Source organism: Equus asinus, unplaced genomic scaffold (genome assembly GCF_041296235.1).
Source record: "Equus asinus isolate D_3611 breed Donkey unplaced genomic scaffold, EquAss-T2T_v2 contig_196, whole genome shotgun sequence".
Lineage (NCBI taxonomy): Eukaryota > Metazoa > Chordata > Mammalia > Perissodactyla > Equidae > Equus > Equus asinus.
The window spans coordinates 373,431-510,844 of record NW_027224845.1 but is presented as its reverse complement, the minus strand read 5'-3'; positions in this window follow the sequence as shown (position 1 = coordinate 510,844).

Sequence of the window (137,414 nt, the reverse complement as noted above, 5' to 3'; positions counted from 1 at the left end):
CCAAAGGGCCGCCTTGTTTCCAAAGGGGCTGAGAGTCCCCAAAGTATCTTGCTTCCAAATCTTTGGGAAGCTAAGAAACAACTGGCTCTGCACAGTGCTCTCACAGCCTACCGGCAACGTGACAGAGAAAGGCCTGTGAGACGCAGTTTCTTGGAAGGCCTGATCTGGCTGAGGTAGAACTTCTGCTCTGGGTGTACTCCATTGGCCTAGGGCTGCCAGGCCCAAAGGGCTGCCTTTATTTCCAAAGTGTGAGAGAGGCCCCAAAGCATCTTGCTTCCTGCTCTCTGGGAAGCTAAAACAACTGGCTCTGCACAGTGCTCTCAAAGCCAACCGGGAACGTCACATACAAAGGCCTGTGAAACGCAGCTTCTTGACAGGCCTTATCTGGCTGAGGTAGAACTTGTGCTCTGGGTGTGCTGCTTTGGCCTAGAGCTGCCAGGCACAAAGGCTGCTTTGTTTCCAAAGGGGGAGAGAGGCCCCAAATCATGTTGCTTCCAGCTGTTTTTGAAGCTAAGAAACAACTCGCTCTGCCAGGTACTCTTACAGCCTTCCGGGAACACCTCTTACGAAGGCCTGTGAAAAGCAGTTTCTTGGCAGGCCTGATCTGGCTGAGGTAGAACTTCTGCTCTGGGTGTGCTCCATTGCCCTAGAGCTGAAAGGCCCAAAGGGCTGCCTTGTTTCCAAAGGGGGAGAGAGGCCCCAAAGCATCTTGCTTCCACCTCTTGGGAAGCTAAGAAACAACTGGCTGTGCCCAGTGCTCTTATAGCCTAAGAGAACATCTCTTATCAAGGCCTGTGAAACGCACTTTCTAGGCAGGCCTGATCTGGAAGAAGTAGAACTTCTGCTCTGGTTGTGCTCCATTGCCCTAGAGCTGCCAGACCCAACGTGCTGCCTTGTTTCCAAAGGGGCAGAGAGGCCCCAAAGCGTCTTGCTTCCAGCTGTTTGGGAAACAAGGAAACAACTGGCTCTGCACCGTGCTCTCACAGCCTACCGGGAACGTCACATACAAAGGCCTCTGAAACGCAGTTCCTTGGCAGGCCTGATCTGGCTGAAGTAGGACTTCTGCTCTGGGTGTGCTCCATTGGCCTAGAGCTGAAAGGCCCAAAGGGATGCCTTGTTTGCAAAGGGGCAGAGAGGCCCCAAAGCATCTTGCTTCCAGCTCTTTGGGAAGCTAAGAAACAGCTGTCTCTGCCCAGTGCTCTGACAGAGTACCAGGAACATCTCTTACCAGAGCCTTTGAAACGCAGTTTCTTGGCAGGCCTTATCTGGCTGAGGTAGAACTTCTGCTCTGGGTGTGCTCCATTGGCCTAGAGCTGAAAGGCCCAAAGGTCGGCCTTGTTGGCAAAGGGGCAGGGAGCCCCCAAAGCATCTTGCTTCCAGCTCTTCGGGAAGCTAAGAAACAACTGGCTCTGCCCAGTGCTCTTACAGCCTAAGAGAAAATCTCTTACCAAGGCCTGTGAAACGCACTTTGTTGGTGGCCTGATCTAGCTGAAGTAGAACTTCTGCTCTGGGTGTGCTCCATTGGCCTAGAGCTGCCTGGCCCAAAGGGCCGCCTTGTTTGCAAAGGGGCAGAGAGGCCCCAAAGCATCTTGCTTCCAGCTCTTCGGGAAGCTAAGAAACATCTGGCGTTGCCCAGTGCTCTTACAGCCTACCGGGAACATCTCTTACCAAGGCCTGTGAAACGCAGTTTGTTGGTGGCCTGAACTGGCCGAAGTAGAACTTCTGCTCTGGGTGTGCTCCATTGCCCTAGAGCTGCCAGACCCAACGTGCTGCCTTGTTTCCAAAGGGGCAGAGAGGCCCCAAAGCGTCTTGCTTCCAGCTGTTTGGGAAACAAGGAAATAACTGGCTCTGCACCGTGCTCTCACAGCCTACCGGGAACGTCACATACAAAGGCCTCTGAAACGCAGTTCCTTGGCAGGCCTGATCTGGCTGAAGTAGGACTTCTGCTCTGGCTGTGCTCCATTGGCCTAGAGCTGAAAGGCCCAAAGGGATGCCTTGTTTGCAAAGGGGCAGAGAGGCCCCAAAGCATCTTGCTTCCAGCTCTTTGGGAAGCTAAGAAACAACTGTCTCTGCCCAGTGCTCTGACAGAGTACCGGGAACATCTCTTACCAGAGCCTTTGAAACGCAGTTTCTTGGCAGGCCTTATCTGGCTGAGGTAGAACTTCTGCTCTGGGTGTGCTCCATTGGCCTAGAGCTGAAAGGCCCAAAGGTCGGCCTTGTTGGCAAAGGGGCAGGGAGCCCCCAAAGCATCTTGCTTCCAGCTCTTTGGGAAGCTAAGAAACAACTGGCTCTGCCCGGTGCTCTTACAGCCTAAGAGAAAATCTCTTACCAAGGCCTGTGAAACGCACTTTGTTGGTGGCCTGATCTAGCTGAAGTAGAACTTCTGCTCTGGGTGTGCTCCATTGGCCTAGAGCTGCCTGGCCCAAAGGGCCGCCTTGTTTGCAAAGGGGCAGAGAGGCCCCAAAGCATCTTGCTTCCAGCTCTTCGGGAAGCTAAGAAACATCTGGCGTTGCCCAGTGCTCTTACAGCCTACCGGGAACATCTCTTACCAAGGCCTGTGAAACGCAGTTTGTTGGTGGCCTGAACTGGCCGAAGTAGAACTTCTGCTCTGGGTGTGCTCCACTGGCCTAGACCTACCTGGCGCAAAGGGCTGCCTTGATTCCAAAGTGAGAGAGTGGCACCAAAGCATCTTGCTCCCAGCTCTTCGGGAAGCTAAGAAACAGCTGGCTCTGCCCAGTGCTCTTACAGCCTAAGAGAACATCTCTTTGAAAGGCCTGTGAAACGCAGTTTCTTGGCAGGCCTGACCTGGCTGAAGTAGAACTTCTGTTCTGGTTGTGCTACATAGGCCTAGAGCTACCAGGACCTAAGGGCTGCCTTGTTTCCAAAGGGTGAGAGAGGCCCCAAAGCATCTTGCCTCCAGCACTTTGGGAAGCTAAAAAACAACTGGTTCTGCCCAGTGCTCTCACAGCCTACCGTGAACATCTCTTACCAAGGGCTGTGAAACGCAGTTTCTGGGCAGGACTGATCCGCCTGAAGTAGAACTTCTGCTGTGGGTGTGCTCCATTGGCCTAGAGCTGCCAGGCCCAAACGGCTGCCTTGTGTCCAAAGGGAGAGAGAGGCCCCAAAGCATCTTGCTTCCAGCTCTGTGGGAAGCTAAAGCAACTGGCTCTCCACAGTGCTCTCACAGCCTACCGGGAACATCTCTTACCAAGGCCTGTGAAACGCAGTTTCTTGGCAGGCCTGATCTGGCTGAAGTAGAACTCCTGCTCTGGGCGTGCTACTTTGGCCTAGAGCTGCCAGGCCCAAAGGGCCGCCTTGTTTCCAAAGGGGCTGAGAGTCCCCAAAGTATCTTGCTTCCAAATCTTTGGGAAGCTAAGAAACAACTGGCTCTGCACAGTGCTCTCACAGCCTACCGGCAACGTGACAGAGAAAGGCCTGTGAGACGCAGTTTCTTGGAAGGCCTGATCTGGCTGAGGTAGAACTTCTGCTCTGGGTGTACTCCATTGGCCTAGGGCTGCCAGGCCCAAAGGGCTGCCTTTATTTCCAAAGTGTGAGAGAGGCCCCAAAGCATCTTGCTTCCTGCTCTCTGGGAAGCTAAAACAACTGGCTCTGCACAGTGCTCTCAAAGCCAACCGGGAACGTCACATACAAAGGCCTGTGAAACGCAGCTTCTTGACAGGCCTTATCTGGCTGAGGTAGAACTTGTGCTCTGGGTGTGCTGCTTTGGCCTAGAGCTGCCAGGCACAAAGGCTGCTTTGTTTCCAAAGGGGGAGAGAGGCCCCAAATCATGTTGCTTCCAGCTGTTTTTGAAGCTAAGAAACAACTCGCTCTGCCAGGTACTCTTACAGCCTTCCGGGAACACCTCTTACGAAGGCCTGTGAAAAGCAGTTTCTTGGCAGGCCTGATCTGGCTGAGGTAGAACTTCTGCTCTGGGTGTGCTCCATTGCCCTAGAGCTGAAAGGCCCAAAGGGCTGCCTTGTTTCCAAAGGGGGAGAGAGGCCCCAAAGCATCTTGCTTCCACCTCTTGGGAAGCTAAGAAACAACTGGCTGTGCCCAGTGCTCTTATAGCCTAAGAGAACATCTCTTATCAAGGCCTGTGAAACGCACTTTCTAGGCAGGCCTGATCTGGAAGAAGTAGAACTTCTGCTCTGGTTGTGCTCCATTGCCCTAGAGCTGCCAGACCCAACGTGCTGCCTTGTTTCCAAAGGGGCAGAGAGGCCCCAAAGCGTCTTGCTTCCAGCTGTTTGGGAAACAAGGAAACAACTGGCTCTGCACCGTGCTCTCACAGCCTACTGGGAACGTCACATACAAAGGCCTCTGAAACGCAGTTCCTTGGCAGGCCTGATCTGGCTGAAGTAGGACTTCTGCTCTGGGTGTGCTCCATTGGCCTAGAGCTGAAAGGCCCAAAGGGATGCCTTGTTTGCAAAGGGGCAGAGAGGCCCCAAAGCATCTTGCTTCCAGCTCTTTGGGAAGCTAAGAAACAGCTGTCTCTGCCCAGTGCTCTGACAGAGTACCAGGAACATCTCTTACCAGAGCCTTTGAAACGCAGTTTCTTGGCAGGCCTTATCTGGCTGAGGTAGAACTTCTGCTCTGGGTGTGCTCCATTGGCCTAGAGCTGAAAGGCCCAAAGGTCGGCCTTGTTGGCAAAGGGGCAGGGAGCCCCCAAAGCATCTTGCTTCCAGCTCTTCGGGAAGCTAAGAAACAACTGGCTCTGCCCAGTGCTCTTACAGCCTAAGAGAAAATCTCTTACCAAGGCCTGTGAAACGCACTTTGTTGGTGGCCTGATCTAGCTGAAGTAGAACTTCTGCTCTGGGTGTGCTCCATTGGCCTAGAGCTGCCTGGCCCAAAGGGCCGCCTTGTTTGCAAAGGGGCAGAGAGGCCCCAAAGCATCTTGCTTCCAGCTCTTCGGGAAGCTAAGAAACATCTGGCGTTGCCCAGTGCTCTTACAGCCTACCGGGAACATCTCTTACCAAGGCCTGTGAAACGCAGTTTGTTGGTGGCCTGAACTGGCCGAAGTAGAACTTCTGCTCTGGGTGTGCTCCATTGCCCTAGAGCTGCCAGACCCAACGTGCTGCCTTGTTTCCAAAGGGGCAGAGAGGCCCCAAAGCGTCTTGCTTCCAGCTGTTTGGGAAACAAGGAAATAACTGGCTCTGCACCGTGCTCTCACAGCCTACCGGGAACGTCACATACAAAGGCCTCTGAAACGCAGTTCCTTGGCAGGCCTGATCTGGCTGAAGTAGGACTTCTGCTCTGGCTGTGCTCCATTGGCCTAGAGCTGAAAGGCCCAAAGGGATGCCTTGTTTGCAAAGGGGCAGAGAGGCCCCAAAGCATCTTGCTTCCAGCTCTTTGGGAAGCTAAGAAACAACTGTCTCTGCCCAGTGCTCTGACAGAGTACCGGGAACATCTCTTACCAGAGCCTTTGAAACGCAGTTTCTTGGCAGGCCTTATCTGGCTGAGGTAGAACTTCTGCTCTGGGTGTGCTCCATTGGCCTAGAGCTGAAAGGCCCAAAGGTCGGCCTTGTTGGCAAAGGGGCAGGGAGCCCCCAAAGCATCTTGCTTCCAGCTCTTTGGGAAGCTAAGAAACAACTGGCTCTGCCCGGTGCTCTTACAGCCTAAGAGAAAATCTCTTACCAAGGCCTGTGAAACGCACTTTGTTGGTGGCCTGATCTAGCTGAAGTAGAACTTCTGCTCTGGGTGTGCTCCATTGGCCTAGAGCTGCCTGGCCCAAAGGGCCGCCTTGTTTGCAAAGGGGCAGAGAGGCCCCAAAGCATCTTGCTTCCAGCTCTTCGGGAAGCTAAGAAACATCTGGCGTTGCCCAGTGCTCTTACAGCCTACCGGGAACATCTCTTACCAAGGCCTGTGAAACGCAGTTTGTTGGTGGCCTGAACTGGCCGAAGTAGAACTTCTGCTCTGGGTGTGCTCCACTGGCCTAGACCTACCTGGCGCAAAGGGCTGCCTTGATTCCAAAGTGAGAGAGTGGCACCAAAGCATCTTGCTCCCAGCTCTTCGGGAAGCTAAGAAACAGCTGGCTCTGCCCAGTGCTCTTACAGCCTAAGAGAACATCTCTTTGAAAGGCCTGTGAAACGCAGTTTCTTGGCAGGCCTGACCTGGCTGAAGTAGAACTTCTGTTCTGGTTGTGCTACATAGGCCTAGAGCTACCAGGACCTAAGGGCTGCCTTGTTTCCAAAGGGTGAGAGAGGCCCCAAAGCATCTTGCCTCCAGCACTTTGGGAAGCTAAAAAACAACTGGTTCTGCCCAGTGCTCTCACAGCCTACCGTGAACATCTCTTACCAAGGGCTGTGAAACGCAGTTTCTGGGCAGGACTGATCCGCCTGAAGTAGAACTTCTGCTGTGGGTGTGCTCCATTGGCCTAGAGCTGCCAGGCCCAAACGGCTGCCTTGTGTCCAAAGGGAGAGAGAGGCCCCAAAGCATCTTGCTTCCAGCTCTGTGGGAAGCTAAAGCAACTGGCTCTCCACAGTGCTCTCACAGCCTACCGGGAACATCTCTTACCAAGGCCTGTGAAACGCAGTTTCTTGGCAGGCCTGATCTGGCTGAAGTAGAACTCCTGCTCTGGGCGTGCTACTTTGGCCTAGAGCTGCCAGGCCCAAAGGGCCGCCTTGTTTCCAAAGGGGCTGAGAGTCCCCAAAGTATCTTGCTTCCAAATCTTTGGGAAGCTAAGAAACAACTGGCTCTGCACAGTGCTCTCACAGCCTACCGGCAACGTGACAGAGAAAGGCCTGTGAGACGCAGTTTCTTGGAAGGCCTGATCTGGCTGAGGTAGAACTTCTGCTCTGGGTGTACTCCATTGGCCTAGGGCTGCCAGGCCCAAAGGGCTGCCTTTATTTCCAAAGTGTGAGAGAGGCCCCAAAGCATCTTGCTTCCTGCTCTCTGGGAAGCTAAAACAACTGGCTCTGCACAGTGCTCTCAAAGCCAACCGGGAACGTCACATACAAAGGCCTGTGAAACGCAGCTTCTTGACAGGCCTTATCTGGCTGAGGTAGAACTTGTGCTCTGGGTGTGCTGCTTTGGCCTAGAGCTGCCAGGCACAAAGGCTGCTTTGTTTCCAAAGGGGGAGAGAGGCCCCAAATCATGTTGCTTCCAGCTGTTTTTGAAGCTAAGAAACAACTCGCTCTGCCAGGTACTCTTACAGCCTTCCGGGAACACCTCTTACGAAGGCCTGTGAAAAGCAGTTTCTTGGCAGGCCTGATCTGGCTGAGGTAGAACTTCTGCTCTGGGTGTGCTCCATTGCCCTAGAGCTGAAAGGCCCAAAGGGCTGCCTTGTTTCCAAAGGGGGAGAGAGGCCCCAAAGCATCTTGCTTCCACCTCTTGGGAAGCTAAGAAACAACTGGCTGTGCCCAGTGCTCTTATAGCCTAAGAGAACATCTCTTATCAAGGCCTGTGAAACGCACTTTCTAGGCAGGCCTGATCTGGAAGAAGTAGAACTTCTGCTCTGGTTGTGCTCCATTGCCCTAGAGCTGCCAGACCCAACGTGCTGCCTTGTTTCCAAAGGGGCAGAGAGGCCCCAAAGCGTCTTGCTTCCAGCTGTTTGGGAAACAAGGAAACAACTGGCTCTGCACCGTGCTCTCACAGCCTACTGGGAACGTCACATACAAAGGCCTCTGAAACGCAGTTCCTTGGCAGGCCTGATCTGGCTGAAGTAGGACTTCTGCTCTGGGTGTGCTCCATTGGCCTAGAGCTGAAAGGCCCAAAGGGATGCCTTGTTTGCAAAGGGGCAGAGAGGCCCCAAAGCATCTTGCTTCCAGCTCTTTGGGAAGCTAAGAAACAGCTGTCTCTGCCCAGTGCTCTGACAGAGTACCAGGAACATCTCTTACCAGAGCCTTTGAAACGCAGTTTCTTGGCAGGCCTTATCTGGCTGAGGTAGAACTTCTGCTCTGGGTGTGCTCCATTGGCCTAGAGCTGCCTGGCCCAAAGGGCCGCCTTGTTTGCAAAGGGGCAGAGAGGCCCCAAAGCATCTTGCTTCCAGCTCTTCGGGAAGCTAAGAAACAACTGGCTCTGCCCAGTGCTCTTACAGCCTAAGAGAAAATCTCTTACCAAGGCCTGTGAAACGCACTTTGTTGGTGGCCTGATCTAGCTGAAGTAGAACTTCTGCTCTGGGTGTGCTCCATTGGCCTAGAGCTGCCTGGCCCAAAGGGCCGCCTTGTTTGCAAAGGGGCAGAGAGGCCCCAAAGCATCTTGCTTCCAGCTCTTCGGGAAGCTAAGAAACATCTGGCGTTGCCCAGTGCTCTTACAGCCTACCGGGAACATCTCTTACCAAGGCCTGTGAAACGCAGTTTGTTGGTGGCCTGAACTGGCCGAAGTAGAACTTCTGCTCTGGGTGTGCTCCATTGCCCTAGAGCTGCCAGACCCAACGTGCTGCCTTGTTTCCAAAGGGGCAGAGAGGCCCCAAAGCGTCTTGCTTCCAGCTGTTTGGGAAACAAGGAAATAACTGGCTCTGCACCGTGCTCTCACAGCCTACCGGGAACGTCACATACAAAGGCCTCTGAAACACAGTTCCTTGGCAGGCCTGATCTGGCTGAAGTAGGACTTCTGCTCTGGCTGTGCTCCATTGGCCTAGAGCTGAAAGGCCCAAAGGGATGCCTTGTTTGCAAAGGGGCAGAGAGGCCCCAAAGCATCTTGCTTCCAGCTCTTTGGGAAGCTAAGAAACAACTGTCTCTGCCCAGTGCTCTGACAGAGTACCGGGAACATCTCTTACCAGAGCCTTTGAAACGCAGTTTCTTGGCAGGCCTTATCTGGCTGAGGTAGAACTTCTGCTCTGGGTGTGCTCCATTGGCCTAGAGCTGAAAGGCCCAAAGGTCGGCCTTGTTGGCAAAGGGGCAGGGAGCCCCCAAAGCATCTTGCTTCCAGCTCTTTGGGAAGCTAAGAAACAACTGGCTCTGCCCGGTGCTCTTACAGCCTAAGAGAAAATCTCTTACCAAGGCCTGTGAAACGCACTTTGTTGGTGGCCTGATCTAGCTGAAGTAGAACTTCTGCTCTGGGTGTGCTCCATTGGCCTAGAGCTGCCTGGCCCAAAGGGCCGCCTTGTTTGCAAAGGGGCAGAGAGGCCCCAAAGCATCTTGCTTCCAGCTCTTCGGGAAGCTAAGAAACATCTGGCGTTGCCCAGTGCTCTTACAGCCTACGGGGAACATCTCTTACCAAGGCCTGTGAAACGCAGTTTGTTGGTGGCCTGAACTGGCCGAAGTAGAACTTCTGCTCTGGGTGTGCTCCACTGGCCTAGAGCTACCTGGCGCAAAGGGCTGCCTTGATTCCAAAGTGAGAGAGTGGCACCAAAGCATCTTGCTCCCAGCTCTTCGGGAAGCTAAGAAACAGCTGGCTCTGCCCAGTGCTCTTACAGCCTAAGAGAACATCTCTTTGAAAGGCCTGTGAAACGCAGTTTCTTGGCAGGCCTGACCTGGCTGAAGTAGAACTTCTGTTCTGGTTGTGCTACATAGGCCTAGAGCTACCAGGACCTAAGGGCTGCCTTGTTTCCAAAGGGTGAGAGAGGCCCCAAAGCATCTTGCCTCCAGCACTTTGGGAAGCTAAAAAACAACTGGTTCTGCCCAGTGCTCTCACAGCCTACCGTGAACATCTCTTACCAAGGGCTGTGAAACGCAGTTTCTGGGCAGGACTGATCCGCCTGAAGTAGAACTTCTGCTGTGGGTGTGCTCCATTGGCCTAGAGCTGCCAGGCCCAAACGGCTGCCTTGTGTCCAAAGGGAGAGAGAGGCCCCAAAGCATCTTGCTTCCAGCTCTGTGGGAAGCTAAAGCAACTGGCTCTCCACAGTGCTCTCACAGCCTACCGGGAACATCTCTTACCAAGGCCTGTGAAACGCAGTTTCTTGGCAGGCCTGATCTGGCTGAAGTAGAACTCCTGCTCTGGGCGTGCTACTTTGGCCTAGAGCTGCCAGGCCCAAAGGGCCGCCTTGTTTCCAAAGGGGCTGAGAGTCCCCAAAGTATCTTGCTTCCAAATCTTTGGGAAGCTAAGAAACAACTGGCTCTGCACAGTGCTCTCACAGCCTACCGGCAACGTGACAGAGAAAGGCCTGTGAGACGCAGTTTCTTGGAAGGCCTGATCTGGCTGAGGTAGAACTTCTGCTCTGGGTGTACTCCATTGGCCTAGGGCTGCCAGGCCCAAAGGGCTGCCTTTATTTCCAAAGTGTGAGAGAGGCCCCAAAGCATCTTGCTTCCTGCTCTCTGGGAAGCTAAAACAACTGGCTCTGCACAGTGCTCTCAAAGCCAACCGGGAACGTCACATACAAAGGCCTGTGAAACGCAGCTTCTTGACAGGCCTTATCTGGCTGAGGTAGAACTTGTGCTCTGGGTGTGCTGCTTTGGCCTAGAGCTGCCAGGCACAAAGGCTGCTTTGTTTCCAAAGGGGGAGAGAGGCCCCAAATCATGTTGCTTCCAGCTGTTTTTGAAGCTAAGAAACAACTCGCTCTGCCAGGTACTCTTACAGCCTTCCGGGAACACCTCTTACGAAGGCCTGTGAAAAGCAGTTTCTTGGCAGGCCTGATCTGGCTGAGGTAGAACTTCTGCTCTGGGTGTGCTCCATTGCCCTAGAGCTGAAAGGCCCAAAGGGCTGCCTTGTTTCCAAAGGGGGAGAGAGGCCCCAAAGCATCTTGCTTCCACCTCTTGGGAAGCTAAGAAACAACTGGCTGTGCCCAGTGCTCTTATAGCCTAAGAGAACATCTCTTATCAAGGCCTGTGAAACGCACTTTCTAGGCAGGCCTGATCTGGAAGAAGTAGAACTTCTGCTCTGGTTGTGCTCCATTGCCCTAGAGCTGCCAGACCCAACGTGCTGCCTTGTTTCCAAAGGGGCAGAGAGGCCCCAAAGCGTCTTGCTTCCAGCTGTTTGGGAAACAAGGAAACAACTGGCTCTGCACCGTGCTCTCACAGCCTACCGGGAACGTCACATACAAAGGCCTCTGAAACGCAGTTCCTTGGCAGGCCTGATCTGGCTGAAGTAGGACTTCTGCTCTGGGTGTGCTCCATTGGCCTAGAGCTGAAAGGCCCAAAGGGATGCCTTGTTTGCAAAGGGGCAGAGAGGCCCCAAAGCATCTTGCTTCCAGCTCTTTGGGAAGCTAAGAAACAGCTGTCTCTGCCCAGTGCTCTGACAGAGTACCAGGAACATCTCTTACCAGAGCCTTTGAAACGCAGTTTCTTGGCAGGCCTTATCTGGCTGAGGTAGAACTTCTGCTCTGGGTGTGCTCCATTGGCCTAGAGCTGAAAGGCCCAAAGGTCGGCCTTGTTGGCAAAGGGGCAGGGAGCCCCCAAAGCATCTTGCTTCCAGCTCTTCGGGAAGCTAAGAAACAACTGGCTCTGCCCAGTGCTCTTACAGCCTAAGAGAAAATCTCTTACCAAGGCCTGTGAAACGCACTTTGTTGGTGGCCTGATCTAGCTGAAGTAGAACTTCTGCTCTGGGTGTGCTCCATTGGCCTAGAGCTGCCTGGCCCAAAGGGCCGCCTTGTTTGCAAAGGGGCAGAGAGGCCCCAAAGCATCTTGCTTCCAGCTCTTCGGGAAGCTAAGAAACATCTGGCGTTGCCCAGTGCTCTTACAGCCTACCGGGAACATCTCTTACCAAGGCCTGTGAAACGCAGTTTGTTGGTGGCCTGAACTGGCCGAAGTAGAACTTCTGCTCTGGGTGTGCTCCATTGCCCTAGAGCTGCCAGACCCAACGTGCTGCCTTGTTTCCAAAGGGGCAGAGAGGCCCCAAAGCGTCTTGCTTCCAGCTGTTTGGGAAACAAGGAAATAACTGGCTCTGCACCGTGCTCTCACAGCCTACCGGGAACGTCACATACAAAGGCCTCTGAAACGCAGTTCCTTGGCAGGCCTGATCTGGCTGAAGTAGGACTTCTGCTCTGGCTGTGCTCCATTGGCCTAGAGCTGAAAGGCCCAAAGGGATGCCTTGTTTGCAAAGGGGCAGAGAGGCCCCAAAGCATCTTGCTTCCAGCTCTTTGGGAAGCTAAGAAACAACTGTCTCTGCCCAGTGCTCTGACAGAGTACCGGGAACATCTCTTACCAGAGCCTTTGAAACGCAGTTTCTTGGCAGGCCTTATCTGGCTGAGGTAGAACTTCTGCTCTGGGTGTGCTCCATTGGCCTAGAGCTGAAAGGCCCAAAGGTCGGCCTTGTTGGCAAAGGGGCAGGGAGCCCCCAAAGCATCTTGCTTCCAGCTCTTTGGGAAGCTAAGAAACAACTGGCTCTGCCCGGTGCTCTTACAGCCTAAGAGAAAATCTCTTACCAAGGCCTGTGAAACGCACTTTGTTGGTGGCCTGATCTAGCTGAAGTAGAACTTCTGCTCTGGGTGTGCTCCATTGGCCTAGAGCTGCCTGGCCCAAAGGGCCGCCTTGTTTGCAAAGGGGCAGAGAGGCCCCAAAGCATCTTGCTTCCAGCTCTTCGGGAAGCTAAGAAACATCTGGCGTTGCCCAGTGCTCTTACAGCCTACCGGGAACATCTCTTACCAAGGCCTGTGAAACGCAGTTTGTTGGTGGCCTGAACTGGCCGAAGTAGAACTTCTGCTCTGGGTGTGCTCCACTGGCCTAGAGCTACCTGGCGCAAAGGGCTGCCTTGATTCCAAAGTGAGAGAGTGGCACCAAAGCATCTTGCTCCCAGCTCTTCGGGAAGCTAAGAAACAGCTGGCTCTGCCCAGTGCTCTTACAGCCTAAGAGAACATCTCTTTGAAAGGCCTGTGAAACGCAGTTTCTTGGCAGGCCTGACCTGGCTGAAGTAGAACTTCTGTTCTGGTTGTGCTACATAGGCCTAGAGCTACCAGGACCTAAGGGCTGCCTTGTTTCCAAAGGGTGAGAGAGGCCCCAAAGCATCTTGCCTCCAGCACTTTGGGAAGCTAAAAAACAACTGGTTCTGCCCAGTGCTCTCACAGCCTACCGTGAACATCTCTTACCAAGGGCTGTGAAACGCAGTTTCTGGGCAGGACTGATCCGCCTGAAGTAGAACTTCTGCTGTGGGTGTGCTCCATTGGCCTAGAGCTGCCAGGCCCAAACGGCTGCCTTGTGTCCAAAGGGAGAGAGAGGCCCCAAAGCATCTTGCTTCCAGCTCTGTGGGAAGCTAAAGCAACTGGCTCTCCACAGTGCTCTCACAGCCTACCGGGAACATCTCTTACCAAGGCCTGTGAAACGCAGTTTCTTGGCAGGCCTGATCTGGCTGAAGTAGAACTCCTGCTCTGGGCGTGCTACTTTGGCCTAGAGCTGCCAGGCCCAAAGGGCCGCCTTGTTTCCAAAGGGGCTGAGAGTCCCCAAAGTATCTTGCTTCCAAATCTTTGGGAAGCTAAGAAACAACTGGCTCTGCACAGTGCTCTCACAGCCTACCGGCAACGTGACAGAGAAAGGCCTGTGAGACGCAGTTTCTTGGAAGGCCTGATCTGGCTGAGGTAGAACTTCTGCTCTGGGTGTACTCCATTGGCCTAGGGCTGCCAGGCCCAAAGGGCTGCCTTTATTTCCAAAGTGTGAGAGAGGCCCCAAAGCATCTTGCTTCCTGCTCTCTGGGAAGCTAAAACAACTGGCTCTGCACAGTGCTCTCAAAGCCAACCGGGAACGTCACATACAAAGGCCTGTGAAACGCAGCTTCTTGACAGGCCTTTTCTGGCTGAGGTAGAACTTGTGCTCTGGGTGTGCTACTTTGGCCTAGAGCTGCCAGGCACAAAGGCTGCTTTGTTTCCAAAGGGGGAGAGAGGCCCCAAATCATGTTGCTTCCAGCTGTTTTTGAAGCTAAGAAACAACTCGCTCTGCCAGGTACTCTTACAGCCTTCCGGGAACACCTCTTACGAAGGCCTGTGAAAAGCAGTTTCTTGGCAGGCCTGATCTGGCTGAGGTAGAACTTCTGCTCTGGGTGTGCTCCATTGCCCTAGAGCTGAAAGGCCCAAAGGGCTGCCTTGTTTCCAAAGGGGGAGAGAGGCCCCAAAGCATCTTGCTTCCACCTCTTGGGAAGCTAAGAAACAACTGGCTGTGCCCAGTGCTCTTATAGCCTAAGAGAACATCTCTTATCAAGGCCTGTGAAACGCACTTTCTAGGCAGGCCTGATCTGGAAGAAGTAGAACTTCTGCTCTGGTTGTGCTCCATTGCCCTAGAGCTGCCAGACCCAACGTGCTGCCTTGTTTCCAAAGGGGCAGAGAGGCCCCAAAGCGTCTTGCTTCCAGCTGTTTGGGAAACAAGGAAACAACTGGCTCTGCACCGTGCTCTCACAGCCTACCGGGAACGTCACATACAAAGGCCTCTGAAACGCAGTTCCTTGGCAGGCCTGATCTGGCTGAAGTAGGACTTCTGCTCTGGCTGTGCTCCATTGGCCTAGAGCTGAAAGGCCCAAAGGGATGCCTTGTTTGCAAAGGGGCAGAGAGGCCCCAAAGCATCTTGCTTCCAGCTCTTTGGGAAGCTAAGAAACAACTGTCTCTGCCCAGTGCTCTGACAGAGTACCGGGAACATCTCTTACCAGAGCCTTTGAAACGCAGTTTCTTGGCAGGCCTTATCTGGCTGAGGTAGAACTTCTGCTCTGGGTGTGCTCCATTGGCCTAGAGCTGAAAGGCCCAAAGGTCGGCCTTGTTGGCAAAGGGGCAGGGAGCCCCCAAAGCATCTTGCTTCCAGCTCTTTGGGAAGCTAAGCAACAACTGGCTCTGCCCAGTGCTCTTACAGCCTAAGAGAAAATCTCTTACCAAGGCCTGTGAAACGCACTTTGTTGGTGGCCTGATCTAGCTGAAGTAGAACTTCTGCTCTGGGTGTGCTCCATTGGCCTAGAGCTGCCTGGCCCAAAGGGCCGCCTTGTTTGCAAAGGGGCAGAGAGGCCCCAAAGCATCTTGCTTCCAGCTCTTCGGGAAGCTAAGAAACATCTGGCGTTGCCCAGTGCTCTTACAGCCTACGGGGAACATCTCTTACCAAGGCCTGTGAAACGCAGTTTGTTGGTGGCCTGAACTGGCCGAAGTAGAACTTCTGCTCTGGGTGTGCTCCACTGGCCTAGAGCTACCTGGCGCAAAGGGCTGCCTTGATTCCAAAGTGAGAGAGTGGCACCAAAGCATCTTGCTCCCAGCTCTTCGGGAAGCTAAGAAACAGCTGGCTCTGCCCAGTGCTCTTACAGCCTAAGAGAACATCTCTTTGAAAGGCCTGTGAAACGCAGTTTCTTGGCAGGCCTGACCTGGCTGAAGTAGAACTTCTGTTCTGGTTGTGCTACATAGGCCTAGAGCTACCAGGACCTAAGGGCTGCCTTGTTTCCAAAGGGTGAGAGAGGCCCCAAAGCATCTTGCCTCCAGCACTTTGGGAAGCTAAAAAACAACTGGTTCTGCCCAGTGCTCTCACAGCCTACCGTGAACATCTCTTACCAAGGGTTGTGAAACGCAGTTTCTTGGCAGGCCTGATCTGGCTGAAGTAGAACTCCTGCTCTGGGCGTGCTACTTTGGCCTAGAGCTGCCAGGCCCAAAGGGCCGCCTTGTTTCCAAAGGGGCTGAGAGTCCCCAAAGTATCTTGCTTCCAAATCTTTGGGAAGCTAAGAAACAACTGGCTCTGCACAGTGCTCTCACAGCCTACCGGCAACGTGACAGAGAAAGGCCTGTGAGACGCAGTTTCTTGGAAGGCCTGATCTGGCTGAGGTAGAACTTCTGCTCTGGGTGTACTCCATTGGCCTAGGGCTGCCAGGCCCAAAGGGCTGCCTTTATTTCCAAAGTGTGAGAGAGGCCCCAAAGCATCTTGCTTCCTGCTCTCTGGGAAGCTAAAACAACTGGCTCTGCACAGTGCTCTCAAAGCCAACCGGGAACGTCACATACAAAGGCCTGTGAAACGCAGCTTCTTGACAGGCCTTATCTGGCTGAGGTAGAACTTGTGCTCTGGGTGTGCTACTTTGGCCTAGAGCTGCCAGGCACAAAGGCTGCTTTGTTTCCAAAGGGGGAGAGAGGCCCCAAATCATGTTGCTTCCAGCTGTTTTTGAAGCTAAGAAACAACTCGCTCTGCCAGGTACTCTTACAGCCTTCCGGGAACACCTCTTACGAAGGCCTGTGAAAAGCAGTTTCTTGGCAGGCCTGATCTGGCTGAGGTAGAACTTCTGCTCTGGGTGTGCTCCATTGCCCTAGAGCTGAAAGGCCCAAAGGGCTGCCTTGTTTCCAAAGGGGGAGAGAGGCCCCAAAGCATCTTGCTTCCACCTCTTGGGAAGCTAAGAAACAACTGGCTGTGCCCAGTGCTCTTATAGCCTAAGAGAACATCTCTTATCAAGGCCTGTGAAACGCACTTTCTAGGCAGGCCTGATCTGGAAGAAGTAGAACTTCTGCTCTGGTTGTGCTCCATTGCCCTAGAGCTGCCAGACCCAACGTGCTGCCTTGTTTCCAAAGGGGCAGAGAGGCCCCAAAGCGTCTTGCTTCCAGCTGTTTGGGAAACAAGGAAACAACTGGCTCTGCACCGTGCTCTCACAGCCTACTGGGAACGTCACATACAAAGGCCTCTGAAACGCAGTTCCTTGGCAGGCCTGATCTGGCTGAAGTAGGACTTCTGCTCTGGGTGTGCTCCATTGGCCTAGAGCTGAAAGGCCCAAAGGGATGCCTTGTTTGCAAAGGGGCAGAGAGGCCCCAAAGCATCTTGCTTCCAGCTCTTTGGGAAGCTAAGAAACAGCTGTCTCTGCCCAGTGCTCTGACAGAGTACCAGGAACATCTCTTACCAGAGCCTTTGAAACGCAGTTTCTTGGCAGGCCTTATCTGGCTGAGGTAGAACTTCTGCTCTGGGTGTGCTCCATTGGCCTAGAGCTGCCTGGCCCAAAGGGCCGCCTTGTTTGCAAAGGGGCAGAGAGGCCCCAAAGCATCTTGCTTCCAGCTCTTCGGGAAGCTAAGCAACAACTGGCTCTGCCCAGTGCTCTTACAGCCTAAGAGAAAATCTCTTACCAAGGCCTGTGAAACGCACTTTGTTGGTGGCCTGATCTAGCTGAAGTAGAACTTCTGCTCTGGGTGTGCTCCATTGGCCTAGAGCTGCCTGGCCCAAAGGGCCGCCTTGTTTGCAAAGGGGCAGAGAGGCCCCAAAGCATCTTGCTTCCAGCTCTTCGGGAAGCTAAGAAACATCTGGCGTTGCCCAGTGCTCTTACAGCCTACCGGGAACATCTCTTACCAAGGCCTGTGAAACGCAGTTTGTTGGTGGCCTGAACTGGCCGAAGTAGAACTTCTGCTCTGGGTGTGCTCCATTGCCCTAGAGCTGCCAGACCCAACGTGCTGCCTTGTTTCCAAAGGGGCAGAGAGGCCCCAAAGCGTCTTGCTTCCAGCTGTTTGGGAAACAAGGAAATAACTGGCTCTGCACCGTGCTCTCACAGCCTACCGGGAACGTCACATACAAAGGCCTCTGAAACACAGTTCCTTGGCAGGCCTGATCTGGCTGAAGTAGGACTTCTGCTCTGGCTGTGCTCCATTGGCCTAGAGCTGAAAGGCCCAAAGGGATGCCTTGTTTGCAAAGGGGCAGAGAGGCCCCAAAGCATCTTGCTTCCAGCTCTTTGGGAAGCTAAGAAACAACTGTCTCTGCCCAGTGCTCTGACAGAGTACCGGGAACATCTCTTACCAGAGCCTTTGAAACGCAGTTTCTTGGCAGGCCTTATCTGGCTGAGGTAGAACTTCTGCTCTGGGTGTGCTCCATTGGCCTAGAGCTGAAAGGCCCAAAGGTCGGCCTTGTTGGCAAAGGGGCAGGGAGCCCCCAAAGCATCTTGCTTCCAGCTCTTTGGGAAGCTAAGAAACAACTGGCTCTGCCCGGTGCTCTTACAGCCTAAGAGAAAATCTCTTACCAAGGCCTGTGAAACGCACTTTGTTGGTGGCCTGATCTAGCTGAAGTAGAACTTCTGCTCTGGGTGTGCTCCATTGGCCTAGAGCTGCCTGGCCCAAAGGGCCGCCTTGTTTGCAAAGGGGCAGAGAGGCCCCAAAGCATCTTGCTTCCAGCTCTTCGGGAAGCTAAGAAACATCTGGCGTTGCCCAGTGCTCTTACAGCCTACGGGGAACATCTCTTACCAAGGCCTGTGAAACGCAGTTTGTTGGTGGCCTGAACTGGCCGAAGTAGAACTTCTGCTCTGGGTGTGCTCCACTGGCCTAGAGCTACCTGGCGCAAAGGGCTGCCTTGATTCCAAAGTGAGAGAGTGGCACCAAAGCATCTTGCTCCCAGCTCTTCGGGAAGCTAAGAAACAGCTGGCTCTGCCCAGTGCTCTTACAGCCTAAGAGAACATCTCTTTGAAAGGCCTGTGAAACGCAGTTTCTTGGCAGGCCTGACCTGGCTGAAGTAGAACTTCTGTTCTGGTTGTGCTACATAGGCCTAGAGCTACCAGGACCTAAGGGCTGCCTTGTTTCCAAAGGGTGAGAGAGGCCCCAAAGCATCTTGCCTCCAGCACTTTGGGAAGCTAAAAAACAACTGGTTCTGCCCAGTGCTCTCACAGCCTACCGTGAACATCTCTTACCAAGGGCTGTGAAACGCAGTTTCTGGGCAGGACTGATCCGCCTGAAGTAGAACTTCTGCTGTGGGTGTGCTCCATTGGCCTAGAGCTGCCAGGCCCAAACGGCTGCCTTGTGTCCAAAGGGAGAGAGAGGCCCCAAAGCATCTTGCTTCCAGCTCTGTGGGAAGCTAAAGCAACTGGCTCTCCACAGTGCTCTCACAGCCTACCGGGAACATCTCTTACCAAGGCCTGTGAAACGCAGTTTCTTGGCAGGCCTGATCTGGCTGAAGTAGAACTCCTGCTCTGGGCGTGCTACTTTGGCCTAGAGCTGCCAGGCCCAAAGGGCCGCCTTGTTTCCAAAGGGGCTGAGAGTCCCCAAAGTATCTTGCTTCCAAATCTTTGGGAAGCTAAGAAACAACTGGCTCTGCACAGTGCTCTCACAGCCTACCGGCAACGTGACAGAGAAAGGCCTGTGAGACGCAGTTTCTTGGAAGGCCTGATCTGGCTGAGGTAGAACTTCTGCTCTGGGTGTACTCCATTGGCCTAGGGCTGCCAGGCCCAAAGGGCTGCCTTTATTTCCAAAGTGTGAGAGAGGCCCCAAAGCATCTTGCTTCCTGCTCTCTGGGAAGCTAAAACAACTGGCTCTGCACAGTGCTCTCAAAGCCAACCGGGAACGTCACATACAAAGGCCTGTGAAACGCAGCTTCTTGACAGGCCTTATCTGGCTGAGGTAGAACTTGTGCTCTGGGTGTGCTGCTTTGGCCTAGAGCTGCCAGGCACAAAGGCTGCTTTGTTTCCAAAGGGGGAGAGAGGCCCCAAATCATGTTGCTTCCAGCTGTTTTTGAAGCTAAGAAACAACTCGCTCTGCCAGGTACTCTTACAGCCTTCCGGGAACACCTCTTACGAAGGCCTGTGAAAAGCAGTTTCTTGGCAGGCCTGATCTGGCTGAGGTAGAACTTCTGCTCTGGGTGTGCTCCATTGCCCTAGAGCTGAAAGGCCCAAAGGGCTGCCTTGTTTCCAAAGGGGGAGAGAGGCCCCAAAGCATCTTGCTTCCACCTCTTGGGAAGCTAAGAAACAACTGGCTGTGCCCAGTGCTCTTATAGCCTAAGAGAACATCTCTTATCAAGGCCTGTGAAACGCACTTTCTAGGCAGGCCTGATCTGGAAGAAGTAGAACTTCTGCTCTGGTTGTGCTCCATTGCCCTAGAGCTGCCAGACCCAACGTGCTGCCTTGTTTCCAAAGGGGCAGAGAGGCCCCAAAGCGTCTTGCTTCCAGCTGTTTGGGAAACAAGGAAACAACTGGCTCTGCACCGTGCTCTCACAGCCTACCGGGAACGTCACATACAAAGGCCTCTGAAACGCAGTTCCTTGGCAGGCCTGATCTGGCTGAAGTAGGACTTCTGCTCTGGGTGTGCTCCATTGGCCTAGAGCTGAAAGGCCCAAAGGGATGCCTTGTTTGCAAAGGGGCAGAGAGGCCCCAAAGCATCTTGCTTCCAGCTCTTTGGGAAGCTAAGAAACAGCTGTCTCTGCCCAGTGCTCTGACAGAGTACCAGGAACATCTCTTACCAGAGCCTTTGAAACGCAGTTTCTTGGCAGGCCTTATCTGGCTGAGGTAGAACTTCTGCTCTGGGTGTGCTCCATTGGCCTAGAGCTGAAAGGCCCAAAGGTCGGCCTTGTTGGCAAAGGGGCAGGGAGCCCCCAAAGCATCTTGCTTCCAGCTCTTCGGGAAGCTAAGAAACAACTGGCTCTGCCCAGTGCTCTTACAGCCTAAGAGAAAATCTCTTACCAAGGCCTGTGAAACGCACTTTGTTGGTGGCCTGATCTAGCTGAAGTAGAACTTCTGCTCTGGGTGTGCTCCATTGGCCTAGAGCTGCCTGGCCCAAAGGGCCGCCTTGTTTGCAAAGGGGCAGAGAGGCCCCAAAGCATCTTGCTTCCAGCTCTTCGGGAAGCTAAGAAACATCTGGCGTTGCCCAGTGCTCTTACAGCCTACCGGGAACATCTCTTACCAAGGCCTGTGAAACGCAGTTTGTTGGTGGCCTGAACTGGCCGAAGTAGAACTTCTGCTCTGGGTGTGCTCCATTGCCCTAGAGCTGCCAGACCCAACGTGCTGCCTTGTTTCCAAAGGGGCAGAGAGGCCCCAAAGCGTCTTGCTTCCAGCTGTTTGGGAAACAAGGAAATAACTGGCTCTGCACCGTGCTCTCACAGCCTACCGGGAACGTCACATACAAAGGCCTCTGAAACGCAGTTCCTTGGCAGGCCTGATCTGGCTGAAGTAGGACTTCTGCTCTGGCTGTGCTCCATTGGCCTAGAGCTGAAAGGCCCAAAGGGATGCCTTGTTTGCAAAGGGGCAGAGAGGCCCCAAAGCATCTTGCTTCCAGCTCTTTGGGAAGCTAAGAAACAACTGTCTCTGCCCAGTGCTCTGACAGAGTACCGGGAACATCTCTTACCAGAGCCTTTGAAACGCAGTTTCTTGGCAGGCCTTATCTGGCTGAGGTAGAACTTCTGCTCTGGGTGTGCTCCATTGGCCTAGAGCTGAAAGGCCCAAAGGTCGGCCTTGTTGGCAAAGGGGCAGGGAGCCCCCAAAGCATCTTGCTTCCAGCTCTTTGGGAAGCTAAGAAACAACTGGCTCTGCCCGGTGCTCTTACAGCCTAAGAGAAAATCTCTTACCAAGGCCTGTGAAACGCACTTTGTTGGTGGCCTGATCTAGCTGAAGTAGAACTTCTGCTCTGGGTGTGCTCCATTGGCCTAGAGCTGCCTGGCCCAAAGGGCCGCCTTGTTTGCAAAGGGGCAGAGAGGCCCCAAAGCATCTTGCTTCCAGCTCTTCGGGAATCTAAGAAACATCTGGCGTTGCCCAGTGCTCTTACAGCCTACGGGGAACATCTCTTACCAAGGCCTGTGAAACGCAGTTTGTTGGTGGCCTGAACTGGCCGAAGTAGAACTTCTGCTCTGGGTGTGCTCCACTGGCCTAGAGCTACCTGGCGCAAAGGGCTGCCTTGATTCCAAAGTGAGAGAGTGGCACCAAAGCATCTTGCTCCCAGCTCTTCGGGAAGCTAAGAAACAGCTGGCTCTGCCCAGTGCTCTTACAGCCTAAGAGAACATCTCTTTGAAAGGCCTGTGAAACGCAGTTTCTTGGCAGGCCTGACCTGGCTGAAGTAGAACTTCTGTTCTGGTTGTGCTACATAGGCCTAGAGCTACCAGGACCTAAGGGCTGCCTTGTTTCCAAAGGGTGAGAGAGGCCCCAAAGCATCTTGCCTCCAGCACTTTGGGAAGCTAAAAAACAACTGGTTCTGCCCAGTGCTCTCACAGCCTACCGTGAACATCTCTTACCAAGGGCTGTGAAACGCAGTTTCTGGGCAGGACTGATCCGCCTGAAGTAGAACTTCTGCTGTGGGTGTGCTCCATTGGCCTAGAGCTGCCAGGCCCAAACGGCTGCCTTGTGTCCAAAGGGAGAGAGAGGCCCCAAAGCATCTTGCTTCCAGCTCTGTGGGAAGCTAAAGCAACTGGCTCTCCACAGTGCTCTCACAGCCTACCGGGAACATCTCTTACCAAGGCCTGTGAAACGCAGTTTCTTGGCAGGCCTGATCTGGCTGAAGTAGAACTCCTGCTCTGGGCGTGCTACTTTGGCCTAGAGCTGCCAGGCCCAAAGGGCCGCCTTGTTTCCAAAGGGGCTGAGAGTCCCCAAAGTATCTTGCTTCCAAATCTTTGGGAAGCTAAGAAACAACTGGCTCTGCACAGTGCTCTCACAGCCTACCGGCAACGTGACAGAGAAAGGCCTGTGAGACGCAGTTTCTTGGAAGGCCTGATCTGGCTGAGGTAGAACTTCTGCTCTGGGTGTACTCCATTGGCCTAGGGCTGCCAGGCCCAAAGGGCTGCCTTTATTTCCAAAGTGTGAGAGAGGCCCCAAAGCATCTTGCTTCCTGCTCTCTGGGAAGCTAAAACAACTGGCTCTGCACAGTGCTCTCAAAGCCAACCGGGAACGTCACATACAAAGGCCTGTGAAACGCAGCTTCTTGACAGGCCTTTTCTGGCTGAGGTAGAACTTGTGCTCTGGGTGTGCTACTTTGGCCTAGAGCTGCCAGGCACAAAGGCTGCTTTGTTTCCAAAGGGGGAGAGAGGCCCCAAATCATGTTGCTTCCAGCTGTTTTTGAAGCTAAGAAACAACTCGCTCTGCCAGGTACTCTTACAGCCTTCCGGGAACACCTCTTACGAAGGCCTGTGAAAAGCAGTTTCTTGGCAGGCCTGATCTGGCTGAGGTAGAACTTCTGCTCTGGGTGTGCTCCATTGCCCTAGAGCTGAAAGGCCCAAAGGGCTGCCTTGTTTCCAAAGGGGGAGAGAGGCCCCAAAGCATCTTGCTTCCACCTCTTGGGAAGCTAAGAAACAACTGGCTGTGCCCAGTGCTCTTATAGCCTAAGAGAACATCTCTTATCAAGGCCTGTGAAACGCACTTTCTAGGCAGGCCTGATCTGGAAGAAGTAGAACTTCTGCTCTGGTTGTGCTCCATTGCCCTAGAGCTGCCAGACCCAACGTGCTGCCTTGTTTCCAAAGGGGCAGAGAGGCCCCAAAGCGTCTTGCTTCCAGCTGTTTGGGAAACAAGGAAACAACTGGCTCTGCACCGTGCTCTCACAGCCTACCGGGAACGTCACATACAAAGGCCTCTGAAACGCAGTTCCTTGGCAGGCCTGATCTGGCTGAAGTAGGACTTCTGCTCTGGCTGTGCTCCATTGGCCTAGAGCTGAAAGGCCCAAAGGGATGCCTTGTTTGCAAAGGGGCAGAGAGGCCCCAAAGCATCTTGCTTCCAGCTCTTTGGGAAGCTAAGAAACAACTGTCTCTGCCCAGTGCTCTGACAGAGTACCGGGAACATCTCTTACCAGAGCCTTTGAAACGCAGTTTCTTGGCAGGCCTTATCTGGCTGAGGTAGAACTTCTGCTCTGGGTGTGCTCCATTGGCCTAGAGCTGAAAGGCCCAAAGGTCGGCCTTGTTGGCAAAGGGGCAGGGAGCCCCCAAAGCATCTTGCTTCCAGCTCTTTGGGAAGCTAAGCAACAACTGGCTCTGCCCAGTGCTCTTACAGCCTAAGAGAAAATCTCTTACCAAGGCCTGTGAAACGCACTTTGTTGGTGGCCTGATCTAGCTGAAGTAGAACTTCTGCTCTGGGTGTGCTCCATTGGCCTAGAGCTGCCTGGCCCAAAGGGCCGCCTTGTTTGCAAAGGGGCAGAGAGGCCCCAAAGCATCTTGCTTCCAGCTCTTCGGGAAGCTAAGAAACATCTGGCGTTGCCCAGTGCTCTTACAGCCTACCGGGAACATCTCTTACCAAGGCCTGTGAAACGCAGTTTGTTGGTGGCCTGAACTGGCCGAAGTAGAACTTCTGCTCTGGGTGTGCTCCACTGGCCTAGAGCTACCTGGCGCAAAGGGCTGCCTTGATTCCAAAGTGAGAGAGTGGCACCAAAGCATCTTGCTCCCAGCTCTTCGGGAAGCTAAGAAACAGCTGGCTCTGCCCAGTGCTCTTACAGCCTAAGAGAACATCTCTTTGAAAGGCCTGTGAAACGCAGTTTCTTGGCAGGCCTGACCTGGCTGAAGTAGAACTTCTGTTCTGGTTGTGCTACATAGGCCTAGAGCTACCAGGACCTAAGGGCTGCCTTGTTTCCAAAGGGTGAGAGAGGCCCCAAAGCATCTTGCCTCCAGCACTTTGGGAAGCTAAAAAACAACTGGTTCTGCCCAGTGCTCTCACAGCCTACCGTGAACATCTCTTACCAAGGGTTGTGAAACGCAGTTTCTTGGCAGGCCTGATCTGGCTGAAGTAGAACTCCTGCTCTGGGCGTGCTACTTTGGCCTAGAGCTGCCAGGCCCAAAGGGCCGCCTTGTTTCCAAAGGGGCTGAGAGTCCCCAAAGTATCTTGCTTCCAAATATTTGGGAAGCTAAGAAACAACTGGCTCTGCACAGTGCTCTCACAGCCTACCGGCAACGTGACAGAGAAAGGCCTGTGAGACGCAGTTTCTTGGAAGGCCTGATCTGGCTGAGGTAGAACTTCTGCTCTGGGTGTACTCCATTGGCCTAGGGCTGCCAGGCCCAAAGGGCTGCCTTTATTTCCAAAGTGTGAGAGAGGCCCCAAAGCATCTTGCTTCCTGCTCTCTGGGAAGCTAAAACAACTGGCTCTGCACAGTGCTCTCAAAGCCAACCGGGAACGTCACATACAAAGGCCTGTGAAACGCAGCTTCTTGACAGGCCTTATCTGGCTGAGGTAGAACTTGTGCTCTGGGTGTGCTACTTTGGCCTAGAGCTGCCAGGCACAAAGGCTGCTTTGTTTCCAAAGGGGGAGAGAGGCCCCAAATCATGTTGCTTCCAGCTGTTTTTGAAGCTAAGAAACAACTCGCTCTGCCAGGTACTCTTACAGCCTTCCGGGAACACCTCTTACGAAGGCCTGTGAAAAGCAGTTTCTTGGCAGGCCTGATCTGGCTGAGGTAGAACTTCTGCTCTGGGTGTGCTCCATTGCCCTAGAGCTGAAAGGCCCAAAGGGCTGCCTTGTTTCCAAAGGGGGAGAGAGGCCCCAAAGCATCTTGCTTCCACCTCTTGGGAAGCTAAGAAACAACTGGCTGTGCCCAGTGCTCTTATAGCCTAAGAGAACATCTCTTATCAAGGCCTGTGAAACGCACTTTCTAGGCAGGCCTGATCTGGAAGAAGTAGAACTTCTGCTCTGGTTGTGCTCCATTGCCCTAGAGCTGCCAGACCCAACGTGCTGCCTTGTTTCCAAAGGGGCAGAGAGGCCCCAAAGCGTCTTGCTTCCAGCTGTTTGGGAAACAAGGAAACAACTGGCTCTGCACCGTGCTCTCACAGCCTACCGGGAACGTCACATACAAAGGCCTCTGAAACGCAGTTCCTTGGCAGGCCTGATCTGGCTGAAGTAGGACTTCTGCTCTGGCTGTGCTCCATTGGCCTAGAGCTGAAAGGCCCAAAGGGATGCCTTGTTTGCAAAGGGGCAGAGAGGCCCCAAAGCATCTTGCTTCCAGCTCTTTGGGAAGCTAAGAAACAACTGTCTCTGCCCAGTGCTCTGACAGAGTACCGGGAACATCTCTTACCAGAGCCTTTGAAACGCAGTTTCGTGGCAGGCCTTATCTGGCTGAGGTAGAACTTCTGCTCTGGGTGTGCTCCATTGGCCTAGAGCTGAAAGGCCCAAAGGTCGGCCTTGTTGGCAAAGGGGCAGGGAGCCCCCAAAGCATCTTGCTTCCAGCTCTTTGGGAAGCTAAGAAACAACTGGCTCTGCCCGGTGCTCTTACAGCCTAAGAGAAAATCTCTTACCAAGGCCTGTGAAACGCACTTTGTTGGTGGCCTGATCTAGCTGAAGTAGAACTTCTGCTCTGGGTGTGCTCCATTGGCCTAGAGCTGCCTGGCCCAAAGGGCCGCCTTGTTTGCAAAGGGGCAGAGAGGCCCCAAAGCATCTTGCTTCCAGCTCTTCGGGAAGCTAAGAAACATCTGGCGTTGCCCAGTGCTCTTACAGCCTACCGGGAACATCTCTTACCAAGGCCTGTGAAACGCAGTTTGTTGGTGGCCTGAACTGGCCGAAGTAGAACTTCTGCTCTGGGTGTGCTCCACTGGCCTAGAGCTACCTGGCGCAAAGGGCTGCCTTGATTCCAAAGTGAGAGAGTGGCACCAAAGCATCTTGCTCCCAGCTCTTCGGGAAGCTAAGAAACAGCTGGCTCTGCCCAGTGCTCTTACAGCCTAAGAGAACATCTCTTTGAAAGGCCTGTGAAACGCAGTTTCTTGGCAGGCCTGACCTGGCTGAAGTAGAACTTCTGTTCTGGTTGTGCTACATAGGCCTAGAGCTACCAGGACCTAAGGGCTGCCTTGTTTCCAAAGGGTGAGAGAGGCCCCAAAGCATCTTGCCTCCAGCACTTTGGGAAGCTAAAAAACAACTGGTTCTGCCCAGTGCTCTCACAGCCTACCGTGAACATCTCTTACCAAGGGCTGTGAAACGCAGTTTCTGGGAAGGACTGATCCGCCTGAAGTAGAACTTCTGCTGTGGGTGTGCTCCATTGGCCTAGAGCTGCCAGGCCCAAACGGCTGCCTTGTGTCCAAAGGGAGAGAGAGGCCCCAAAGCATCTTGCTTCCAGCTCTGTGGGAAGCTAAAGCAACTGGCTCTCCACAGTGCTCTCACAGCCTACCGGGAACATCTCTTACCAAGGCCTGTGAAACGCAGTTTCTTGGCAGGCCTGATCTGGCTGAAGTAGAACTCCTGCTCTGGGCGTGCTACTTTGGCCTAGAGCTGCCAGGCCCAAAGGGCCGCCTTGTTTCCAAAGGGGCTGAGAGTCCCCAAAGTATCTTGCTTCCAAATCTTTGGGAAGCTAAGAAACAACTGGCTCTGCACAGTGCTCTCACAGCCTACCGGCAACGTGACAGAGAAAGGCCTGTGAGACGCAGTTTCTTGGAAGGCCTGATCTGGCTGAGGTAGAACTTCTGCTCTGGGTGTACTCCATTGGCCTAGGGCTGCCAGGCCCAAAGGGCTGCCTTTATTTCCAAAGTGTGAGAGAGGCCCCAAAGCATCTTGCTTCCTGCTCTCTGGGAAGCTAAAACAACTGGCTCTGCACAGTGCTCTCAAAGCCAACCGGGAACGTCACATACAAAGGCCTGTGAAACGCAGCTTCTTGACAGGCCTTATCTGGCTGAGGTAGAACTTGTGCTCTGGGTGTGCTGCTTTGGCCTAGAGCTGCCAGGCACAAAGGCTGCTTTGTTTCCAAAGGGGGAGAGAGGCCCCAAATCATGTTGCTTCCAGCTGTTTTTGAAGCTAAGAAACAACTCGCTCTGCCAGGTACTCTTACAGCCTTCCGGGAACACCTCTTACGAAGGCCTGTGAAAAGCAGTTTCTTGGCAGGCCTGATCTGGCTGAGGTAGAACTTCTGCTCTGGGTGTGCTCCATTGCCCTAGAGCTGAAAGGCCCAAAGGGCTGCCTTGTTTCCAAAGGGGGAGAGAGGCCCCAAAGCATCTTGCTTCCACCTCTTGGGAAGCTAAGAAACAACTGGCTGTGCCCAGTGCTCTTATAGCCTAAGAGAACATCTCTTATCAAGGCCTGTGAAACGCACTTTCTAGGCAGGCCTGATCTGGAAGAAGTAGAACTTCTGCTCTGGTTGTGCTCCATTGCCCTAGAGCTGCCAGACCCAACGTGCTGCCTTGTTTCCAAAGGGGCAGAGAGGCCCCAAAGCGTCTTGCTTCCAGCTGTTTGGGAAACAAGGAAACAACTGGCTCTGCACCGTGCTCTCACAGCCTACCGGGAACGTCACATACAAAGGCCTCTGAAACGCAGTTCCTTGGCAGGCCTGATCTGGCTGAAGTAGGACTTCTGCTCTGGGTGTGCTCCATTGGCCTAGAGCTGAAAGGCCCAAAGGGATGCCTTGTTTGCAAAGGGGCAGAGAGGCCCCAAAGCATCTTGCTTCCAGCTCTTTGGGAAGCTAAGAAACAGCTGTCTCTGCCCAGTGCTCTGACAGAGTACCAGGAACATCTCTTACCAGAGCCTTTGAAACGCAGTTTCTTGGCAGGCCTTATCTGGCTGAGGTAGAACTTCTGCTCTGGGTGTGCTCCATTGGCCTAGAGCTGAAAGGCCCAAAGGTCGGCCTTGTTGGCAAAGGGGCAGGGAGCCCCCAAAGCATCTTGCTTCCAGCTCTTCGGGAAGCTAAGAAACAACTGGCTCTGCCCAGTGCTCTTACAGCCTAAGAGAAAATCTCTTACCAAGGCCTGTGAAACGCACTTTGTTGGTGGCCTGATCTAGCTGAAGTAGAACTTCTGCTCTGGGTGTGCTCCATTGGCCTAGAGCTGCCTGGCCCAAAGGGCCGCCTTGTTTGCAAAGGGGCAGAGAGGCCCCAAAGCATCTTGCTTCCAGCTCTTCGGGAAGCTAAGAAACATCTGGCGTTGCCCAGTGCTCTTACAGCCTACCGGGAACATCTCTTACCAAGGCCTGTGAAACGCAGTTTGTTGGTGGCCTGAACTGGCCGAAGTAGAACTTCTGCTCTGGGTGTGCTCCATTGCCCTAGAGCTGCCAGACCCAACGTGCTGCCTTGTTTCCAAAGGGGCAGAGAGGCCCCAAAGAGTCTTGCTTCCAGCTGTTTGGGAAACAAGGAAATAACTGGCTCTGCACCGTGCTCTCACAGCCTACCGGGAACGTCACATACAAAGGCCTCTGAAACGCAGTTCCTTGGCAGGCCTGATCTGGCTGAAGTAGGACTTCTGCTCTGGCTGTGCTCCATTGGCCTAGAGCTGAAAGGCCCAAAGGGATGCCTTGTTTGCAAAGGGGCAGAGAGGCCCCAAAGCATCTTGCTTCCAGCTCTTCGGGAAGCTAAGAAACATCTGGCGTTGCCCAGTGCTCTTACAGCCTACGGGGAACATCTCTTACCAAGGCCTGTGAAACGCAGTTTGTTGGTGGCCTGAACTGGCCGAAGTAGAACTTCTGCTCTGGGTGTGCTCCACTGGCCTAGAGCTACCTGGCGCAAAGGGCTGCCTTGATTCCAAAGTGAGAGAGTGGCACCAAAGCATCTTGCTCCCAGCTCTTCGGGAAGCTAAGAAACAGCTGGCTCTGCCCAGTGCTCTTACAGCCTAAGAGAACATCTCTTTGAAAGGCCTGTGAAACGCAGTTTCTTGGCAGGCCTGACCTGGCTGAAGTAGAACTTCTGTTCTGGTTGTGCTACATAGGCCTAGAGCTACCAGGACCTAAGGGCTGCCTTGTTTCCAAAGGGTGAGAGAGGCCCCAAAGCATCTTGCCTCCAGCACTTTGGGAAGCTAAAAAACAACTGGTTCTGCCCAGTGCTCTCACAGCCTACCGTGAACATCTCTTACCAAGGGCTGTGAAACGCAGTTTCTGGGCAGGACTGATCCGCCTGAAGTAGAACTTCTGCTGTGGGTGTGCTCCATTGGCCTAGAGCTGCCAGGCCCAAACGGCTGCCTTGTGTCCAAAGGGAGAGAGAGGCCCCAAAGCATCTTGCTTCCAGCTCTGTGGGAAGCTAAAGCAACTGGCTCTCCACAGTGCTCTCACAGCCTACCGGGAACATCTCTTACCAAGGCCTGTGAAACGCAGTTTCTTGGCAGGCCTGATCTGGCTGAAGTAGAACTCCTGCTCTGGGCGTGCTACTTTGGCCTAGAGCTGCCAGGCCCAAAGGGCCGCCTTGTTTCCAAAGGGGCTGAGAGTCCCCAAAGTATCTTGCTTCCAAATCTTTGGGAAGCTAAGAAACAACTGGCTCTGCACAGTGCTCTCACAGCCTACCGGCAACGTGACAGAGAAAGGCCTGTGAGACGCAGTTTCTTGGAAGGCCTGATCTGGCTGAGGTAGAACTTCTGCTCTGGGTGTACTCCATTGGCCTAGGGCTGCCAGGCCCAAAGGGCTGCCTTTATTTCCAAAGTGTGAGAGAGGCCCCAAAGCATCTTGCTTCCTGCTCTCTGGGAAGCTAAAACAACTGGCTCTGCACAGTGCTCTCAAAGCCAACCGGGAACGTCACATACAAAGGCCTGTGAAACGCAGCTTCTTGACAGGCCTTATCTGGCTGAGGTAGAACTTGTGCTCTGGGTGTGCTGCTTTGGCCTAGAGCTGCCAGGCACAAAGGCTGCTTTGTTTCCAAAGGGGGAGAGAGGCCCCAAATCATGTTGCTTCCAGCTGTTTTTGAAGCTAAGAAACAACTCGCTCTGCCAGGTACTCTTACAGCCTTCCGGGAACACCTCTTACGAAGGCCTGTGAAAAGCAGTTTCTTGGCAGGCCTGATCTGGCTGAGGTAGAACTTCTGCTCTGGGTGTGCTCCATTGCCCTAGAGCTGAAAGGCCCAAAGGGCTGCCTTGTTTCCAAAGGGGGAGAGAGGCCCCAAAGCATCTTGCTTCCACCTCTTGGGAAGCTAAGAAACAACTGGCTGTGCCCAGTGCTCTTATAGCCTAAGAGAACATCTCTTATCAAGGCCTGTGAAACGCACTTTCTAGGCAGGCCTGATCTGGAAGAAGTAGAACTTCTGCTCTGGTTGTGCTCCATTGCCCTAGAGCTGCCAGACCCAACGTGCTGCCTTGTTTCCAAAGGGGCAGAGAGGCCCCAAAGCGTCTTGCTTCCAGCTGTTTGGGAAACAAGGAAACAACTGGCTCTGCACCGTGCTCTCACAGCCTACCGGGAACGTCACATACAAAGGCCTCTGAAACGCAGTTCCTTGGCAGGCCTGATCTGGCTGAAGTAGGACTTCTGCTCTGGGTGTGCTCCATTGGCCTAGAGCTGAAAGGCCCAAAGGGATGCCTTGTTTGCAAAGGGGCAGAGAGGCCCCAAAGCATCTTGCTTCCAGCTCTTTGGGAAGCTAAGAAACAACTGTCTCTGCCCAGTGCTCTGACAGAGTACCGGGAACATCTCTTACCAGAGCCTTTGAAACGCAGTTTCTTGGCAGGCCTTATCTGGCTGAGGTAGAACTTCTGCTCTGGGTGTGCTCCATTGGCCTAGAGCTGAAAGGCCCAAAGGTCGGCCTTGTTGGCAAAGGGGCAGGGAGCCCCCAAAGCATCTTGCTTCCAGCTCTTCGGGAAGCTAAGAAACAACTGGCTCTGCCCGGTGCTCTTACAGCCTAAGAGAAAATCTCTTACCAAGGCCTGTGAAACGCACTTTGTTGGTGGCCTGATCTAGCTGAAGTAGAACTTCTGCTCTGGGTGTGCTCCATTGGCCTAGAGCTGCCTGGCCCAAAGGGCCGCCTTGTTTGCAAAGGGGCAGAGAGGCCCCAAAGCATCTTGCTTCCAGCTCTTCGGGAAGCTAAGAAACATCTGGCGTTGCCCAGTGCTCTTACAGCCTACGGGGAACATCTCTTACCAAGGCCTGTGAAACGCAGTTTGTTGGTGGCCTGAACTGGCCGAAGTAGAACTTCTGCTCTGGGTGTGCTCCACTGGCCTAGAGCTACCTGGCGCAAAGGGCTGCCTTGATTCCAAAGTGAGAGAGTGGCACCAAAGCATCTTGCTCCCAGCTCTTCGGGAAGCTAAGAAACAGCTGGCTCTGCCCAGTGCTCTTACAGCCTAAGAGAACATCTCTTTGAAAGGCCTGTGAAACGCAGTTTCTTGGCAGGCCTGACCTGGCTGAAGTAGAACTTCTGTTCTGGTTGTGCTACATAGGCCTAGAGCTACCAGGACCTAAGGGCTGCCTTGTTTCCAAAGGGTGAGAGAGGCCCCAAAGCATCTTGCCTCCAGCACTTTGGGAAGCTAAAAAACAACTGGTTCTGCCCAGTGCTCTCACAGCCTACCGTGAACATCTCTTACCAAGGGCTGTGAAACGCAGTTTCTGGGCAGGACTGATCCGCCTGAAGTAGAACTTCTGCTGTGGGTGTGCTCCATTGGCCTAGAGCTGCCAGGCCCAAACGGCTGCCTTGTGTCCAAAGGGAGAGAGAGGCCCCAAAGCATCTTGCTTCCAGCTCTGTGGGAAGCTAAAGCAACTGGCTCTCCACAGTGCTCTCACAGCCTACCGGGAACATCTCTTACCAAGGCCTGTGAAACGCAGTTTCTTGGCAGGCCTGATCTGGCTGAAGTAGAACTCCTGCTCTGGGCGTGCTACTTTGGCCTAGAGCTGCCAGGCCCAAAGGGCCGCCTTGTTTCCAAAGGGGCTGAGAGTCCCCAAAGTATCTTGCTTCCAAATCTTTGGGAAGCTAAGAAACAACTGGCTCTGCACAGTGCTCTCACAGCCTACCGGCAACGTGACAGAGAAAGGCCTGTGAGACGCAGTTTCTTGGAAGGCCTGATCTGGCTGAGGTAGAACTTCTGCTCTGGGTGTACTCCATTGGCCTAGGGCTGCCAGGCCCAAAGGGCTGCCTTTATTTCCAAAGTGTGAGAGAGGCCCCAAAGCATCTTGCTTCCTGCTCTCTGGGAAGCTAAAACAACTGGCTCTGCACAGTGCTCTCAAAGCCAACCGGGAACGTCACATACAAAGGCCTGTGAAACGCAGCTTCTTGACAGGCCTTATCTGGCTGAGGTAGAACTTGTGCTCTGGGTGTGCTACTTTGGCCTAGAGCTGCCAGGCACAAAGGCTGCTTTGTTTCCAAAGGGGGAGAGAGGCCCCAAATCATGTTGCTTCCAGCTGTTTTTGAAGCTAAGAAACAACTCGCTCTGCCAGGTACTCTTACAGCCTTCCGGGAACACCTCTTACGAAGGCCTGTGAAAAGCAGTTTCTTGGCAGGCCTGATCTGGCTGAGGTAGAACTTCTGCTCTGGGTGTGCTCCATTGCCCTAGAGCTGAAAGGCCCAAAGGGCTGCCTTGTTTCCAAAGGGGGAGAGAGGCCCCAAAGCATCTTGCTTCCACCTCTTGGGAAGCTAAGAAACAACTGGCTGTGCCCAGTGCTCTTATAGCCTAAGAGAACATCTCTTATCAAGGCCTGTGAAACGCACTTTCTAGGCAGGCCTGATCTGGAAGAAGTAGAACTTCTGCTCTGGTTGTGCTCCATTGCCCTAGAGCTGCCAGACCCAACGTGCTGCCTTGTTTCCAAAGGGGCAGAGAGGCCCCAAAGCGTCTTGCTTCCAGCTGTTTGGGAAACAAGGAAACAACTGGCTCTGCACCGTGCTCTCACAGCCTACCGGGAACGTCACATACAAAGGCCTCTGAAACGCAGTTCCTTGGCAGGCCTGATCTGGCTGAAGTAGGACTTCTGCTCTGGGTGTGCTCCATTGGCCTAGAGCTGAAAGGCCCAAAGGGATGCCTTGTTTGCAAAGGGGCAGAGAGGCCCCAAAGCATCTTGCTTCCAGCTCTTTGGGAAGCTAAGAAACAACTGTCTCTGCCCAGTGCTCTGACAGAGTACCGGGAACATCTCTTACCAGAGCCTTTGAAACGCAGTTTCGTGGCAGGCCTTATCTGGCTGAGGTAGAACTTCTGCTCTGGGTGTGCTCCATTGGCCTAGAGCTGAAAGGCCCAAAGGTCGGCCTTGTTGGCAAAGGGGCAGGGAGCCCCCAAAGCATCTTGCTTCCAGCTCTTCGGGAAGCTAAGAAACAACTGGCTCTGCCCGGTGCTCTTACAGCCTAAGAGAAAATCTCTTACCAAGGCCTGTGAAACGCACTTTGTTGGTGGCCTGATCTAGCTGAAGTAGAACTTCTGCTCTGGGTGTGCTCCATTGGCCTAGAGCTGCCTGGCCCAAAGGGCCGCCTTGTTTGCAAAGGGGCAGAGAGGCCCCAAAGCATCTTGCTTCCAGCTCTTCGGGAAGCTAAGAAACATCTGGCGTTGCCCAGTGCTCTTACAGCCTACCGGGAACATCTCTTACCAAGGCCTGTGAAACGCAGTTTGTTGGTGGCCTGAACTGGCCGAAGTAGAACTTCTGCTCTGGGTGTGCTCCACTGGCCTAGAGCTACCTGGCGCAAAGGGCTGCCTTGATTCCAAAGTGAGAGAGTGGCACCAAAGCATCTTGCTCCCAGCTCTTCGGGAAGCTAAGAAACAGCTGGCTCTGCCCAGTGCTCTTACAGCCTAAGAGAACATCTCTTTGAAAGGCCTGTGAAACGCAGTTTCTTGGCAGGCCTGACCTGGCTGAAGTAGAACTTCTGTTCTGGTTGTGCTACATAGGCCTAGAGCTACCAGGACCTAAGGGCTGCCTTGTTTCCAAAGGGTGAGAGAGGCCCCAAAGCATCTTGCCTCCAGCACTTTGGGAAGCTAAAAAACAACTGGTTCTGCCCAGTGCTCTCACAGCCTACCGTGAACATCTCTTACCAAGGGCTGTGAAACGCAGTTTCTGGGCAGGACTGATCCGCCTGAAGTAGAACTTCTGCTGTGGGTGTGCTCCATTGGCCTAGAGCTGCCAGGCCCAAACGGCTGCCTTGTGTCCAAAGGGAGAGAGAGGCCCCAAAGCATCTTGCTTCCAGCTCTGTGGGAAGCTAAAGCAACTGGCTCTCCACAGTGCTCTCACAGCCTACCGGGAACATCTCTTACCAAGGCCTGTGAAACGCAGTTTCTTGGCAGGCCTGATCTGGCTGAAGTAGAACTCCTGCTCTGGGCGTGCTACTTTGGCCTAGAGCTGCCAGGCCCAAAGGGCCGCCTTGTTTCCAAAGGGGCTGAGAGTCCCCAAAGTATCTTGCTTCCAAATCTTTGGGAAGCTAAGAAACAACTGGCTCTGCACAGTGCTCTCACAGCCTACCGGCAACGTGACAGAGAAAGGCCTGTGAGACGCAGTTTCTTGGAAGGCCTGATCTGGCTGAGGTAGAACTTCTGCTCTGGGTGTACTCCATTGGCCTAGGGCTGCCAGGCCCAAAGGGCTGCCTTTATTTCCAAAGTGTGAGAGAGGCCCCAAAGCATCTTGCTTCCTGCTCTCTGGGAAGCTAAAACAACTGGCTCTGCACAGTGCTCTCAAAGCCAACCGGGAACGTCACATACAAAGGCCTGTGAAACGCAGCTTCTTGACAGGCCTTATCTGGCTGAGGTAGAACTTGTGCTCTGGGTGTGCTGCTTTGGCCTAGAGCTGCCAGGCACAAAGGCTGCTTTGTTTCCAAAGGGGGAGAGAGGCCCCAAATCATGTTGCTTCCAGCTGTTTTTGAAGCTAAGAAACAACTCGCTCTGCCAGGTACTCTTACAGCCTTCCGGGAACACCTCTTACGAAGGCCTGTGAAAAGCAGTTTCTTGGCAGGCCTGATCTGGCTGAGGTAGAACTTCTGCTCTGGGTGTGCTCCATTGCCCTAGAGCTGAAAGGCCCAAAGGGCTGCCTTGTTTCCAAAGGGGGAGAGAGGCCCCAAAGCATCTTGCTTCCACCTCTTGGGAAGCTAAGAAACAACTGGCTGTGCCCAGTGCTCTTATAGCCTAAGAGAACATCTCTTATCAAGGCCTGTGAAACGCACTTTCTAGGCAGGCCTGATCTGGAAGAAGTAGAACTTCTGCTCTGGTTGTGCTCCATTGCCCTAGAGCTGCCAGACCCAACGTGCTGCCTTGTTTCCAAAGGGGCAGAGAGGCCCCAAAGCGTCTTGCTTCCAGCTGTTTGGGAAACAAGGAAACAACTGGCTCTGCACCGTGCTCTCACAGCCTACCGGGAACGTCACATACAAAGGCCTCTGAAACGCAGTTCCTTGGCAGGCCTGATCTGGCTGAAGTAGGACTTCTGCTCTGGGTGTGCTCCATTGGCCTAGAGCTGAAAGGCCCAAAGGGATGCCTTGTTTGCAAAGGGGCAGAGAGGCCCCAAAGCATCTTGCTTCCAGCTCTTTGGGAAGCTAAGAAACAACTGTCTCTGCCCAGTGCTCTGACAGAGTACCGGGAACATCTCTTACCAGAGCCTTTGAAACGCAGTTTCGTGGCAGGCCTTATCTGGCTGAGGTAGAACTTCTGCTCTGGGTGTGCTCCATTGGCCTAGAGCTGAAAGGCCCAAAGGTCGGCCTTGTTGGCAAAGGGGCAGGGAGCCCCCAAAGCATCTTGCTTCCAGCTCTTCGGGAAGCTAAGAAACAACTGGCTCTGCCCGGTGCTCTTACAGCCTAAGAGAAAATCTCTTACCAAGGCCTGTGAAACGCACTTTGTTGGTGGCCTGATCTAGCTGAAGTAGAACTTCTGCTCTGGGTGTGCTCCATTGGCCTAGAGCTGCCTGGCCCAAAGGGCCGCCTTGTTTGCAAAGGGGCAGAGAGGCCCCAAAGCATCTTGCTTCCAGCTCTTCGGGAAGCTAAGAAACATCTGGCGTTGCCCAGTGCTCTTACAGCCTACCGGGAACATCTCTTACCAAGGCCTGTGAAACGCAGTTTGTTGGTGGCCTGAACTGGCCGAAGTAGAACTTCTGCTCTGGGTGTGCTCCACTGGCCTAGAGCTACCTGGCGCAAAGGGCTGCCTTGATTCCAAAGTGAGAGAGTGGCACCAAAGCATCTTGCTCCCAGCTCTTCGGGAAGCTAAGAAACAGCTGGCTCTGCCCAGTGCTCTTACAGCCTAAGAGAACATCTCTTTGAAAGGCCTGTGAAACGCAGTTTCTTGGCAGGCCTGACCTGGCTGAAGTAGAACTTCTGTTCTGGTTGTGCTACATAGGCCTAGAGCTACCAGGACCTAAGGGCTGCCTTGTTTCCAAAGGGTGAGAGAGGCCCCAAAGCATCTTGCCTCCAGCACTTTGGGAAGCTAAAAAACAACTGGTTCTGCCCAGTGCTCTCACAGCCTACCGTGAACATCTCTTACCAAGGGCTGTGAAACGCAGTTTCTGGGCAGGACTGATCCGCCTGAAGTAGAACTTCTGCTGTGGGTGTGCTCCATTGGCCTAGAGCTGCCAGGCCCAAACGGCTGCCTTGTGTCCAAAGGGAGAGAGAGGCCCCAAAGCATCTTGCTTCCAGCTCTGTGGGAAGCTAAAGCAACTGGCTCTCCACAGTGCTCTCACAGCCTACCGGGAACATCTCTTACCAAGGCCTGTGAAACGCAGTTTCTTGGCAGGCCTGATCTGGCTGAAGTAGAACTCCTGCTCTGGGCGTGCTACTTTGGCCTAGAGCTGCCAGGCCCAAAGGGCCGCCTTGTTTCCAAAGGGGCTGAGAGTCCCCAAAGTATCTTGCTTCCAAATCTTTGGGAAGCTAAGAAACAACTGGCTCTGCACAGTGCTCTCACAGCCTACCGGCAACGTGACAGAGAAAGGCCTGTGAGACGCAGTTTCTTGGAAGGCCTGATCTGGCTGAGGTAGAACTTCTGCTCTGGGTGTACTCCATTGGCCTAGGGCTGCCAGGCCCAAAGGGCTGCCTTTATTTCCAAAGTGTGAGAGAGGCCCCAAAGCATCTTGCTTCCTGCTCTCTGGGAAGCTAAAACAACTGGCTCTGCACAGTGCTCTCAAAGCCAACCGGGAACGTCACATACAAAGGCCTGTGAAACGCAGCTTCTTGACAGGCCTTATCTGGCTGAGGTAGAACTTGTGCTCTGGGTGTGCTGCTTTGGCCTAGAGCTGCCAGGCACAAAGGCTGCTTTGTTTCCAAAGGGGGAGAGAGGCCCCAAATCATGTTGCTTCCAGCTGTTTTTGAAGCTAAGAAACAACTCGCTCTGCCAGGTACTCTTACAGCCTTCCGGGAACACCTCTTACGAAGGCCTGTGAAAAGCAGTTTCTTGGCAGGCCTGATCTGGCTGAGGTAGAACTTCTGCTCTGGGTGTGCTCCATTGCCCTAGAGCTGAAAGGCCCAAAGGGCTGCCTTGTTTCCAAAGGGGGAGAGAGGCCCCAAAGCATCTTGCTTCCACCTCTTGGGAAGCTAAGAAACAACTGGCTGTGCCCAGTGCTCTTATAGCCTAAGAGAACATCTCTTATCAAGGCCTGTGAAACGCACTTTCTAGGCAGGCCTGATCTGGAAGAAGTAGAACTTCTGCTCTGGTTGTGCTCCATTGCCCTAGAGCTGCCAGACCCAACGTGCTGCCTTGTTTCCAAAGGGGCAGAGAGGCCCCAAAGCGTCTTGCTTCCAGCTGTTTGGGAAACAAGGAAACAACTGGCTCTGCACCGTGCTCTCACAGCCTACCGGGAACGTCACATACAAAGGCCTCTGAAACGCAGTTCCTTGGCAGGCCTGATCTGGCTGAAGTAGGACTTCTGCTCTGGGTGTGCTCCATTGGCCTAGAGCTGAAAGGCCCAAAGGGATGCCTTGTTTGCAAAGGGGCAGAGAGGCCCCAAAGCATCTTGCTTCCAGCTCTTTGGGAAGCTAAGAAACAACTGTCTCTGCCCAGTGCTCTGACAGAGTACCGGGAACATCTCTTACCAGAGCCTTTGAAACGCAGTTTCGTGGCAGGCCTTATCTGGCTGAGGTAGAACTTCTGCTCTGGGTGTGCTCCATTGGCCTAGAGCTGAAAGGCCCAAAGGTCGGCCTTGTTGGCAAAGGGGCAGGGAGCCCCCAAAGCATCTTGCTTCCAGCTCTTTGGGAAGCTAAGAAACAACTGGCTCTGCCCGGTGCTCTTACAGCCTAAGAGAAAATCTCTTACCAAGGCCTGTGAAACGCACTTTGTTGGTGGCCTGATCTAGCTGAAGTAGAACTTCTGCTCTGGGTGTGCTCCATTGGCCTAGAGCTGCCTGGCCCAAAGGGCCGCCTTGTTTGCAAAGGGGCAGAGAGGCCCCAAAGCATCTTGCTTCCAGCTCTTCGGGAAGCTAAGAAACATCTGGCGTTGCCCAGTGCTCTTACAGCCTACCGGGAACATCTCTTACCAAGGCCTGTGAAACGCAGTTTGTTGGTGGCCTGAACTGGCCGAAGTAGAACTTCTGCTCTGGGTGTGCTCCACTGGCCTAGACCTACCTGGCGCAAAGGGCTGCCTTGATTCCAAAGTGAGAGAGTGGCACCAAAGCATCTTGCTCCCAGCTCTTCGGGAAGCTAAGAAACAGCTGGCTCTGCCCAGTGCTCTTACAGCCTAAGAGAACATCTCTTTGAAAGGCCTGTGAAACGCAGTTTCTTGGCAGGCCTGACCTGGCTGAAGTAGAACTTCTGTTCTGGTTGTGCTACATAGGCCTAGAGCTACCAGGACCTAAGGGCTGCCTTGTTTCCAAAGGGTGAGAGAGGCCCCAAAGCATCTTGCCTCCAGCACTTTGGGAAGCTAAAAAACAACTGGTTCTGCCCAGTGCTCTCACAGCCTACCGTGAACATCTCTTACCAAGGGCTGTGAAACGCAGTTTCTGGGCAGGACTGATCCGCCTGAAGTAGAACTTCTGCTGTGGGTGTGCTCCATTGGCCTAGAGCTGCCAGGCCCAAACGGCTGCCTTGTGTCCAAAGGGAGAGAGAGGCCCCAAAGCATCTTGCTTCCAGCTCTGTGGGAAGCTAAAGCAACTGGCTCTCCACAGTGCTCTCACAGCCTACCGGGAACATCTCTTACCAAGGCCTGTGAAACGCAGTTTCTTGGCAGGCCTGATCTGGCTGAAGTAGAACTCCTGCTCTGGGCGTGCTACTTTGGCCTAGAGCTGCCAGGCCCAAAGGGCCGCCTTGTTTCCAAAGGGGCTGAGAGTCCCCAAAGTATCTTGCTTCGAAATCTTTGGGAAGCTAAGAAACAACTGGCTCTGCACAGTGCTCTCACAGCCTACCGGCAACGTGACAGAGAAAGGCCTGTGAGACGCAGTTTCTTGGAAGGCCTGATCTGGCTGAGGTAGAACTTCTGCTCTGGGTGTACTCCATTGGCCTAGGGCTGCCAGGCCCAAAGGGCTGCCTTTATTTCCAAAGTGTGAGAGAGGCCCCAAAGCATCTTGCTTCCTGCTCTCTGGGAAGCTAAAACAACTGGCTCTGCACAGTGCTCTCAAAGCCAACCGGGAACGTCACATACAAAGGCCTGTGAAACGCAGCTTCTTGACAGGCCTTATCTGGCTGAGGTAGAACTTGTTCTCTGGGTGTGCTGCTTTGGCCTAGAGCTGCCAGGCACAAAGGCTGCTTTGTTTCCAAAGGGGGAGAGAGGCCCCAAATCATGTTGCTTCCAGCTGTTTTTGAAGCTAAGAAACAACTCGCTCTGCCAGGTACTCTTACAGCCTTCCGGGAACACCTCTTACGAAGGCCTGTGAAAAGCAGTTTCTTGGCAGGCCTGATCTGGCTGAGGTAGAACTTCTGCTCTGGGTGTGCTCCATTGCCCTAGAGCTGAAAGGCCCAAAGGGCTGCCTTGTTTCCAAAGGGGGAGAGAGGCCCCAAAGCATCTTGCTTCCACCTCTTGGGAAGCTAAGAAACAACTGGCTGTGCCCAGTGCTCTTATAGCCTAAGAGAACATCTCTTATCAAGGCCTGTGAAACGCACTCTCTAGGCAGGCCTGATCTGGAAGAAGTAGAACTTCTGCTCTGGTTGTGCTCCATTGCCCTAGAGCTGCCAGACCCAACGTGCTGCCTTGTTTCCAAAGGGGCAGAGAGGCCCCAAAGCGTCTTGCTTCCAGCTGTTTGGGAAACAAGGAAACAACTGGCTCTGCACCGTGCTCTCACAGCCTACCGGGAACGTCACATACAAAGGCCTCTGAAACGCAGTTCCTTGGCAGGCCTGATCTGGCTGAAGTAGGACTTCTGCTCTGGGTGTGCTCCATTGGCCTAGAGCTGAAAGGCCCAAAGGGATGCCTTGTTTGCAAAGGGGCAGAGAGGCCCCAAAGCATCTTGCTTCCAGCTCTTTGGGAAGCTAAGAAACAACTGTCTCTGCCCAGTGCTCTGACAGAGTACCGGGAACATCTCTTACCAGAGCCTTTGAAACGCAGTTTCGTGGCAGGCCTTATCTGGCTGAGGTAGAACTTCTGCTCTGGGTGTGCTCCATTGGCCTAGAGCTGAAAGGCCCAAAGGTCGGCCTTGTTGGCAAAGGGGCAGGGAGCCCCCAAAGCATCTTGCTTCCAGCTCTTCGGGAAGCTAAGAAACAACTGGCTCTGCCCGGTGCTCTTACAGCCTAAGAGAAAATCTCTTACCAAGGCCTGTGAAACGCACTTTGTTGGTGGCCTGATCTAGCTGAAGTAGAACTTCTGCTCTGGGTGTGCTCCATTGGCCTAGAGCTGCCTGGCCCAAAGGGCCGCCTTGTTTGCAAAGGGGCAGAGAGGCCCCAAAGCATCTTGCTTCCAGCTCTTCGGGAAGCTAAGAAACATCTGGCGTTGCCCAGTGCTCTTACAGCCTACGGGGAACATCTCTTACCAAGGCCTGTGAAACGCAGTTTGTTGGTGGCCTGAACTGGCCGAAGTAGAACTTCTGCTCTGGGTGTGCTCCACTGGCCTAGACCTACCTGGCGCAAAGGGCTGCCTTGATTCCAAAGTGAGAGAGTGGCACCAAAGCATCTTGCTCCCAGCTCTTCGGGAAGCTAAGAAACAGCTGGCTCTGCCCAGTGCTCTTACAGCCTAAGAGAACATCTCTTTGAAAGGCCTGTGAAACGCAGTTTCTTGGCAGGCCTGACCTGGCTGAAGTAGAACTTCTGTTCTGGTTGTGCTACATAGGCCTAGAGCTACCAGGACCTAAGGGCTGCCTTGTTTCCAAAGGGTGAGAGAGGCCCCAAAGCATCTTGCCTCCAGCACTTTGGGAAGCTAAAAAACAACTGGTTCTGCCCAGTGCTCTCACAGCCTACCGTGAACATCTCTTACCAAGGGCTGTGAAACGCAGTTTCTGGGCAGGACTGATCCGCCTGAAGTAGAACTTCTGCTGTGGGTGTGCTCCATTGGCCTAGAGCTGCCAGGCCCAAACGGCTGCCTTGTGTCCAAAGGGAGAGAGAGGCCCCAAAGCATCTTGCTTCCAGCTCTGTGGGAAGCTAAAGCAACTGGCTCTCCACAGTGCTCTCACAGCCTACCGGGAACATCTCTTACCAAGGCCTGTGAAACGCAGTTTCTTGGCAGGCCTGATCTGGCTGAAGTAGAACTCCTGCTCTGGGCGTGCTACTTTGGCCTAGAGCTGCCAGGCCCAAAGGGCCGCCTTGTTTCCAAAGGGGCTGAGAGTCCCCAAAGTATCTTGCTTCCAAATCTTTGGGAAGCTAAGAAACAACTGGCTCTGCACAGTGCTCTCACAGCCTACCGGCAACGTGACAGAGAAAGGCCTGTGAGACGCAGTTTCTTGGAAGGCCTGATCTGGCTGAGGTAGAACTTCTGCTCTGGGTGTACTCCATTGGCCTAGGGCTGCCAGGCCCAAAGGGCTGCCTTTATTTCCAAAGTGTGAGAGAGGCCCCAAAGCATCTTGCTTCCTGCTCTCTGGGAAGCTAAAACAACTGGCTCTGCACAGTGCTCTCAAAGCCAACCGGGAACGTCACATACAAAGGCCTGTGAAACGCAGCTTCTTGACAGGCCTTATCTGGCTGAGGTAGAACTTGTGCTCTGGGTGTGCTGCTTTGGCCTAGAGCTGCCAGGCACAAAGGCTGCTTTGTTTCCAAAGGGGGAGAGAGGCCCCAAATCATGTTGCTTCCAGCTGTTTTTGAAGCTAAGAAACAACTCGCTCTGCCAGGTACTCTTACAGCCTTCCGGGAACACCTCTTACGAAGGCCTGTGAAAAGCAGTTTCTTGGCAGGCCTGATCTGGCTGAGGTAGAACTTCTGCTCTGGGTGTGCTCCATTGCCCTAGAGCTGAAAGGCCCAAAGGGCTGCCTTGTTTCCAAAGGGGGAGAGAGGCCCCAAAGCATCTTGCTTCCACCTCTTGGGAAGCTAAGAAACAACTGGCTGTGCCCAGTGCTCTTATAGCCTAAGAGAACATCTCTTATCAAGGCCTGTGAAACGCACTTTCTAGGCAGGCCTGATCTGGAAGAAGTAGAACTTCTGCTCTGGTTGTGCTCCATTGCCCTAGAGCTGCCAGACCCAACGTGCTGCCTTGTTTCCAAAGGGGCAGAGAGGCCCCAAAGCGTCTTGCTTCCAGCTGTTTGGGAAACAAGGAAACAACTGGCTCTGCACCGTGCTCTCACAGCCTACCGGGAACGTCACATACAAAGGCCTCTGAAACGCAGTTCCTTGGCAGGCCTGATCTGGCTGAAGTAGGACTTCTGCTCTGGCTGTGCTCCATTGGCCTAGAGCTGAAAGGCCCAAAGGGATGCCTTGTTTGCAAAGGGGCAGAGAGGCCCCAAAGCATCTTGCTTCCAGCTCTTTGGGAAGCTAAGAAACAACTGTCTCTGCCCAGTGCTCTGACAGAGTACCGGGAACATCTCTTACCAGAGCCTTTGAAACGCAGTTTCGTGGCAGGCCTTATCTGGCTGAGGTAGAACTTCTGCTCTGGGTGTGCTCCATTGGCCTAGAGCTGAAAGGCCCAAAGGTCGGCCTTGTTGGCAAAGGGGCAGGGAGCCCCCAAAGCATCTTGCTTCCAGCTCTTTGGGAAGCTAAGAAACAACTGGCTCTGCCCGGTGCTCTTACAGCCTAAGAGAAAATCTCTTACCAAGGCCTGTGAAACGCACTTTGTTGGTGGCCTGATCTAGCTGAAGTAGAACTTCTGCTCTGGGTGTGCTCCATTGGCCTAGAGCTGCCTGGCCCAAAGGGCCGCCTTGTTTGCAAAGGGGCAGAGAGGCCCCAAAGCATCTTGCTTCCAGCTCTTCGGGAAGCTAAGAAACATCTGGCGTTGCCCAGTGCTCTTACAGCCTACCGGGAACATCTCTTACCAAGGCCTGTGAAACGCAGTTTGTTGGTGGCCTGAACTGGCCGAAGTAGAACTTCTGCTCTGGGTGTGCTCCACTGGCCTAGACCTACCTGGCGCAAAGGGCTGCCTTGATTCCAAAGTGAGAGAGTGGCACCAAAGCATCTTGCTCCCAGCTCTTCGGGAAGCTAAGAAACAGCTGGCTCTGCCCAGTGCTCTTACAGCCTAAGAGAACATCTCTTTGAAAGGCCTGTGAAACGCAGTTTCTTGGCAGGCCTGACCTGGCTGAAGTAGAACTTCTGTTCTGGTTGTGCTACATAGGCCTAGAGCTACCAGGACCTAAGGGCTGCCTTGTTTCCAAAGGGTGAGAGAGGCCCCAAAGCATCTTGCCTCCAGCACTTTGGGAAGCTAAAAAACAACTGGTTCTGCCCAGTGCTCTCACAGCCTACCGTGAACATCTCTTACCAAGGGCTGTGAAACGCAGTTTCTGGGCAGGACTGATCCGCCTGAAGTAGAACTTCTGCTGTGGGTGTGCTCCATTGGCCTAGAGCTGCCAGGCCCAAACGGCTGCCTTGTGTCCAAAGGGAGAGAGAGGCCCCAAAGCATCTTGCTTCCAGCTCTGTGGGAAGCTAAAGCAACTGGCTCTCCACAGTGCTCTCACAGCCTACCGGGAACATCTCTTACCAAGGCCTGTGAAACGCAGTTTCTTGGCAGGCCTGATCTGGCTGAAGTAGAACTCCTGCTCTGGGCGTGCTACTTTGGCCTAGAGCTGCCAGGCCCAAAGGGCCGCCTTGTTTCCAAAGGGGCTGAGAGTCCCCAAAGTATCTTGCTTCGAAATCTTTGGGAAGCTAAGAAACAACTGGCTCTGCACAGTGCTCTCACAGCCTACCGGCAACGTGACAGAGAAAGGCCTGTGAGACGCAGTTTCTTGGAAGGCCTGATCTGGCTGAGGTAGAACTTCTGCTCTGGGTGTACTCCATTGGCCTAGGGCTGCCAGGCCCAAAGGGCTGCCTTTATTTCCAAAGTGTGAGAGAGGCCCCAAAGCATCTTGCTTCCTGCTCTCTGGGAAGCTAAAACAACTGGCTCTGCACAGTGCTCTCAAAGCCAACCGGGAACGTCACATACAAAGGCCTGTGAAACGCAGCTTCTTGACAGGCCTTATCTGGCTGAGGTAGAACTTGTTCTCTGGGTGTGCTGCTTTGGCCTAGAGCTGCCAGGCACAAAGGCTGCTTTGTTTCCAAAGGGGGAGAGAGGCCCCAAATCATGTTGCTTCCAGCTGTTTTTGAAGCTAAGAAACAACTCGCTCTGCCAGGTACTCTTACAGCCTTCCGGGAACACCTCTTACGAAGGCCTGTGAAAAGCAGTTTCTTGGCAGGCCTGATCTGGCTGAGGTAGAACTTCTGCTCTGGGTGTGCTCCATTGCCCTAGAGCTGAAAGGCCCAAAGGGCTGCCTTGTTTCCAAAGGGGGAGAGAGGCCCCAAAGCATCTTGCTTCCACCTCTTGGGAAGCTAAGAAACAACTGGCTGTGCCCAGTGCTCTTATAGCCTAAGAGAACATCTCTTATCAAGGCCTGTGAAACGCACTCTCTAGGCAGGCCTGATCTGGAAGAAGTAGAACTTCTGCTCTGGTTGTGCTCCATTGCCCTAGAGCTGCCAGACCCAACGTGCTGCCTTGTTTCCAAAGGGGCAGAGAGGCCCCAAAGCGTCTTGCTTCCAGCTGTTTGGGAAACAAGGAAACAACTGGCTCTGCACCGTGCTCTCACAGCCTACCGGGAACGTCACATACAAAGGCCTCTGAAACGCAGTTCCTTGGCAGGCCTGATCTGGCTGAAGTAGGACTTCTGCTCTGGGTGTGCTCCATTGGCCTAGAGCTGAAAGGCCCAAAGGGATGCCTTGTTTGCAAAGGGGCAGAGAGGCCCCAAAGCATCTTGCTTCCAGCTCTTTGGGAAGCTAAGAAACAACTGTCTCTGCCCAGTGCTCTGACAGAGTACCGGGAACATCTCTTACCAGAGCCTTTGAAACGCAGTTTCGTGGCAGGCCTTATCTGGCTGAGGTAGAACTTCTGCTCTGGGTGTGCTCCATTGGCCTAGAGCTGAAAGGCCCAAAGGTCGGCCTTGTTGGCAAAGGGGCAGGGAGCCCCCAAAGCATCTTGCTTCCAGCTCTTCGGGAAGCTAAGAAACAACTGGCTCTGCCCGGTGCTCTTACAGCCTAAGAGAAAATCTCTTACCAAGGCCTGTGAAACGCACTTTGTTGGTGGCCTGATCTAGCTGAAGTAGAACTTCTGCTCTGGGTGTGCTCCATTGGCCTAGAGCTGCCTGGCCCAAAGGGCCGCCTTGTTTGCAAAGGGGCAGAGAGGCCCCAAAGCATCTTGCTTCCAGCTCTTCGGGAAGCTAAGAAACATCTGGCGTTGCCCAGTGCTCTTACAGCCTACGGGGAACATCTCTTACCAAGGCCTGTGAAACGCAGTTTGTTGGTGGCCTGAACTGGCCGAAGTAGAACTTCTGCTCTGGGTGTGCTCCACTGGCCTAGACCTACCTGGCGCAAAGGGCTGCCTTGATTCCAAAGTGAGAGAGTGGCACCAAAGCATCTTGCTCCCAGCTCTTCGGGAAGCTAAGAAACAGCTGGCTCTGCCCAGTGCTCTTACAGCCTAAGAGAACATCTCTTTGAAAGGCCTGTGAAACGCAGTTTCTTGGCAGGCCTGACCTGGCTGAAGTAGAACTTCTGTTCTGGTTGTGCTACATAGGCCTAGAGCTACCAGGACCTAAGGGCTGCCTTGTTTCCAAAGGGTGAGAGAGGCCCCAAAGCATCTTGCCTCCAGCACTTTGGGAAGCTAAAAAACAACTGGTTCTGCCCAGTGCTCTCACAGCCTACCGTGAACATCTCTTACCAAGGGCTGTGAAACGCAGTTTCTGGGCAGGACTGATCCGCCTGAAGTAGAACTTCTGCTGTGGGTGTGCTCCATTGGCCTAGAGCTGCCAGGCCCAAACGGCTGCCTTGTGTCCAAAGGGAGAGAGAGGCCCCAAAGCATCTTGCTTCCAGCTCTGTGGGAAGCTAAAGCAACTGGCTCTCCACAGTGCTCTCACAGCCTACCGGGAACATCTCTTACCAAGGCCTGTGAAACGCAGTTTCTTGGCAGGCCTGATCTGGCTGAAGTAGAACTCCTGCTCTGGGCGTGCTACTTTGGCCTAGAGCTGCCAGGCCCAAAGGGCCGCCTTGTTTCCAAAGGGGCTGAGAGTCCCCAAAGTATCTTGCTTCGAAATCTTTGGGAAGCTAAGAAACAACTGGCTCTGCACAGTGCTCTCACAGCCTACCGGCAACGTGACAGAGAAAGGCCTGTGAGACGCAGTTTCTTGGAAGGCCTGATCTGGCTGAGGTAGAACTTCTGCTCTGGGTGTACTCCATTGGCCTAGGGCTGCCAGGCCCAAAGGGCTGCCTTTATTTCCAAAGTGTGAGAGAGGCCCCAAAGCATCTTGCTTCCTGCTCTCTGGGAAGCTAAAACAACTGGCTCTGCACAGTGCTCTCAAAGCCAACCGGGAACGTCACATACAAAGGCCTGTGAAACGCAGCTTCTTGACAGGCCTTATCTGGCTGAGGTAGAACTTGTTCTCTGGGTGTGCTGCTTTGGCCTAGAGCTGCCAGGCACAAAGGCTGCTTTGTTTCCAAAGGGGGAGAGAGGCCCCAAATCATGTTGCTTCCAGCTGTTTTTGAAGCTAAGAAACAACTCGCTCTGCCAGGTACTCTTACAGCCTTCCGGGAACACCTCTTACGAAGGCCTGTGAAAAGCAGTTTCTTGGCAGGCCTGATCTGGCTGAGGTAGAACTTCTGCTCTGGGTGTGCTCCATTGCCCTAGAGCTGAAAGGCCCAAAGGGCTGCCTTGTTTCCAAAGGGGGAGAGAGGCCCCAAAGCATCTTGCTTCCACCTCTTGGGAAGCTAAGAAACAACTGGCTGTGCCCAGTGCTCTTATAGCCTAAGAGAACATCTCTTATCAAGGCCTGTGAAACGCACTTTCTAGGCAGGCCTGATCTGGAAGAAGTAGAACTTCTGCTCTGGTTGTGCTCCATTGCCCTAGAGCTGCCAGACCCAACGTGCTGCCTTGTTTCCAAAGGGGCAGAGAGGCCCCAAAGCGTCTTGCTTCCAGCTGTTTGGGAAACAAGGAAACAACTGGCTCTGCACCGTGCTCTCACAGCCTACCGGGAACGTCACATACAAAGGCCTCTGAAACGCAGTTCCTTGGCAGGCCTGATCTGGCTGAAGTAGGACTTCTGCTCTGGCTGTGCTCCATTGGCCTAGAGCTGAAAGGCCCAAAGGGATGCCTTGTTTGCAAAGGGGCAGAGAGGCCCCAAAGCATCTTGCTTCCAGCTCTTTGGGAAGCTAAGAAACAACTGTCTCTGCCCAGTGCTCTGACAGAGTACCGGGAACATCTCTTACCAGAGCCTTTGAAACGCAGTTTCGTGGCAGGCCTTATCTGGCTGAGGTAGAACTTCTGCTCTGGGTGTGCTCCATTGGCCTAGAGCTGAAAGGCCCAAAGGTCGGCCTTGTTGGCAAAGGGGCAGGGAGCCCCCAAAGCATCTTGCTTCCAGCTCTTTGGGAAGCTAAGAAACAACTGGCTCTGCCCGGTGCTCTTACAGCCTAAGAGAAAATCTCTTACCAAGGCCTGTGAAACGCACTTTGTTGGTGGCCTGATCTAGCTGAAGTAGAACTTCTGCTCTGGGTGTGCTCCATTGGCCTAGAGCTGCCTGGCCCAAAGGGCCGCCTTGTTTGCAAAGGGGCAGAGAGGCCCCAAAGCATCTTGCTTCCAGCTCTTCGGGAAGCTAAGAAACATCTGGCGTTGCCCAGTGCTCTTACAGCCTACCGGGAACATCTCTTACCAAGGCCTGTGAAACGCAGTTTGTTGGTGGCCTGAACTGGCCGAAGTAGAACTTCTGCTCTGGGTGTGCTCCACTGGCCTAGAGCTACCTGGCGCAAAGGGCTGCCTTGATTCCAAAGTGAGAGAGTGGCACCAAAGCATCTTGCTCCCAGCTCTTCGGGAAGCTAAGAAACAGCTGGCTCTGCCCAGTGCTCTTACAGCCTAAGAGAACATCTCTTTGAAAGGCCTGTGAAACGCAGTTTCTTGGCAGGCCTGACCTGGCTGAAGTAGAACTTCTGTTCTGGTTGTGCTACATAGGCCTAGAGCTACCAGGACCTAAGGGCTGCCTTGTTTCCAAGGGGTGAGAGAGGCCCCAAAGCATCTTGCCTCCAGCACTTTGGGAAGCTAAAAAACAACTGGTTCTGCCCAGTGCTCTCACAGCCTACCGTGAACATCTCTTACCAAGGGCTGTGAAACGCAGTTTCTGGGCAGGACTGATCCGCCTGAAGTAGAACTTCTGCTGTGGGTGTGCTCCATTGGCCTAGAGCTGCCAGGCCCAAACGGCTGCCTTGTGTCCAAAGGGAGAGAGAGGCCCCAAAGCATCTTGCTTCCAGCTCTGTGGGAAGCTAAAGCAACTGGCTCTCCACAGTGCTCTCACAGCCTACCGGGAACATCTCTTACCAAGGCCTGTGAAACGCAGTTTCTTGGCAGGCCTGATCTGGCTGAAGTAGAACTCCTGCTCTGGGCGTGCTACTTTGGCCTAGAGCTGCCAGGCCCAAAGGGCCGCCTTGTTTCCAAAGGGGCTGAGAGTCCCCAAAGTATCTTGCTTCCAAATCTTTGGGAAGCTAAGAAACAACTGGCTCTGCACAGTGCTCTCACAGCCTACCGGCAACGTGACAGAGAAAGGCCTGTGAGACGCAGTTTCTTGGAAGGCCTGATCTGGCTGAGGTAGAACTTCTGCTCTGGGTGTACTCCATTGGCCTAGGGCTGCCAGGCCCAAAGGGCTGCCTTTATTTCCAAAGTGTGAGAGAGGCCCCAAAGCATCTTGCTTCCTGCTCTCTGGGAAGCTAAAACAACTGGCTCTGCACAGTGCTCTCAAAGCCAACCGGGAACGTCACATACAAAGGCCTGTGAAACGCAGCTTCTTGACAGGCCTTATCTGGCTGAGGTAGAACTTGTGCTCTGGGTGTGCTACTTTGGCCTAGAGCTGCCAGGCACAAAGGCTGCTTTGTTTCCAAAGGGGGAGAGAGGCCCCAAATCATGTTGCTTCCAGCTGTTTTTGAAGCTAAGAAACAACTCGCTCTGCCAGGTACTCTTACAGCCTTCCGGGAACACCTCTTACGAAGGCCTGTGAAAAGCAGTTTCTTGGCAGGCCTGATCTGGCTGAGGTAGAACTTCTGCTCTGGGTGTGCTCCATTGCCCTAGAGCTGAAAGGCCCAAAGGGCTGCCTTGTTTCCAAAGGGGGAGAGAGGCCCCAAAGCATCTTGCTTCCACCTCTTGGGAAGCTAAGAAACAACTGGCTGTGCCCAGTGCTCTTATAGCCTAAGAGAACATCTCTTATCAAGGCCTGTGAAACGCACTTTCTAGGCAGGCCTGATCTGGAAGAAGTAGAACTTCTGCTCTGGTTGTGCTCCATTGCCCTAGAGCTGCCAGACCCAACGTGCTGCCTTGTTTCCAAAGGGGCAGAGAGGCCCCAAAGCGTCTTGCTTCCAGCTGTTTGGGAAACAAGGAAACAACTGGCTCTGCACCGTGCTCTCACAGCCTACCGGGAACGTCACATACAAAGGCCTCTGAAACGCAGTTCCTTGGCAGGCCTGATCTGGCTGAAGTAGGACTTCTGCTCTGGGTGTGCTCCATTGGCCTAGAGCTGAAAGGCCCAAAGGGATGCCTTGTTTGCAAAGGGGCAGAGAGGCCCCAAAGCATCTTGCTTCCAGCTCTTTGGGAAGCTAAGAAACAACTGTCTCTGCCCAGTGCTCTGACAGAGTACCGGGAACATCTCTTACCAGAGCCTTTGAAACGCAGTTTCTTGGCAGGCCTTATCTGGCTGAGGTAGAACTTCTGCTCTGGGTGTGCTCCATTGGCCTAGAGCTGAAAGGCCCAAAGGTCGGCCTTGTTGGCAAAGGGGCAGGGAGCCCCCAAAGCATCTTGCTTCCAGCTCTTCGGGAAGCTAAGAAACAACTGGCTCTGCCCGGTGCTCTTACAGCCTAAGAGAAAATCTCTTACCAAGGCCTGTGAAACGCACTTTGTTGGTGGCCTGATCTAGCTGAAGTAGAACTTCTGCTCTGGGTGTGCTCCATTGGCCTAGAGCTGCCTGGCCCAAAGGGCCGCCTTGTTTGCAAAGGGGCAGAGAGGCCCCAAAGCATCTTGCTTCCAGCTCTTCGGGAAGCTAAGAAACATCTGGCGTTGCCCAGTGCTCTTACAGCCTACGGGGAACATCTCTTACCAAGGCCTGTGAAACGCAGTTTGTTGGTGGCCTGAACTGGCCGAAGTAGAACTTCTGCTCTGGGTGTGCTCCACTGGCCTAGAGCTACCTGGCGCAAAGGGCTGCCTTGATTCCAAAGTGAGAGAGTGGCACCAAAGCATCTTGCTCCCAGCTCTTCGGGAAGCTAAGAAACAGCTGGCTCTGCCCAGTGCTCTTACAGCCTAAGAGAACATCTCTTTGAAAGGCCTGTGAAACGCAGTTTCTTGGCAGGCCTGACCTGGCTGAAGTAGAACTTCTGTTCTGGTTGTGCTACATAGGCCTAGAGCTACCAGGACCTAAGGGCTGCCTTGTTTCCAAAGGGTGAGAGAGGCCCCAAAGCATCTTGCCTCCAGCACTTTGGGAAGCTAAAAAACAACTGGTTCTGCCCAGTGCTCTCACAGCCTACCGTGAACATCTCTTACCAAGGGCTGTGAAACGCAGTTTCTGGGCAGGACTGATCCGCCTGAAGTAGAACTTCTGCTGTGGGTGTGCTCCATTGGCCTAGAGCTGCCAGGCCCAAACGGCTGCCTTGTGTCCAAAGGGAGAGAGAGGCCCCAAAGCATCTTGCTTCCAGCTCTGTGGGAAGCTAAAGCAACTGGCTCTCCACAGTGCTCTCACAGCCTACCGGGAACATCTCTTACCAAGGCCTGTGAAACGCAGTTTCTTGGCAGGCCTGATCTGGCTGAAGTAGAACTCCTGCTCTGGGCGTGCTACTTTGGCCTAGAGCTGCCAGGCCCAAAGGGCCGCCTTGTTTCCAAAGGGGCTGAGAGTCCCCAAAGTATCTTGCTTCCAAATCTTTGGGAAGCTAAGAAACAACTGGCTCTGCACAGTGCTCTCACAGCCTACCGGCAACGTGACAGAGAAAGGCCTGTGAGACGCAGTTTCTTGGAAGGCCTGATCTGGCTGAGGTAGAACTTCTGCTCTGGGTGTACTCCATTGGCCTAGGGCTGCCAGGCCCAAAGGGCTGCCTTTATTTCCAAAGTGTGAGAGAGGCCCCAAAGCATCTTGCTTCCTGCTCTCTGGGAAGCTAAAACAACTGGCTCTGCACAGTGCTCTCAAAGCCAACCGGGAACGTCACATACAAAGGCCTGTGAAACGCAGCTTCTTGACAGGCCTTATCTGGCTGAGGTAGAACTTGTGCTCTGGGTGTGCTGCTTTGGCCTAGAGCTGCCAGGCACAAAGGCTGCTTTGTTTCCAAAGGGGGAGAGAGGCCCCAAATCATGTTGCTTCCAGCTGTTTTTGAAGCTAAGAAACAACTCGCTCTGCCAGGTACTCTTACAGCCTTCCGGGAACACCTCTTACGAAGGCCTGTGAAAAGCAGTTTCTTGGCAGGCCTGATCTGGCTGAGGTAGAACTTCTGCTCTGGGTGTGCTCCATTGCCCTAGAGCTGAAAGGCCCAAAGGGCTGCCTTGTTTCCAAAGGGGGAGAGAGGCCCCAAAGCATCTTGCTCCCACCTCTTGGGAAGCTAAGAAACAACTCGCTGTGCCCAGTGCTCTTATAGCCTAAGAGAACATCTCTTATCAAGGCCTGTGAAACGCACTTTCTAGGCAGGCCTGATCTGGAAGAAGTAGAACTTCTGCTCTGGTTGTGCTCCATTGCCCTAGAGCTGCCAGACCCAACGTGCTGCCTTGTTTCCAAAGGGGCAGAGAGGCCCCAAAGCGTCTTGCTTCCAGCTCTTTGGGAAACAAGGAAACAACTGGCTCTGCACCGTGCTCTCACAGCCTACCGGGAACGTCACATACAAAGGCCTCTGAAACGCAGTTCCTTGGCAGGCCTGATCTGGCTGAAGTAGGACTTCTGCTCTGGCTGTGCTCCATTGGCCTAGAGCTGAAAGGCCCAAAGGGATGCCTTGTTTGCAAAGGGGCAGAGAGGCCCCAAAGCATCTTGCTTCCAGCTCTTTGGGAAGCTAAGAAACAACTGTCTCTGCCCAGTGCTCTGACAGAGTACCGGGAACATCTCTTACCAGAGCCTTTGAAACGCAGTTTCGTGGCAGGCCTTATATGGCTGAGGTAGAACTTCTGCTCTGGGTGTGCTCCATTGGCCTAGAGCTGAAAGGCCCAAAGGTCGGCCTTGTTGGCAAAGGGGCAGGGAGCCCCCAAAGCATCTTGCTTCCAGCTCTTCGGGAAGCTAAGAAACAACTGGCTCTGCCCGGTGCTCTTACAGCCTAAGAGAAAATCTCTTACCAAGGCCTGTGAAACGCACTTTGTTGGTGGCCTGATCTAGCTGAAGTAGAACTTCTGCTCTGGGTGTGCTCCATTGGCCTAGAGCTGCCTGGCCCAAAGGGCCGCCTTGTTTGCAAAGGGGCAGAGAGGCCCCAAAGCATCTTGCTTCCAGCTCTTCGGGAAGCTAAGAAACATCTGGCGTTGCCCAGTGCTCTTACAGCCTACGGGGAACATCTCTTACCAAGGCCTGTGAAACGCAGTTTGTTGGTGGCCTGAACTGGCCGAAGTAGAACTTCTGCTCTGGGTGTGCTCCACTGGCCTAGAGCTACCTGGCGCAAAGGGCTGCCTTGATTCCAAAGTGAGAGAGTGGCACCAAAGCATCTTGCTCCCAGCTCTTCGGGAAGCTAAGAAACAGCTGGCTCTGCCCAGTGCTCTTACAGCCTAAGAGAACATCTCTTTGAAAGGCCTGTGAAACGCAGTTTCTTGGCAGGCCTGACCTGGCTGAAGTAGAACTTCTGTTCTGGTTGTGCTACATAGGCCTAGAGCTACCAGGACCTAAGGGCTGCCTTGTTTCCAAAGGGTGAGAGAGGCCCCAAAGCATCTTGCCTCCAGCACTTTGGGAAGCTAAAAAACAAGTGGTTCTGCCCAGTGCTCTCACAGCCTACCGTGAACATCTCTTACCAAGGGCTGTGAAACGCAGTTTCTGGGCAGGACTGATCCGCCTGAAGTAGAACTTCTGCTGTGGGTGTGCTCCATTGGCCTAGAGCTGCCAGGCCCAAACGGCTGCCTTGTGTCCAAAGGGAGAGAGAGGCCCCAAAGCATCTTGCTTCCAGCTCTGTGGGAAGCTAAAGCAACTGGCTCTCCACAGTGCTCTCACAGCCTACCGGGAACATCTCTTACCAAGGCCTGTGAAACGCAGTTTCTTGGCAGGCCTGATCTGGCTGAAGTAGAACTCCTGCTCTGGGCGTGCTACTTTGGCCTAGAGCTGCCAGGCCCAAAGGGCCGCCTTGTTTCCAAAGGGGCTGAGAGTCCCCAAAGTATCTTGCTTCCAAATCTTTGGGAAGCTAAGAAACAACTGGCTCTGCACAGTGCTCTCACAGCCTACCGGCAACGTGACAGAGAAAGGCCTGTGAGACGCAGTTTCTTGGAAGGCCTGATCTGGCTGAGGTAGAACTTCTGCTCTGGGTGTACTCCATTGGCCTAGGGCTGCCAGGCCCAAAGGGCTGCCTTTATTTCCAAAGTGTGAGAGAGGCCCCAAAGCATCTTGCTTCCTGCTCTCTGGGAAGCTAAAACAACTGGCTCTGCACAGTGCTCTCAAAGCCAACCGGGAACGTCACATACAAAGGCCTGTGAAACGCAGCTTCTTGACAGGCCTTATCTGGCTGAGGTAGAACTTGTGCTCTGGGTGTGCTGCTTTGGCCTAGAGCTGCCAGGCACAAAGGCTGCTTTGTTTCCAAAGGGGGAGAGAGGCCCCAAATCATGTTGCTTCCAGCTGTTTTTGAAGCTAAGAAACAACTCGCTCTGCCAGGTACTCTTACAGCCTTCCGGGAACACCTCTTACGAAGGCCTGTGAAAAGCAGTTTCTTGGCAGGCCTGATCTGGCTGAGGTAGAACTTCTGCTCTGGGTGTGCTCCATTGCCCTAGAGCTGAAAGGCCCAAAGGGCTGCCTTGTTTCCAAAGGGGGAGAGAGGCCCCAAAGCATCTTGCTTCCACCTCTTGGGAAGCTAAGAAACAACTGGCTGTGCCCAGTGCTCTTATAGCCTAAGAGAACATCTCTTATCAAGGCCTGTGAAACGCACTTTCTAGGCAGGCCTGATCTGGAAGAAGTAGAACTTCTGCTCTGGTTGTGCTCCATTGCCCTAGAGCTGCCAGACCCAACGTGCTGCCTTGTTTCCAAAGGGGCAGAGAGGCCCCAAAGCGTCTTGCTTCCAGCTGTTTGGGAAACAAGGAAACAACTGGCTCTGCACCGTGCTCTCACAGCCTACCGGGAACGTCACATACAAAGGCCTCTGAAACGCAGTTCCTTGGCAGGCCTGATCTGGCTGAAGTAGGACTTCTGCTCTGGGTGTGCTCCATTGGCCTAGAGCTGAAAGGCCCAAAGGGATGCCTTGTTTGCAAAGGGGCAGAGAGGCCCCAAAGCATCTTGCTTCCAGCTCTTTGGGAAGCTAAGAAACAACTGTCTCTGCCCAGTGCTCTGACAGAGTACCGGGAACATCTCTTACCAGAGCCTTTGAAACGCAGTTTCGTGGCAGGCCTTATCTGGCTGAGGTAGAACTTCTGCTCTGGGTGTGCTCCATTGGCCTAGAGCTGAAAGGCCCAAAGGTCGGCCTTGTTGGCAAAGGGGCAGGGAGCCCCCAAAGCATCTTGCTTCCAGCTCTTTGGGAAGCTAAGAAACAACTGGCTCTGCCCGGTGCTCTTACAGCCTAAGAGAAAATCTCTTACCAAGGCCTGTGAAACGCACTTTGTTGGTGGCCTGATCTAGCTGAAGTAGAACTTCTGCTCTGGGTGTGCTCCATTGGCCTAGAGCTGCCTGGCCCAAAGGGCCGCCTTGTTTGCAAAGGGGCAGAGAGGCCCCAAAGCATCTTGCTTCCAGCTCTTCGGGAAGCTAAGAAACATCTGGCGTTGCCCAGTGCTCTTACAGCCTACCGGGAACATCTCTTACCAAGGCCTGTGAAACGCAGTTTGTTGGTGGCCTGAACTGGCCGAAGTAGAACTTCTGCTCTGGGTGTGCTCCACTGGCCTAGACCTACCTGGCGCAAAGGGCTGCCTTGATTCCAAAGTGAGAGAGTGGCACCAAAGCATCTTGCTCCCAGCTCTTCGGGAAGCTAAGAAACAGCTGGCTCTGCCCAGTGCTCTTACAGCCTAAGAGAACATCTCTTTGAAAGGCCTGTGAAACGCAGTTTCTTGGCAGGCCTGACCTGGCTGAAGTAGAACTTCTGTTCTGGTTGTGCTACATAGGCCTAGAGCTACCAGGACCTAAGGGCTGCCTTGTTTCCAAAGGGTGAGAGAGGCCCCAAAGCATCTTGCCTCCAGCACTTTGGGAAGCTAAAAAACAACTGGTTCTGCCCAGTGCTCTCACAGCCTACCGTGAACATCTCTTACCAAGGGCTGTGAAACGCAGTTTCTGGGCAGGACTGATCCGCCTGAAGTAGAACTTCTGCTGTGGGTGTGCTCCATTGGCCTAGAGCTGCCAGGCCCAAACGGCTGCCTTGTGTCCAAAGGGAGAGAGAGGCCCCAAAGCATCTTGCTTCCAGCTCTGTGGGAAGCTAAAGCAACTGGCTCTCCACAGTGCTCTCACAGCCTACCGGGAACATCTCTTACCAAGGCCTGTGAAACGCAGTTTCTTGGCAGGCCTGATCTGGCTGAAGTAGAACTCCTGCTCTGGGCGTGCTACTTTGGCCTAGAGCTGCCAGGCCCAAAGGGCCGCCTTGTTTCCAAAGGGGCTGAGAGTCCCCAAAGTATCTTGCTTCGAAATCTTTGGGAAGCTAAGAAACAACTGGCTCTGCACAGTGCTCTCACAGCCTACCGGCAACGTGACAGAGAAAGGCCTGTGAGACGCAGTTTCTTGGAAGGCCTGATCTGGCTGAGGTAGAACTTCTGCTCTGGGTGTACTCCATTGGCCTAGGGCTGCCAGGCCCAAAGGGCTGCCTTTATTTCCAAAGTGTGAGAGAGGCCCCAAAGCATCTTGCTTCCTGCTCTCTGGGAAGCTAAAACAACTGGCTCTGCACAGTGCTCTCAAAGCCAACCGGGAACGTCACATACAAAGGCCTGTGAAACGCAGCTTCTTGACAGGCCTTATCTGGCTGAGGTAGAACTTGTTCTCTGGGTGTGCTGCTTTGGCCTAGAGCTGCCAGGCACAAAGGCTGCTTTGTTTCCAAAGGGGGAGAGAGGCCCCAAATCATGTTGCTTCCAGCTGTTTTTGAAGCTAAGAAACAACTCGCTCTGCCAGGTACTCTTACAGCCTTCCGGGAACACCTCTTACGAAGGCCTGTGAAAAGCAGTTTCTTGGCAGGCCTGATCTGGCTGAGGTAGAACTTCTGCTCTGGGTGTGCTCCATTGCCCTAGAGCTGAAAGGCCCAAAGGGCTGCCTTGTTTCCAAAGGGGGAGAGAGGCCCCAAAGCATCTTGCTTCCACCTCTTGGGAAGCTAAGAAACAACTGGCTGTGCCCAGTGCTCTTATAGCCTAAGAGAACATCTCTTATCAAGGCCTGTGAAACGCACTTTCTAGGCAGGCCTGATCTGGAAGAAGTAGAACTTCTGCTCTGGTTGTGCTCCATTGCCCTAGAGCTGCCAGACCCAACGTGCTGCCTTGTTTCCAAAGGGGCAGAGAGGCCCCAAAGCGTCTTGCTTCCAGCTGTTTGGGAAACAAGGAAACAACTGGCTCTGCACCGTGCTCTCACAGCCTACCGGGAACGTCACATACAAAGGCCTCTGAAACGCAGTTCCTTGGCAGGCCTGATCTGGCTGAAGTAGGACTTCTGCTCTGGGTGTGCTCCATTGGCCTAGAGCTGAAAGGCCCAAAGGGATGCCTTGTTTGCAAAGGGGCAGAGAGGCCCCAAAGCATCTTGCTTCCAGCTCTTTGGGAAGCTAAGAAACAACTGTCTCTGCCCAGTGCTCTGACAGAGTACCGGGAACATCTCTTACCAGAGCCTTTGAAACGCAGTTTCTTGGCAGGCCTTATCTGGCTGAGGTAGAACTTCTGCTCTGGGTGTGCTCCATTGGCCTAGAGCTGAAAGGCCCAAAGGTCGGCCTTGTTGGCAAAGGGGCAGGGAGCCCCCAAAGCATCTTGCTTCCAGCTCTTCGGGAAGCTAAGAAACAACTGGCTCTGCCCGGTGCTCTTACAGCCTAAGAGAAAATCTCTTACCAAGGCCTGTGAAACGCACTTTGTTGGTGGCCTGATCTAGCTGAAGTAGAACTTCTGCTCTGGGTGTGCTCCATTGGCCTAGAGCTGCCTGGCCCAAAGGGCCGCCTTGTTTGCAAAGGGGCAGAGAGGCCCCAAAGCATCTTGCTTCCAGCTCTTCGGGAAGCTAAGAAACATCTGGCGTTGCCCAGTGCTCTTACAGCCTACGGGGAACATCTCTTACCAAGGCCTGTGAAACGCAGTTTGTTGGTGGCCTGAACTGGCCGAAGTAGAACTTCTGCTCTGGGTGTGCTCCACTGGCCTAGACCTACCTGGCGCAAAGGGCTGCCTTGATTCCAAAGTGAGAGAGTGGCACCAAAGCATCTTGCTCCCAGCTCTTCGGGAAGCTAAGAAACAGCTGGCTCTGCCCAGTGCTCTTACAGCCTAAGAGAACATCTCTTTGAAAGGCCTGTGAAACGCAGTTTCTTGGCAGGCCTGACCTGGCTGAAGTAGAACTTCTGTTCTGGTTGTGCTACATAGGCCTAGAGCTACCAGGACCTAAGGGCTGCCTTGTTTCCAAAGGGTGAGAGAGGCCCCAAAGCATCTTGCCTCCAGCACTTTGGGAAGCTAAAAAACAACTGGTTCTGCCCAGTGCTCTCACAGCCTACCGTGAACATCTCTTACCAAGGGCTGTGAAACGCAGTTTCTGGGCAGGACTGATCCGCCTGAAGTAGAACTTCTGCTGTGGGTGTGCTCCATTGGCCTAGAGCTGCCAGGCCCAAACGGCTGCCTTGTGTCCAAAGGGAGAGAGAGGCCCCAAAGCATCTTGCTTCCAGCTCTGTGGGAAGCTAAAGCAACTGGCTCTCCACAGTGCTCTCACAGCCTACCGGGAACATCTCTTACCAAGGCCTGTGAAACGCAGTTTCTTGGCAGGCCTGATCTGGCTGAAGTAGAACTCCTGCTCTGGGCGTGCTACTTTGGCCTAGAGCTGCCAGGCCCAAAGGGCCGCCTTGTTTCCAAAGGGGCTGAGAGTCCCCAAAGTATCTTGCTTCCAAATCTTTGGGAAGCTAAGAAACAACTGGCTCTGCACAGTGCTCTCACAGCCTACCGGCAACGTGACAGAGAAAGGCCTGTGAGACGCAGTTTCTTGGAAGGCCTGATCTGGCTGAGGTAGAACTTCTGCTCTGGGTGTACTCCATTGGCCTAGGGCTGCCAGGCCCAAAGGGCTGCCTTTATTTCCAAAGTGTGAGAGAGGCCCCAAAGCATCTTGCTTCCTGCTCTCTGGGAAGCTAAAACAACTGGCTCTGCACAGTGCTCTCAAAGCCAACCGGGAACGTCACATACAAAGGCCTGTGAAACGCAGCTTCTTGACAGGCCTTATCTGGCTGAGGTAGAACTTGTTCTCTGGGTGTGCTGCTTTGGCCTAGAGCTGCCAGGCACAAAGGCTGCTTTGTTTCCAAAGGGGGAGAGAGGCCCCAAATCATGTTGCTTCCAGCTGTTTTTGAAGCTAAGAAACAACTCGCTCTGCCAGGTACTCTTACAGCCTTCCGGGAACACCTCTTACGAAGGCCTGTGAAAAGCAGTTTCTTGGCAGGCCTGATCTGGCTGAGGTAGAACTTCTGCTCTGGGTGTGCTCCATTGCCCTAGAGCTGAAAGGCCCAAAGGGCTGCCTTGTTTCCAAAGGGGGAGAGAGGCCCCAAAGCATCTTGCTTCCACCTCTTGGGAAGCTAAGAAACAACTGGCTGTGCCCAGTGCTCTTATAGCCTAAGAGAACATCTCTTATCAAGGCCTGTGAAACGCACTTTCTAGGCAGGCCTGATCTGGAAGAAGTAGAACTTCTGCTCTGGTTGTGCTCCATTGCCCTAGAGCTGCCAGACCCAACGTGCTGCCTTGTTTCCAAAGGGGCAGAGAGGCCCCAAAGCGTCTTGCTTCCAGCTCTTTGGGAAACAAGGAAACAACTGGCTCTGCACCGTGCTCTCACAGCCTACCGGGAACGTCACATACAAAGGCCTCTGAAACGCAGTTCCTTGGCAGGCCTGATCTGGCTGAAGTAGGACTTCTGCTCTGGCTGTGCTCCATTGGCCTAGAGCTGAAAGGCCCAAAGGGATGCCTTGTTTGCAAAGGGGCAGAGAGGCCCCAAAGCATCTTGCTTCCAGCTCTTTGGGAAGCTAAGAAACAACTGTCTCTGCCCAGTGCTCTGACAGAGTACCGGGAACATCTCTTACCAGAGCCTTTGAAACGCAGTTTCGTGGCAGGCCTTATCTGGCTGAGGTAGAACTTCTGCTCTGGGTGTGCTCCATTGGCCTAGAGCTGAAAGGCCCAAAGGTCGGCCTTGTTGGCAAAGGGGCAGGGAGCCCCCAAAGCATCTTGCTTCCAGCTCTTTGGGAAGCTAAGAAACAACTGGCTCTGCCCGGTGCTCTTACAGCCTAAGAGAAAATCTCTTACCAAGGCCTGTGAAACGCACTTTGTTGGTGGCCTGATCTAGCTGAAGTAGAACTTCTGCTCTGGGTGTGCTCCATTGGCCTAGAGCTGCCTGGCCCAAAGGGCCGCCTTGTTTGCAAAGGGGCAGAGAGGCCCCAAAGCATCTTGCTTCCAGCTCTTCGGGAAGCTAAGAAACATCTGGCGTTGCCCAGTGCTCTTACAGCCTACCGGGAACATCTCTTACCAAGGCCTGTGAAACGCAGTTTGTTGGTGGCCTGAACTGGCCGAAGTAGAACTTCTGCTCTGGGTGTGCTCCACTGGCCTAGAGCTACCTGGCGCAAAGGGCTGCCTTGATTCCAAAGTGAGAGAGTGGCACCAAAGCATCTTGCTCCCAGCTCTTCGGGAAGCTAAGAAACAGCTGGCTCTGCCCAGTGCTCTTACAGCCTAAGAGAACATCTCTTTGAAAGGCCTGTGAAACGCAGTTTCTTGGCAGGCCTGACCTGGCTGAAGTAGAACTTCTGTTCTGGTTGTGCTACATAGGCCTAGAGCTACCAGGACCTAAGGGCTGCCTTGTTTCCAAAGGGTGAGAGAGGCCCCAAAGCATCTTGCCTCCAGCACTTTGGGAAGCTAAAAAACAACTGGTTCTGCCCAGTGCTCTCACAGCCTACCGTGAACATCTCTTACCAAGGGCTGTGAAACGCAGTTTCTGGGCAGGACTGATCCGCCTGAAGTAGAACTTCTGCTGTGGGTGTGCTCCATTGGCCTAGAGCTGCCAGGCCCAAACGGCTGCCTTGTGTCCAAAGGGAGAGAGAGGCCCCAAAGCATCTTGCTTCCAGCTCTGTGGGAAGCTAAAGCAACTGGCTCTCCACAGTGCTCTCACAGCCTACCGGGAACATCTCTTACCAAGGCCTGTGAAACGCAGTTTCTTGGCAGGCCTGATCTGGCTGAAGTAGAACTCCTGCTCTGGGCGTGCTACTTTGGCCTAGAGCTGCCAGGCCCAAAGGGCCGCCTTGTTTCCAAAGGGGCTGAGAGTCCCCAAAGTATCTTGCTTCCAAATCTTTGGGAAGCTAAGAAACAACTGGCTCTGCACAGTGCTCTCACAGCCTACCGGCAACGTGACAGAGAAAGGCCTGTGAGACGCAGTTTCTTGGAAGGCCTGATCTGGCTGAGGTAGAACTTCTGCTCTGGGTGTACTCCATTGGCCTAGGGCTGCCAGGCCCAAAGGGCTGCCTTTATTTCCAAAGTGTGAGAGAGGCCCCAAAGCATCTTGCTTCCTGCTCTCTGGGAAGCTAAAACAACTGGCTCTGCACAGTGCTCTCAAAGCCAACCGGGAACGTCACATACAAAGGCCTGTGAAACGCAGCTTCTTGACAGGCCTTATCTGGCTGAGGTAGAACTTGTGCTCTGGGTGTGCTGCTTTGGCCTAGAGCTGCCAGGCACAAAGGCTGCTTTGTTTCCAAAGGGGGAGAGAGGCCCCAAATCATGTTGCTTCCAGCTGTTTTTGAAGCTAAGAAACAACTCGCTCTGCCAGGTACTCTTACAGCCTTCCGGGAACACCTCTTACGAAGGCCTGTGAAAAGCAGTTTCTTGGCAGGCCTGATCTGGCTGAGGTAGAACTTCTGCTCTGGGTGTGCTCCATTGCCCTAGAGCTGAAAGGCCCAAAGGGCTGCCTTGTTTCCAAAGGGGGAGAGAGGCCCCAAAGCATCTTGCTTCCACCTCTTGGGAAGCTAAGAAACAACTGGCTGTGCCCAGTGCTCTTATAGCCTAAGAGAACATCTCTTATCAAGGCCTGTGAAACGCACTTTCTAGGCAGGCCTGATCTGGAAGAAGTAGAACTTCTGCTCTGGTTGTGCTCCATTGCCCTAGAGCTGCCAGACCCAACGTGCTGCCTTGTTTCCAAAGGGGCAGAGAGGCCCCAAAGCGTCTTGCTTCCAGCTGTTTGGGAAACAAGGAAACAACTGGCTCTGCACCGTGCTCTCACAGCCTACCGGGAACGTCACATACAAAGGCCTCTGAAACGCAGTTCCTTGGCAGGCCTGATCTGGCTGAAGTAGGACTTCTGCTCTGGGTGTGCTCCATTGGCCTAGAGCTGAAAGGCCCAAAGGGATGCCTTGTTTGCAAAGGGGCAGAGAGGCCCCAAAGCATCTTGCTTCCAGCTCTTTGGGAAGCTAAGAAACAACTGTCTCTGCCCAGTGCTCTGACAGAGTACCGGGAACATCTCTTACCAGAGCCTTTGAAACGCAGTTTCTTGGCAGGCCTTATCTGGCTGAGGTAGAACTTCTGCTCTGGGTGTGCTCCATTGGCCTAGAGCTGAAAGGCCCAAAGGTCGGCCTTGTTGGCAAAGGGGCAGGGAGCCCCCAAAGCATCTTGCTTCCAGCTCTTTGGGAAGCTAAGAAACAACTGGCTCTGCCCGGTGCTCTTACAGCCTAAGAGAAAATCTCTTACCAAGGCCTGTGAAACGCACTTTGTTGGTGGCCTGATCTAGCTGAAGTAGAACTTCTGCTCTGGGTGTGCTCCATTGGCCTAGAGCTGCCTGGCCCAAAGGGCCGCCTTGTTTGCAAAGGGGCAGAGAGGCCCCAAAGCATCTTGCTTCCAGCTCTTCGGGAAGCTAAGAAACATCTGGCGTTGCCCAGTGCTCTTACAGCCTACCGGGAACATCTCTTACCAAGGCCTGTGAAACGCAGTTTGTTGGTGGCCTGAACTGGCCGAAGTAGAACTTCTGCTCTGGGTGTGCTCCACTGGCCTAGAGCTACCTGGCGCAAAGGGCTGCCTTGATTCCAAAGTGAGAGAGTGGCACCAAAGCATCTTGCTCCCAGCTCTTCGGGAAGCTAAGAAACAGCTGGCTCTGCCCAGTGCTCTTACAGCCTAAGAGAACATCTCTTTGAAAGGCCTGTGAAACGCAGTTTCTTGGCAGGCCTGACCTGGCTGAAGTAGAACTTCTGTTCTGGTTGTGCTACATAGGCCTAGAGCTACCAGGACCTAAGGGCTGCCTTGTTTCCAAAGGGTGAGAGAGGCCCCAAAGCATCTTGCCTCCAGCACTTTGGGAAGCTAAAAAACAACTGGTTCTGCCCAGTGCTCTCACAGCCTACCGTGAACATCTCTTACCAAGGGCTGTGAAACGCAGTTTCTGGGCAGGACTGATCCGCCTGAAGTAGAACTTCTGCTGTGGGTGTGCTCCATTGGCCTAGAGCTGCCAGGCCCAAACGGCTGCCTTGTGTCCAAAGGGAGAGAGAGGCCCCAAAGCATCTTGCTTCCAGCTCTGTGGGAAGCTAAAGCAACTGGCTCTCCACAGTGCTCTCACAGCCTACCGGGAACATCTCTTACCAAGGCCTGTGAAACGCAGTTTCTTGGCAGGCCTGATCTGGCTGAAGTAGAACTCCTGCTCTGGGCGTGCTACTTTGGCCTAGAGCTGCCAGGCCCAAAGGGCCGCCTTGTTTCCAAAGGGGCTGAGAGTCCCCAAAGTATCTTGCTTCCAAATCTTTGGGAAGCTAAGAAACAACTGGCTCTGCACAGTGCTCTCACAGCCTACCGGCAACGTGACAGAGAAAGGCCTGTGAGACGCAGTTTCTTGGAAGGCCTGATCTGGCTGAGGTAGAACTTCTGCTCTGGGTGTACTCCATTGGCCTAGGGCTGCCAGGCCCAAAGGGCTGCCTTTATTTCCAAAGTGTGAGAGAGGCCCCAAAGCATCTTGCTTCCTGCTCTCTGGGAAGCTAAAACAACTGGCTCTGCACAGTGCTCTCAAAGCCAACCGGGAACGTCACATACAAAGGCCTGTGAAACGCAGCTTCTTGACAGGCCTTATCTGGCTGAGGTAGAACTTGTGCTCTGGGTGTGCTACTTTGGCCTAGAGCTGCCAGGCACAAAGGCTGCTTTGTTTCCAAAGGGGGAGAGAGGCCCCAAATCATGTTGCTTCCAGCTGTTTTTGAAGCTAAGAAACAACTCGCTCTGCCAGGTACTCTTACAGCCTTCCGGGAACACCTCTTACGAAGGCCTGTGAAAAGCAGTTTCTTGGCAGGCCTGATCTGGCTGAGGTAGAACTTCTGCTCTGGGTGTGCTCCATTGCCCTAGAGCTGAAAGGCCCAAAGGGCTGCCTTGTTTCCAAAGGGGGAGAGAGGCCCCAAAGCATCTTGCTTCCACCTCTTGGGAAGCTAAGAAACAACTGGCTGTGCCCAGTGCTCTTATAGCCTAAGAGAACATCTCTTATCAAGGCCTGTGAAACGCACTTTCTAGGCAGGCCTGATCTGGAAGAAGTAGGACTTCTGCTCTGGTTGTGCTCCATTGCCCTAGAGCTGCCAGACCCAACGTGCTGCCTTGTTTCCAAAGGGGCAGAGAGGCCCCAAAGCGTCTTGCTTCCAGCTGTTTGGGAAACAAGGAAACAACTGGCTCTGCACCGTGCTCTCACAGCCTACCGGGAACGTCACATACAAAGGCCTCTGAAACGCAGTTCCTTGGCAGGCCTGATCTGGCTGAAGTAGGACTTCTGCTCTGGGTGTGCTCCATTGGCCTAGAGCTGAAAGGCCCAAAGGGATGCCTTGTTTGCAAAGGGGCAGAGAGGCCCCAAAGCATCTTGCTTCCAGCTCTTTGGGAAGCTAAGAAACAACTGTCTCTGCCCAGTGCTCTGACAGAGTACCGGGAACATCTCTTACCAGAGCCTTTGAAACGCAGTTTCTTGGCAGGCCTTATCTGGCTGAGGTAGAACTTCTGCTCTGGGTGTGCTCCATTGGCCTAGAGCTGAAAGGCCCAAAGGTCGGCCTTGTTGGCAAAGGGGCAGGGAGCCCCCAAAGCATCTTGCTTCCAGCTCTTTGGGAAGCTAAGAAACAACTGGCTCTGCCCGGTGCTCTTACAGCCTAAGAGAAAATCTCTTACCAAGGCCTGTGAAACGCACTTTGTTGGTGGCCTGATCTAGCTGAAGTAGAACTTCTGCTCTGGGTGTGCTCCATTGGCCTAGAGCTGCCTGGCCCAAAGGGCCGCCTTGTTTGCAAAGGGGCAGAGAGGCCCCAAAGCATCTTGCTTCCAGCTCTTCGGGAAGCTAAGAAACATCTGGCGTTGCCCAGTGCTCTTACAGCCTACCGGGAACATCTCTTACCAAGGCCTGTGAAACGCAGTTTGTTGGTGGCCTGAACTGGCCGAAGTAGAACTTCTGCTCTGGGTGTGCTCCACTGGCCTAGAGCTACCTGGCGCAAAGGGCTGCCTTGATTCCAAAGTGAGAGAGTGGCACCAAAGCATCTTGCTCCCAGCTCTTCGGGAAGCTAAGAAACAGCTGGCTCTGCCCAGTGCTCTTACAGCCTAAGAGAACATCTCTTTGAAAGGCCTGTGAAACGCAGTTTCTTGGCAGGCCTGACCTGGCTGAAGTAGAACTTCTGTTCTGGTTGTGCTACATAGGCCTAGAGCTACCAGGACCTAAGGGCTGCCTTGTTTCCAAAGGGTGAGAGAGGCCCCAAAGCATCTTGCCTCCAGCACTTTGGGAAGCTAAAAAACAACTGGTTCTGCCCAGTGCTCTCACAGCCTACCGTGAACATCTCTTACCAAGGGCTGTGAAACGCAGTTTCTGGGCAGGACTGATCCGCCTGAAGTAGAACTTCTGCTGTGGGTGTGCTCCATTGGCCTAGAGCTGCCAGGCCCAAACGGCTGCCTTGTGTCCAAAGGGAGAGAGAGGCCCCAAAGCATCTTGCTTCCAGCTCTGTGGGAAGCTAAAGCAACTGGCTCTCCACAGTGCTCTCACAGCCTACCGGGAACATCTCTTACCAAGGCCTGTGAAACGCAGTTTCTTGGCAGGCCTGATCTGGCTGAAGTAGAACTCCTGCTCTGGGCGTGCTACTTTGGCCTAGAGCTGCCAGGCCCAAAGGGCCGCCTTGTTTCCAAAGGGGCTGAGAGTCCCCAAAGTATCTTGCTTCCAAATCTTTGGGAAGCTAAGAAACAACTGGCTCTGCACAGTGCTCTCACAGCCTACCGGCAACGTGACAGAGAAAGGCCTGTGAGACGCAGTTTCTTGGAAGGCCTGATCTGGCTGAGGTAGAACTTCTGCTCTGGGTGTACTCCATTGGCCTAGGGCTGCCAGGCCCAAAGGGCTGCCTTTATTTCCAAAGTGTGAGAGAGGCCCCAAAGCATCTTGCTTCCTGCTCTCTGGGAAGCTAAAACAACTGGCTCTGCACAGTGCTCTCAAAGCCAACCGGGAACGTCACATACAAAGGCCTGTGAAACGCAGCTTCTTGACAGGCCTTATCTGGCTGAGGTAGAACTTGTGCTCTGGGTGTGCTACTTTGGCCTAGAGCTGCCAGGCACAAAGGCTGCTTTGTTTCCAAAGGGGGAGAGAGGCCCCAAATCATGTTGCTTCCAGCTGTTTTTGAAGCTAAGAAACAACTCGCTCTGCCAGGTACTCTTACAGCCTTCCGGGAACACCTCTTACGAAGGCCTGTGAAAAGCAGTTTCTTGGCAGGCCTGATCTGGCTGAGGTAGAACTTCTGCTCTGGGTGTGCTCCATTGCCCTAGAGCTGAAAGGCCCAAAGGGCTGCCTTGTTTCCAAAGGGGGAGAGAGGCCCCAAAGCATCTTGCTTCCACCTCTTGGGAAGCTAAGAAACAACTGGCTGTGCCCAGTGCTCTTATAGCCTAAGAGAACATCTCTTATCAAGGCCTGTGAAACGCACTTTCTAGGCAGGCCTGATCTGGAAGAAGTAGAACTTCTGCTCTGGTTGTGCTCCATTGCCCTAGAGCTGCCAGACCCAACGTGCTGCCTTGTTTCCAAAGGGGCAGAGAGGCCCCAAAGCGTCTTGCTTCCAGCTGTTTGGGAAACAAGGAAACAACTGGCTCTGCACCGTGCTCTCACAGCCTACCGGGAACGTCACATACAAAGGCCTCTGAAACGCAGTTCCTTGGCAGGCCTGATCTGGCTGAAGTAGGACTTCTGCTCTGGCTGTGCTCCATTGGCCTAGAGCTGAAAGGCCCAAAGGGATGCCTTGTTTGCAAAGGGGCAGAGAGGCCCCAAAGCATCTTGCTTCCAGCTCTTTGGGAAGCTAAGAAACAACTGTCTCTGCCCAGTGCTCTGACAGAGTACCGGGAACATCTCTTACCAGAGCCTTTGAAACGCAGTTTCTTGGCAGGCCTTATCTGGCTGAGGTAGAACTTCTGCTCTGGGTGTGCTCCATTGGCCTAGAGCTGAAAGGCCCAAAGGTCGGCCTTGTTGGCAAAGGGGCAGGGAGCCCCCAAAGCATCTTGCTTCCAGCTCTTTGGGAAGCTAAGAAACAACTGGCTCTGCCCGGTGCTCTTACAGCCTAAGAGAAAATCTCTTACCAAGGCCTGTGAAACGCACTTTGTTGGTGGCCTGATCTAGCTGAAGTAGAACTTCTGCTCTGGGTGTGCTCCATTGGCCTAGAGCTGCCTGGCCCAAAGGGCCGCCTTGTTTGCAAAGGGGCAGAGAGGCCCCAAAGCATCTTGCTTCCAGCTCTTCGGGAAGCTAAGAAACATCTGGCGTTGCCCAGTGCTCTTACAGCCTACCGGGAACATCTCTTACCAAGGCCTGTGAAACGCAGTTTGTTGGTGGCCTGAACTGGCCGAAGTAGAACTTCTGCTCTGGGTGTGCTCCACTGGCCTAGAGCTACCTGGCGCAAAGGGCTGCCTTGATTCCAAAGTGAGAGAGTGGCACCAAAGCATCTTGCTCCCAGCTCTTCGGGAAGCTAAGAAACAGCTGGCTCTGCCCAGTGCTCTTACAGCCTAAGAGAACATCTCTTTGAAAGGCCTGTGAAACGCAGTTTCTTGGCAGGCCTGACCTGGCTGAAGTAGAACTTCTGTTCTGGTTGTGCTACATAGGCCTAGAGCTACCAGGACCTAAGGGCTGCCTTGTTTCCAAAGGGTGAGAGAGGCCCCAAAGCATCTTGCCTCCAGCACTTTGGGAAGCTAAAAAACAACTGGTTCTGCCCAGTGCTCTCACAGCCTACCGTGAACATCTCTTACCAAGGGCTGTGAAACGCAGTTTCTGGGCAGGACTGATCCGCCTGAAGTAGAACTTCTGCTGTGGGTGTGCTCCATTGGCCTAGAGCTGCCAGGCCCAAACGGCTGCCTTGTGTCCAAAGGGAGAGAGAGGCCCCAAAGCATCTTGCTTCCAGCTCTGTGGGAAGCTAAAGCAACTGGCTCTCCACAGTGCTCTCACAGCCTACCGGGAACATCTCTTACCAAGGCCTGTGAAACGCAGTTTCTTGGCAGGCCTGATCTGGCTGAAGTAGAACTCCTGCTCTGGGCGTGCTACTTTGGCCTAGAGCTGCCAGGCCCAAAGGGCCGCCTTGTTTCCAAAGGGGCTGAGAGTCCCCAAAGTATCTTGCTTCCAAATCTTTGGGAAGCTAAGAAACAACTGGCTCTGCACAGTGCTCTCACAGCCTACCGGCAACGTGACAGAGAAAGGCCTGTGAGACGCAGTTTCTTGGAAGGCCTGATCTGGCTGAGGTAGAACTTCTGCTCTGGGTGTACTCCATTGGCCTAGGGCTGCCAGGCCCAAAGGGCTGCCTTTATTTCCAAAGTGTGAGAGAGGCCCCAAAGCATCTTGCTTCCTGCTCTCTGGGAAGCTAAAACAACTGGCTCTGCACAGTGCTCTCAAAGCCAACCGGGAACGTCACATACAAAGGCCTGTGAAACGCAGCTTCTTGACAGGCCTTATCTGGCTGAGGTAGAACTTGTGCTCTGGGTGTGCTGCTTTGGCCTAGAGCTGCCAGGCACAAAGGCTGCTTTGTTTCCAAAGGGGGAGAGAGGCCCCAAATCATGTTGCTTCCAGCTGTTTTTGAAGCTAAGAAACAACTCGCTCTGCCAGGTACTCTTACAGCCTTCCGGGAACACCTCTTACGAAGGCCTGTGAAAAGCAGTTTCTTGGCAGGCCTGATCTGGCTGAGGTAGAACTTCTGCTCTGGGTGTGCTCCATTGCCCTAGAGCTGAAAGGCCCAAAGGGCTGCCTTGTTTCCAAAGGGGGAGAGAGGCCCCAAAGCATCTTGCTTCCACCTCTTGGGAAGCTAAGAAACAACTGGCTGTGCCCAGTGCTCTTATAGCCTAAGAGAACATCTCTTATCAAGGCCTGTGAAACGCACTTTCTAGGCAGGCCTGATCTGGAAGAAGTAGAACTTCTGCTCTGGTTGTGCTCCATTGCCCTAGAGCTGCCAGACCCAACGTGCTGCCTTGTTTCCAAAGGGGCAGAGAGGCCCCAAAGCGTCTTGCTTCCAGCTGTTTGGGAAACAAGGAAACAACTGGCTCTGCACCGTGCTCTCACAGCCTACCGGGAACGTCACATACAAAGGCCTCTGAAACGCAGTTCCTTGGCAGGCCTGATCTGGCTGAAGTAGGACTTCTGCTCTGGGTGTGCTCCATTGGCCTAGAGCTGAAAGGCCCAAAGGGATGCCTTGTTTGCAAAGGGGCAGAGAGGCCCCAAAGCATCTTGCTTCCAGCTCTTTGGGAAGCTAAGAAACAACTGTCTCTGCCCAGTGCTCTGACAGAGTACCGGGAACATCTCTTACCAGAGCCTTTGAAACGCAGTTTCTTGGCAGGCCTTATCTGGCTGAGGTAGAACTTCTGCTCTGGGTGTGCTCCATTGGCCTAGAGCTGAAAGGCCCAAAGGTCGGCCTTGTTGGCAAAGGGGCAGGGAGCCCCCAAAGCATCTTGCTTCCAGCTCTTTGGGAAGCTAAGAAACAACTGGCTCTGCCCGGTGCTCTTACAGCCTAAGAGAAAATCTCTTACCAAGGCCTGTGAAACGCACTTTGTTGGTGGCCTGATCTAGCTGAAGTAGAACTTCTGCTCTGGGTGTGCTCCATTGGCCTAGAGCTGCCTGGCCCAAAGGGCCGCCTTGTTTGCAAAGGGGCAGAGAGGCCCCAAAGCATCTTGCTTCCAGCTCTTCGGGAAGCTAAGAAACATCTGGCGTTGCCCAGTGCTCTTACAGCCTACCGGGAACATCTCTTACCAAGGCCTGTGAAACGCAGTTTGTTGGTGGCCTGAACTGGCCGAAGTAGAACTTCTGCTCTGGGTGTGCTCCACTGGCCTAGAGCTACCTGGCGCAAAGGGCTGCCTTGATTCCAAAGTGAGAGAGTGGCACCAAAGCATCTTGCTCCCAGCTCTTCGGGAAGCTAAGAAACAGCTGGCTCTGCCCAGTGCTCTTACAGCCTAAGAGAACATCTCTTTGAAAGGCCTGTGAAACGCAGTTTCTTGGCAGGCCTGACCTGGCTGAAGTAGAACTTCTGTTCTGGTTGTGCTACATAGGCCTAGAGCTACCAGGACCTAAGGGCTGCCTTGTTTCCAAAGGGTGAGAGAGGCCCCAAAGCATCTTGCCTCCAGCACTTTGGGAAGCTAAAAAACAACTGGTTCTGCCCAGTGCTCTCACAGCCTACCGTGAACATCTCTTACCAAGGGCTGTGAAACGCAGTTTCTGGGCAGGACTGATCCGCCTGAAGTAGAACTTCTGCTGTGGGTGTGCTCCATTGGCCTAGAGCTGCCAGGCCCAAACGGCTGCCTTGTGTCCAAAGGGAGAGAGAGGCCCCAAAGCATCTTGCTTCCAGCTCTGTGGGAAGCTAAAGCAACTGGCTCTCCACAGTGCTCTCACAGCCTACCGGGAACATCTCTTACCAAGGCCTGTGAAACGCAGTTTCTTGGCAGGCCTGATCTGGCTGAAGTAGAACTCCTGCTCTGGGCGTGCTACTTTGGCCTAGAGCTGCCAGGCCCAAAGGGCCGCCTTGTTTCCAAAGGGGCTGAGAGTCCCCAAAGTATCTTGCTTCCAAATCTTTGGGAAGCTAAGAAACAACTGGCTCTGCACAGTGCTCTCACAGCCTACCGGCAACGTGACAGAGAAAGGCCTGTGAGACGCAGTTTCTTGGAAGGCCTGATCTGGCTGAGGTAGAACTTCTGCTCTGGGTGTACTCCATTGGCCTAGGGCTGCCAGGCCCAAAGGGCTGCCTTTATTTCCAAAGTGTGAGAGAGGCCCCAAAGCATCTTGCTTCCTGCTCTCTGGGAAGCTAAAACAACTGGCTCTGCACAGTGCTCTCAAAGCCAACCGGGAACGTCACATACAAAGGCCTGTGAAACGCAGCTTCTTGACAGGCCTTATCTGGCTGAGGTAGAACTTGTGCTCTGGGTGTGCTACTTTGGCCTAGAGCTGCCAGGCACAAAGGCTGCTTTGTTTCCAAAGGGGGAGAGAGGCCCCAAATCATGTTGCTTCCAGCTGTTTTTGAAGCTAAGAAACAACTCGCTCTGCCAGGTACTCTTACAGCCTTCCGGGAACACCTCTTACGAAGGCCTGTGAAAAGCAGTTTCTTGGCAGGCCTGATCTGGCTGAGGTAGAACTTCTGCTCTGGGTGTGCTCCATTGCCCTAGAGCTGAAAGGCCCAAAGGGATGCCTTGTTTCCAAAGGGGGAGAGAGGCCCCAAAGCATCTTGCTTCCACCTCTTGGGAAGCTAAGAAACAACTGGCTGTGCCCAGTGCTCTTATAGCCTAAGAGAACATCTCTTATCAAGGCCTGTGAAACGCACTTTCTAGGCAGGCCTGATCTGGAAGAAGTAGAACTTCTGCTCTGGGTGTGCTCCATTGGCCTAGAGCTGAAAGGCCCAAAGGTCGGCCTTGTTGGCAAAGGGGCAGGGAGCCCCCAAAGCATCTTGCTTCCAGCTCTTTGGGAAGCTAAGAAACAACTGGCTCTGCCCGGTGCTCTTACAGCCTAAGAGAAAATCTCTTACCAAGGCCTGTGAAACGCACTTTGTTGGTGGCCTGATCTAGCTGAAGTAGAACTTCTGCTCTGGGTGTGCTCCATTGGCCTAGAGCTGCCTGGCCCAAAGGGCCGCCTTGTTTGCAAAGGGGCAGAGAGGCCCCAAAGCATCTTGCTTCCAGCTCTTCGGGAAGCTAAGAAACATCTGGCGTTGCCCAGTGCTCTTACAGCCTACCGGGAACATCTCTTACCAAGGCCTGTGAAACGCAGTTTGTTGGTGGCCTGAACTGGCCGAAGTAGAACTTCTGCTCTGGGTGTGCTCCACTGGCCTAGAGCTACCTGGCGCAAAGGGCTGCCTTGATTCCAAAGTGAGAGAGTGGCACCAAAGCATCTTGCTCCCAGCTCTTCGGGAAGCTAAGAAACAGCTGGCTCTGCCCAGTGCTCTTACAGCCTAAGAGAACATCTCTTTGAAAGGCCTGTGAAACGCAGTTTCTTGGCAGGCCTGACCTGGCTGAAGTAGAACTTCTGTTCTGGTTGTGCTACATAGGCCTAGAGCTACCAGGACCTAAGGGCTGCCTTGTTTCCAAAGGGTGAGAGAGGCCCCAAAGCATCTTGCCTCCAGCACTTTGGGAAGCTAAAAAACAACTGGTTCTGCCCAGTGCTCTCACAGCCTACCGTGAACATCTCTTACCAAGGGCTGTGAAACGCAGTTTCTGGGCAGGACTGATCCGCCTGAAGTAGAACTTCTGCTGTGGGTGTGCTCCATTGGCCTAGAGCTGCCAGGCCCAAACGGCTGCCTTGTGTCCAAAGGGAGAGAGAGGCCCCAAAGCATCTTGCTTCCAGCTCTGTGGGAAGCTAAAGCAACTGGCTCTCCACAGTGCTCTCACAGCCTACCGGGAACATCTCTTACCAAGGCCTGTGAAACGCAGTTTCTTGGCAGGCCTGATCTGGCTGAAGTAGAACTCCTGCTCTGGGCGTGCTACTTTGGCCTAGAGCTGCCAGGCCCAAAGGGCCGCCTTGTTTCCAAAGGGGCTGAGAGTCCCCAAAGTATCTTGCTTCCAAATCTTTGGGAAGCTAAGAAACAACTGGCTCTGCACAGTGCTCTCACAGCCTACCGGCAACGTGACAGAGAAAGGCCTGTGAGACGCAGTTTCTTGGAAGGCCTGATCTGGCTGAGGTAGAACTTCTGCTCTGGGTGTACTCCATTGGCCTAGGGCTGCCAGGCCCAAAGGGCTGCCTTTATTTCCAAAGTGTGAGAGAGGCCCCAAAGCATCTTGCTTCCTGCTCTCTGGGAAGCTAAAACAACTGGCTCTGCACAGTGCTCTCAAAGCCAACCGGGAACGTCACATACAAAGGCCTGTGAAACGCAGCTTCTTGACAGGCCTTATCTGGCTGAGGTAGAACTTGTGCTCTGGGTGTGCTACTTTGGCCTAGAGCTGCCAGGCACAAAGGCTGCTTTGTTTCCAAAGGGGGAGAGAGGCCCCAAATCATGTTGCTTCCAGCTGTTTTTGAAGCTAAGAAACAACTCGCTCTGCCAGGTACTCTTACAGCCTTCCGGGAACACCTCTTACGAAGGCCTGTGAAAAGCAGTTTCTTGGCAGGCCTGATCTGGCTGAGGTAGAACTTCTGCTCTGGGTGTGCTCCATTGCCCTAGAGCTGAAAGGCCCAAAGGGCTGCCTTGTTTCCAAAGGGGGAGAGAGGCCCCAAAGCATCTTGCTTCCACCTCTTGGGAAGCTAAGAAACAACTGGCTGTGCCCAGTGCTCTTATAGCCTAAGAGAACATCTCTTATCAAGGCCTGTGAAACGCACTTTCTAGGCAGGCCTGATCTGGAAGAAGTAGAACTTCTGCTCTGGTTGTGCTCCATTGCCCTAGAGCTGCCAGACCCAACGTGCTGCCTTGTTTCCAAAGGGGCAGAGAGGCCCCAAAGCGTCTTGCTTCCAGCTGTTTGGGAAACAAGGAAACAACTGGCTCTGCACCGTGCTCTCACAGCCTACCGGGAACGTCACATACAAAGGCCTCTGAAACGCAGTTCCTTGGCAGGCCTGATCTGGCTGAAGTAGGACTTCTGCTCTGGCTGTGCTCCATTGGCCTAGAGCTGAAAGGCCCAAAGGGATGCCTTGTTTGCAAAGGGGCAGAGAGGCCCCAAAGCATCTTGCTTCCAGCTCTTTGGGAAGCTAAGAAACAACTGTCTCTGCCCAGTGCTCTGACAGAGTACCGGGAACATCTCTTACCAGAGCCTTTGAAACGCAGTTTCTTGGCAGGCCTTATCTGGCTGAGGTAGAACTTCTGCTCTGGGTGTGCTCCATTGGCCTAGAGCTGAAAGGCCCAAAGGTCGGCCTTGTTGGCAAAGGGGCAGGGAGCCCCCAAAGCATCTTGCTTCCAGCTCTTTGGGAAGCTAAGAAACAACTGGCTCTGCCCGGTGCTCTTACAGCCTAAGAGAAAATCTCTTACCAAGGCCTGTGAAACGCACTTTGTTGGTGGCCTGATCTAGCTGAAGTAGAACTTCTGCTCTGGGTGTGCTCCATTGGCCTAGAGCTGCCTGGCCCAAAGGGCCGCCTTGTTTGCAAAGGGGCAGAGAGGCCCCAAAGCATCTTGCTTCCAGCTCTTCGGGAAGCTAAGAAACATCTGGCGTTGCCCAGTGCTCTTACAGCCTACCGGGAACATCTCTTACCAAGGCCTGTGAAACGCAGTTTGTTGGTGGCCTGAACTGGCCGAAGTAGAACTTCTGCTCTGGGTGTGCTCCACTGGCCTAGAGCTACCTGGCGCAAAGGGCTGCCTTGATTCCAAAGTGAGAGAGTGGCACCAAAGCATCTTGCTCCCAGCTCTTCGGGAAGCTAAGAAACAGCTGGCTCTGCCCAGTGCTCTTACAGCCTAAGAGAACATCTCTTTGAAAGGCCTGTGAAACGCAGTTTCTTGGCAGGCCTGACCTGGCTGAAGTAGAACTTCTGTTCTGGTTGTGCTACATAGGCCTAGAGCTACCAGGACCTAAGGGCTGCCTTGTTTCCAAAGGGTGAGAGAGGCCCCAAAGCATCTTGCCTCCAGCACTTTGGGAAGCTAAAAAACAACTGGTTCTGCCCAGTGCTCTCACAGCCTACCGTGAACATCTCTTACCAAGGGCTGTGAAACGCAGTTTCTGGGCAGGACTGATCCGCCTGAAGTAGAACTTCTGCTGTGGGTGTGCTCCATTGGCCTAGAGCTGCCAGGCCCAAACGGCTGCCTTGTGTCCAAAGGGAGAGAGAGGCCCCAAAGCATCTTGCTTCCAGCTCTGTGGGAAGCTAAAGCAACTGGCTCTCCACAGTGCTCTCACAGCCTACCGGGAACATCTCTTACCAAGGCCTGTGAAACGCAGTTTCTTGGCAGGCCTGATCTGGCTGAAGTAGAACTCCTGCTCTGGGCGTGCTACTTTGGCCTAGAGCTGCCAGGCCCAAAGGGCCGCCTTGTTTCCAAAGGGGCTGAGAGTCCCCAAAGTATCTTGCTTCCAAATCTTTGGGAAGCTAAGAAACAACTGGCTCTGCACAGTGCTCTCACAGCCTACCGGCAACGTGACAGAGAAAGGCCTGTGAGACGCAGTTTCTTGGAAGGCCTGATCTGGCTGAGGTAGAACTTCTGCTCTGGGTGTACTCCATTGGCCTAGGGCTGCCAGGCCCAAAGGGCTGCCTTTATTTCCAAAGTGTGAGAGAGGCCCCAAAGCATCTTGCTTCCTGCTCTCTGGGAAGCTAAAACAACTGGCTCTGCACAGTGCTCTCAAAGCCAACCGGGAACGTCACATACAAAGGCCTGTGAAACGCAGCTTCTTGACAGGCCTTATCTGGCTGAGGTAGAACTTGTGCTCTGGGTGTGCTGCTTTGGCCTAGAGCTGCCAGGCACAAAGGCTGCTTTGTTTCCAAAGGGGGAGAGAGGCCCCAAATCATGTTGCTTCCAGCTGTTTTTGAAGCTAAGAAACAACTCGCTCTGCCAGGTACTCTTACAGCCTTCCGGGAACACCTCTTACGAAGGCCTGTGAAAAGCAGTTTCTTGGCAGGCCTGATCTGGCTGAGGTAGAACTTCTGCTCTGGGTGTGCTCCATTGCCCTAGAGCTGAAAGGCCCAAAGGGCTGCCTTGTTTCCAAAGGGGGAGAGAGGCCCCAAAGCATCTTGCTTCCACCTCTTGGGAAGCTAAGAAACAACTGGCTGTGCCCAGTGCTCTTATAGCCTAAGAGAACATCTCTTATCAAGGCCTGTGAAACGCACTTTCTAGGCAGGCCTGATCTGGAAGAAGTAGAACTTCTGCTCTGGTTGTGCTCCATTGCCCTAGAGCTGCCAGACCCAACGTGCTGCCTTGTTTCCAAAGGGGCAGAGAGGCCCCAAAGCGTCTTGCTTCCAGCTGTTTGGGAAACAAGGAAACAACTGGCTCTGCACCGTGCTCTCACAGCCTACCGGGAACGTCACATACAAAGGCCTCTGAAACGCAGTTCCTTGGCAGGCCTGATCTGGCTGAAGTAGGACTTCTGCTCTGGGTGTGCTCCATTGGCCTAGAGCTGAAAGGCCCAAAGGGATGCCTTGTTTGCAAAGGGGCAGAGAGGCCCCAAAGCATCTTGCTTCCAGCTCTTTGGGAAGCTAAGAAACAACTGTCTCTGCCCAGTGCTCTGACAGAGTACCGGGAACATCTCTTACCAGAGCCTTTGAAACGCAGTTTCTTGGCAGGCCTTATCTGGCTGAGGTAGAACTTCTGCTCTGGGTGTGCTCCATTGGCCTAGAGCTGAAAGGCCCAAAGGTCGGCCTTGTTGGCAAAGGGGCAGGGAGCCCCCAAAGCATCTTGCTTCCAGCTCTTTGGGAAGCTAAGAAACAACTGGCTCTGCCCGGTGCTCTTACAGCCTAAGAGAAAATCTCTTACCAAGGCCTGTGAAACGCACTTTGTTGGTGGCCTGATCTAGCTGAAGTAGAACTTCTGCTCTGGGTGTGCTCCATTGGCCTAGAGCTGCCTGGCCCAAAGGGCCGCCTTGTTTGCAAAGGGGCAGAGAGGCCCCAAAGCATCTTGCTTCCAGCTCTTCGGGAAGCTAAGAAACATCTGGCGTTGCCCAGTGCTCTTACAGCCTACCGGGAACATCTCTTACCAAGGCCTGTGAAACGCAGTTTGTTGGTGGCCTGAACTGGCCGAAGTAGAACTTCTGCTCTGGGTGTGCTCCACTGGCCTAGAGCTACCTGGCGCAAAGGGCTGCCTTGATTCCAAAGTGAGAGAGTGGCACCAAAGCATCTTGCTCCCAGCTCTTCGGGAAGCTAAGAAACAGCTGGCTCTGCCCAGTGCTCTTACAGCCTAAGAGAACATCTCTTTGAAAGGCCTGTGAAACGCAGTTTCTTGGCAGGCCTGACCTGGCTGAAGTAGAACTTCTGTTCTGGTTGTGCTACATAGGCCTAGAGCTACCAGGACCTAAGGGCTGCCTTGTTTCCAAAGGGTGAGAGAGGCCCCAAAGCATCTTGCCTCCAGCACTTTGGGAAGCTAAAAAACAACTGGTTCTGCCCAGTGCTCTCACAGCCTACCGTGAACATCTCTTACCAAGGGCTGTGAAACGCAGTTTCTGGGCAGGACTGATCCGCCTGAAGTAGAACTTCTGCTGTGGGTGTGCTCCATTGGCCTAGAGCTGCCAGGCCCAAACGGCTGCCTTGTGTCCAAAGGGAGAGAGAGGCCCCAAAGCATCTTGCTTCCAGCTCTGTGGGAAGCTAAAGCAACTGGCTCTCCACAGTGCTCTCACAGCCTACCGGGAACATCTCTTACCAAGGCCTGTGAAACGCAGTTTCTTGGCAGGCCTGATCTGGCTGAAGTAGAACTCCTGCTCTGGGCGTGCTACTTTGGCCTAGAGCTGCCAGGCCCAAAGGGCCGCCTTGTTTCCAAAGGGGCTGAGAGTCCCCAAAGTATCTTGCTTCCAAATCTTTGGGAAGCTAAGAAACAACTGGCTCTGCACAGTGCTCTCACAGCCTACCGGCAACGTGACAGAGAAAGGCCTGTGAGACGCAGTTTCTTGGAAGGCCTGATCTGGCTGAGGTAGAACTTCTGCTCTGGGTGTACTCCATTGGCCTAGGGCTGCCAGGCCCAAAGGGCTGCCTTTATTTCCAAAGTGTGAGAGAGGCCCCAAAGCATCTTGCTTCCTGCTCTCTGGGAAGCTAAAACAACTGGCTCTGCACAGTGCTCTCAAAGCCAACCGGGAACGTCACATACAAAGGCCTGTGAAACGCAGCTTCTTGACAGGCCTTATCTGGCTGAGGTAGAACTTGTGCTCTGGGTGTGCTACTTTGGCCTAGAGCTGCCAGGCACAAAGGCTGCTTTGTTTCCAAAGGGGGAGAGAGGCCCCAAATCATGTTGCTTCCAGCTGTTTTTGAAGCTAAGAAACAACTCGCTCTGCCAGGTACTCTTACAGCCTTCCGGGAACACCTCTTACGAAGGCCTGTGAAAAGCAGTTTCTTGGCAGGCCTGATCTGGCTGAGGTAGAACTTCTGCTCTGGGTGTGCTCCATTGCCCTAGAGCTGAAAGGCCCAAAGGGCTGCCTTGTTTCCAAAGGGGGAGAGAGGCCCCAAAGCATCTTGCTTCCACCTCTTGGGAAGCTAAGAAACAACTGGCTGTGCCCAGTGCTCTTATAGCCTAAGAGAACATCTCTTATCAAGGCCTGTGAAACGCACTTTCTAGGCAGGCCTGATCTGGAAGAAGTAGAACTTCTGCTCTGGGTGTGCTCCATTGGCCTAGAGCTGAAAGGCCCAAAGGTCGGCCTTGTTGGCAAAGGGGCAGGGAGCCCCCAAAGCATCTTGCTTCCAGCTCTTTGGGAAGCTAAGAAACAACTGGCTCTGCCCGGTGCTCTTACAGCCTAAGAGAAAATCTCTTACCAAGGCCTGTGAAACGCACTTTGTTGGTGGCCTGATCTAGCTGAAGTAGAACTTCTGCTCTGGGTGTGCTCCATTGGCCTAGAGCTGCCTGGCCCAAAGGGCCGCCTTGTTTGCAAAGGGGCAGAGAGGCCCCAAAGCATCTTGCTTCCAGCTCTTCGGGAAGCTAAGAAACATCTGGCGTTGCCCAGTGCTCTTACAGCCTACCGGGAACATCTCTTACCAAGGCCTGTGAAACGCAGTTTGTTGGTGGCCTGAACTGGCCGAAGTAGAACTTCTGCTCTGGGTGTGCTCCACTGGCCTAGAGCTACCTGGCGCAAAGGGCTGCCTTGATTCCAAAGTGAGAGAGTGGCACCAAAGCATCTTGCTCCCAGCTCTTCGGGAAGCTAAGAAACAGCTGGCTCTGCCCAGTGCTCTTACAGCCTAAGAGAACATCTCTTTGAAAGGCCTGTGAAACGCAGTTTCTTGGCAGGCCTGACCTGGCTGAAGTAGAACTTCTGTTCTGGTTGTGCTACATAGGCCTAGAGCTACCAGGACCTAAGGGCTGCCTTGTTTCCAAAGGGTGAGAGAGGCCCCAAAGCATCTTGCCTCCAGCACTTTGGGAAGCTAAAAAACAACTGGTTCTGCCCAGTGCTCTCACAGCCTACCGTGAACATCTCTTACCAAGGGCTGTGAAACGCAGTTTCTGGGCAGGACTGATCCGCCTGAAGTAGAACTTCTGCTGTGGGTGTGCTCCATTGGCCTAGAGCTGCCAGGCCCAAACGGCTGCCTTGTGTCCAAAGGGAGAGAGAGGCCCCAAAGCATCTTGCTTCCAGCTCTGTGGGAAGCTAAAGCAACTGGCTCTCCACAGTGCTCTCACAGCCTACCGGGAACATCTCTTACCAAGGCCTGTGAAACGCAGTTTCTTGGCAGGCCTGATCTGGCTGAAGTAGAACTCCTGCTCTGGGCGTGCTACTTTGGCCTAGAGCTGCCAGGCCCAAAGGGCCGCCTTGTTTCCAAAGGGGCTGAGAGTCCCCAAAGTATCTTGCTTCCAAATCTTTGGGAAGCTAAGAAACAACTGGCTCTGCACAGTGCTCTCACAGCCTACCGGCAACGTGACAGAGAAAGGCCTGTGAGACGCAGTTTCTTGGAAGGCCTGATCTGGCTGAGGTAGAACTTCTGCTCTGGGTGTACTCCATTGGCCTAGGGCTGCCAGGCCCAAAGGGCTGCCTTTATTTCCAAAGTGTGAGAGAGGCCCCAAAGCATCTTGCTTCCTGCTCTCTGGGAAGCTAAAACAACTGGCTCTGCACAGTGCTCTCAAAGCCAACCGGGAACGTCACATACAAAGGCCTGTGAAACGCAGCTTCTTGACAGGCCTTATCTGGCTGAGGTAGAACTTGTGCTCTGGGTGTGCTACTTTGGCCTAGAGCTGCCAGGCACAAAGGCTGCTTTGTTTCCAAAGGGGGAGAGAGGCCCCAAATCATGTTGCTTCCAGCTGTTTTTGAAGCTAAGAAACAACTCGCTCTGCCAGGTACTCTTACAGCCTTCCGGGAACACCTCTTACGAAGGCCTGTGAAAAGCAGTTTCTTGGCAGGCCTGATCTGGCTGAGGTAGAACTTCTGCTCTGGGTGTGCTCCATTGCCCTAGAGCTGAAAGGCCCAAAGGGCTGCCTTGTTTCCAAAGGGGGAGAGAGGCCCCAAAGCATCTTGCTTCCACCTCTTGGGAAGCTAAGAAACAACTGGCTGTGCCCAGTGCTCTTATAGCCTAAGAGAACATCTCTTATCAAGGCCTGTGAAACGCACTTTCTAGGCAGGCCTGATCTGGAAGAAGTAGAACTTCTGCTCTGGTTGTGCTCCATTGCCCTAGAGCTGCCAGACCCAACGTGCTGCCTTGTTTCCAAAGGGGCAGAGAGGCCCCAAAGCGTCTTGCTTCCAGCTGTTTGGGAAACAAGGAAACAACTGGCTCTGCACCGTGCTCTCACAGCCTACCGGGAACGTCACATACAAAGGCCTCTGAAACGCAGTTCCTTGGCAGGCCTGATCTGGCTGAAGTAGGACTTCTGCTCTGGGTGTGCTCCATTGGCCTAGAGCTGAAAGGCCCAAAGGGATGCCTTGTTTGCAAAGGGGCAGAGAGGCCCCAAAGCATCTTGCTTCCAGCTCTTTGGGAAGCTAAGAAACAACTGTCTCTGCCCAGTGCTCTGACAGAGTACCGGGAACATCTCTTACCAGAGCCTTTGAAACGCAGTTTCGTGGCAGGCCTTATCTGGCTGAGGTAGAACTTCTGCTCTGGGTGTGCTCCATTGGCCTAGAGCTGAAAGGCCCAAAGGTCGGCCTTGTTGGCAAAGGGGCAGGGAGCCCCCAAAGCATCTTGCTTCCAGCTCTTTGGGAAGCTAAGAAACAACTGGCTCTGCCCGGTGCTCTTACAGCCTAAGAGAAAATCTCTTACCAAGGCCTGTGAAACGCACTTTGTTGGTGGCCTGATCTAGCTGAAGTAGAACTTCTGCTCTGGGTGTGCTCCATTGGCCTAGAGCTGCCTGGCCCAAAGGGCCGCCTTGTTTGCAAAGGGGCAGAGAGGCCCCAAAGCATCTTGCTTCCAGCTCTTCGGGAAGCTAAGAAACATCTGGCGTTGCCCAGTGCTCTTACAGCCTACCGGGAACATCTCTTACCAAGGCCTGTGAAACGCAGTTTGTTGGTGGCCTGAACTGGCCGAGGTAGAACTTCTGCTCTGGGTGTGCTCCACTGGCCTAGAGCTACCTGGCGCAAAGGGCTGCCTTGATTCCAAAGTGAGAGAGTGGCACCAAAGCATCTTGCTCCCAGCTCTTCGGGAAGCTAAGAAACAGCTGGCTCTGCCCAGTGCTCTTACAGCCTAAGAGAACATCTCTTTGAAAGGCCTGTGAAACGCAGTTTCTTGGCAGGCCTGACCTGGCTGAAGTAGAACTTCTGTTCTGGTTGTGCTACATAGGCCTAGAGCTACCAGGACCTAAGGGCTGCCTTGTTTCCAAAGGGTGAGAGAGGCCCCAAAGCATCTTGCCTCCAGCACTTTGGGAAGCTAAAAAACAACTGGTTCTGCCCAGTGCTCTCACAGCCTACCGTGAACATCTCTTACCAAGGGCTGTGAAACGCAGTTTCTGGGCAGGACTGATCCGCCTGAAGTAGAACTTCTGCTGTGGGTGTGCTCCATTGGCCTAGAGCTGCCAGGCCCAAACGGCTGCCTTGTGTCCAAAGGGAGAGAGAGGCCCCAAAGCATCTTGCTTCCAGCTCTGTGGGAAGCTAAAGCAACTGGCTCTCCACAGTGCTCTCACAGCCTACCGGGAACATCTCTTACCAAGGCCTGTGAAACGCAGTTTCTTGGCAGGCCTGATCTGGCTGAAGTAGAACTCCTGCTCTGGGCGTGCTACTTTGGCCTAGAGCTGCCAGGCCCAAAGGGCCGCCTTGTTTCCAAAGGGGCTGAGAGTCCCCAAAGTATCTTGCTTCCAAATCTTTGGGAAGCTAAGAAACAACTGGCTCTGCACAGTGCTCTCACAGCCTACCGGCAACGTGACAGAGAAAGGCCTGTGAGACGCAGTTTCTTGGAAGGCCTGATCTGGCTGAGGTAGAACTTCTGCTCTGGGTGTACTCCATTGGCCTAGGGCTGCCAGGCCCAAAGGGCTGCCTTTATTTCCAAAGTGTGAGAGAGGCCCCAAAGCATCTTGCTTCCTGCTCTCTGGGAAGCTAAAACAACTGGCTCTGCACAGTGCTCTCAAAGCCAACCGGGAACGTCACATACAAAGGCCTGTGAAACGCAGCTTCTTGACAGGCCTTATCTGGCTGAGGTAGAACTTGTGCTCTGGGTGTGCTACTTTGGCCTAGAGCTGCCAGGCACAAAGGCTGCTTTGTTTCCAAAGGGGGAGAGAGGCCCCAAATCATGTTGCTTCCAGCTGTTTTTGAAGCTAAGAAACAACTCGCTCTGCCAGGTACTCTTACAGCCTTCCGGGAACACCTCTTACGAAGGCCTGTGAAAAGCAGTTTCTTGGCAGGCCTGATCTGGCTGAGGTAGAACTTCTGCTCTGGGTGTGCTCCATTGCCCTAGAGCTGAAAGGCCCAAAGGGCTGCCTTGTTTCCAAAGGGGGAGAGAGGCCCCAAAGCATCTTGCTTCCACCTCTTGGGAAGCTAAGAAACAACTGGCTGTGCCCAGTGCTCTTATAGCCTAAGAGAACATCTCTTATCAAGGCCTGTGAAACGCACTTTCTAGGCAGGCCTGATCTGGAAGAAGTAGAACTTCTGCTCTGGTTGTGCTCCATTGCCCTAGAGCTGCCAGACCCAACGTGCTGCCTTGTTTCCAAAGGGGCAGAGAGGCCCCAAAGCGTCTTGCTTCCAGCTGTTTGGGAAACAAGGAAACAACTGGCTCTGCACCGTGCTCTCACAGCCTACCGGGAACGTCACATACAAAGGCCTCTGAAACGCAGTTCCTTGGCAGGCCTGATCTGGCTGAAGTAGGACTTCTGCTCTGGGTGTGCTCCATTGGCCTAGAGCTGAAAGGCCCAAAGGGATGCCTTGTTTGCAAAGGGGCAGAGAGGCCCCAAAGCATCTTGCTTCCAGCTCTTTGGGAAGCTAAGAAACAACTGTCTCTGCCCAGTGCTCTGACAGAGTACCGGGAACATCTCTTACCAGAGCCTTTGAAACGCAGTTTCGTGGCAGGCCTTATCTGGCTGAGGTAGAACTTCTGCTCTGGGTGTGCTCCATTGGCCTAGAGCTGAAAGGCCCAAAGGTCGGCCTTGTTGGCAAAGGGGCAGGGAGCCCCCAAAGCATCTTGCTTCCAGCTCTTTGGGAAGCTAAGAAACAACTGGCTCTGCCCAGTGCTCTTACAGCCTAAGAGAAAATCTCTTACCAAGGCCTGTGAAACGCACTTTGTTGGTGGCCTGATCTAGCTGAAGTAGAACTTCTGCTCTGGGTGTGCTCCATTGGCCTAGAGCTGCCTGGCCCAAAGGGCCGCCTTGTTTGCAAAGGGGCAGAGAGGCCCCAAAGCATCTTGCTTCCAGCTCTTCGGGAAGCTAAGAAACATCTGGCGTTGCCCAGTGCTCTTACAGCCTACCGGGAACATCTCTTACCAAGGCCTGTGAAACGCAGTTTGTTGGTGGCCTGAACTGGCCGAGGTAGAACTTCTGCTCTGGGTGTGCTCCACTGGCCTAGAGCTACCTGGCGCAAAGGGCTGCCTTGATTCCAAAGTGAGAGAGTGGCACCAAAGCATCTTGCTCCCAGCTCTTCGGGAAGCTAAGAAACAGCTGGCTCTGCCCAGTGCTCTTACAGCCTAAGAGAACATCTCTTTGAAAGGCCTGTGAAACGCAGTTTCTTGGCAGGCCTGACCTGGCTGAAGTAGAACTTCTGTTCTGGTTGTGCTACATAGGCCTAGAGCTACCAGGACCTAAGGGCTGCCTTGTTTCCAAGGGGTGAGTGAGGCCCCAAAGCATCTTGCCTCCAGCACTTTGGGAAGCTAAAAAACAACTGGTTCTGCCCAGTGCTCTCACAGCCTACCGTGAACATCTCTTACCAAGGGCTGTGAAACGCAGTTTCTGGGCAGGACTGATCCGCCTGAAGTAGAACTTCTGCTGTGGGTGTGCTCCATTGGCCTAGAGCTGCCAGGCCCAAACGGCTGCCTTGTGTCCAAAGGGAGAGAGAGGCCCCAAAGCATCTTGCTTCCAGCTCTGTGGGAAGCTAAAGCAACTGGCTCTCCACAGTGCTCTCACAGCCTACCGGGAACATCTCTTACCAAGGCCTGTGAAACGCAGTTTCTTGGCAGGCCTGATCTGGCTGAAGTAGAACTCCTGCTCTGGGCGTGCTACTTTGGCCTAGAGCTGCCAGGCCCAAAGGGCCGCCTTGTTTCCAAAGGGGCTGAGAGTCCCCAAAGTATCTTGCTTCGAAATCTTTGGGAAGCTAAGAAACAACTGGCTCTGCACAGTGCTCTCACAGCCTACCGGCAACGTGACAGAGAAAGGCCTGTGAGACGCAGTTTCTTGGAAGGCCTGATCTGGCTGAGGTAGAACTTCTGCTCTGGGTGTACTCCATTGGCCTAGGGCTGCCAGGCCCAAAGGGCTGCCTTTATTTCCAAAGTGTGAGAGAGGCCCCAAAGCATCTTGCTTCCTGCTCTCTGGGAAGCTAAAACAACTGGCTCTGCACAGTGCTCTCAAAGCCAACCGGGAACGTCACATACAAAGGCCTGTGAAACGCAGCTTCTTGACAGGCCTTATCTGGCTGAGGTAGAACTTGTGCTCTGGGTGTGCTACTTTGGCCTAGAGCTGCCAGGCACAAAGGCTGCTTTGTTTCCAAAGGGGGAGAGAGGCCCCAAATCATGTTGCTTCCAGCTGTTTTTGAAGCTAAGAAACAACTCGCTCTGCCAGGTACTCTTACAGCCTTCCGGGAACACCTCTTACGAAGGCCTGTGAAAAGCAGTTTCTTGGCAGGCCTGATCTGGCTGAGGTAGAACTTCTGCTCTGGGTGTGCTCCATTGCCCTAGAGCTGAAAGGCCCAAAGGGCTGCCTTGTTTCCAAAGGGGGAGAGAGGCCCCAAAGCATCTTGCTTCCACCTCTTGGGAAGCTAAGAAACAACTGGCTGTGCCCAGTGCTCTTATAGCCTAAGAGAACATCTCTTATCAAGGCCTGTGAAACGCACTTTCTAGGCAGGCCTGATCTGGAAGAAGTAGAACTTCGGCTCTGGTTGTGCTCCGTTGCCCTAGAGCTGCCAGACCCAACGTGCTGCCTTGTTTCCAAAGGGGCAGAGAGGCCCCAAAGCGTCTTGCTTCCAGCTGTTTGGGAAACAAGGAAACAACTGGCTCTGCACCGTGCTCTCACAGCCTACCGGGAACGTCACATACAAAGGCCTCTGAAACGCAGTTCCTTGGCAGGCCTGATCTGGCTGAAGTAGGACTTCTGCTCTGGCTGTGCTCCATTGGCCTAGAGCTGAAAGGCCCAAAGGGATGCCTTGTTTGCAAAGGGGCAGAGAGGCCCCAAAGCATCTTGCTTCCAGCTCTTTGGGAAGCTAAGAAACAACTGTCTCTGCCCAGTGCTCTGACAGAGTACCGGGAACATCTCTTACCAGAGCCTTTGAAACGCAGTTTCGTGGCAGGCCTTATCTGGCTGAGGTAGAACTTCTGCTCTGGGTGTGCTCCATTGGCCTAGAGCTGAAAGGCCCAAAGGTCGGCCTTGTTGGCAAAGGGGCAGGGAGCCCCCAAAGCATCTTGCTTCCAGCTCTTTGGGAAGCTAAGAAACAACTGGCTCTGCCCGGTGCTCTTACAGCCTAAGAGAAAATCTCTTACCAAGGCCTGTGAAACGCACTTTGTTGGTGGCCTGATCTAGCTGAAGTAGAACTTCTGCTCTGGGTGTGCTCCATTGGCCTAGAGCTGCCTGGCCCAAAGGGCCGCCTTGTTTGCAAAGGGGCAGAGAGGCCCCAAAGCATCTTGCTTCCAGCTCTTCGGGAAGCTAAGAAACATCTGGCGTTGCCCAGTGCTCTTACAGCCTACCGGGAACATCTCTTACCAAGGCCTGTGAAACGCAGTTTGTTGGTGGCCTGAACTGGCCGAAGTAGAACTTCTGCTCTGGGTGTGCTCCACTGGCCTAGAGCTACCTGGCGCAAAGGGCTGCCTTGATTCCAAAGTGAGAGAGTGGCACCAAAGCATCTTGCTCCCAGCTCTTCGGGAAGCTAAGAAACAGCTGGCTCTGCCCAGTGCTCTTACAGCCTAAGAGAACATCTCTTTGAAAGGCCTGTGAAACGCAGTTTCTTGGCAGGCCTGACCTGGCTGAAGTAGAACTTCTGTTCTGGTTGTGCTACATAGGCCTAGAGCTACCAGGACCTAAGGGCTGCCTTGTTTCCAAGGGGTGAGAGAGGCCCCAAAGCATCTTGCCTCCAGCACTTTGGGAAGCTAAAAAACAACTGGTTCTGCCCAGTGCTCTCACAGCCTACCGTGAACATCTCTTACCAAGGGCTGTGAAACGCAGTTTCTGGGCAGGACTGATCCGCCTGAAGTAGAACTTCTGCTGTGGGTGTGCTCCATTGGCCTAGAGCTGCCAGGCCCAAACGGCTGCCTTGTGTCCAAAGGGAGAGAGAGGCCCCAAAGCATCTTGCTTCCAGCTCTGTGGGAAGCTAAAGCAACTGGCTCTCCACAGTGCTCTCACAGCCTACCGGGAACATCTCTTACCAAGGCCTGTGAAACGCAGTTTCTTGGCAGGCCTGATCTGGCTGAAGTAGAACTCCTGCTCTGGGCGTGCTACTTTGGCCTAGAGCTGCCAGGCCCAAAGGGCCGCCTTGTTTCCAAAGGGGCTGAGAGTCCCCAAAGTATCTTGCTTCCAAATCTTTGGGAAGCTAAGAAACAACTGGCTCTGCACAGTGCTCTCACAGCCTACCGGCAACGTGACAGAGAAAGGCCTGTGAGACGCAGTTTCTTGGAAGGCCTGATCTGGCTGAGGTAGAACTTCTGCTCTGGGTGTACTCCATTGGCCTAGGGCTGCCAGGCCCAAAGGGCTGCCTTTATTTCCAAAGTGTGAGAGAGGCCCCAAAGCATCTTGCTTCCTGCTCTCTGGGAAGCTAAAACAACTGGCTCTGCACAGTGCTCTCAAAGCCAACCGGGAACGTCACATACAAAGGCCTGTGAAACGCAGCTTCTTGACAGGCCTTATCTGGCTGAGGTAGAACTTGTGCTCTGGGTGTGCTACTTTGGCCTAGAGCTGCCAGGCACAAAGGCTGCTTTGTTTCCAAAGGGGGAGAGAGGCCCCAAATCATGTTGCTTCCAGCTGTTTTTGAAGCTAAGAAACAACTCGCTCTGCCAGGTACTCTTACAGCCTTCCGGGAACACCTCTTACGAAGGCCTGTGAAAAGCAGTTTCTTGGCAGGCCTGATCTGGCTGAGGTAGAACTTCTGCTCTGGGTGTGCTCCATTGCCCTAGAGCTGAAAGGCCCAAAGGGCTGCCTTGTTTCCAAAGGGGGAGAGAGGCCCCAAAGCATCTTGCTTCCACCTCTTGGGAAGCTAAGAAACAACTGGCTGTGCCCAGTGCTCTTATAGCCTAAGAGAACATCTCTTATCAAGGCCTGTGAAACGCACTTTCTAGGCAGGCCTGATCTGGAAGAAGTAGAACTTCTGCTCTGGTTGTGCTCCATTGCCCTAGAGCTGCCAGACCCAACGTGCTGCCTTGTTTCCAAAGGGGCAGAGAGGCCCCAAAGCGTCTTGCTTCCAGCTGTTTGGGAAACAAGGAAACAACTGGCTCTGCACCGTGCTCTCACAGCCTACCGGGAACGTCACATACAAAGGCCTCTGAAACGCAGTTCCTTGGCAGGCCTGATCTGGCTGAAGTAGGACTTCTGCTCTGGCTGTGCTCCATTGGCCTAGAGCTGAAAGGCCCAAAGGGATGCCTTGTTTGCAAAGGGGCAGAGAGGCCCCAAAGCATCTTGCTTCCAGCTCTTTGGGAAGCTAAGAAACAACTGTCTCTGCCCAGTGCTCTGACAGAGTACCGGGAACATCTCTTACCAGAGCCTTTGAAACGCAGTTTCGTGGCAGGCCTTATCTGGCTGAGGTAGAACTTCTGCTCTGGGTGTGCTCCATTGGCCTAGAGCTGAAAGGCCCAAAGGTCGGCCTTGTTGGCAAAGGGGCAGGGAGCCCCCAAAGCATCTTGCTTCCAGCTCTTTGGGAAGCTAAGAAACAACTGGCTCTGCCCGGTGCTCTTACAGCCTAAGAGAAAATCTCTTACCAAGGCCTGTGAAACGCACTTTGTTGGTGGCCTGATCTAGCTGAAGTAGAACTTCTGCTCTGGGTGTGCTCCATTGGCCTAGAGCTGCCTGGCCCAAAGGGCCGCCTTGTTTGCAAAGGGGCAGAGAGGCCCCAAAGCATCTTGCTTCCAGCTCTTCGGGAAGCTAAGAAACATCTGGCGTTGCCCAGTGCTCTTACAGCCTACCGGGAACATCTCTTACCAAGGCCTGTGAAACGCAGTTTGTTGGTGGCCTGAACTGGCCGAAGTAGAACTTCTGCTCTGGGTGTGCTCCACTGGCCTAGAGCTACCTGGCGCAAAGGGCTGCCTTGATTCCAAAGTGAGAGAGTGGCACCAAAGCATCTTGCTCCCAGCTCTTCGGGAAGCTAAGAAACAGCTGGCTCTGCCCAGTGCTCTTACAGCCTAAGAGAACATCTCTTTGAAAGGCCTGTGAAACGCAGTTTCTTGGCAGGCCTGACCTGGCTGAAGTAGAACTTCTGTTCTGGTTGTGCTACATAGGCCTAGAGCTACCAGGACCTAAGGGCTGCCTTGTTTCCAAGGGGTGAGAGAGGCCCCAAAGCATCTTGCCTCCAGCACTTTGGGAAGCTAAAAAACAACTGGTTCTGCCCAGTGCTCTCACAGCCTACCGTGAACATCTCTTACCAAGGGCTGTGAAACGCAGTTTCTGGGCAGGACTGATCCGCCTGAAGTAGAACTTCTGCTGTGGGTGTGCTCCATTGGCCTAGAGCTGCCAGGCCCAAACGGCTGCCTTGTGTCCAAAGGGAGAGAGAGGCCCCAAAGCATCTTGCTTCCAGCTCTGTGGGAAGCTAAAGCAACTGGCTCTCCACAGTGCTCTCACAGCCTACCGGGAACATCTCTTACCAAGGCCTGTGAAACGCAGTTTCTTGGCAGGCCTGATCTGGCTGAAGTAGAACTCCTGCTCTGGGCGTGCTACTTTGGCCTAGAGCTGCCAGGCCCAAAGGGCCGCCTTGTTTCCAAAGGGGCTGAGAGTCCCCAAAGTATCTTGCTTCCAAATCTTTGGGAAGCTAAGAAACAACTGGCTCTGCACAGTGCTCTCACAGCCTACCGGCAACGTGACAGAGAAAGGCCTGTGAGACGCAGTTTCTTGGAAGGCCTGATCTGGCTGAGGTAGAACTTCTGCTCTGGGTGTACTCCATTGGCCTAGGGCTGCCAGGCCCAAAGGGCTGCCTTTATTTCCAAAGTGTGAGAGAGGCCCCAAAGCATCTTGCTTCCTGCTCTCTGGGAAGCTAAAACAACTGGCTCTGCACAGTGCTCTCAAAGCCAACCGGGAACGTCACATACAAAGGCCTGTGAAACGCAGCTTCTTGACAGGCCTTATCTGGCTGAGGTAGAACTTGTGCTCTGGGTGTGCTACTTTGGCCTAGAGCTGCCAGGCACAAAGGCTGCTTTGTTTCCAAAGGGGGAGAGAGGCCCCAAATCATGTTGCTTCCAGCTGTTTTTGAAGCTAAGAAACAACTCGCTCTGCCAGGTACTCTTACAGCCTTCCGGGAACACCTCTTACGAAGGCCTGTGAAAAGCAGTTTCTTGGCAGGCCTGATCTGGCTGAGGTAGAACTTCTGCTCTGGGTGTGCTCCATTGCCCTAGAGCTGAAAGGCCCAAAGGGCTGCCTTGTTTCCAAAGGGGGAGAGAGGCCCCAAAGCATCTTGCTTCCACCTCTTGGGAAGCTAAGAAACAACTGGCTGTGCCCAGTGCTCTTATAGCCTAAGAGAACATCTCTTATCAAGGCCTGTGAAACGCACTTTCTAGGCAGGCCTGATCTGGAAGAAGTAGAACTTCTGCTCTGGTTGTGCTCCATTGCCCTAGAGCTGCCAGACCCAACGTGCTGCCTTGTTTCCAAAGGGGCAGAGAGGCCCCAAAGCGTCTTGCTTCCAGCTGTTTGGGAAACAAGGAAACAACTGGCTCTGCACCGTGCTCTCACAGCCTACCGGGAACGTCACATACAAAGGCCTCTGAAACGCAGTTCCTTGGCAGGCCTGATCTGGCTGAAGTAGGACTTCTGCTCTGGGTGTGCTCCATTGGCCTAGAGCTGAAAGGCCCAAAGGGATGCCTTGTTTGCAAAGGGGCAGAGAGGCCCCAAAGCATCTTGCTTCCAGCTCTTTGGGAAGCTAAGAAACAACTGTCTCTGCCCAGTGCTCTGACAGAGTACCGGGAACATCTCTTACCAGAGCCTTTGAAACGCAGTTTCGTGGCAGGCCTTATCTGGCTGAGGTAGAACTTCTGCTCTGGGTGTGCTCCATTGGCCTAGAGCTGAAAGGCCCAAAGGTCGGCCTTGTTGGCAAAGGGGCAGGGAGCCCCCAAAGCATCTTGCTTCCAGCTCTTTGGGAAGCTAAGAAACAACTGGCTCTGCCCGGTGCTCTTACAGCCTAAGAGAAAATCTCTTACCAAGGCCTGTGAAACGCACTTTGTTGGTGGCCTGATCTAGCTGAAGTAGAACTTCTGCTCTGGGTGTGCTCCATTGGCCTAGAGCTGCCTGGCCCAAAGGGCCGCCTTGTTTGCAAAGGGGCAGAGAGGCCCCAAAGCATCTTGCTTCCAGCTCTTCGGGAAGCTAAGAAACATCTGGCGTTGCCCAGTGCTCTTACAGCCTACCGGGAACATCTCTTACCAAGGCCTGTGAAACGCAGTTTGTTGGTGGCCTGAACTGGCCGAAGTAGAACTTCTGCTCTGGGTGTGCTCCACTGGCCTAGAGCTACCTGGCGCAAAGGGCTGCCTTGATTCCAAAGTGAGAGAGTGGCACCAAAGCATCTTGCTCCCAGCTCTTCGGGAAGCTAAGAAACAGCTGGCTCTGCCCAGTGCTCTTACAGCCTAAGAGAACATCTCTTTGAAAGGCCTGTGAAACGCAGTTTCTTGGCAGGCCTGACCTGGCTGAAGTAGAACTTCTGTTCTGGTTGTGCTACATAGGCCTAGAGCTACCAGGACCTAAGGGCTGCCTTGTTTCCAAGGGGTGAGAGAGGCCCCAAAGCATCTTGCCTCCAGCACTTTGGGAAGCTAAAAAACAACTGGTTCTGCCCAGTGCTCTCACAGCCTACCGTGAACATCTCTTACCAAGGGCTGTGAAACGCAGTTTCTGGGCAGGACTGATCCGCCTGAAGTAGAACTTCTGCTGTGGGTGTGCTCCATTGGCCTAGAGCTGCCAGGCCCAAACGGCTGCCTTGTGTCCAAAGGGAGAGAGAGGCCCCAAAGCATCTTGCTTCCAGCTCTGTGGGAAGCTAAAGCAACTGGCTCTCCACAGTGCTCTCACAGCCTACCGGGAACATCTCTTACCAAGGCCTGTGAAACGCAGTTTCTTGGCAGGCCTGATCTGGCTGAAGTAGAACTCCTGCTCTGGGCGTGCTACTTTGGCCTAGAGCTGCCAGGCCCAAAGGGCCGCCTTGTTTCCAAAGGGGCTGAGAGTCCCCAAAGTATCTTGCTTCGAAATCTTTGGGAAGCTAAGAAACAACTGGCTCTGCACAGTGCTCTCACAGCCTACCGGCAACGTGACAGAGAAAGGCCTGTGAGACGCAGTTTCTTGGAAGGCCTGATCTGGCTGAGGTAGAACTTCTGCTCTGGGTGTACTCCATTGGCCTAGGGCTGCCAGGCCCAAAGGGCTGCCTTTATTTCCAAAGTGTGAGAGAGGCCCCAAAGCATCTTGCTTCCTGCTCTCTGGGAAGCTAAAACAACTGGCTCTGCACAGTGCTCTCAAAGCCAACCGGGAACGTCACATACAAAGGCCTGTGAAACGCAGCTTCTTGACAGGCCTTATCTGGCTGAGGTAGAACTTGTGCTCTGGGTGTGCTACTTTGGCCTAGAGCTGCCAGGCACAAAGGCTGCTTTGTTTCCAAAGGGGGAGAGAGGCCCCAAATCATGTTGCTTCCAGCTGTTTTTGAAGCTAAGAAACAACTCGCTCTGCCAGGTACTCTTACAGCCTTCCGGGAACACCTCTTACGAAGGCCTGTGAAAAGCAGTTTCTTGGCAGGCCTGATCTGGCTGAGGTAGAACTTCTGCTCTGGGTGTGCTCCATTGCCCTAGAGCTGAAAGGCCCAAAGGGCTGCCTTGTTTCCAAAGGGGGAGAGAGGCCCCAAAGCATCTTGCTTCCACCTCTTGGGAAGCTAAGAAACAACTGGCTGTGCCCAGTGCTCTTATAGCCTAAGAGAACATCTCTTATCAAGGCCTGTGAAACGCACTTTCTAGGCAGGCCTGATCTGGAAGAAGTAGAACTTCTGCTCTGGTTGTGCTCCATTGCCCTAGAGCTGCCAGACCCAACGTGCTGCCTTGTTTCCAAAGGGGCAGAGAGGCCCCAAAGCGTCTTGCTTCCAGCTGTTTGGGAAACAAGGAAACAACTGGCTCTGCACCGTGCTCTCACAGCCTACCGGGAACGTCACATACAAAGGCCTCTGAAACGCAGTTCCTTGGCAGGCCTGATCTGGCTGAAGTAGGACTTCTGCTCTGGGTGTGCTCCATTGGCCTAGAGCTGAAAGGCCCAAAGGGATGCCTTGTTTGCAAAGGGGCAGAGAGGCCCCAAAGCATCTTGCTTCCAGCTCTTTGGGAAGCTAAGAAACAACTGTCTCTGCCCAGTGCTCTGACAGAGTACCGGGAACATCTCTTACCAGAGCCTTTGAAACGCAGTTTCGTGGCAGGCCTTATCTGGCTGAGGTAGAACTTCTGCTCTGGGTGTGCTCCATTGGCCTAGAGCTGAAAGGCCCAAAGGTCGGCCTTGTTGGCAAAGGGGCAGGGAGCCCCCAAAGCATCTTGCTTCCAGCTCTTTGGGAAGCTAAGAAACAACTGGCTCTGCCCGGTGCTCTTACAGCCTAAGAGAAAATCTCTTACCAAGGCCTGTGAAACGCACTTTGTTGGTGGCCTGATCTAGCTGAAGTAGAACTTCTGCTCTGGGTGTGCTCCATTGGCCTAGAGCTGCCTGGCCCAAAGGGCCGCCTTGTTTGCAAAGGGGCAGAGAGGCCCCAAAGCATCTTGCTTCCAGCTCTTCGGGAAGCTAAGAAACATCTGGCGTTGCCCAGTGCTCTTACAGCCTACCGGGAACATCTCTTACCAAGGCCTGTGAAACGCAGTTTGTTGGTGGCCTGAACTGGCCGAAGTAGAACTTCTGCTCTGGGTGTGCTCCACTGGCCTAGAGCTACCTGGCGCAAAGGGCTGCCTTGATTCCAAAGTGAGAGAGTGGCACCAAAGCATCTTGCTCCCAGCTCTTCGGGAAGCTAAGAAACAGCTGGCTCTGCCCAGTGCTCTTACAGCCTAAGAGAACATCTCTTTGAAAGGCCTGTGAAACGCAGTTTCTTGGCAGGCCTGACCTGGCTGAAGTAGAACTTCTGTTCTGGTTGTGCTACATAGGCCTAGAGCTACCAGGACCTAAGGGCTGCCTTGTTTCCAAGGGGTGAGAGAGGCCCCAAAGCATCTTGCCTCCAGCACTTTGGGAAGCTAAAAAACAACTGGTTCTGCCCAGTGCTCTCACAGCCTACCGTGAACATCTCTTACCAAGGGCTGTGAAACGCAGTTTCTGGGCAGGACTGATCCGCCTGAAGTAGAACTTCTGCTGTGGGTGTGCTCCATTGGCCTAGAGCTGCCAGGCCCAAACGGCTGCCTTGTGTCCAAAGGGAGAGAGAGGCCCCAAAGCATCTTGCTTCCAGCTCTGTGGGAAGCTAAAGCAACTGGCTCTCCACAGTGCTCTCACAGCCTACCGGGAACATCTCTTACCAAGGCCTGTGAAACGCAGTTTCTTGGCAGGCCTGATCTGGCTGAAGTAGAACTCCTGCTCTGGGCGTGCTACTTTGGCCTAGAGCTGCCAGGCCCAAAGGGCCGCCTTGTTTCCAAAGGGGCTGAGAGTCCCCAAAGTATCTTGCTTCGAAATCTTTGGGAAGCTAAGAAACAACTGGCTCTGCACAGTGCTCTCACAGCCTACCGGCAACGTGACAGAGAAAGGCCTGTGAGACGCAGTTTCTTGGAAGGCCTGATCTGGCTGAGGTAGAACTTCTGCTCTGGGTGTACTCCATTGGCCTAGGGCTGCCAGGCCCAAAGGGCTGCCTTTATTTCCAAAGTGTGAGAGAGGCCCCAAAGCATCTTGCTTCCTGCTCTCTGGGAAGCTAAAACAACTGGCTCTGCACAGTGCTCTCAAAGCCAACCGGGAACGTCACATACAAAGGCCTGTGAAACGCAGCTTCTTGACAGGCCTTATCTGGCTGAGGTAGAACTTGTGCTCTGGGTGTGCTACTTTGGCCTAGAGCTGCCAGGCACAAAGGCTGCTTTGTTTCCAAAGGGGGAGAGAGGCCCCAAATCATGTTGCTTCCAGCTGTTTTTGAAGCTAAGAAACAACTCGCTCTGCCAGGTACTCTTACAGCCTTCCGGGAACACCTCTTACGAAGGCCTGTGAAAAGCAGTTTCTTGGCAGGCCTGATCTGGCTGAGGTAGAACTTCTGCTCTGGGTGTGCTCCATTGCCCTAGAGCTGAAAGGCCCAAAGGGCTGCCTTGTTTCCAAAGGGGGAGAGAGGCCCCAAAGCATCTTGCTTCCACCTCTTGGGAAGCTAAGAAACAACTGGCTGTGCCCAGTGCTCTTATAGCCTAAGAGAACATCTCTTATCAAGGCCTGTGAAACGCACTTTCTAGGCAGGCCTGATCTGGAAGAAGTAGAACTTCTGCTCTGGTTGTGCTCCATTGCCCTAGAGCTGCCAGACCCAACGTGCTGCCTTGTTTCCAAAGGGGCAGAGAGGCCCCAAAGCGTCTTGCTTCCAGCTGTTTGGGAAACAAGGAAACAACTGGCTCTGCACCGTGCTCTCACAGCCTACCGGGAACGTCACATACAAAGGCCTCTGAAACGCAGTTCCTTGGCAGGCCTGATCTGGCTGAAGTAGGACTTCTGCTCTGGGTGTGCTCCATTGGCCTAGAGCTGAAAGGCCCAAAGGGATGCCTTGTTTGCAAAGGGGCAGAGAGGCCCCAAAGCATCTTGCTTCCAGCTCTTTGGGAAGCTAAGAAACAACTGTCTCTGCCCAGTGCTCTGACAGAGTACCGGGAACATCTCTTACCAGAGCCTTTGAAACGCAGTTTCGTGGCAGGCCTTATCTGGCTGAGGTAGAACTTCTGCTCTGGGTGTGCTCCATTGGCCTAGAGCTGAAAGGCCCAAAGGTCGGCCTTGTTGGCAAAGGGGCAGGGAGCCCCCAAAGCATCTTGCTTCCAGCTCTTTGGGAAGCTAAGAAACAACTGGCTCTGCCCGGTGCTCTTACAGCCTAAGAGAAAATCTCTTACCAAGGCCTGTGAAACGCACTTTGTTGGTGGCCTGATCTAGCTGAAGTAGAACTTCTGCTCTGGGTGTGCTCCATTGGCCTAGAGATGCCTGGCCCAAAGGGCCGCCTTGTTTGCAAAGGGGCAGAGAGGCCCCAAAGCATCTTGCTTCCAGCTCTTCGGGAAGCTAAGAAACATCTGGCGTTGCCCAGTGCTCTTACAGCCTACCGGGAACATCTCTTACCAAGGCCTGTGAAACGCAGTTTGTTGGTGGCCTGAACTGGCCGAAGTAGAACTTCTGCTCTGGGTGTGCTCCACTGGCCTAGAGCTACCTGGCGCAAAGGGCTGCCTTGATTCCAAAGTGAGAGAGTGGCACCAAAGCATCTTGCTCCCAGCTCTTCGGGAAGCTAAGAAACAGCTGGCTCTGCCCAGTGCTCTTACAGCCTAAGAGAACATCTCTTTGAAAGGCCTGTGAAACGCAGTTTCTTGGCAGGCCTGACCTGGCTGAAGTAGAACTTCTGTTCTGGTTGTGCTACATAGGCCTAGAGCTACCAGGACCTAAGGGCTGCCTTGTTTCCAAGGGGTGAGAGAGGCCCCAAAGCATCTTGCCTCCAGCACTTTGGGAAGCTAAAAAACAACTGGTTCTGCCCAGTGCTCTCACAGCCTACCGTGAACATCTCTTACCAAGGGCTGTGAAACGCAGTTTCTGGGCAGGACTGATCCGCCTGAAGTAGAACTTCTGCTGTGGGTGTGCTCCATTGGCCTAGAGCTGCCAGGCCCAAACGGCTGCCTTGTGTCCAAAGGGAGAGAGAGGCCCCAAAGCATCTTGCTTCCAGCTCTGTGGGAAGCTAAAGCAACTGGCTCTCCACAGTGCTCTCACAGCCTACCGGGAACATCTCTTACCAAGGCCTGTGAAACGCAGTTTCTTGGCAGGCCTGATCTGGCTGAAGTAGAACTCCTGCTCTGGGCGTGCTACTTTGGCCTAGAGCTGCCAGGCCCAAAGGGCCGCCTTGTTTCCAAAGGGGCTGAGAGTCCCCAAAGTATCTTGCTTCGAAATCTTTGGGAAGCTAAGAAACAACTGGCTCTGCACAGTGCTCTCACAGCCTACCGGCAACGTGACAGAGAAAGGCCTGTGAGACGCAGTTTCTTGGAAGGCCTGATCTGGCTGAGGTAGAACTTCTGCTCTGGGTGTACTCCATTGGCCTAGGGCTGCCAGGCCCAAAGGGCTGCCTTTATTTCCAAAGTGTGAGAGAGGCCCCAAAGCATCTTGCTTCCTGCTCTCTGGGAAGCTAAAACAACTGGCTCTGCACAGTGCTCTCAAAGCCAACCGGGAACGTCACATACAAAGGCCTGTGAAACGCAGCTTCTTGACAGGCCTTATCTGGCTGAGGTAGAACTTGTGCTCTGGGTGTGCTACTTTGGCCTAGAGCTGCCAGGCACAAAGGCTGCTTTGTTTCCAAAGGGGGAGAGAGGCCCCAAATCATGTTGCTTCCAGCTGTTTTTGAAGCTAAGAAACAACTCGCTCTGCCAGGTACTCTTACAGCCTTCCGGGAACACCTCTTACGAAGGCCTGTGAAAAGCAGTTTCTTGGCAGGCCTGATCTGGCTGAGGTAGAACTTCTGCTCTGGGTGTGCTCCATTGCCCTAGAGCTGAAAGGCCCAAAGGGCTGCCTTGTTTCCAAAGGGGGAGAGAGGCCCCAAAGCATCTTGCTTCCACCTCTTGGGAAGCTAAGAAACAACTGGCTGTGCCCAGTGCTCTTATAGCCTAAGAGAACATCTCTTATCAAGGCCTGTGAAACGCACTTTCTAGGCAGGCCTGATCTGGAAGAAGTAGAACTTCTGCTCTGGTTGTGCTCCATTGCCCTAGAGCTGCCAGACCCAACGTGCTGCCTTGTTTCCAAAGGGGCAGAGAGGCCCCAAAGCGTCTTGCTTCCAGCTGTTTGGGAAACAAGGAAACAACTGGCTCTGCACCGTGCTCTCACAGCCTACCGGGAACGTCACATACAAAGGCCTCTGAAATGCAGTTCCTTGGCAGGCCTGATCTGGCTGAAGTAGGACTTCTGCTCTGGGTGTGCTCCATTGGCCTAGAGCTGAAAGGCCCAAAGGGATGCCTTGTTTGCAAAGGGGCAGAGAGGCCCCAAAGCATCTTGCTTCCAGCTCTTTGGGAAGCTAAGAAACAACTGTCTCTGCCCAGTGCTCTGACAGAGTACCGGGAACATCTCTTACCAGAGCCTTTGAAACGCAGTTTCGTGGCAGGCCTTATCTGGCTGAGGTAGAACTTCTGCTCTGGGTGTGCTCCATTGGCCTAGAGCTGAAAGGCCCAAAGGTCGGCCTTGTTGGCAAAGGGGCAGGGAGCCCCCAAAGCATCTTGCTTCCAGCTCTTTGGGAAGCTAAGAAACAACTGGCTCTGCCCGGTGCTCTTACAGCCTAAGAGAAAATCTCTTACCAAGGCCTGTGAAACGCACTTTGTTGGTGGCCTGATCTAGCTGAAGTAGAACTTCTGCTCTGGGTGTGCTCCATTGGCCTAGAGCTGCCTGGCCCAAAGGGCCGCCTTGTTTGCAAAGGGGCAGAGAGGCCCCAAAGCATCTTGCTTCCAGCTCTTCGGGAAGCTAAGAAACATCTGGCGTTGCCCAGTGCTCTTACAGCCTACCGGGAACATCTCTTACCAAGGCCTGTGAAACGCAGTTTGTTGGTGGCCTGAACTGGCCGAAGTAGAACTTCTGCTCTGGGTGTGCTCCACTGGCCTAGAGCTACCTGGCGCAAAGGGCTGCCTTGATTCCAAAGTGAGAGAGTGGCACCAAAGCATCTTGCTCCCAGCTCTTCGGGAAGCTAAGAAACAGCTGGCTCTGCCCAGTGCTCTTACAGCCTAAGAGAACATCTCTTTGAAAGGCCTGTGAAACGCAGTTTCTTGGCAGGCCTGACCTGGCTGAAGTAGAACTTCTGTTCTGGTTGTGCTACATAGGCCTAGAGCTACCAGGACCTAAGGGCTGCCTTGTTTCCAAGGGGTGAGAGAGGCCCCAAAGCATCTTGCCTCCAGCACTTTGGGAAGCTAAAAAACAACTGGTTCTGCCCAGTGCTCTCACAGCCTACCGTGAACATCTCTTACCAAGGGCTGTGAAACGCAGTTTCTGGGCAGGACTGATCCGCCTGAAGTAGAACTTCTGCTGTGGGTGTGCTCCATTGGCCTAGAGCTGCCAGGCCCAAACGGCTGCCTTGTGTCCAAAGGGAGAGAGAGGCCCCAAAGCATCTTGCTTCCAGCTCTGTGGGAAGCTAAAGCAACTGGCTCTCCACAGTGCTCTCACAGCCTACCGGGAACATCTCTTACCAAGGCCTGTGAAACGCAGTTTCTTGGCAGGCCTGATCTGGCTGAAGTAGAACTCCTGCTCTGGGCGTGCTACTTTGGCCTAGAGCTGCCAGGCCCAAAGGGCCGCCTTGTTTCCAAAGGGGCTGAGAGTCCCCAAAGTATCTTGCTTCCAAATCTTTGGGAAGCTAAGAAACAACTGGCTCTGCACAGTGCTCTCACAGCCTACCGGCAACGTGACAGAGAAAGGCCTGTGAGACGCAGTTTCTTGGAAGGCCTGATCTGGCTGAGGTAGAACTTCTGCTCTGGGTGTACTCCATTGGCCTAGGGCTGCCAGGCCCAAAGGGCTGCCTTTATTTCCAAAGTGTGAGAGAGGCCCCAAAGCATCTTGCTTCCTGCTCTCTGGGAAGCTAAAACAACTGGCTCTGCACAGTGCTCTCAAAGCCAACCGGGAACGTCACATACAAAGGCCTGTGAAACGCAGCTTCTTGACAGGCCTTATCTGGCTGAGGTAGAACTTGTGCTCTGGGTGTGCTACTTTGGCCTAGAGCTGCCAGGCACAAAGGCTGCTTTGTTTCCAAAGGGGGAGAGAGGCCCCAAATCATGTTGCTTCCAGCTGTTTTTGAAGCTAAGAAACAACTCGCTCTGCCAGGTACTCTTACAGCCTTCCGGGAACACCTCTTACGAAGGCCTGTGAAAAGCAGTTTCTTGGCAGGCCTGATCTGGCTGAGGTAGAACTTCTGCTCTGGGTGTGCTCCATTGCCCTAGAGCTGAAAGGCCCAAAGGGCTGCCTTGTTTCCAAAGGGGGAGAGAGGCCCCAAAGCATCTTGCTTCCACCTCTTGGGAAGCTAAGAAACAACTGGCTGTGCCCAGTGCTCTTATAGCCTAAGAGAACATCTCTTATCAAGGCCTGTGAAACGCACTTTCTAGGCAGGCCTGATCTGGAAGAAGTAGAACTTCTGCTCTGGTTGTGCTCCATTGCCCTAGAGCTGCCAGACCCAACGTGCTGCCTTGTTTCCAAAGGGGCAGAGAGGCCCCAAAGCGTCTTGCTTCCAGCTGTTTGGGAAACAAGGAAACAACTGGCTCTGCACCGTGCTCTCACAGCCTACCGGGAACGTCACATACAAAGGCCTCTGAAACGCAGTTCCTTGGCAGGCCTGATCTGGCTGAAGTAGGACTTCTGCTCTGGGTGTGCTCCATTGGCCTAGAGCTGAAAGGCCCAAAGGGATGCCTTGTTTGCAAAGGGGCAGAGAGGCCCCAAAGCATCTTGCTTCCAGCTCTTTGGGAAGCTAAGAAACAACTGTCTCTGCCCAGTGCTCTGACAGAGTACCGGGAACATCTCTTACCAGAGCCTTTGAAACGCAGTTTCGTGGCAGGCCTTATCTGGCTGAGGTAGAACTTCTGCTCTGGGTGTGCTCCATTGGCCTAGAGCTGAAAGGCCCAAAGGTCGGCCTTGTTGGCAAAGGGGCAGGGAGCCCCCAAAGCATCTTGCTTCCAGCTCTTTGGGAAGCTAAGAAACAACTGGCTCTGCCCGGTGCTCTTACAGCCTAAGAGAAAATCTCTTACCAAGGCCTGTGAAACGCACTTTGTTGGTGGCCTGATCTAGCTGAAGTAGAACTTCTGCTCTGGGTGTGCTCCATTGGCCTAGAGCTGCCTGGCCCAAAGGGCCGCCTTGTTTGCAAAGGGGCAGAGAGGCCCCAAAGCATCTTGCTTCCAGCTCTTCGGGAAGCTAAGAAACATCTGGCGTTGCCCAGTGCTCTTACAGCCTACCGGGAACATCTCTTACCAAGGCCTGTGAAACGCAGTTTGTTGGTGGCCTGAACTGGCCGAAGTAGAACTTCTGCTCTGGGTGTGCTCCACTGGCCTAGAGCTACCTGGCGCAAAGGGCTGCCTTGATTCCAAAGTGAGAGAGTGGCACCAAAGCATCTTGCTCCCAGCTCTTCGGGAAGCTAAGAAACAGCTGGCTCTGCCCAGTGCTCTTACAGCCTAAGAGAACATCTCTTTGAAAGGCCTGTGAAACGCAGTTTCTTGGCAGGCCTGACCTGGCTGAAGTAGAACTTCTGTTCTGGTTGTGCTACATAGGCCTAGAGCTACCAGGACCTAAGGGCTGCCTTGTTTCCAAGGGGTGAGAGAGGCCCCAAAGCATCTTGCCTCCAGCACTTTGGGAAGCTAAAAAACAACTGGTTCTGCCCAGTGCTCTCACAGCCTACCGTGAACATCTCTTACCAAGGGCTGTGAAACGCAGTTTCTGGGCAGGACTGATCCGCCTGAAGTAGAACTTCTGCTGTGGGTGTGCTCCATTGGCCTAGAGCTGCCAGGCCCAAACGGCTGCCTTGTGTCCAAAGGGAGAGAGAGGCCCCAAAGCATCTTGCTTCCAGCTCTGTGGGAAGCTAAAGCAACTGGCTCTCCACAGTGCTCTCACAGCCTACCGGGAACATCTCTTACCAAGGCCTGTGAAACGCAGTTTCTTGGCAGGCCTGATCTGGCTGAAGTAGAACTCCTGCTCTGGGCGTGCTACTTTGGCCTAGAGCTGCCAGGCCCAAAGGGCCGCCTTGTTTCCAAAGGGGCTGAGAGTCCCCAAAGTATCTTGCTTCCAAATCTTTGGGAAGCTAAGAAACAACTGGCTCTGCACAGTGCTCTCACAGCCTACCGGCAACGTGACAGAGAAAGGCCTGTGAGACGCAGTTTCTTGGAAGGCCTGATCTGGCTGAGGTAGAACTTCTGCTCTGGGTGTACTCCATTGGCCTAGGGCTGCCAGGCCCAAAGGGCTGCCTTTATTTCCAAAGTGTGAGAGAGGCCCCAAAGCATCTTGCTTCCTGCTCTCTGGGAAGCTAAAACAACTGGCTCTGCACAGTGCTCTCAAAGCCAACCGGGAACGTCACATACAAAGGCCTGTGAAACGCAGCTTCTTGACAGGCCTTATCTGGCTGAGGTAGAACTTGTGCTCTGGGTGTGCTACTTTGGCCTAGAGCTGCCAGGCACAAAGGCTGCTTTGTTTCCAAAGGGGGAGAGAGGCCCCAAATCATGTTGCTTCCAGCTGTTTTTGAAGCTAAGAAACAACTCGCTCTGCCAGGTACTCTTACAGCCTTCCGGGAACACCTCTTACGAAGGCCTGTGAAAAGCAGTTTCTTGGCAGGCCTGATCTGGCTGAGGTAGAACTTCTGCTCTGGGTGTGCTCCATTGCCCTAGAGCTGAAAGGCCCAAAGGGCTGCCTTGTTTCCAAAGGGGGAGAGAGGCCCCAAAGCATCTTGCTTCCACCTCTTGGGAAGCTAAGAAACAACTGGCTGTGCCCAGTGCTCTTATAGCCTAAGAGAACATCTCTTATCAAGGCCTGTGAAACGCACTTTCTAGGCAGGCCTGATCTGGAAGAAGTAGAACTTCTGCTCTGGTTGTGCTCCATTGCCCTAGAGCTGCCAGACCCAACGTGCTGCCTTGTTTCCAAAGGGGCAGAGAGGCCCCAAAGCGTCTTGCTTCCAGCTGTTTGGGAAACAAGGAAACAACTGGCTCTGCACCGTGCTCTCACAGCCTACCGGGAACGTCACATACAAAGGCCTCTGAAACGCAGTTCCTTGGCAGGCCTGATCTGGCTGAAGTAGGACTTCTGCTCTGGGTGTGCTCCATTGGCCTAGAGCTGAAAGGCCCAAAGGGATGCCTTGTTTGCAAAGGGGCAGAGAGGCCCCAAAGCATCTTGCTTCCAGCTCTTTGGGAAGCTAAGAAACAACTGTCTCTGCCCAGTGCTCTGACAGAGTACCGGGAACATCTCTTACCAGAGCCTTTGAAACGCAGTTTCGTGGCAGGCCTTATCTGGCTGAGGTAGAACTTCTGCTCTGGGTGTGCTCCATTGGCCTAGAGCTGAAAGGCCCAAAGGTCGGCCTTGTTGGCAAAGGGGCAGGGAGCCCCCAAAGCATCTTGCTTCCAGCTCTTTGGGAAGCTAAGAAACAACTGGCTCTGCCCGGTGCTCTTACAGCCTAAGAGAAAATCTCTTACCAAGGCCTGTGAAACGCACTTTGTTGGTGGCCTGATCTAGCTGAAGTAGAACTTCTGCTCTGGGTGTGCTCCATTGGCCTAGAGCTGCCTGGCCCAAAGGGCCGCCTTGTTTGCAAAGGGGCAGAGAGGCCCCAAAGCATCTTGCTTCCAGCTCTTCGGGAAGCTAAGAAACATCTGGCGTTGCCCAGTGCTCTTACAGCCTACCGGGAACATCTCTTACCAAGGCCTGTGAAACGCAGTTTGTTGGTGGCCTGAACTGGCCGAAGTAGAACTTCTGCTCTGGGTGTGCTCCACTGGCCTAGAGCTACCTGGCGCAAAGGGCTGCCTTGATTCCAAAGTGAGAGAGTGGCACCAAAGCATCTTGCTCCCAGCTCTTCGGGAAGCTAAGAAACAGCTGGCTCTGCCCAGTGCTCTTACAGCCTAAGAGAACATCTCTTTGAAAGGCCTGTGAAACGCAGTTTCTTGGCAGGCCTGACCTGGCTGAAGTAGAACTTCTGTTCTGGTTGTGCTACATAGGCCTAGAGCTACCAGGACCTAAGGGCTGCCTTGTTTCCAAGGGGTGAGAGAGGCCCCAAAGCATCTTGCCTCCAGCACTTTGGGAAGCTAAAAAACAACTGGTTCTGCCCAGTGCTCTCACAGCCTACCGTGAACATCTCTTACCAAGGGCTGTGAAACGCAGTTTCTGGGCAGGACTGATCCGCCTGAAGTAGAACTTCTGCTGTGGGTGTGCTCCATTGGCCTAGAGCTGCCAGGCCCAAACGGCTGCCTTGTGTCCAAAGGGAGAGAGAGGCCCCAAAGCATCTTGCTTCCAGCTCTGTGGGAAGCTAAAGCAACTGGCTCTCCACAGTGCTCTCACAGCCTACCGGGAACATCTCTTACCAAGGCCTGTGAAACGCAGTTTCTTGGCAGGCCTGATCTGGCTGAAGTAGAACTCCTGCTCTGGGCGTGCTACTTTGGCCTAGAGCTGCCAGGCCCAAAGGGCCGCCTTGTTTCCAAAGGGGCTGAGAGTCCCCAAAGTATCTTGCTTCCAAATCTTTGGGAAGCTAAGAAACAACTGGCTCTGCACAGTGCTCTCACAGCCTACCGGCAACGTGACAGAGAAAGGCCTGTGAGACGCAGTTTCTTGGAAGGCCTGATCTGGCTGAGGTAGAACTTCTGCTCTGGGTGTACTCCATTGGCCTAGGGCTGCCAGGCCCAAAGGGCTGCCTTTATTTCCAAAGTGTGAGAGAGGCCCCAAAGCATCTTGCTTCCTGCTCTCTGGGAAGCTAAAACAACTGGCTCTGCACAGTGCTCTCAAAGCCAACCGGGAACGTCACATACAAAGGCCTGTGAAACGCAGCTTCTTGACAGGCCTTATCTGGCTGAGGTAGAACTTGTGCTCTGGGTGTGCTACTTTGGCCTAGAGCTGCCAGGCACAAAGGCTGCTTTGTTTCCAAAGGGGGAGAGAGGCCCCAAATCATGTTGCTTCCAGCTGTTTTTGAAGCTAAGAAACAACTCGCTCTGCCAGGTACTCTTACAGCCTTCCGGGAACACCTCTTACGAAGGCCTGTGAAAAGCAGTTTCTTGGCAGGCCTGATCTGGCTGAGGTAGAACTTCTGCTCTGGGTGTGCTCCATTGCCCTAGAGCTGAAAGGCCCAAAGGGCTGCCTTGTTTCCAAAGGGGGAGAGAGGCCCCAAAGCATCTTGCTTCCACCTCTTGGGAAGCTAAGAAACAACTGGCTGTGCCCAGTGCTCTTATAGCCTAAGAGAACATCTCTTATCAAGGCCTGTGAAACGCACTTTCTAGGCAGGCCTGATCTGGAAGAAGTAGAACTTCTGCTCTGGTTGTGCTCCATTGCCCTAGAGCTGCCAGACCCAACGTGCTGCCTTGTTTCCAAAGGGGCAGAGAGGCCCCAAAGCGTCTTGCTTCCAGCTGTTTGGGAAACAAGGAAACAACTGGCTCTGCACCGTGCTCTCACAGCCTACCGGGAACGTCACATACAAAGGCCTCTGAAACGCAGTTCCTTGGCAGGCCTGATCTGGCTGAAGTAGGACTTCTGCTCTGGGTGTGCTCCATTGGCCTAGAGCTGAAAGGCCCAAAGGGATGCCTTGTTTGCAAAGGGGCAGAGAGGCCCCAAAGCATCTTGCTTCCAGCTCTTTGGGAAGCTAAGAAACAACTGTCTCTGCCCAGTGCTCTGACAGAGTACCGGGAACATCTCTTACCAGAGCCTTTGAAACGCAGTTTCGTGGCAGGCCTTATCTGGCTGAGGTAGAACTTCTGCTCTGGGTGTGCTCCATTGGCCTAGAGCTGAAAGGCCCAAAGGTCGGCCTTGTTGGCAAAGGGGCAGGGAGCCCCCAAAGCATCTTGCTTCCAGCTCTTTGGGAAGCTAAGAAACAACTGGCTCTGCCCGGTGCTCTTACAGCCTAAGAGAAAATCTCTTACCAAGGCCTGTGAAACGCACTTTGTTGGTGGCCTGATCTAGCTGAAGTAGAACTTCTGCTCTGGGTGTGCTCCATTGGCCTAGAGCTGCCTGGCCCAAAGGGCCGCCTTGTTTGCAAAGGGGCAGAGAGGCCCCAAAGCATCTTGCTTCCAGCTCTTCGGGAAGCTAAGAAACATCTGGCGTTGCCCAGTGCTCTTACAGCCTACCGGGAACATCTCTTACCAAGGCCTGTGAAACGCAGTTTGTTGGTGGCCTGAACTGGCCGAAGTAGAACTTCTGCTCTGGGTGTGCTCCACTGGCCTAGAGCTACCTGGCGCAAAGGGCTGCCTTGATTCCAAAGTGAGAGAGTGGCACCAAAGCATCTTGCTCCCAGCTCTTCGGGAAGCTAAGAAACAGCTGGCTCTGCCCAGTGCTCTTACAGCCTAAGAGAACATCTCTTTGAAAGGCCTGTGAAACGCAGTTTCTTGGCAGGCCTGACCTGGCTGAAGTAGAACTTCTGTTCTGGTTGTGCTACATAGGCCTAGAGCTACCAGGACCTAAGGGCTGCCTTGTTTCCAAGGGGTGAGAGAGGCCCCAAAGCATCTTGCCTCCAGCACTTTGGGAAGCTAAAAAACAACTGGTTCTGCCCAGTGCTCTCACAGCCTACCGTGAACATCTCTTACCAAGGGCTGTGAAACGCAGTTTCTGGGCAGGACTGATCCGCCTGAAGTAGAACTTCTGCTGTGGGTGTGCTCCATTGGCCTAGAGCTGCCAGGCCCAAACGGCTGCCTTGTGTCCAAAGGGAGAGAGAGGCCCCAAAGCATCTTGCTTCCAGCTCTGTGGGAAGCTAAAGCAACTGGCTCTCCACAGTGCTCTCACAGCCTACCGGGAACATCTCTTACCAAGGCCTGTGAAACGCAGTTTCTTGGCAGGCCTGATCTGGCTGAAGTAGAACTCCTGCTCTGGGCGTGCTACTTTGGCCTAGAGCTGCCAGGCCCAAAGGGCCGCCTTGTTTCCAAAGGGGCTGAGAGTCCCCAAAGTATCTTGCTTCGAAATCTTTGGGAAGCTAAGAAACAACTGGCTCTGCACAGTGCTCTCACAGCCTACCGGCAACGTGACAGAGAAAGGCCTGTGAGACGCAGTTTCTTGGAAGGCCTGATCTGGCTGAGGTAGAACTTCTGCTCTGGGTGTACTCCATTGGCCTAGGGCTGCCAGGCCCAAAGGGCTGCCTTTATTTCCAAAGTGTGAGAGAGGCCCCAAAGCATCTTGCTTCCTGCTCTCTGGGAAGCTAAAACAACTGGCTCTGCACAGTGCTCTCAAAGCCAACCGGGAACGTCACATACAAAGGCCTGTGAAACGCAGCTTCTTGACAGGCCTTATCTGGCTGAGGTAGAACTTGTGCTCTGGGTGTGCTACTTTGGCCTAGAGCTGCCAGGCACAAAGGCTGCTTTGTTTCCAAAGGGGGAGAGAGGCCCCAAATCATGTTGCTTCCAGCTGTTTTTGAAGCTAAGAAACAACTCGCTCTGCCAGGTACTCTTACAGCCTTCCGGGAACACCTCTTACGAAGGCCTGTGAAAAGCAGTTTCTTGGCAGGCCTGATCTGGCTGAGGTAGAACTTCTGCTCTGGGTGTGCTCCATTGCCCTAGAGCTGAAAGGCCCAAAGGGCTGCCTTGTTTCCAAAGGGGGAGAGAGGCCCCAAAGCATCTTGCTTCCACCTCTTGGGAAGCTAAGAAACAACTGGCTGTGCCCAGTGCTCTTATAGCCTAAGAGAACATCTCTTATCAAGGCCTGTGAAACGCACTTTCTAGGCAGGCCTGATCTGGAAGAAGTAGAACTTCTGCTCTGGTTGTGCTCCATTGCCCTAGAGCTGCCAGACCCAACGTGCTGCCTTGTTTCCAAAGGGGCAGAGAGGCCCCAAAGCGTCTTGCTTCCAGCTGTTTGGGAAACAAGGAAACAACTGGCTCTGCACCGTGCTCTCACAGCCTACCGGGAACGTCACATACAAAGGCCTCTGAAACGCAGTTCCTTGGCAGGCCTGATCTGGCTGAAGTAGGACTTCTGCTCTGGGTGTGCTCCATTGGCCTAGAGCTGAAAGGCCCAAAGGGATGCCTTGTTTGCAAAGGGGCAGAGAGGCCCCAAAGCATCTTGCTTCCAGCTCTTTGGGAAGCTAAGAAACAACTGTCTCTGCCCAGTGCTCTGACAGAGTACCGGGAACATCTCTTACCAGAGCCTTTGAAACGCAGTTTCGTGGCAGGCCTTATCTGGCTGAGGTAGAACTTCTGCTCTGGGTGTGCTCCATTGGCCTAGAGCTGAAAGGCCCAAAGGTCGGCCTTGTTGGCAAAGGGGCAGGGAGCCCCCAAAGCATCTTGCTTCCAGCTCTTTGGGAAGCTAAGAAACAACTGGCTCTGCCCGGTGCTCTTACAGCCTAAGAGAAAATCTCTTACCAAGGCCTGTGAAACGCACTTTGTTGGTGGCCTGATCTAGCTGAAGTAGAACTTCTGCTCTGGGTGTGCTCCATTGGCCTAGAGCTGCCTGGCCCAAAGGGCCGCCTTGTTTGCAAAGGGGCAGAGAGGCCCCAAAGCATCTTGCTTCCAGCTCTTCGGGAAGCTAAGAAACATCTGGCGTTGCCCAGTGCTCTTACAGCCTACCGGGAACATCTCTTACCAAGGCCTGTGAAACGCAGTTTGTTGGTGGCCTGAACTGGCCGAAGTAGAACTTCTGCTCTGGGTGTGCTCCACTGGCCTAGAGCTACCTGGCGCAAAGGGCTGCCTTGATTCCAAAGTGAGAGAGTGGCACCAAAGCATCTTGCTCCCAGCTCTTCGGGAAGCTAAGAAACAGCTGGCTCTGCCCAGTGCTCTTACAGCCTAAGAGAACATCTCTTTGAAAGGCCTGTGAAACGCAGTTTCTTGGCAGGCCTGACCTGGCTGAAGTAGAACTTCTGTTCTGGTTGTGCTACATAGGCCTAGAGCTACCAGGACCTAAGGGCTGCCTTGTTTCCAAGGGGTGAGAGAGGCCCCAAAGCATCTTGCCTCCAGCACTTTGGGAAGCTAAAAAACAACTGGTTCTGCCCAGTGCTCTCACAGCCTACCGTGAACATCTCTTACCAAGGGCTGTGAAACGCAGTTTCTGGGCAGGACTGATCCGCCTGAAGTAGAACTTCTGCTGTGGGTGTGCTCCATTGGCCTAGAGCTGCCAGGCCCAAACGGCTGCCTTGTGTCCAAAGGGAGAGAGAGGCCCCAAAGCATCTTGCTTCCAGCTCTGTGGGAAGCTAAAGCAACTGGCTCTCCACAGTGCTCTCACAGCCTACCGGGAACATCTCTTACCAAGGCCTGTGAAACGCAGTTTCTTGGCAGGCCTGATCTGGCTGAAGTAGAACTCCTGCTCTGGGCGTGCTACTTTGGCCTAGAGCTGCCAGGCCCAAAGGGCCGCCTTGTTTCCAAAGGGGCTGAGAGTCCCCAAAGTATCTTGCTTCCAAATCTTTGGGAAGCTAAGAAACAACTGGCTCTGCACAGTGCTCTCACAGCCTACCGGCAACGTGACAGAGAAAGGCCTGTGAGACGCAGTTTCTTGGAAGGCCTGATCTGGCTGAGGTAGAACTTCTGCTCTGGGTGTACTCCATTGGCCTAGGGCTGCCAGGCCCAAAGGGCTGCCTTTATTTCCAAAGTGTGAGAGAGGCCCCAAAGCATCTTGCTTCCTGCTCTCTGGGAAGCTAAAACAACTGGCTCTGCACAGTGCTCTCAAAGCCAACCGGGAACGTCACATACAAAGGCCTGTGAAACGCAGCTTCTTGACAGGCCTTATCTGGCTGAGGTAGAACTTGTGCTCTGGGTGTGCTACTTTGGCCTAGAGCTGCCAGGCACAAAGGCTGCTTTGTTTCCAAAGGGGGAGAGAGGCCCCAAATCATGTTGCTTCCAGCTGTTTTTGAAGCTAAGAAACAACTCGCTCTGCCAGGTACTCTTACAGCCTTCCGGGAACACCTCTTACGAAGGCCTGTGAAAAGCAGTTTCTTGGCAGGCCTGATCTGGCTGAGGTAGAACTTCTGCTCTGGGTGTGCTCCATTGCCCTAGAGCTGAAAGGCCCAAAGGGCTGCCTTGTTTCCAAAGGGGGAGAGAGGCCCCAAAGCATCTTGCTTCCACCTCTTGGGAAGCTAAGAAACAACTGGCTGTGCCCAGTGCTCTTATAGCCTAAGAGAACATCTCTTATCAAGGCCTGTGAAACGCACTTTCTAGGCAGGCCTGATCTGGAAGAAGTAGAACTTCTGCTCTGGTTGTGCTCCATTGCCCTAGAGCTGCCAGACCCAACGTGCTGCCTTGTTTCCAAAGGGGCAGAGAGGCCCCAAAGCGTCTTGCTTCCAGCTGTTTGGGAAACAAGGAAACAACTGGCTCTGCACCGTGCTCTCACAGCCTACCGGGAACGTCACATACAAAGGCCTCTGAAACGCAGTTCCTTGGCAGGCCTGATCTGGCTGAAGTAGGACTTCTGCTCTGGGTGTGCTCCATTGGCCTAGAGCTGAAAGGCCCAAAGGGATGCCTTGTTTGCAAAGGGGCAGAGAGGCCCCAAAGCATCTTGCTTCCAGCTCTTTGGGAAGCTAAGAAACAACTGTCTCTGCCCAGTGCTCTGACAGAGTACCGGGAACATCTCTTACCAGAGCCTTTGAAACGCAGTTTCGTGGCAGGCCTTATCTGGCTGAGGTAGAACTTCTGCTCTGGGTGTGCTCCATTGGCCTAGAGCTGAAAGGCCCAAAGGTCGGCCTTGTTGGCAAAGGGGCAGGGAGCCCCCAAAGCATCTTGCTTCCAGCTCTTTGGGAAGCTAAGAAACAACTGGCTCTGCCCGGTGCTCTTACAGCCTAAGAGAAAATCTCTTACCAAGGCCTGTGAAACGCACTTTGTTGGTGGCCTGATCTAGCTGAAGTAGAACTTCTGCTCTGGGTGTGCTCCATTGGCCTAGAGCTGCCTGGCCCAAAGGGCCGCCTTGTTTGCAAAGGGGCAGAGAGGCCCCAAAGCATCTTGCTTCCAGCTCTTCGGGAAGCTAAGAAACATCTGGCGTTGCCCAGTGCTCTTACAGCCTACCGGGAACATCTCTTACCAAGGCCTGTGAAACGCAGTTTGTTGGTGGCCTGAACTGGCCGAAGTAGAACTTCTGCTCTGGGTGTGCTCCACTGGCCTAGAGCTACCTGGCGCAAAGGGCTGCCTTGATTCCAAAGTGAGAGAGTGGCACCAAAGCATCTTGCTCCCAGCTCTTCGGGAAGCTAAGAAACAGCTGGCTCTGCCCAGTGCTCTTACAGCCTAAGAGAACATCTCTTTGAAAGGCCTGTGAAACGCAGTTTCTTGGCAGGCCTGACCTGGCTGAAGTAGAACTTCTGTTCTGGTTGTGCTACATAGGCCTAGAGCTACCAGGACCTAAGGGCTGCCTTGTTTCCAAGGGGTGAGAGAGGCCCCAAAGCATCTTGCCTCCAGCACTTTGGGAAGCTAAAAAACAACTGGTTCTGCCCAGTGCTCTCACAGCCTACCGTGAACATCTCTTACCAAGGGCTGTGAAACGCAGTTTCTGGGCAGGACTGATCCGCCTGAAGTAGAACTTCTGCTGTGGGTGTGCTCCATTGGCCTAGAGCTGCCAGGCCCAAACGGCTGCCTTGTGTCCAAAGGGAGAGAGAGGCCCCAAAGCATCTTGCTTCCAGCTCTGTGGGAAGCTAAAGCAACTGGCTCTCCACAGTGCTCTCACAGCCTACCGGGAACATCTCTTACCAAGGCCTGTGAAACGCAGTTTCTTGGCAGGCCTGATCTGGCTGAAGTAGAACTCCTGCTCTGGGCGTGCTACTTTGGCCTAGAGCTGCCAGGCCCAAAGGGCCGCCTTGTTTCCAAAGGGGCTGAGAGTCCCCAAAGTATCTTGCTTCCAAATCTTTGGGAAGCTAAGAAACAACTGGCTCTGCACAGTGCTCTCACAGCCTACCGGCAACGTGACAGAGAAAGGCCTGTGAGACGCAGTTTCTTGGAAGGCCTGATCTGGCTGAGGTAGAACTTCTGCTCTGGGTGTACTCCATTGGCCTAGGGCTGCCAGGCCCAAAGGGCTGCCTTTATTTCCAAAGTGTGAGAGAGGCCCCAAAGCATCTTGCTTCCTGCTCTCTGGGAAGCTAAAACAACTGGCTCTGCACAGTGCTCTCAAAGCCAACCGGGAACGTCACATACAAAGGCCTGTGAAACGCAGCTTCTTGACAGGCCTTATCTGGCTGAGGTAGAACTTGTGCTCTGGGTGTGCTACTTTGGCCTAGAGCTGCCAGGCACAAAGGCTGCTTTGTTTCCAAAGGGGGAGAGAGGCCCCAAATCATGTTGCTTCCAGCTGTTTTTGAAGCTAAGAAACAACTCGCTCTGCCAGGTACTCTTACAGCCTTCCGGGAACACCTCTTACGAAGGCCTGTGAAAAGCAGTTTCTTGGCAGGCCTGATCTGGCTGAGGTAGAACTTCTGCTCTGGGTGTGCTCCATTGCCCTAGAGCTGAAAGGCCCAAAGGGCTGCCTTGTTTCCAAAGGGGGAGAGAGGCCCCAAAGCATCTTGCTTCCACCTCTTGGGAAGCTAAGAAACAACTGGCTGTGCCCAGTGCTCTTATAGCCTAAGAGAACATCTCTTATCAAGGCCTGTGAAACGCACTTTCTAGGCAGGCCTGATCTGGAAGAAGTAGAACTTCTGCTCTGGTTGTGCTCCATTGCCCTAGAGCTGCCAGACCCAACGTGCTGCCTTGTTTCCAAAGGGGCAGAGAGGCCCCAAAGCGTCTTGCTTCCAGCTGTTTGGGAAACAAGGAAACAACTGGCTCTGCACCGTGCTCTCACAGCCTACCGGGAACGTCACATACAAAGGCCTCTGAAACGCAGTTCCTTGGCAGGCCTGATCTGGCTGAAGTAGGACTTCTGCTCTGGGTGTGCTCCATTGGCCTAGAGCTGAAAGGCCCAAAGGGATGCCTTGTTTGCAAAGGGGCAGAGAGGCCCCAAAGCATCTTGCTTCCAGCTCTTTGGGAATCTAAGAAACAACTGTCTCTGCCCAGTGCTCTGACAGAGTACCGGGAACATCTCTTACCAGAGCCTTTGAAACGCAGTTTCGTGGCAGGCCTTATCTGGCTGAGGTAGAACTTCTGCTCTGGGTGTGCTCCATTGGCCTAGAGCTGAAAGGCCCAAAGGTCGGCCTTGTTGGCAAAGGGGCAGGGAGCCCCCAAAGCATCTTGCTTCCAGCTCTTTGGGAAGCTAAGAAACAACTGGCTCTGCCCGGTGCTCTTACAGCCTAAGAGAAAATCTCTTACCAAGGCCTGTGAAACGCACTTTGTTGGTGGCCTGATCTAGCTGAAGTAGAACTTCTGCTCTGGGTGTGCTCCATTGGCCTAGAGCTGCCTGGCCCAAAGGGCCGCCTTGTTTGCAAAGGGGCAGAGAGGCCCCAAAGCATCTTGCTTCCAGCTCTTCGGGAAGCTAAGAAACATCTGGCGTTGCCCAGTGCTCTTACAGCCTACCGGGAACATCTCTTACCAAGGCCTGTGAAACGCAGTTTGTTGGTGGCCTGAACTGGCCGAAGTAGAACTTCTGCTCTGGGTGTGCTCCACTGGCCTAGAGCTACCTGGCGCAAAGGGCTGCCTTGATTCCAAAGTGAGAGAGTGGCACCAAAGCATCTTGCTCCCAGCTCTTTGGGAAGCTAAGAAACAGCTGGCTCTGCCCAGTGCTCTTACAGCCTAAGAGAACATCTCTTTGAAAGGCCTGTGAAACGCAGTTTCTTGGCAGGCCTGACCTGGCTGAAGTAGAACTTCTGTTCTGGTTGTGCTACATAGGCCTAGAGCTACCAGGACCTAAGGGCTGCCTTGTTTCCAAGGGGTGAGAGAGGCCCCAAAGCATCTTGCCTCCAGCACTTTGGGAAGCTAAAAAACAACTGGTTCTGCCCAGTGCTCTCACAGCCTACCGTGAACATCTCTTACCAAGGGCTGTGAAACGCAGTTTCTGGGCAGGACTGATCCGCCTGAAGTAGAACTTCTGCTGTGGGTGTGCTCCATTGGCCTAGAGCTGCCAGGCCCAAACGGCTGCCTTGTGTCCAAAGGGAGAGAGAGGCCCCAAAGCATCTTGCTTCCAGCTCTGTGGGAAGCTAAAGCAACTGGCTCTCCACAGTGCTCTCACAGCCTACCGGGAACATCTCTTACCAAGGCCTGTGAAACGCAGTTTCTTGGCAGGCCTGATCTGGCTGAAGTAGAACTCCTGCTCTGGGCGTGCTACTTTGGCCTAGAGCTGCCAGGCCCAAAGGGCCGCCTTGTTTCCAAAGGGGCTGAGAGTCCCCAAAGTATCTTGCTTCCAAATCTTTGGGAAGCTAAGAAACAACTGGCTCTGCACAGTGCTCTCACAGCCTACCGGCAACGTGACAGAGAAAGGCCTGTGAGACGCAGTTTCTTGGAAGGCCTGATCTGGCTGAGGTAGAACTTCTGCTCTGGGTGTACTCCATTGGCCTAGGGCTGCCAGGCCCAAAGGGCTGCCTTTATTTCCAAAGTGTGAGAGAGGCCCCAAAGCATCTTGCTTCCTGCTCTCTGGGAAGCTAAAACAACTGGCTCTGCACAGTGCTCTCAAAGCCAACCGGGAACGTCACATACAAAGGCCTGTGAAACGCAGCTTCTTGACAGGCCTTATCTGGCTGAGGTAGAACTTGTGCTCTGGGTGTGCTACTTTGGCCTAGAGCTGCCAGGCACAAAGGCTGCTTTGTTTCCAAAGGGGGAGAGAGGCCCCAAATCATGTTGCTTCCAGCTGTTTTTGAAGCTAAGAAACAACTCGCTCTGCCAGGTACTCTTACAGCCTTCCGGGAACACCTCTTACGAAGGCCTGTGAAAAGCAGTTTCTTGGCAGGCCTGATCTGGCTGAGGTAGAACTTCTGCTCTGGGTGTGCTCCATTGCCCTAGAGCTGAAAGGCCCAAAGGGCTGCCTTGTTTCCAAAGGGGGAGAGAGGCCCCAAAGCATCTTGCTTCCACCTCTTGGGAAGCTAAGAAACAACTGGCTGTGCCCAGTGCTCTTATAGCCTAAGAGAACATCTCTTATCAAGGCCTGTGAAACGCACTTTCTAGGCAGGCCTGATCTGGAAGAAGTAGAACTTCTGCTCTGGTTGTGCTCCATTGCCCTAGAGCTGCCAGACCCAACGTGCTGCCTTGTTTCCAAAGGGGCAGAGAGGCCCCAAAGCGTCTTGCTTCCAGCTGTTTGGGAAACAAGGAAACAACTGGCTCTGCACCGTGCTCTCACAGCCTACCGGGAACGTCACATACAAAGGCCTCTGAAACGCAGTTCCTTGGCAGGCCTGATCTGGCTGAAGTAGGACTTCTGCTCTGGGTGTGCTCCATTGGCCTAGAGCTGAAAGGCCCAAAGGGATGCCTTGTTTGCAAAGGGGCAGAGAGGCCCCAAAGCATCTTGCTTCCAGCTCTTTGGGAAGCTAAGAAACAACTGTCTCTGCCCAGTGCTCTGACAGAGTACCGGGAACATCTCTTACCAGAGCCTTTGAAACGCAGTTTCGTGGCAGGCCTTATCTGGCTGAGGTAGAACTTCTGCTCTGGGTGTGCTCCATTGGCCTAGAGCTGAAAGGCCCAAAGGTCGGCCTTGTTGGCAAAGGGGCAGGGAGCCCCCAAAGCATCTTGCTTCCAGCTCTTTGGGAAGCTAAGAAACAACTGGCTCTGCCCGGTGCTCTTACAGCCTAAGAGAAAATCTCTTACCAAGGCCTGTGAAACGCACTTTGTTGGTGGCCTGATCTAGCTGAAGTAGAACTTCTGCTCTGGGTGTGCTCCATTGGCCTAGAGCTGCCTGGCCCAAAGGGCCGCCTTGTTTGCAAAGGGGCAGAGAGGCCCCAAAGCATCTTGCTTCCAGCTCTTCGGGAAGCTAAGAAACATCTGGCGTTGCCCAGTGCTCTTACAGCCTACCGGGAACATCTCTTACCAAGGCCTGTGAAACGCAGTTTGTTGGTGGCCTGAACTGGCCGAAGTAGAACTTCTGCTCTGGGTGTGCTCCACTGGCCTAGAGCTACCTGGCGCAAAGGGCTGCCTTGATTCCAAAGTGAGAGAGTGGCACCAAAGCATCTTGCTCCCAGCTCTTCGGGAAGCTAAGAAACAGCTGGCTCTGCCCAGTGCTCTTACAGCCTAAGAGAACATCTCTTTGAAAGGCCTGTGAAACGCAGTTTCTTGGCAGGCCTGACCTGGCTGAAGTAGAACTTCTGTTCTGGTTGTGCTACATAGGCCTAGAGCTACCAGGACCTAAGGGCTGCCTTGTTTCCAAGGGGTGAGAGAGGCCCCAAAGCATCTTGCCTCCAGCACTTTGGGAAGCTAAAAAACAACTGGTTCTGCCCAGTGCTCTCACAGCCTACCGTGAACATCTCTTACCAAGGGCTGTGAAACGCAGTTTCTGGGCAGGACTGATCCGCCTGAAGTAGAACTTCTGCTGTGGGTGTGCTCCATTGGCCTAGAGCTGCCAGGCCCAAACGGCTGCCTTGTGTCCAAAGGGAGAGAGAGGCCCCAAAGCATCTTGCTTCCAGCTCTGTGGGAAGCTAAAGCAACTGGCTCTCCACAGTGCTCTCACAGCCTACCGGGAACATCTCTTACCAAGGCCTGTGAAACGCAGTTTCTTGGCAGGCCTGATCTGGCTGAAGTAGAACTCCTGCTCTGGGCGTGCTACTTTGGCCTAGAGCTGCCAGGCCCAAAGGGCCGCCTTGTTTCCAAAGGGGCTGAGAGTCCCCAAAGTATCTTGCTTCCAAATCTTTGGGAAGCTAAGAAACAACTGGCTCTGCACAGTGCTCTCACAGCCTACCGGCAACGTGACAGAGAAAGGCCTGTGAGACGCAGTTTCTTGGAAGGCCTGATCTGGCTGAGGTAGAACTTCTGCTCTGGGTGTACTCCATTGGCCTAGGGCTGCCAGGCCCAAAGGGCTGCCTTTATTTCCAAAGTGTGAGAGAGGCCCAAAAGCATCTTGCTTCCTGCTCTCTGGGAAGCTAAAACAACTGGCTCTGCACAGTGCTCTCAAAGCCAACCGGGAACGTCACATACAAAGGCCTGTGAAACGCAGCTTCTTGACAGGCCTTATCTGGCTGAGGTAGAACTTGTGCTCTGGGTGTGCTACTTTGGCCTAGAGCTGCCAGGCACAAAGGCTGCTTTGTTTCCAAAGGGGGAGAGAGGCCCCAAATCATGTTGCTTCCAGCTGTTTTTGAAGCTAAGAAACAACTCGCTCTGCCAGGTACTCTTACAGCCTTCCGGGAACACCTCTTACGAAGGCCTGTGAAAAGCAGTTTCTTGGCAGGCCTGATCTGGCTGAGGTAGAACTTCTGCTCTGGGTGTGCTCCATTGCCCTAGAGCTGAAAGGCCCAAAGGGCTGCCTTGTTTCCAAAGGGGGAGAGAGGCCCCAAAGCATCTTGCTTCCACCTCTTGGGAAGCTAAGAAACAACTGGCTGTGCCCAGTGCTCTTATAGCCTAAGAGAACATCTCTTATCAAGGCCTGTGAAACGCACTTTCTAGGCAGGCCTGATCTGGAAGAAGTAGAACTTCTGCTCTGGTTGTGCTCCATTGCCCTAGAGCTGCCAGACCCAACGTGCTGCCTTGTTTCCAAAGGGGCAGAGAGGCCCCAAAGCGTCTTGCTTCCAGCTGTTTGGGAAACAAGGAAACAACTGGCTCTGCACCGTGCTCTCACAGCCTACCGGGAACGTCACATACAAAGGCCTCTGAAACGCAGTTCCTTGGCAGGCCTGATCTGGCTGAAGTAGGACTTCTGCTCTGGGTGTGCTCCATTGGCCTAGAGCTGAAAGGCCCAAAGGGATGCCTTGTTTGCAAAGGGGCAGAGAGGCCCCAAAGCATCTTGCTTCCAGCTCTTTGGGAAGCTAAGAAACAACTGTCTCTGCCCAGTGCTCTGACAGAGTACCGGGAACATCTCTTACCAGAGCCTTTGAAACGCAGTTTCGTGGCAGGCCTTATCTGGCTGAGGTAGAACTTCTGCTCTGGGTGTGCTCCATTGGCCTAGAGCTGAAAGGCCCAAAGGTCGGCCTTGTTGGCAAAGGGGCAGGGAGCCCCCAAAGCATCTTGCTTCCAGCTCTTTGGGAAGCTAAGAAACAACTGGCTCTGCCCGGTGCTCTTACAGCCTAAGAGAAAATCTCTTACCAAGGCCTGTGAAACGCACTTTGTTGGTGGCCTGATCTAGCTGAAGTAGAACTTCTGCTCTGGGTGTGCTCCATTGGCCTAGAGCTGCCTGGCCCAAAGGGCCGCCTTGTTTGCAAAGGGGCAGAGAGGCCCCAAAGCATCTTGCTTCCAGCTCTTCGGGAAGCTAAGAAACATCTGGCGTTGCCCAGTGCTCTTACAGCCTACCGGGAACATCTCTTACCAAGGCCTGTGAAACGCAGTTTGTTGGTGGCCTGAACTGGCCGAAGTAGAACTTCTGCTCTGGGTGTGCTCCACTGGCCTAGAGCTACCTGGCGCAAAGGGCTGCCTTGATTCCAAAGTGAGAGAGTGGCACCAAAGCATCTTGCTCCCAGCTCTTCGGGAAGCTAAGAAACAGCTGGCTCTGCCCAGTGCTCTTACAGCCTAAGAGAACATCTCTTTGAAAGGCCTGTGAAACGCAGTTTCTTGGCAGGCCTGACCTGGCTGAAGTAGAACTTCTGTTCTGGTTGTGCTACATAGGCCTAGAGCTACCAGGACCTAAGGGCTGCCTTGTTTCCAAGGGGTGAGAGAGGCCCCAAAGCATCTTGCCTCCAGCACTTTGGGAAGCTAAAAAACAACTGGTTCTGCCCAGTGCTCTCACAGCCTACCGTGAACATCTCTTACCAAGGGCTGTGAAACGCAGTTTCTGGGCAGGACTGATCCGCCTGAAGTAGAACTTCTGCTGTGGGTGTGCTCCATTGGCCTAGAGCTGCCAGGCCCAAACGGCTGCCTTGTGTCCAAAGGGAGAGAGAGGCCCCAAAGCATCTTGCTTCCAGCTCTGTGGGAAGCTAAAGCAACTGGCTCTCCACAGTGCTCTCACAGCCTACCGGGAACATCTCTTACCAAGGCCTGTGAAACGCAGTTTCTTGGCAGGCCTGATCTGGCTGAAGTAGAACTCCTGCTCTGGGCGTGCTACTTTGGCCTAGAGCTGCCAGGCCCAAAGGGCCGCCTTGTTTCCAAAGGGGCTGAGAGTCCCCAAAGTATCTTGCTTCCAAATCTTTGGGAAGCTAAGAAACAACTGGCTCTGCACAGTGCTCTCACAGCCTACCGGCAACGTGACAGAGAAAGGCCTGTGAGACGCAGTTTCTTGGAAGGCCTGATCTGGCTGAGGTAGAACTTCTGCTCTGGGTGTACTCCATTGGCCTAGGGCTGCCAGGCCCAAAGGGCTGCCTTTATTTCCAAAGTGTGAGAGAGGCCCAAAAGCATCTTGCTTCCTGCTCTCTGGGAAGCTAAAACAACTGGCTCTGCACAGTGCTCTCAAAGCCAACCGGGAACGTCACATACAAAGGCCTGTGAAACGCAGCTTCTTGACAGGCCTTATCTGGCTGAGGTAGAACTTGTGCTCTGGGTGTGCTACTTTGGCCTAGAGCTGCCAGGCACAAAGGCTGCTTTGTTTCCAAAGGGGGAGAGAGGCCCCAAATCATGTTGCTTCCAGCTGTTTTTGAAGCTAAGAAACAACTCGCTCTGCCAGGTACTCTTACAGCCTTCCGGGAACACCTCTTACGAAGGCCTGTGAAAAGCAGTTTCTTGGCAGGCCTGATCTGGCTGAGGTAGAACTTCTGCTCTGGGTGTGCTCCATTGCCCTAGAGCTGAAAGGCCCAAAGGGCTGCCTTGTTTCCAAAGGGGGAGAGAGGCCCCAAAGCATCTTGCTTCCACCTCTTGGGAAGCTAAGAAACAACTGGCTGTGCCCAGTGCTCTTATAGCCTAAGAGAACATCTCTTATCAAGGCCTGTGAAACGCACTTTCTAGGCAGGCCTGATCTGGAAGAAGTAGAACTTCTGCTCTGGTTGTGCTCCATTGCCCTAGAGCTGCCAGACCCAACGTGCTGCCTTGTTTCCAAAGGGGCAGAGAGGCCCCAAAGCGTCTTGCTTCCAGCTGTTTGGGAAACAAGGAAACAACTGGCTCTGCACCGTGCTCTCACAGCCTACCGGGAACGTCACATACAAAGGCCTCTGAAACGCAGTTCCTTGGCAGGCCTGATCTGGCTGAAGTAGGACTTCTGCTCTGGGTGTGCTCCATTGGCCTAGAGCTGAAAGGCCCAAAGGGATGCCTTGTTTGCAAAGGGGCAGAGAGGCCCCAAAGCATCTTGCTTCCAGCTCTTTGGGAAGCTAAGAAACAACTGTCTCTGCCCAGTGCTCTGACAGAGTACCGGGAACATCTCTTACCAGAGCCTTTGAAACGCAGTTTCGTGGCAGGCCTTATCTGGCTGAGGTAGAACTTCTGCTCTGGGTGTGCTCCATTGGCCTAGAGCTGAAAGGCCCAAAGGTCGGCCTTGTTGGCAAAGGGGCAGGGAGCCCCCAAAGCATCTTGCTTCCAGCTCTTTGGGAAGCTAAGAAACAACTGGCTCTGCCCGGTGCTCTTACAGCCTAAGAGAAAATCTCTTACCAAGGCCTGTGAAACGCACTTTGTTGGTGGCCTGATCTAGCTGAAGTAGAACTTCTGCTCTGGGTGTGCTCCATTGGCCTAGAGCTGCCTGGCCCAAAGGGCCGCCTTGTTTGCAAAGGGGCAGAGAGGCCCCAAAGCATCTTGCTTCCAGCTCTTCGGGAAGCTAAGAAACATCTGGCGTTGCCCAGTGCTCTTACAGCCTACCGGGAACATCTCTTACCAAGGCCTGTGAAACGCAGTTTGTTGGTGGCCTGAACTGGCCGAAGTAGAACTTCTGCTCTGGGTGTGCTCCACTGGCCTAGAGCTACCTGGCGCAAAGGGCTGCCTTGATTCCAAAGTGAGAGAGTGGCACCAAAGCATCTTGCTCCCAGCTCTTCGGGAAGCTAAGAAACAGCTGGCTCTGCCCAGTGCTCTTACAGCCTAAGAGAACATCTCTTTGAAAGGCCTGTGAAACGCAGTTTCTTGGCAGGCCTGACCTGGCTGAAGTAGAACTTCTGTTCTGGTTGTGCTACATAGGCCTAGAGCTACCAGGACCTAAGGGCTGCCTTGTTTCCAAGGGGTGAGAGAGGCCCCAAAGCATCTTGCCTCCAGCACTTTGGGAAGCTAAAAAACAACTGGTTCTGCCCAGTGCTCTCACAGCCTACCGTGAACATCTCTTACCAAGGGCTGTGAAACGCAGTTTCTGGGCAGGACTGATCCGCCTGAAGTAGAACTTCTGCTGTGGGTGTGCTCCATTGGCCTAGAGCTGCCAGGCCCAAACGGCTGCCTTGTGTCCAAAGGGAGAGAGAGGCCCCAAAGCATCTTGCTTCCAGCTCTGTGGGAAGCTAAAGCAACTGGCTCTCCACAGTGCTCTCACAGCCTACCGGGAACATCTCTTACCAAGGCCTGTGAAACGCAGTTTCTTGGCAGGCCTGATCTGGCTGAAGTAGAACTCCTGCTCTGGGCGTGCTACTTTGGCCTAGAGCTGCCAGGCCCAAAGGGCCGCCTTGTTTCCAAAGGGGCTGAGAGTCCCCAAAGTATCTTGCTTCCAAATCTTTGGGAAGCTAAGAAACAACTGGCTCTGCACAGTGCTCTCACAGCCTACCGGCAACGTGACAGAGAAAGGCCTGTGAGACGCAGTTTCTTGGAAGGCCTGATCTGGCTGAGGTAGAACTTCTGCTCTGGGTGTACTCCATTGGCCTAGGGCTGCCAGGCCCAAAGGGCTGCCTTTATTTCCAAAGTGTGAGAGAGGCCCCAAAGCATCTTGCTTCCTGCTCTCTGGGAAGCTAAAACAACTGGCTCTGCACAGTGCTCTCAAAGCCAACCGGGAACGTCACATACAAAGGCCTGTGAAACGCAGCTTCTTGACAGGCCTTATCTGGCTGAGGTAGAACTTGTGCTCTGGGTGTGCTACTTTGGCCTAGAGCTGCCAGGCACAAAGGCTGCTTTGTTTCCAAAGGGGGAGAGAGGCCCCAAATCATGTTGCTTCCAGCTGTTTTTGAAGCTAAGAAACAACTCGCTCTGCCAGGTACTCTTACAGCCTTCCGGGAACACCTCTTACGAAGGCCTGTGAAAAGCAGTTTCTTGGCAGGCCTGATCTGGCTGAGGTAGAACTTCTGCTCTGGGTGTGCTCCATTGCCCTAGAGCTGAAAGGCCCAAAGGGCTGCCTTGTTTCCAAAGGGGGAGAGAGGCCCCAAAGCATCTTGCTTCCACCTCTTGGGAAGCTAAGAAACAACTGGCTGTGCCCAGTGCTCTTATAGCCTAAGAGAACATCTCTTATCAAGGCCTGTGAAACGCACTTTCTAGGCAGGCCTGATCTGGAAGAAGTAGAACTTCTGCTCTGGTTGTGCTCCATTGCCCTAGAGCTGCCAGACCCAACGTGCTGCCTTGTTTCCAAAGGGGCAGAGAGGCCCCAAAGCGTCTTGCTTCCAGCTGTTTGGGAAACAAGGAAACAACTGGCTCTGCACCGTGCTCTCACAGCCTACCGGGAACGTCACATACAAAGGCCTCTGAAACGCAGTTCCTTGGCAGGCCTGATCTGGCTGAAGTAGGACTTCTGCTCTGGGTGTGCTCCATTGGCCTAGAGCTGAAAGGCCCAAAGGGATGCCTTGTTTGCAAAGGGGCAGAGAGGCCCCAAAGCATCTTGCTTCCAGCTCTTTGGGAAGCTAAGAAACAACTGTCTCTGCCCAGTGCTCTGACAGAGTACCGGGAACATCTCTTACCAGAGCCTTTGAAACGCAGTTTCGTGGCAGGCCTTATCTGGCTGAGGTAGAACTTCTGCTCTGGGTGTGCTCCATTGGCCTAGAGCTGAAAGGCCCAAAGGTCGGCCTTGTTGGCAAAGGGGCAGGGAGCCCCCAAAGCATCTTGCTTCCAGCTCTTTGGGAAGCTAAGAAACAACTGGCTCTGCCCGGTGCTCTTACAGCCTAAGAGAAAATCTCTTACCAAGGCCTGTGAAACGCACTTTGTTGGTGGCCTGATCTAGCTGAAGTAGAACTTCTGCTCTGGGTGTGCTCCATTGGCCTAGAGCTGCCTGGCCCAAAGGGCCGCCTTGTTTGCAAAGGGGCAGAGAGGCCCCAAAGCATCTTGCTTCCAGCTCTTCGGGAAGCTAAGAAACATCTGGCGTTGCCCAGTGCTCTTACAGCCTACCGGGAACATCTCTTACCAAGGCCTGTGAAACGCAGTTTGTTGGTGGCCTGAACTGGCCGAAGTAGAACTTCTGCTCTGGGTGTGCTCCACTGGCCTAGAGCTACCTGGCGCAAAGGGCTGCCTTGATTCCAAAGTGAGAGAGTGGCACCAAAGCATCTTGCTCCCAGCTCTTCGGGAAGCTAAGAAACAGCTGGCTCTGCCCAGTGCTCTTACAGCCTAAGAGAACATCTCTTTGAAAGGCCTGTGAAACGCAGTTTCTTGGCAGGCCTGACCTGGCTGAAGTAGAACTTCTGTTCTGGTTGTGCTACATAGGCCTAGAGCTACCAGGACCTAAGGGCTGCCTTGTTTCCAAGGGGTGAGAGAGGCCCCAAAGCATCTTGCCTCCAGCACTTTGGGAAGCTAAAAAACAACTGGTTCTGCCCAGTGCTCTCACAGCCTACCGTGAACATCTCTTACCAAGGGCTGTGAAACGCAGTTTCTGGGCAGGACTGATCCGCCTGAAGTAGAACTTCTGCTGTGGGTGTGCTCCATTGGCCTAGAGCTGCCAGGCCCAAACGGCTGCCTTGTGTCCAAAGGGAGAGAGAGGCCCCAAAGCATCTTGCTTCCAGCTCTGTGGGAAGCTAAAGCAACTGGCTCTCCACAGTGCTCTCACAGCCTACCGGGAACATCTCTTACCAAGGCCTGTGAAACGCAGTTTCTTGGCAGGCCTGATCTGGCTGAAGTAGAACTCCTGCTCTGGGCGTGCTACTTTGGCCTAGAGCTGCCAGGCCCAAAGGGCCGCCTTGTTTCCAAAGGGGCTGAGAGTCCCCAAAGTATCTTGCTTCCAAATCTTTGGGAAGCTAAGAAACAACTGGCTCTGCACAGTGCTCTCACAGCCTACCGGCAACGTGACAGAGAAAGGCCTGTGAGACGCAGTTTCTTGGAAGGCCTGATCTGGCTGAGGTAGAACTTCTGCTCTGGGTGTACTCCATTGGCCTAGGGCTGCCAGGCCCAAAGGGCTGCCTTTATTTCCAAAGTGTGAGAGAGGCCCCAAAGCATCTTGCTTCCTGCTCTCTGGGAAGCTAAAACAACTGGCTCTGCACAGTGCTCTCAAAGCCAACCGGGAACGTCACATACAAAGGCCTGTGAAACGCAGCTTCTTGACAGGCCTTATCTGGCTGAGGTAGAACTTGTGCTCTGGGTGTGCTACTTTGGCCTAGAGCTGCCAGGCACAAAGGCTGCTTTGTTTCCAAAGGGGGAGAGAGGCCCCAAATCATGTTGCTTCCAGCTGTTTTTGAAGCTAAGAAACAACTCGCTCTGCCAGGTACTCTTACAGCCTTCCGGGAACACCTCTTACGAAGGCCTGTGAAAAGCAGTTTCTTGGCAGGCCTGATCTGGCTGAGGTAGAACTTCTGCTCTGGGTGTGCTCCATTGCCCTAGAGCTGAAAGGCCCAAAGGGCTGCCTTGTTTCCAAAGGGGGAGAGAGGCCCCAAAGCATCTTGCTTCCACCTCTTGGGAAGCTAAGAAACAACTGGCTGTGCCCAGTGCTCTTATAGCCTAAGAGAACATCTCTTATCAAGGCCTGTGAAACGCACTTTCTAGGCAGGCCTGATCTGGAAGAAGTAGAACTTCTGCTCTGGTTGTGCTCCATTGCCCTAGAGCTGCCAGACCCAACGTGCTGCCTTGTTTCCAAAGGGGCAGAGAGGCCCCAAAGCGTCTTGCTTCCAGCTGTTTGGGAAACAAGGAAACAACTGGCTCTGCACCGTGCTCTCACAGCCTACCGGGAACGTCACATACAAAGGCCTCTGAAACGCAGTTCCTTGGCAGGCCTGATCTGGCTGAAGTAGGACTTCTGCTCTGGGTGTGCTCCATTGGCCTAGAGCTGAAAGGCCCAAAGGGATGCCTTGTTTGCAAAGGGGCAGAGAGGCCCCAAAGCATCTTGCTTCCAGCTCTTTGGGAAGCTAAGAAACAACTGTCTCTGCCCAGTGCTCTGACAGAGTACCGGGAACATCTCTTACCAGAGCCTTTGAAACGCAGTTTCGTGGCAGGCCTTATCTGGCTGAGGTAGAACTTCTGCTCTGGGTGTGCTCCATTGGCCTAGAGCTGAAAGGCCCAAAGGTCGGCCTTGTTGGCAAAGGGGCAGGGAGCCCCCAAAGCATCTTGCTTCCAGCTCTTTGGGAAGCTAAGAAACAACTGGCTCTGCCCGGTGCTCTTACAGCCTAAGAGAAAATCTCTTACCAAGGCCTGTGAAACGCACTTTGTTGGTGGCCTGATCTAGCTGAAGTAGAACTTCTGCTCTGGGTGTGCTCCATTGGCCTAGAGCTGCCTGGCCCAAAGGGCCGCCTTGTTTGCAAAGGGGCAGAGAGGCCCCAAAGCATCTTGCTTCCAGCTCTTCGGGAAGCTAAGAAACATCTGGCGTTGCCCAGTGCTCTTACAGCCTACCGGGAACATCTCTTACCAAGGCCTGTGAAACGCAGTTTGTTGGTGGCCTGAACTGGCCGAAGTAGAACTTCTGCTCTGGGTGTGCTCCACTGGCCTAGAGCTACCTGGCGCAAAGGGCTGCCTTGATTCCAAAGTGAGAGAGTGGCACCAAAGCATCTTGCTCCCAGCTCTTCGGGAAGCTAAGAAACAGCTGGCTCTGCCCAGTGCTCTTACAGCCTAAGAGAACATCTCTTTGAAAGGCCTGTGAAACGCAGTTTCTTGGCAGGCCTGACCTGGCTGAAGTAGAACTTCTGTTCTGGTTGTGCTACATAGGCCTAGAGCTACCAGGACCTAAGGGCTGCCTTGTTTCCAAGGGGTGAGAGAGGCCCCAAAGCATCTTGCCTCCAGCACTTTGGGAAGCTAAAAAACAACTGGTTCTGCCCAGTGCTCTCACAGCCTACCGTGAACATCTCTTACCAAGGGCTGTGAAACGCAGTTTCTGGGCAGGACTGATCCGCCTGAAGTAGAACTTCTGCTGTGGGTGTGCTCCATTGGCCTAGAGCTGCCAGGCCCAAACGGCTGCCTTGTGTCCAAAGGGAGAGAGAGGCCCCAAAGCATCTTGCTTCCAGCTCTGTGGGAAGCTAAAGCAACTGGCTCTCCACAGTGCTCTCACAGCCTACCGGGAACATCTCTTACCAAGGCCTGTGAAACGCAGTTTCTTGGCAGGCCTGATCTGGCTGAAGTAGAACTCCTGCTCTGGGCGTGCTACTTTGGCCTAGAGCTGCCAGGCCCAAAGGGCCGCCTTGTTTCCAAAGGGGCTGAGAGTCCCCAAAGTATCTTGCTTCCAAATCTTTGGGAAGCTAAGAAACAACTGGCTCTGCACAGTGCTCTCACAGCCTACCGGCAACGTGACAGAGAAAGGCCTGTGAGACGCAGTTTCTTGGAAGGCCTGATCTGGCTGAGGTAGAACTTCTGCTCTGGGTGTACTCCATTGGCCTAGGGCTGCCAGGCCCAAAGGGCTGCCTTTATTTCCAAAGTGTGAGAGAGGCCCCAAAGCATCTTGCTTCCTGCTCTCTGGGAAGCTAAAACAACTGGCTCTGCACAGTGCTCTCAAAGCCAACCGGGAACGTCACATACAAAGGCCTGTGAAACGCAGCTTCTTGACAGGCCTTATCTGGCTGAGGTAGAACTTGTGCTCTGGGTGTGCTACTTTGGCCTAGAGCTGCCAGGCACAAAGGCTGCTTTGTTTCCAAAGGGGGAGAGAGGCCCCAAATCATGTTGCTTCCAGCTGTTTTTGAAGCTAAGAAACAACTCGCTCTGCCAGGTACTCTTACAGCCTTCCGGGAACACCTCTTACGAAGGCCTGTGAAAAGCAGTTTCTTGGCAGGCCTGATCTGGCTGAGGTAGAACTTCTGCTCTGGGTGTGCTCCATTGCCCTAGAGCTGAAAGGCCCAAAGGGCTGCCTTGTTTCCAAAGGGGGAGAGAGGCCCCAAAGCATCTTGCTTCCACCTCTTGGGAAGCTAAGAAACAACTGGCTGTGCCCAGTGCTCTTATAGCCTAAGAGAACATCTCTTATCAAGGCCTGTGAAACGCACTTTCTAGGCAGGCCTGATCTGGAAGAAGTAGAACTTCTGCTCTGGTTGTGCTCCATTGCCCTAGAGCTGCCAGACCCAACGTGCTGCCTTGTTTCCAAAGGGGCAGAGAGGCCCCAAAGCGTCTTGCTTCCAGCTGTTTGGGAAACAAGGAAACAACTGGCTCTGCACCGTGCTCTCACAGCCTACCGGGAACGTCACATACAAAGGCCTCTGAAACGCAGTTCCTTGGCAGGCCTGATCTGGCTGAAGTAGGACTTCTGCTCTGGGTGTGCTCCATTGGCCTAGAGCTGAAAGGCCCAAAGGGATGCCTTGTTTGCAAAGGGGCAGAGAGGCCCCAAAGCATCTTGCTTCCAGCTCTTTGGGAAGCTAAGAAACAACTGTCTCTGCCCAGTGCTCTGACAGAGTACCGGGAACATCTCTTACCAGAGCCTTTGAAACGCAGTTTCGTGGCAGGCCTTATCTGGCTGAGGTAGAACTTCTGCTCTGGGTGTGCTCCATTGGCCTAGAGCTGAAAGGCCCAAAGGTCGGCCTTGTTGGCAAAGGGGCAGGGAGCCCCCAAAGCATCTTGCTTCCAGCTCTTTGGGAAGCTAAGAAACAACTGGCTCTGCCCGGTGCTCTTACAGCCTAAGAGAAAATCTCTTACCAAGGCCTGTGAAACGCACTTTGTTGGTGGCCTGATCTAGCTGAAGTAGAACTTCTGCTCTGGGTGTGCTCCATTGGCCTAGAGCTGCCTGGCCCAAAGGGCCGCCTTGTTTGCAAAGGGGCAGAGAGGCCCCAAAGCATCTTGCTTCCAGCTCTTCGGGAAGCTAAGAAACATCTGGCGTTGCCCAGTGCTCTTACAGCCTACCGGGAACATCTCTTACCAAGGCCTGTGAAACGCAGTTTGTTGGTGGCCTGAACTGGCCGAAGTAGAACTTCTGCTCTGGGTGTGCTCCACTGGCCTAGAGCTACCTGGCGCAAAGGGCTGCCTTGATTCCAAAGTGAGAGAGTGGCACCAAAGCATCTTGCTCCCAGCTCTTCGGGAAGCTAAGAAACAGCTGGCTCTGCCCAGTGCTCTTACAGCCTAAGAGAACATCTCTTTGAAAGGCCTGTGAAACGCAGTTTCTTGGCAGGCCTGACCTGGCTGAAGTAGAACTTCTGTTCTGGTTGTGCTACATAGGCCTAGAGCTACCAGGACCTAAGGGCTGCCTTGTTTCCAAGGGGTGAGAGAGGCCCCAAAGCATCTTGCCTCCAGCACTTTGGGAAGCTAAAAAACAACTGGTTCTGCCCAGTGCTCTCACAGCCTACCGTGAACATCTCTTACCAAGGGCTGTGAAACGCAGTTTCTGGGCAGGACTGATCCGCCTGAAGTAGAACTTCTGCTGTGGGTGTGCTCCATTGGCCTAGAGCTGCCAGGCCCAAACGGCTGCCTTGTGTCCAAAGGGAGAGAGAGGCCCCAAAGCATCTTGCTTCCAGCTCTGTGGGAAGCTAAAGCAACTGGCTCTCCACAGTGCTCTCACAGCCTACCGGGAACATCTCTTACCAAGGCCTGTGAAACGCAGTTTCTTGGCAGGCCTGATCTGGCTGAAGTAGAACTCCTGCTCTGGGCGTGCTACTTTGGCCTAGAGCTGCCAGGCCCAAAGGGCCGCCTTGTTTCCAAAGGGGCTGAGAGTCCCCAAAGTATCTTGCTTCCAAATCTTTGGGAAGCTAAGAAACAACTGGCTCTGCACAGTGCTCTCACAGCCTACCGGCAACGTGACAGAGAAAGGCCTGTGAGACGCAGTTTCTTGGAAGGCCTGATCTGGCTGAGGTAGAACTTCTGCTCTGGGTGTACTCCATTGGCCTAGGGCTGCCAGGCCCAAAGGGCTGCCTTTATTTCCAAAGTGTGAGAGAGGCCCCAAAGCATCTTGCTTCCTGCTCTCTGGGAAGCTAAAACAACTGGCTCTGCACAGTGCTCTCAAAGCCAACCGGGAACGTCACATACAAAGGCCTGTGAAACGCAGCTTCTTGACAGGCCTTATCTGGCTGAGGTAGAACTTGTGCTCTGGGTGTGCTACTTTGGCCTAGAGCTGCCAGGCACAAAGGCTGCTTTGTTTCCAAAGGGGGAGAGAGGCCCCAAATCATGTTGCTTCCAGCTGTTTTTGAAGCTAAGAAACAACTCGCTCTGCCAGGTACTCTTACAGCCTTCCGGGAACACCTCTTACGAAGGCCTGTGAAAAGCAGTTTCTTGGCAGGCCTGATCTGGCTGAGGTAGAACTTCTGCTCTGGGTGTGCTCCATTGCCCTAGAGCTGAAAGGCCCAAAGGGCTGCCTTGTTTCCAAAGGGGGAGAGAGGCCCCAAAGCATCTTGCTTCCACCTCTTGGGAAGCTAAGAAACAACTGGCTGTGCCCAGTGCTCTTATAGCCTAAGAGAACATCTCTTATCAAGGCCTGTGAAACGCACTTTCTAGGCAGGCCTGATCTGGAAGAAGTAGAACTTCTGCTCTGGTTGTGCTCCATTGCCCTAGAGCTGCCAGACCCAACGTGCTGCCTTGTTTCCAAAGGGGCAGAGAGGCCCCAAAGCGTCTTGCTTCCAGCTGTTTGGGAAACAAGGAAACAACTGGCTCTGCACCGTGCTCTCACAGCCTACCGGGAACATCACATACAAAGGCCTCTGAAACGCAGTTCCTTGGCAGGCCTGATCTGGCTGAAGTAGGACTTCTGCTCTGGGTGTGCTACTTTGGCCTAGAGCTGAAAGGCCCAAAGGGATGCCTTGTTTGCAAAGGGGCAGAGAGGCCCCAAAGCATCTTGCTTCCAGCTCTTTGGGAAGCTAAGAAACAACTGTCTCTGCCCAGTGCTCTGACAGAGTACCGGGAACATCTCTTACCAGAGCCTTTGAAACGCAGTTTCGTGGCAGGCCTTATCTGGCTGAGGTAGAACTTCTGCTCTGGGTGTGCTCCATTGGCCTAGAGCTGAAAGGCCCAAAGGTTGGCCTTGTTGGCAACGGGGCAGGGAGCCCCCAAAGCATCTTGCTTCCAGCTCTTTGGGAAGCTAAGAAACAACTGGCTCTGCCCAGTGCTCTTACAGCCTAAGAGAAAATCTCTTACCAAGGCCTGTGAAACGCACTTTGTTGGTGGCCTGATCTAGCTGAAGTAGAACTTCTGCTCTGGGTGTGCTCCATTGGCCTAGAGCTGCCTGGCCCAAAGGGCCGCCTTGTTTGCAAAGGGGCAGAGAGGCCCCAAAGCATCTTGCTTCCAGCTCTTCGGGAAGCTAAGAAACATCTGGTGTTGCCCAGTGCTCTTACAGCCTACCGGGAACATCTCTTACCAAGGCCTGTGAAACGCAGTTTGTTGGTGGCCTGAACTGGCCGAAGTAGAACTTCTGCTCTGGGTGTGCTCCACTGGCCTAGAGCTACCTGGCGCAAAGGGCTGCCTTGATTGCAAAGTGAGAGAGTGGCACCAAAGCATCTTGCTCCCAGCTCTTCGGGAAGCTAAGAAACATCTGGCGTTGCCCAGTGCTCTTACAGCCTAGCGGGAACATCTCTTACCAAGGCCTGTGAAACGCCGTTTCCTGGCAGGCCTGATTTGGCTGAAGTAGAACATCTGCTCTGGGTGTGCTCCATTGCCCTAGAGCTGCCAGGCCCAAGGTGCTGCCTTGTTTCCAAAGGGGCAGAGAGGCCCCAAAGCATCTTGCTTCCAGCTCTCTGGGAATCTAAGAACCAACTCGCTCTGCCCCGTGCTCTTACAGCCTACCGGGAACATGTCTTTGAAAGGCCTGTGAAACGCAGTTTCTTGGCAGGCCTCATCTGGCTGAAGTAGAACTCCGGCTCTGGGTGTGCTCCATTGCCCCAGAGCTGCCAGGCCCCAAGTGCTGCCCTGTTTCCAAGGGGCAGAGAGGCCCAAAGCATCTTGCTTCCCGGTCTTTGCGAAGCTAAGAAACAACAGGCTCTGCCAAGTGCTCTTACACCTACCTGGAACATCTCTTACCAAGGCCTGTCAAACTCTGTTTCTTTGCAGGCCTGATCAGGCTGAAGTAGAACTCCTGCTCTGCGTGTGCTCCATTGGCCTAGAGCTTCCCGACCCAAAAGGCTGCCTTGTTCCCAAACGGGCAGAGGGGTCCCAAGCATCTTGCTTCCAGCTTTTCAGGAAGGTAAGAAACAACTGGCTCTGCCCAGTGCTCTTACAGCCTAACGGGACCATCTCTTACCAAGGCCCCTGAAACGCAGTTTCCTGGCAGGCCTGATCTGGCTGAAGTAGAACTTCTGCTCTGGGTGTGCTCCATTGCCCTAGAGCTGCCAGGCCCAAAGGGCTGCCTTGTTTCCAAAGACAGATAGTGGACCCAAAGCATCTTGCTCCCAGCTCTTCGGGAAACTAAGAAACAGCTGGCTCTGCCCAGTGCTCTTACAGCCTAAGAGAACATCTCTTTGAAAGGCCTGTGAAACGCAGTTTCTTGGCAGGCCTGACCTGGCTGAAGTAGAACTTCTGTTCTGGTTGTGCTACATAGGCCTAGAGCTACCAAGACCTAAGGGCTGCCTAGTTTCCAAAGGGTGAGAGAGGCCGCAAAGCATCTTGCCTCCAGCACTTTGGGAAGCTAAAAAACAACTGGTTCTGCCCAGTGCTCTCACAGCCTACCGTGAACATCTCGTACCAAGGGCTGTGAAACGCAGTTTCTGGGCAGGCCTGATCTGGCTGAAGTAGAACTCCTGCTCTGGGCGTGCTACTTTGGCCTAGAGCTGCCAGGCCCAAAGGGCCGCCTTGTTTCCAAAGGGGCTGAGAGTCCCCAAAGTATCTTGCTTCCAAATCTTTGGGAAGCTAAGAAACAACTGGCTCTGCACAGTGCTCTCACAGCCTACCGGCAACGTGACAGAGAAAGGCCTGTGAGACGCAGTTTCTTGGCAGGCCTGATCTGGCTGAGGTAGAACTTGTGCTCTGGGTGTGCTGCTTTTGCCTAGAGCTGCCAGGCACAAAGGCTGCTTTGTTTCCAAAGGGGGAGAGAGGCCCCAAATCATGTTGCTTCCAGCTGTTTTTGAAGCTAAGAAACAACTCGCTCTGCCAGGTACTCTTACAGCCTTCCGGGAACACCTCTTACGAAGGCCTGTGAAAAGCAGTTTCTTGGCAGGCCTGATCTGGCTGAGGTAGAACTTCTGCTCTGGGTGTGCTCCATTGCCCTAGAGCTGAAAGGCCCAAAGGGCTGCCTTGTTTCCAAAGGGGGAGAGAGGCCCCAAAGCATCTTGCTTCCACCTCTTGGGAAGCTAAGAAACAACTCGCTGTGCCCAGTGCTCTTATAGCCTAAGAGAACATCTCTTATCAAGGCCTGTGAAACGCACTTTCTAGGCAGGCCTGATCTGGAAGAAGTAGAACTTCTGCTCTGGTTGTGCTCCATTGCCCTAGAGCTGCCAGACCCAACGTGCTGCCTTGTTTCCAAAGGGGCAGAGAGGCCCCAAAGCGTCTTGCTTCCAGCTGTTTGGGAAACAAGGAAACAACTGGCTCTGCACCGTGCTCTCACAGCCTACCGGGAACGTCACATACAAAGGCCTCTGAAACGCAGTTCCTTGGCAGGCCTGATCTGGCTGAAGTAGGACTTCTGCTCTGGGTGTGCTCCATTGGCCTAGAGCTGAAAGGCCCAAAGGGATGCCTTGTTTGCAAAGGGGCAGAGAGGCCCCAAAGCATCTTGCTTCCAGCTCTTTGGGAAGCTAAGAAACAACTGTCTCTGCCCAGTGCTCTGACAGAATACCGGGAACATCTCTTACCAAAGCCTTTGAAACGCAGTTTCTTGGTAGGCCTCATCTGGCTGAGGTAGAACTTCTGCTCTGGGTGTGCTCCATTGGCCTAGAGCTGAAAGGCCCAAAGGTCGGCCTTGTTGGCAAAGGGGCAGGGAGCCCCCAAAGCATCTTGCTTCCAGCTCTTTGGGAAGCTAAGAAACAACTGGCTCTGCCCAGTGCTCTTACAGCCTAAGAGAAAATCTCTTACCAAGGCCTGTGAAACGCACTTTGTTGGTGGCCTGATCTAGCTGAAGTAGAACTGCTGCTCTGGGTGTGCTCCATTGGCCTAGAGCTGCCTGGCCCAAAGGGCCGCCTTGTTTGCAAAGGGGCAGAGAGGCCCCAAAGCATCTTGCTTCCAGCTCTTCGGGAAGCTAAGAAACATCTGGCGTTGCCCAGTGCTCTTACAGCCTACCGGGAACATCTCTTACCAAGGCCTGTGAAACGCAGTTTGTTGGTGGCCTGAACTGGCCGAAGTAGAACTTCTGCTCTGGGTGTGCTCCACTGGCCTAGAGCTACCTGGCGCAAAGGGCTGCCTTGATTCCAAAGTGAGAGAGTGGCACCAAAGCATCTTGCTTCCAGCTCTTCGGGAAGCTAAGAAACATCTGGCGTGGCCCAGTGCTCTTACAGCCTACCGGGAACATCTCTTACCAAGGCCTGTGAAACGCCGTTTCCTGGCAGGCCTGATTTGGCTGAAGTAGAACTTCTGCTCTGGGTGTGCTCCATTGCCCTAGAGCTGCCAGGCCCAAGGTGCTGCCTTGTTTCCAAAGGGGCAGAGAGGCCCCAAAGCATCTTGCTTCCAGCTCTCTGGGAAGCTAAGAACCAACTCGCTCTGCCCCGTGCTCTTACAGCCTACCGGGAACATGTCTTTGAAAGGCCTGTGAAACGCAGTTTCTTGGCAGGCCTCATCTGGCTGAAGTAGAACTCCGGCTCTGGGTGTGCTCCATTGCCCCAGAGCTGCCAGGCCCCAAGTGCTGCCCTGTTTCCAAGGGGCAGAGAGGCCCAAAGCATCTTGCTTCCCGGTCTTTGCGAAGCTAAGAAACAACAGGCTCTGCCAAGTGCTCTTACACCTACCGGGAACATCTCTTACCAAGGCCTGTCAAACTCTGTTTCTTTGCAGGCCTGATCAGGCTGAAGTAGAACTCCTGCTCTGCGTGTGCTCCATTGGCCTAGAGCTTCCCGACCCAAAAGGCTGCCTTGTTCCCAAACGGGCAGAGGGGTCCCAAGCATCTTGCTTCCAGCTTTTCAGGAAGGTAAGAAACAACTGGCTCTGCCCAGTGCTCTTACAGCCTAACGGGACCATCTCTTACCAAGGCCCCTGAAACGCAGTTTCCTGGCAGGCCTGATCTGGCTGAAGTAGAACTTCTGCTCTGGGTGTGCTCCATTGCCCTAGAGCTGCCAGGCCCAAAGGGCTGCCTTGTTTCCAAAGACAGATAGTGGACCCAAAGCATCTTGCTCCCAGCTCTTCGGGAAACTAAGAAACAGCTGGCTCTGCCCAGTGCTCTTACAGCCTAAGAGAACATCTCTTTAAAAGGCCTGTGAAACGCAGTTTCTTGGCAGGCCTGACCTGGCTGAAGTAGAACTTCTGTTCTGGTTGTGCTACATAGGCCTAGAGCTACCAAGACCTAAGGGCTGCCTAGTTTCCAAAGGGTGAGAGAGGCCGCAAAGCATCTTGCCTCCAGCACTTTGGGAAGCTAAAAAACAACTGGTTCTGCCCAGTGCTCTCACAGCCTACCGTGAACATCTCGTACCAAGGGCTGTGAAACGCAGTTTCTGGGCAGGCCTGATCTGGCTGAAGTAGAACTCCTGCTCTGGGCGTGCTACTTTGGCCTAGAGCTGCCAGGCCCAAAGGGCCGCCTTGTTTCCAAAGGGGCTGAGAGTCCCCAAAGTATCTTGCTTCCAAATCTTTGGGAAGCTAAGAAACAACTGGCTCTGCACAGTGCTCTCACAGCCTACCGGCAACGTGACAGAGAAAGGCCTGTGAGACGCAGTTTCTTGGCAGGCCTGATCTGGCTGAGGTAGAACTTGTGCTCTGGGTGTGCTGCTTTTGCCTAGAGCTGCCAGGCACAAAGGCTGCTTTGTTTCCAAAGGGGGAGAGAGGCCCCAAATCATGTTGCTTCCAGCTGTTTTTGAAGCTAAGAAACAACTCGCTCTGCCAGGTACTCTTACAGCCTTCCGGGAACACCTCTTACGAAGGCCTGTGAAAAGCAGTTTCTTGGCAGGCCTGATCTGGCTGAGGTAGAACTTCTGCTCTGGGTGTGCTCCATTGCCCTAGAGCTGAAAGGCCCAAAGGGCTGCCTTGTTTCCAAAGGGGGAGAGAGGCCCCAAAGCATCTTGCTTCCACCTCTTGGGAAGCTAAGAAACAACTGGCTGTGCCCAGTGCTCTTATAGCCTAAGAGAACATCTCTTATCAAGGCCTGTGAAACGCACTTTCTAGGCAGGCCTGATCTGGAAGAAGTAGAACTTCTGCTCTGGTTGTGCTCCATTGCCCTAGAGCTGCCAGACCCAACGTGCTGCCTTGTTTCCAAAGGGGCAGAGAGGCCCCAAAGCGTCTTGCTTCCAGCTGTTTGGGAAACAAGGAAACAACTGGCTCTGCACCGTGCTCTCACAGCCTACCGGGAACGTCACATACAAAGGCCTCTGAAACGCAGTTCCTTGGCAGGCCTGATCTGGCTGAAGTAGGACTTCTGCTCTGGGTGTGCTCCATTGGCCTAGAGCTGAAAGGCCCAAAGGGATGCCTTGTTTGCAAAGGGGCAGAGAGGCCCCAAAGCATCTTGCTTCCAGCTCTTTGGGAAGCTAAGAAACAACTGTCTCTGCCCAGTGCTCTGACAGAATACCGGGAACATCTCTTACCAAAGCCTTTGAAACGCAGTTTCTTGGCAGGCCTCATCTGGCTGAGGTAGAACTTCTGCTCTGGGTGTGCTCCATTGGCCTAGAGCTGAAAGGCCCAAAGGTCGGCCTTGTTGGCAAAGGGGCAGGGAGCCCCCAAAGCATCTTGCTTCCAGCTCTTTGGGAAACTAAGAAACAACTGGCTCTGCCCAGTGCTCTTACAGCCTAAGAGAAAATCTCTTACCAAGGCCTGTGAAACGCACTTTGTTGGTGGCCTGATCTAGCTGAAGTAGAACTGCTGCTCTGGGTGTGCTCCATTGGCCTAGAGCTGCCTGGCCCAAAGGGCCGCCTTGTTTGCAAAGGGGCAGAGAGGCCCCAAAGCATCTTGCTTCCAGCTCTTCGGGAAGCTAAGAAACATCTGGCGTTGCCCAGTGCTCTTACAGCCTACCGGGAACATCTCTTACCAAGGCCTGTGAAACGCAGTTTGTTGGTGGCCTGAACTGGCCGAAGTAGAACTTCTGCTCTGGGTGTGCTCCACTGGCCTAGAGCTACCTGGCGCAAAGGGCTGCCTTGATTCCAAAGTGAGAGAGTGGCACCAAAGCATCTTGCTTCCAGCTCTTCGGGAAGCTAAGAAACATCTGGCGTGGCCCAGTGCTCTTACAGCCTACCGGGAACATCTCTTACCAAGGCCTGTGAAACGCCGTTTCCTGGCAGGCCTGATTTGGCTGAAGTAGAACTTCTGCTCTGGGTGTGCTCCATTGCCCTAGAGCTGCCAGGCCCAAGGTGCTGCCTTGTTTCCAAAGGGGCAGAGAGGCCCCAAAGCATCTTGCTTCCAGCTCTCTGGGAAGCTAAGAACCAACTCGCTCTGCCCCGTGCTCTTACAGCCTACCGGGAACATGTCTTTGAAAGGCCTGTGAAACGCAGTTTCTTGGCAGGCCTCATCTGGCTGAAGTAGAACTCCGGCTCTGGGTGTGCTCCATTGCCCTAGAGCTGCCAGGCCCCAAGTGCTGCCCTGTTTCAAAGGGGCACAGAGGCCCAAAGCATCTTGCTTCCCGGTCTTTGCGAAGCTAAGAAACAACAGGCTCTGCCCAGTGCTCTTACACCTACCGGGAACATCTTTTACCAAGGCCTGTCAAACGCTGTTTCTTTGCAGGCCTGATCAGGCTGAAGTAGAACTCCTGCTCTGCGTGTGCTCCATTGGCCTAGAGCTTCCGACCCAAAAGGCTGCCTTGTTCCCAAACGGGCAGAGGGGTCCCAAGCATCTTGCTTCCAGCTTTTCAGGAAGGTAAGAAACAAATGGCTCTGCCCAGTGCTCTTACAGCCTAACGGGAACATCTCTTACCAAGGCCCCTGAAACGCAGTTTCCTGGCAGGCCTGATCTGGCTGAAGTAGAACTTCTGCTCTGGGTGTGCTCCATTGCCCTAGAGCTGCCAGACCCAACGTGCTGCCTTGTTTCCAAAGGGGCAGAGAGGCCCCAAAGCATCTTGCTTCCAGCTCTCTGGGAAGCTAAGAACCAACTCGCTCTGCCCCGTGCTCTTACAGCCTACCGGGAATATGTCTTTGTAAGGCCTGTGAAACGCAGTTCCTTGGCAGGCCTGACCTGGCTGAAATAGAACTTCTGCTCTGGGTGTGCTCCATTGCCCTAGAGATGCCAGGCCCAAAGGGCTGCCTTGTTTCCAAATACGGAGAGTGGACCCAAAGCATCTTGATCCCAGCTCTTCGGGAAGCTAGGAAACAGCTGACTCTGCCCAGTGCTCTTACAGCCTAAGAGAACATCTCTTTGAACGGCCTGTGAAACGCAGTTTCTTGGCAGGCCTGACCTGGCTGAAGTAGAACTTCTGTTCTGGTTGTGCTACATAGGCCTAGAGCTACCAGGACCTAAGGGCTGCCTTGTTTCCAAAGGGGGAGAGAGGCCCCAAAGCATCTTTCCTCCAGAATTTTGGGAAGCTTAAAAACAACTGGCTCTGCCCAGTGCTCTCACAGCCTACCGTGAACATCTCTTACCAAGGGCTATGAAATGCAGTCTCTGGGCAGGACTGGTCTGCCTGAAGTAGAACTTCTGCTGTGGGTGTGCTCCATTGGCCTAGAGCTGCCAGGCCCAAACGGCTGCCTTGTGTCCAAAGGGAGAGAGAGGCCCCAAAGCATCTTGCTTCCAGCTCTGTGGGAAGCTAAAGCAACTGGCTCTCCTCAGTGCTCTCACAGCCTACCGGGAACATCTCTTACCAAGGCCTGTGAAACGCAGTTTCTTGGCAGGCCTGATCTGGCTGAAGTAGAACTCCTGCTCTGGGCGTGCTACTTTGGCCTAGAGCTGCCAGGCCCAAAGGGCCGCCTTGTTTCCAAAGGGGCTGAGAGTCCCCAAAGTATCTTGCTTCCAAATCTTTGGGAAGCTAAGAAACAACTGGCTCTGCACAGTGCTCTCACAGCCTACCGGCAACGTGACAGAGAAAGGCCTGTGAGACGCAGTTTCTTGGAAGGCCTGATCTGGCTGAGGTAGAACTTCTGCTCTGGGTGTACTCCATTGGCCTAGGGCTGCCAGGCCCAAAGGGCTGCCTTTATTTCCAAAGTGTGAGAGAGGCCCCAAAGCATCTTGCTTCCTGCTCTCTGGGAAGC